This window comes from Mobula hypostoma, chromosome 13 (assembly GCF_963921235.1).
Source record: "Mobula hypostoma chromosome 13, sMobHyp1.1, whole genome shotgun sequence".
NCBI lineage: Eukaryota > Metazoa > Chordata > Chondrichthyes > Myliobatiformes > Myliobatidae > Mobula > Mobula hypostoma.
Window position 1 is genome coordinate 311,218 of NC_086109.1, and position 139,841 is coordinate 451,058.

The 139,841-nt window shown below is 54.1% G+C and overlaps 2 protein-coding genes across 2 annotated transcripts; one reads left to right on the forward strand and one right to left on the reverse strand.

Annotated features, from left to right (window-relative positions):
- Window positions 1–27,372: 27,372 nt before the first annotated feature.
- On the forward strand, window positions 27,373–29,352 carry LOC134355864 (endonuclease domain-containing 1 protein-like). The gene is made up of 2 exons (XM_063066368.1): window positions 27,373–27,929; window positions 28,692–29,352. The coding sequence occupies exons 1-2, from the start codon at window positions 27,624–27,626 to the stop codon at window positions 29,271–29,273; spliced, it is 888 nt and encodes a 295-aa protein (XP_062922438.1). The 5' UTR covers window positions 27,373–27,623; the 3' UTR covers window positions 29,274–29,352.
- Window positions 29,353–30,327: 975 nt separating this feature from the next.
- igsf8 (immunoglobulin superfamily, member 8) lies at window positions 30,328–117,933 on the reverse strand. Its single transcript, XM_063066369.1, has 6 exons — window positions 117,803–117,933; window positions 113,795–114,169; window positions 107,392–107,820; window positions 38,160–38,555; window positions 37,234–37,357; window positions 30,328–33,276 (listed from the first exon to the last, which is right to left on the reverse strand). The coding sequence occupies exons 1-6, from the start codon at window positions 117,864–117,866 to the stop codon at window positions 33,273–33,275; spliced, it is 1,392 nt and encodes a 463-aa protein (XP_062922439.1). The 5' UTR covers window positions 117,867–117,933; the 3' UTR covers window positions 30,328–33,272.
- Between the last annotated feature and the right edge of the window lie 21,908 nt (window positions 117,934–139,841).

The window sequence follows — 139,841 nt, forward strand, 5'->3', positions numbered from 1 at the left end:
CACTTCTATAGACTCTGTGTCCATCTCCTGAGTAAATACAGATGCAAAAAATTCCAATTAAGATCTCCCTCATCTCTTTTGGCTCCACACATGGATCACCATTCTGATCTTCCAGAGGACCAATTTTGTCCCTTGTGATCCTCTTTCTCCTAAAATATCTGTAGAATCCCTCAGGATTCGCCTTTATCTTGACTGCCAAGGCAACCTCATGCCTTTTTTTAGCCTCTCCAATTTATTTCTTAAGTGTTCTCTTGCATTTCTTATCCTCCCCAAGCACCTCATTTGTTCCTACCTGCCTGTACCTGCTATGCATCTCCTTTTTCCCTTAACCAGGGCAACAATATCTCCTGAAAAGCAAGGTTCCCTATGCTTGTTATCTTTACCTTTTATTCTGACAGGCATGTACAAGCTCTGTACTCTCAAAATTTCACTTTTGAAGGCCTCCCACTTAGCAAGTACATCTTTGCCAGAAAACAGCCTGTCCCAATCCACACTTGTCAGATCCTTTCTGACATCATCAAAGTTGGCCTTTCCGCTATTTAGAATCTCAATCCACAGACAGACCTATCTTTTTCCATATTTACTTTAAAACTAATGCCATTATGATCATTAGATACAGTCTTTCCTGACAAAATGTTCTGTCACCAGCCCTGTCTCATTCCCCAATATCAGATCAAGTATCACACACTCTCTTATTGGGGCTTCTATGTACTAATTAAGGAAACTTTACTGAACATATGCATTGAGTCAGTGGTGAGGAAGGTGAATGCATTAATTTCGAGAAGATGAGAATACAAAAGCAAGGATGTAATATTGAGGCTTTATAAGGCACTGGTGAGGCCTCACTTGGAGCGTTGTGAGCAGTTTTGGGCTCCTTAGAAAAATGTGCTGAATGTGGAGAAGGTTCAGAGGTGGTTCACAAGAATGATTCTGGGATTGAAAGGCTTATCGTATGAGGAGAAGTTGATGGCTGTGGGATTTAGAAGAATGAGTGGATATCTCTTTGAAACCTGTCGAGTGTAGAAAGGCCCAGATGGAGTGGGGTTGGAGAGGATGCCCTTTGGCCCAACATGGCTATGCTGACTAAGATGTCTGCCTGTTCTTTTGCATTTGGCCCGTATCCCTCCAAATTTGTCCTACCCATGTACCTGTCCAAATGTAAACATTGTAATTATACCTTCCTCTGGCAGATTGTTCCACACAACCACCAGTGAGTCGAAAACTTGCCCCTCAGGTTCTCGTAAATCTTTTCCCTCTCACCTTAAACCTGTGCCCGATAGTTTTAGATCCTTCTCCTCTGGGGAAAAGTCTGTGTCCATTCACCGGAGTTTTTACACCTCCAAGATTAGGTCAGCCACTTACTTTTGTCAGTCTCATAGTCTCCCATCAGTCTCTTACTCTCCAGGAAATACAGTCCCAAATTGTTGAGTCTCTCCATGTAATTCACATAAACAGCGGTTGAATGTGCATCAGTGGTCAAATGGCGTTCCGAGATGGGCAAATGGTGTTCTGAGATGGTCGAATGGCTTTCTGAGATGGGCAAATGGCGTTCTGAAGAGATGAATGATGGTTACTGTTGCCCTTACGCACCCCCCACCCCCACACCCCAGCCCCAGCCCCAGCAACATCCTTCTGGATTAATCCTGAACCTTCTCCAGGAATGAAGGAGTTGACATATGAGTGCATTTGATGGCTCTGGGTAAGTGTAGGAGGTCTTTGAAGGGCACTGCTTTAAATAAGGAGGAATTTCTTTAGCCAGAGGGTAGTGAGTCCGTGGAATGTATTGCCACAGGCAGCTGTGGAGGCTGAGACATTGGGTATATTTAAAGTGGTGGTTGGCAGGCTCTTGATTCGTCAGGGCAGCAAAGGTTATGGGCAGAAGGCAGAGGAAAGGAGTTGAGAGGGATAATAAATTAGCTGTGTGGAATGGCGGAGTAGAACCAGGGACCAAATGGCCTAATTCTGCTCCTATGTCTTACGGGAGGTGAAAGAGTGCCAGGCTGTGGGAGAGGGCACTGAGGGTGGGGCAGTGATGGAGTTCGGTACACAGCTGCTGGACACAATGACAAAGCACAGACTTCACTGAAATGTGTTCCCTCCTGTGAGAAATAACTAAGTCCAGAACTGATCTTTTAGACTGCTCCCCTGACACCAGTTGGAAAATCTGGTGCGCAGACATTCATATGGATTTGAAGTGCCCTTTTCCTGTTCATCTCCCAGTAGCACAGCAAACTGTTTCAAAGCTGCGTCAGAAGTTTGAGAATACTCCCACACAGCAGTCCCATCACAGAGGGCAGGGCAGCACGTAAACTGCCGACTGACATATATCTACAGCAATGTGTCTCAGTGTTACAAAGAATGTGCAGTGTGTGTCAGTGTTTCAGAGTGGGGTGTGGGGTGAGTCAAGTGGGATTGAAAGCAAATCCAAAGACCTAGTATACATACATTAAAACAAACTGTGGGAATAGGGAGCACTCACAGACAAGGGAGGAATTTAATGCTGGAATCAAGGGATGTGGCTGGGGACTTTGCATCAGTAGTCACCAGGGAGAAGAAGATGGAGATGGGTGAGACCAGGGAGGGCTACGCTGGTACGCTGGGAATGTTGGTATCAGGCTATCAGTTTGGTGTTTGGCCTCTTGAAGAACATGGATGTGGATCAGCCCTGGGGGCCTGATGGGACCTATCCCAAGTTATTAAGAGGAAAGAGATGAACTCGAAGACTAATATCCAGTAGCACAGTCACGCACAGTAATATTCTGCTTCCATAGGTTGGTTATGGCACGAGTGAGCTCCAGTCTCCAGGCTGACCTGCAGCCCATTCGATCTGCCAGTGCTTTCTCAGTAGCTCATCCCTCTGCTGACAGCAGGCTTCCGTTCAACAAATACAGCTCAGCATTCAATGCTATCATACTCTAAATATATCACCATGCTCCAAGACCTGGGCCTCTGTACCTCTCTTTGCAACTGGATTCTTGACTTCCTCTTCTGCAGACCTCGGTTAGTACCGATTGGGAACATCGGCCCCTCACAGGCTAGCAACATGGGTACACGTCAAGGCTACATGCTCAGCCCCCGCTCTACTCTCTGTACACCAGGCATAACTCCAGCACCACCTATAAATTCACTGACGACATCACTTTTGCTGGCTGAATCACGGTTGGTGCTGAGTTACCATACGGGAATGAGATAGGACATCTGCTTGAGTGCGCCACAATAACAATCCCACACTTAACATCAACAGAGCCAGTAAGCTGACTGCAGAAAGGGGAGTTCAGGAGACCACATGTAATTCTCATTAGTAGGTCAGAGGTGGAGAGAATCAGCAGCTTCAAATTCCTGGATGTTAGCATTTCAGATGACCTGTGCTGGACCCAACATATGGATAAAATCATGAAGAAAGCACGTCAAATATTTGATGTCTCCAGATACTCTAACTTCTATAGATACACTGTTTAAAGCAGGGTTTCTGAACCTTTTTTATACTGTTGAGCCAGGGGTCCATGGAACCCTGGTTTAAAGTATCATGTCAGTTGCATCATGGCCTGGAAAGGCAATTCCAACACGTAGGAACATGAGGCTGCAGAGAGTAGTGGGCAGAGCCCTTCCCACCATTGACAGAAAGAAGCATTTATCAAGAATTGCCACCAACTGGGTCATGCCCTCGTCTTATTGCTCTTGTTGGGCAGGAGGTACAGGGGCCTGAAGCCTCACACCACCAGGTTTAAGAACAGTGAATTTCCTACAACCATTCAGTTCTTGAACTGACCTGCACAACCTCACCTCAGACCACGCCTTGCATGACATGGAACTGTCTCTGATATTGTTTTTGTTGTTTTTTACACTCAGCTCCTGTATTCACACAGTTCTTCATTTTCACTGAATGGTAGGATTTAAGTTCAGTGTGTTACCTGTTCCTATTAGTTTGTGAACCTGTGCGATTAGTTATTTTCATCTTTAGCCACAGTTGGTCAATAAACCCCAAGACCTGGTTCTCAATACTTCCTTGTGCAACTGGATCCTGGGTTTCCTCACTTACAGACCCGTCAGTTCAGATTGGCAAAAACATCTCCTCTGTGATCTCCATCAGCACAGGAGCACCACAAGACTGTGTGCTTATCCCCTGCTCTACTCACTTTACACCTATGACCGTGTGGCTAAGCACGGCTCCAACACCATATTTGAGTTTGCTGATGACACCACTGTTGTGGGCTGCATCAAAGATGGTGATGAATCAGCATTCAGGATGGAGACTGAAAATTTGGCTGAGTGGTGGCATAACAACATCACTCAATGTCAGCAAGACAAGGAACTGATTGTAGACTTCAGGAGAGGGAAACCAGAGGTCCATGAGCCAATCCTCATTGCAGGATCAGAGGTGGAGAGGGTCAGTAACTTTAGATTCTGTAGTGTTACTATTTCAGAGAACCTATTCTGGACCCAGTATGTGAATTTAATTTCAAAGGAAGAACAACAGTGCCTCTTCCTTAGGAATCTGTGGAGATTCAGTACGACAACAAAAACTTTGACAAACTTCTAAAGGTGTGTATCAGAGAGTGTTTTGACTGGCTGCATCACGGCGTGTTATGGAAACACCAATGCCTTTGAACAGAAAATCCTACAAAAGGTAGTGGATTTGTCCCAGTACATGGGGGGGGGTAAAACCCTACCAACCATTGAGCACATCTACATGAATCGCTGCCATAGGAAAGCAGCATCCATCATCAGAGATCCCCACCACCCAGGCCAAGCTCTCTTCTTGCTGCTGCCATTAGGTAGACGGTACAAGAGCCTCAGGACTCGTGTACAAAAAGGAATAACTACACCCACCTACCCACATATTGAGATGTTTCCACAACCAATAATCTCACTTTAAGATCTCTTTATCTTATTATTTCATGCTCAGGTTATTTATTGCTATTTATTTATCTTTGCATTTGCAGTTTGTTGTCTTCTGCACTCAATCTTTCATTGATTCTGTTATTAGTTACTATTCTACAGATTTGCTGAGTATGTGCACAGGAAAACGAATCTCAGGGTTATATGTGGTGACATGTATGTAGTCTGATAATAAAATTCACTTTGAACTTTGGAGAATAGCCAACACTGTTGCTGTGGTTAAGAAGGGCAATGGAGACACCGCAGAACATTAAAGACCGGTCAGCTTTACATCAGTGGTGGGAAAATTAAAGGAGAAATTTCTGAAGAATACTAACATAACTCACAGTACAGGCCCTTTCACCCACAATGTTGTGCTGACCTTTTAACCTGCTCTAAATTCGATCTAAGCCTTCCATCCCACATAGCCCTCCAGTTTTCTATTATCCACTTGCTTATCTATGAGTTTCATAAAAGCCCCTAATGTATCTGTCTCTACCAACACCCTGGCAGGATATTCCACACTCTCACCATTCTTAGTGTAAAAAAACTTACCTCTGACATCCTCCCTATACTTTCCTCCAATCACCTTAAATTCCGCACCCCCCCCCCCCCGCCCCACTATATTAGCCATTTCTACCTTGGCAAAAAGTCTCTGGCTGATACCCTAGTTCACTCAACTATTCTTCATGTTCACTGATCTAGGCAGCATCCAGGTAAATCTTCTCTGCACCCTTTCTAAAGCCTCTTAATTTTTCTACATATTTTTAAATATATTTTCTATATATTTTTTCTCTTTTTTTCTCTCTCTTTTTTCTCTCTCTGTCCCTCTCACAATAACTCCTTGCCTGCTCTCCATCTTCCTCTGGTGCTCTCCTCCCCCTTTCTCTCTCCACAGGCCTCCCGTCCTGTGATACTCCCCCTTCTCCAGCCTTGTATCTCCTTTGCCAATCACCTGTCCAGCTCTTGGCACCATCCCTCCCCGTCCTGTCTTCCCCTATCATTTCGGATCTCCCCCCTCCCCCTCCCACTTCCAAATCTCTTACTAGCTCTCCTTTCAGTTAGTCCTGACGAAGGATCTCGGCCCGAAACGTCGACTGTACCTTTTCCTATAGATGCTGCCTGGCCTGCTGCGTTCACCAGCATTTTGTGTCTGTTGCTTGAATTTCCAGCATCTGCAGATTTCTTTGTGTTTGAAATTTTCTACAGTAGTGGTTTGCTATTGTCTTCTTCTGGGGAGTGTCTTTACAAGAGAGGTGACCCCAGTTACTATCAATATTCTTCAGAGATTGTCTGCCTGGCGTAATAGGGGAAGCGGTTGCATAGCCAGGACTTGTGAGATACACCGGCTGCTCATGTGACCATCCACCTGCTCCCTTGGCTTCAGGGAGGGGGGTCTCTAAGTGGGCGTTACACCTTGCTCAACTCCGGGTTAACAGAGGGAAAGTGTGCCTTACACCTCCTTTAGTACAGACATAGCTCCACCCCACCACTCAACAGATATAGCATATGGCGTTTCATGTGGACAAATGTGAGGTGCTGAATTTTTGGAGGTGAAATGTGAGAGGAAAATATGGGAACTATTAGGAACATTGATACATGAGCAATCCGATCGTAGAAGTCCTGAAAGTGGCGGCATAAGGAGACAGGGTGGTAAATGCCAAGACTGCCCTCATTGGTCGAGGCATCACGTCCAATGACAGGGCAGCACAGACCAGGCAGCACCTATGGAAAAGAGTAAACAGTTGCTGTTTCAGGCCGAGACCATTCACCAAGCAGCACCTGTGGGGAAGAGTAAGCAGTCGATGTTTCAGGCCAAGAAGCTGCATGGCGACTCAGTTGGAATGTCATTTTGACACAACTGGAGCATTGTGCAGCTCTGGGTGGCATTCTAGGAATGGTCTTAGTTCCGTGCACCATGCAGAACAAGTTCAACAGGGTGTTACCTGGATTAGAGAGTTTTAGTGGGACAAATTTGGATAATTTTCCCTGCAGATTCTGGTTTAGCATCTCTGGCACACAGTATACTGTGGAAATTGTTGCTCAGCAGCAGTGATACTTTGCAATACATAATAATTTTTAAAACTATAAATTACAGTAATGTATATATATAAAATATAACATAAACAAGTAGTGAACAAGGAGTAGTGTGGAGGTGTTCATGGGTTCAGTGGCCATTCAGAAATCTGATGGTGGAGGGGAAGAAGCTGTTCCTGAACCACTGAGTCTGTCCTGAGGCTTCTGTACCTCCTGCCTGATGGTAGCAGTCAGAAAAAGGCATGTCCTGGGTGATGGGAGTCCATACTGATGATTGCCACCTTCTTGAGGTATCAACTTTTGAAGATGTGCTTGATGCTGGGGAGCTGGTGCCCGTGATCGAGCAGGTTGACTTTACAACTTTCTGCAGCTTTTTCTGATCCTGTGCAGTGCCCCATACCAGACAGAGATGCGACCAGTTAGAATGCTCCACTCGGTACATCAGTAGAAATTGGAGAATGTTTGAAGACATACCAATTCTTCTCCAACTCCTAATTATGGATAGCCTTCTTTGTAATTGCATCAAGATGTTGGGAGCGACACAGACTTTTAGAGATGTTCACAGCCAGAAACTTGAAATCTTTCACCCTTTCCATGCCTGATCCCTCAATGTCAGCTGGACTGTGTCCTCTCCACTTCCCTTTTCTGAAGTCCACAATCAATTCCTTGGTCTCAGTGACTTCAAGTGCACGGTTGATTTTGCAACAGCACTCAACTAGCAGATCATTCCCACTCCCAGACAGTTCCTCGTCGCCATCTAAAAATGCTGCAAACAACAGACACGTCAGCAACAAATTAATAGATGGCGTTTGAGCAGTGCCAAGCCACACAGTCGTCTGTGTCACTGTATAGTGAGGGGTGAGGTGTGAGGGTTGTGTCAGTGTTCAGTGAGGGTGAGGTGTGAGGGCTGTGTCACTGTACAGTGAGGGTGAGGTGTGAGGGTTGTGTCAGTGTACAGTGAGAGTGAGGTGTGAGGGTTGTGTCAGTGTACAGTGAGGGTGAGGTGTGAGGGTTGTGTCAGTGTACAGTGAGGATGAGGTGTGAGGGTTGTATCAGTGTACAGTGAGGGGTGAGGTGTGAGGGCTGTTTCACAGTACAGTGAGGGTGAGGTGTGAGGGTTGTGTCACTGTATAGTGAGGGGTGAGGAGTGAGGGTTGTGTCACTGTACACTGAGGGTGAGGTGTGAGGGTTGTGTCACTGTATAGTGAGGGGTGAGGGGTGAGGGTTGTGTCAGTGTTCAGTGAGGGTGAGGTGTGAGGGCTGTGTCACTGTACAGTGAGAGTGAGGTGTGAGGGTTGTGTCACTGTACAGTGAGGGGTGAGGGGTGAGGGGTGAGGATTGTGTCAGTGTACAGTGAGGGGTGAGGAGTGAGGGCTGTGTCTGTGTACAGTGAGAGTGAGGTGTGAGGGTTGTGTCAGTGTACAGTGAGAGTGAGGTGTGAGGGTTGTGTCACTGTACAGTGAGGGGTGAGGTGTGAGGGCTGTGTCTGTGTACAGTGAGAGTGAGGTGTGAGGGTTGTGTCAGTGTACAGTGAGAGTGAGGTGTGAGGGTTGTGTCAGTGCAGAGTGAGGGTGAGGCGTGAGGGTTGTGTCACTGTACAGTGAGAGTGAGGTGTGAGGGTTGTGTCACTGTACAGTGAAGGTGAGGTGTGAGGGTTGTGTCACTGTATAGTGAGGGGTGAGGAGTGAGGGTTGTGTCACTGTACAGTGAGGGTGGGATGTGAGGGTTGTGTCACTGTACAGTGAGAGTGAGGTGTGAGGGTTGTGTCAGTGTACAGTGAGGGTGAGGTGTGAGGGTTGTGTCACTGTACAGTGAGGGTAGGTGTGAGGGTTGTGTCAATGTACAGTGAGGGTGAGGTGTGAGGGTTGTGTCACTGTACAGTGAGGGGTGAGGAATGTATCAGTGTAGAGTGAGGGCTGAGGGGTGTGTCAGTACATGGTGTGGGGTGAAGGGTGTGTCAGTCTACAGTGTGGTGTTAGGGTTGTGTCACTGTACAGTGTGGGGTGAGGTGTGAGGGTTGTGTCAGTGTACAGTGAGGGTGAGGTGTGAGGGTCGTGTCACTGTACAGTGAGAGTGAGGTGTGAGGATTGTGTCAGTGTACAGTGAGGGTGAGGTGTGAGGGTTGTATCAGTGTACAGTGAAGGTGAGGTGTGAGGGTTGTGTCACTGTAAGTGAGGGTGAGGTGTGAGGGTTGTGTCAGTGTACAGTGAGGGTGAGGTGTGAGGGTCGTGTCACTGTACAGTGAGAGTGAGGTGTGAGGATTGTGTCAGTGTACAGTGAGGGTGAGGTGTGAGGGTTGTGTCACTGTACAGTGAAGGTGAGGTGTGAGGGTTGTGTCACTGTAAGTGAGGGTGAGGTGTGTGGGTTGTGTCACTGTATAGTGAGGGGTGAGGAGTGAGGGTTGTGTCACTGTACAGTGAAGGTGAGGTGTGAGGGTTGTGTCAATGTACAGTGAGGGTGAGGTGTGAGGGTTGTGTCACTGTATAGTGAGGGGTGAGGTGTGAGGGTTGTGTCAATGTACAGTGAGGGTGAGGTGTGAGGGTCGTGTCACTGTATAGTGAGGGGTGAGGAGTGAGGGTTGTGTCACTGTACACTGAGGGTGAGGTGTGAGGGTTGTGTCACTGTATAGTGAGGGGTGAGGAGTGAGGGTTGTGTCACTGTCCAGTGAGGGTGGGATGTGAGGGTTGTGTCACTGTACAGTGAGAGTGAGGTGTGAGGGTTGTGTCAATGTACAGTGAGGGTGAGGTGTGAGGGTTGTGTCACTGTACAGTGAGGGGTGAGGGGTGTATCAGTGTAGAGTGAGGGCTGAGGGGTGTGTCAGTGCATGGTGTGGGGTGAAGGGTGTGTCAGTCTACAGTGTGGTGTTAGGGTTGTGTCACTGTACAGTGAGGGGTGAGGGTTGTGTCATTGTACAGTGGGGGTGAGGTGTGAGGGTTGTGTCACTGTACGGTGAGGTGTGAGGGGTGAGGGTTGTGTCAGTGTACAGTGAGGGGTGAGGTGTGAGGGTTGTGTCACTGTACGGTGAGGTGTGAGGGGTGTGTCACTGTACAGTGAAGGTGAGGTGTGAGGGTTGTGTCAATGTACAGTGAAGGTGAGGTGTGAGGGTTGTGTCAATGTACAGTGAGGGTGAGGTGTGAGGGTCGTGTCACTGTATAGTGAGGGGTGAGGAGTGAGGGTTGTGTCACTGTACAGTGAGAGTGAGGTGTGAGGGTTGTGTCAATGTACAGTGAGGGTGAGGTGTGAGGGTTGTGTCACTGTACAGTGAGGGGTGAGGGGTGTATCAGTGTAGAGTGAGGGCTGAGGGGTGTGTCAGTGCATGGTGTGGGGTGAAGGGTGTGTCAGTCTACAGTGTGGTGTTAGGGTTGTGTCACTGTACAGTGAGGGGTGAGGGTTGTGTCATTGTACAGTGGGGGTGAGGTGTGAGGGTTGTGTCACTGTACGGTGAGGTGTGAGGGGTGAGGGTTGTGTCAGTGTACAGTGAGGGGTGAGGTGTGAGGGTTGTGTCACTGTACGGTGAGGTGTGAGGGGTGTGTCACTGTACAGTGAAGGTGAGGTGTGAGGGTTGTGTCAATGTACAGTGAAGGTGAGGTGTGAGGGTTGTGTCAATGTACAGTGAGGGTGAGGTGTGAGGGTCGTGTCACTGTATAGTGAGGGGTGAGGAGTGAGGGTTGTGTCACTGTACACTGAGGGTGAGGTGTGAGGGTTGTGTCACTGTATAGTGAGGGGTGAGGAGTGAGGGTTGTGTCACTGTCCAGTGAGGGTGGGATGTGAGGGTTGTGTCACTGTACAGTGAGAGTGAGGTGTGAGGGTTGTGTCAATGTACAGTGAGGGTGAGGTGTGAGGGTTGTGTCACTGTACAGTGAGGGGTGAGGGGTGTATCAGTGTAGAGTGAGGGCTGAGGGGTGTGTCACTGCATGGTGTGGGGTGAAGGGTGTGTCAGTCTACAGTGTGGTGTTAGGGTTGTGTCACTGTACAGTGAGGGGTGAGGGTTGTGTCATTGTACAGTGGGGGTGAGGTGTGAGGGTTGTGTCAGTGTACAGTGAGGGGTGAGGTGTGAGGGTTGTGTCAGTGTACAGTGAGGGGTGAGGTGTGAGGGTTGTGTCACTGTACGGTGAGGTGTGAGGGGTGTGTCACTGTACGGTGAGGTGTGAGGGGTGAGGGTTGTGTCAGTGTACAGTGAGGGGTGAGGTGTGAGGGTTGTGTCAGTGTACAGTGAAGGTGAGGTGTGAAGGTTGTGTCAGTGTACAGTGAGGGGTGAGGGTTGTGTACTGTACAGTGAGGGGTGAGTGTTGTGTCACTGTACAGTGAGGGGTGAGGTGTGAGGGTTGTGTCACTGTACAGTGAGGGATGAGGGTTGTGTCACTGTACAGTGAGGGGTGAGGTGTGAGGGTTGTGTCACTGTACAGTGAGGGGTGAGGGGTGAGGGTTGTGTCACTGTACAGTGAGGGTCAGGTGTGAGGGTTGTGTCAGTGTACAGTGAGGGTGAGGTGTGAGGGTTGTGTCACTGTACAGTGATGGGTGAGGTGTGAGGGTTGTGTCACTGTACAGTGATGGGTGAGGTGTGAGGGTTGTGTCACTGTACAGTTAGGGTGTGGTGTGAGGGGTGTGTCAGTGTACAGTGAGGGGTGAGGGGTGTATCAGTATAGAGTGAGGGCTCAGGGGTGTGTCAGTGCATGGTGTGGGGTGAAGGGGGTTGCAGTCTACAGTGCGGTGTGTGGAGTGAGCATGTGTCAATATACAGTCTAGGTTGAGGAGTCAGCGGTGTGTCAGTATCACAGTGAGGATTGTCTCAGTATCACAGTGAGGATTGTGTCAGTCTCACAGTGAGGGGTGTGTCAGTCTCACAGTGAGGATTGTGTCAGTCTCACAGTGAGGGGTGTGTCAGTCTCACAGTGAGGATTGTGTCAGTCTCACAGTGAGGATTGTGTCAGTCTCACAGCGAGGATTGTGTCAGTATCACAGTGAGGGGTGTGTCAGTATCACAGTGAGGATTGTGTCAGTCTCACAGTGAGGGGTGTGTCAGTCTCACAGTCAGGGGTGTGTCAGTATGACAGTGAGGATTGTGTCAGTCTCACAGTGAGGATTGTGTCAGTCTCATAGTGAGGGTGTGTCAGTCTCACAGTGAGGGATGTGTCAGTCTCACAGTGAGGATTGTGTCAGTATCACAGTGAGGATTGCGTCATTCTCACAGTGAGGGGTGTGTCAGCCTCACAGTGAGGGGTCTGTCAGACTCACAGAGAGGATTGTGTCAGTCTCACAGTGAGGGGTGTATCAGTATCACAGTGAGGGATGTGTCAGTATCACAGTGAGGATTGTGTCAGTTTCACAGTGAGGATTGTGTCAGTCTCACAGCGAGGATTGTGTCTGCATCATAGTGAGCATTGTGTCAGTATCACAGTGAGGATTGTGTCAGTATCACAGTGAGGAATGTGTCGGTCTCACAGTAAGGGGAGTGTCAGTCTCACAGTGAGGATTGTGTCAGTCTCACAGTGAGGGGAGTGTCAGTCTCACAGTGAGGATTGTGTCAATATCACAGTGAGGATTGTGTCAGTCTCACAGTGAGGATTTTGTCAGTATCACAGTGAGGATTGTGTCAGTCTCACAGTGAGGATTTTGTCAGTATCACAGTGAGGATTGTGTCAGTATCACAGTGAGGGGTGTGTCAATCTCACAGTGAGGATTTTGTCAGTATCACAGTGAGGATTGTGTCAGTATCACAGTGAGGGGTGTGTCAGTATCACAGTCAGGATTGTATCAGGATCACAGTGAGGGGTGTGTCAGTTTCACAGTGAGGGGTGTGTCAGTCTCACAGCGAGGATTGTGTCAGTCTCACAGCGAGGGGTGTATCAGTATCACAGTGAGGGATGTGTCAGTATCACATTGAGGATTGTGTCAGTCTCACAGTGAGGATTTTGTCAGTCTCACAGTGAGGGGTGTGCCAGCCTCACAGTGAGGGGTCTGTCAGACTCACAGAGAGGATTGCGTCAGTCTCACAGTGAGGGGTGTATCAGTATCACAGTGAGGGCTGTGTCAGTATCACATTGAGGATTGTGTCAGTCTCACAGTGAGGATTGTGTCAGTCTCACAGTGAGGATTGTGTCCGTCTCACAGTGAGGGGTGTGTCAGTCTCACAGTGACGATTGTGTCTGCATCATAGTGAGCATTGTGTCAGTATTACAGTGAGGATTGTGTCAGTATCACAGTGAGGAATGTGTCAGTATCACAGTGAGGGGAGTGTCAGTCTCACAGTGAGGATTGTGTCAGTCTCTCATTGAGGGGAGTGTCAGTCTCACAGTGAGGATTGTGTCAGTATCACAGTGAGGATTGTGTCAGTCTCCAGTGAGGATTTTGTCAGTATCACAGTGAGGATTGTGTCAGTATCACAGTGAGGGGTGTGTCAGTATCACAGTGAGCATTTTATCAGTATCACAGTGAGGGGTGTGTCAGTCTCACAGTGTGGGGTGTGTCAGTCTCACAGCGAGGATTGTGTCAGTCTCACAGCGAGGGGTGTATCAGTATCACAGTGAGGGATGTGTCAGTATCACAGTGAGGATTGGGTCTGCATCATAGTGAGCATTGTGTCAGTATCACAGTGAGGATTGTGTCAGTATCACAGTGATAATGTGTCAGTCTCACAGTGAGGGGAGTGTCAGTCTCACAGTGAGGATTGTGTCAGTCTTACAGTGAGGATTGTGTCAGTCTCACAGTGAGGATTGTGTCAGTCTCATAGTGGGGATTGTGTCAGTCTCACAGTGAGGATTGTATCAGTCTCACAGTGAGGGGTGTGTCAGTCTCACAGTGAGGGGTGTGTCAGTCTCACAGTGAGGATTGTGTCAGTCTCACAGTGAGGGGTGTGTCAGTCTCACAGTGAGGGGTGTGTCAGTATGACAGTGAGGATTGCGTCAGTCTCACAGTGAGGGGAGTGTCAGTCTCACAGTGAGGGATGTGTCAGTCTCACAGTGAGGATTGTGTCAGTCTCACAGTGAGGATTGTGTCAGTCTCACAGTGAGGATTTTGTCAGTATCACAGTGAGGATTGTGTCAGTATCACAGTGAGGGGTGTGTCAATCTCACAGTGAGGATTTTGTCAGTATCACAGTGAGGATTGTGTCAGTATCACAGTGAGGGGTGTGTCAGTATCACAGTCAGGATTGTATCAGGATCACAGTGAGGGGTGTGTCAGTTTCACAGTGAGGGGTGTGTCAGTCTCACAGCGAGGATTGTGTCAGTCTCACAGCGAGGGGTGTATCAGTATCACAGTGAGGGATGTGTCAGTATCACATTGAGGATTGTGTCAGTCTCACAGTGAGGATTTTGTCAGTCTCACAGTGAGGGGTGTGTCAGCCTCACAGTGAGGGGTCTGTCAGACTCACAGAGAGGATTGCGTCAGTCTCACAGTGAGGGGTGTATCAGTATCACAGTGAGGGCTGTGTCAGTATCACATTGAGGATTGTGTCAGTCTCACAGTGAGGATTGTGTCAGTCTCACAGTGAGGATTGTGTCCGTCTCACAGTGAGGGGTGTGTCAGTCTCACAGTGACGATTGTGTCTGCATCATAGTGAGCATTGTGTCAGTATTACAGTGAGGATTGTGTCAGTATCACAGTGAGGAATGTGTCAGTATCACAGTGAGGGGAGTGTCAGTCTCACAGTGAGGATTGTGTCAGTCTCACATTGAGGGGAGTGTCAGTCTCACAGTGAGGATTGTGTCAGTATCACAGTGAGGATTGTGTCAGTCTCCAGTGAGGATTTTGTCAGTATCACAGTGAGGATTGTGTCAGTATCACAGTGAGGGGTGTGTCAGTATCACAGTGAGCATTTTATCAGTATCACAGTGAGGGGTGTGTCAGTCTCACAGTGTGGGGTGTGTCAGTCTCACAGCGAGGATTGTGTCAGTCTCACAGCGAGGGGTGTATCAGTATCACAGTGAGGGATGTGTCAGTATCACAGTGAGGATTGGGTCTGCATCATAGTGAGCATTGTGTCAGTATCACAGTGAGGATTGTGTCAGTATCACAGTGATAATGTGTCAGTCTCACAGTGAGGGGAGTGTCAGTCTCACAGTGAGGATTGTGTCAGTCTTACAGTGAGGATTGTGTCAGTCTCACAGTGAGGATTGTGTCAGTCTCATAGTGGGGATTGTGTCAGTCTCACAGTGAGGATTGTATCAGTCTCACAGTGAGGGGTGTGTCAGTCTCACAGTGAGGGGTGTGTCAGTCTCACAGTGAGGATTGTGTCAGTCTCACAGTGAGGGGTGTGTCAGTCTCACAGTGAGGGGTGTGTCAGTATGACAGTGAGGATTGCGTCAGTCTCACAGTGAGGGGAGTGTCAGTCTCACAGTGAGGGATGTGTCAGTCTCACAGTGAGGATTGTGTCAGTCTCACAGTGAGGATTGTGTCAGTCTCACAGTGAGGATTTTGTCAGTATCACAGTGAGGATTGTGTCAGTATCACAGTGACGGGTGTATCAGTATCACAGTGAGGATTTTATCAGTATCACAGTGAGGGGTGTGTCAGTCTCACAGTGAGGGGTGTGTCAGTCTCACAGCGAGGATTGTGTCAGTCTCACAGCGAGGTGTGTATCAGTATCACAGTGAGGGATGTGTCAGTATCACAGTGAGGATTGTGTCAGTCTCACAGTGAAGATTGTGTCAGTATCACAGTGAGGGGTGTGTCAGTATCACAGTGAGGATTGTGTCAGTCTCACAGTGAGGATTGTGTCAGTCTCACAGTGAGGATTGCGTCAGTCTCACAGTGAGGGATGTGTCAGTCTCACAGTGAGGATTGTGTCAGTCTCACAGTGAGGGATTGTGTCAGTCTCACAGGGAGGATTGTGTCAGTCTCACAGTGAGGATTGTGTCAGCCTCACAGTGAGGGGACTGTCAGACTCACAGAGAGGATTGTGTCAGTCTCACAGTGAGGGGTGTATCAGTATCACAGTGAGGGATGTGTCAGTATCACATTGAGGATTGTGTCAGTCTCACAGTGAGGATTGTGTCAGACTCACAGTGAGGATTGTGTCTGCATCACAGTGAGCATTGTGTCAGTATCACAGTGAGGATTGTGTCAGTCTCATAGTGAGGATTGTGTCAGTCTCACAGTGAGGGATGTGTCAGTCTCACAGTGAGGGATGTGTCAGTCTCACAGTGAGGACTGTTTCAGTCTCACAGTGAGGGGAGTGTCAGTCTCACAGTGAGGGGAGTGTCAGTCTCACAGTGAGGATTGTGGCAGTCTCACAGTGAGGGGTGTGTCAGTATGACAGTGAGGATTGTGTCAGTCTCACAGTCAGGGGAGTGTCAGTCTCACAGTGAGGGATGTGTCAGTCTCACAGTGAGGATTGTGTCAGTCTCACAGTAAGGGATGTGTCAGTCTCACAGTGAGGGATGTGTCAGTCTCACAGTGAAGATTGTGTCAGTATCACAGTGAGGGGTGTGTCAGTATCACAGTGAGGATTGTGTCAGTCTCACAGTGAGGATTGTGTCAGTCTCACAGTGAGGATTGCGTCAGTCTCACAGTGAGGATTGCGTCAGTCTCACAGTGAGGGATGTGTCAGTCTCACAGTGAGGATTGTGTCAGTCTCACAGTGAGGGATTGTGTCAGTCTCACAGTGAGGATTGTGTCAGTCTCACAGTGAGGATTGTGTCAGCCTCACAGTGAGGGGACTGTCAGACTGACAGAGAGGATTGTGTCAGTCTCACAGTGAGGGGTGTATCAGTATAACAGTGAGGGATGTGTCAGTATCACATTGAGGATTGTGTCAGTCTCACAGTGAGGATTGTGTCAGTCTCACAGTGAGGATTGCGTCAGTCTCACAGTGAGGATTGCGTCATTCTCACAGTGAGGGATGTGTCAGTCTCACAGTGAGGATTGTGTCAGTCTCACAGTGAGGATTGTGTCAGTCTCACAGTGAGGATTGTGTCAGCCTCACAGTGAGGGGACTGTCAGACTCACAGAGAGGATTGTGTCAGTCTCACAGTGAGGGGTGTATCAGTATCACAGCGAGGGATGTGTCAGTATCACAGTGAGGATTGTGTCAGTCTCACAGTGAGGATTGTGTCAGTCTCACAGTGAGAGGTGTGTCAGTCTCACAGTGAGGACTGTGTCTGCATCATAGTGAGCATTGTGTCAGTATCACAGTGAGGATTGTGTCAGTCTCACAGTGAGGATTTTGTCAGTATCACAGTGAGGATTGTATCAGTCTCACTGTGAGGGGAGTGTCAGTCTCACACTGAGGATTGTGTCAGTATCACAGTGAGGATTGTGTCAGTCTCACAGTGAGGATTTTGTCAGTATCACAGTGAGGATTGTGTCAGTATCACAGTGAGGATTGTATCAGTATCACAGTGAGGGGTGTGTGAGTCTCACAGTGAGGGGTGTGTCAGTCTAACAGCGAGGATTGTGTCAGTCTCACAGCGAGTGTTGTATCAGTATCACAGTGAGGGATGTGACAGTATCACAGTGAGGATTGTGTCAGTCTCACAGTGAGGGGTGTGTCAGTCTCACAGTGAGGATTGTGTCTGCATCATAGTGAGCATTGTGTCAGTATCACAGTGAGGATTGTGTCAGTATCACAGTGAGGAATGTGTCAGTCTCACAGTGAGGGGAGTGTCAGTCTCACAGTGAGGATTGTGTCAGTCTCACAGTGAGGGGATTGTCAGTCTCACAGTGAGGATTGTGTCAGTATCAAAGTGAGGATTGTGTCAGTCTCACATTGAGGATTGTGACAGTCTCATAGTGGGGATTGTGTCAGTCTCACAGTGAGGATTGTGTTAGTCTCACAGTGAGGGATGTGTCAGTCTCACAGTGAGGATTGTGTCAGTCTCACAGTGAGGATTGTGTCAGTATCACACTGAGGATTGTGTCAGTCTCACAGTGAGGAATTTGTCAGTATGACAGTGAGGATTGTGTCAGTATCACAGTGAGGGGAGTGTCAGTCTCACAGTGAGGATTGTGTCAGTCTCACAGTGAGGATTGTGTCAGTCTCACAGTGAGGATTTTGTCAGTATCACAGTGAGGATTGTGTCAGTATCACAGTGACGGGTGTATCAGTATCACAGTGAGGATTTTATCAGTATCACAGTGAGGGGTGTGTCAGTCTCACAGTGAGGGGTGTGTCATCCTCACAGCGAGGATTGTGTCAGTCTCACAGCGAGGTGTGTATCAGTATCACAGTGAGGATTGTGTCAGTCTCACAGTGAGGGCTGTGTCAGTCTCACAGTGAGAATTGTGTCAGTATCACAGTGAGGAATGTGTCAGTCTCACAGTGAGGGGAGTGTCAGTCTCACAGTGTGGATTGTGTCAGTCTCACAGTGAGGGGAGTGTCAGTCTCACAGTGAGGATTGTATCAGTCTCACAGTGAGGGGTGTGTCAGTCTCACATTGAGGGGTGTGTCAGTCTCACAGTGAGGATTATGTCAGTCTCACAGTGAGGGGTGTGTCAGTCTCACAGTGAGGATTGTGTCAGTCTCACAGTGAGGGGAGTGTCAGTTTCACAGTGAGGGATGTGTCAGTCTCACAGTGGGGATTGTGTCAGTCTCACAGTGAGGGATGTGTCAGTCTCACAGTGAGGATTGTGTCAGTCTCACAGTAAGGGATGTGTCAGTCTCACAGTGAGGGATGTGTCAGTCTCACAGTGAGGATTGTGTTAGTCTCACAGTGAGGATTGTGTCAGTATCACAGTGAGGGGTGTGTCAGTATCACAGTGAGGATTGTGTCAGTCTCACAGTGAGGATTGCGTCAGTCTCACAGTGAGGATTGTGTCAGTCTCACAGTGAGGATTTTGTCAGTATGACAGTGAGGATTGTGTCAGTATCACAGTGAGGGGAGTGTCAGTCTCACAGTGAGGGATGTGTCAGTCTCACAGTGAAGATTGTGTCAGTCTCACAGTGAGGATTGTGTCAGTCTCACAGTGAGGATTGTGTCAGTCTCACAGTGAGGGATTGTGTCAGTCTCACAGTGAGGATTGTGTCAGTCTCACAGTGAGGGATGTGTCATTCTCACAGTGAGGATTGTGTCAGTCTCACAGTGAGGATTTTGTCAGTATGACAGTGAGGATTGTGTCAGTATCACAGTGAGGGGAGTGTCAGTCTCACAGTGAGGGATGTGTCAGTCTCACAGTGAGGATTGTGTCAGTCTCACAGTGAGGATTGTGTCAGTCTCACAGTGAGGATTTTGTCAGTATCACAGTGCGGATTGTGTCAGTATCACAGTGACGGGTGTATCAGTATCACAGTGAGGATTTTATCAGTATCACAGTGAGGGGTGTGTCAGTCTCACAGTGAGGTGTGTGTCAGTCTCACAGCGAGGATTGTGTCAGTCTCACAGCGAGGTGTGTATCAGTATCACAGTGAGGGATGTGTCAGTATCACAGTGAGGATTGTGTCAGTCTCACAGTGAGGATTGTGTCAGTCTCACAGTGAGGGCTGTGTCAGTCTCACAGTGAGCATTGTGTCAGTATCACAGTGAGGGATGTGTCAGTCTCACAGTGAGGGGAGTGTCAGTCTCACAGAGAGGATTGTGTCTGTCTCACAGTGAGGGGAGTGTCAGTCTCACAGTGAGGATTGTGGCAGTCTCACAGTGAGGATTGTATCAGTCTCACAGTGAGGGGTGTGTCAGTCTCACCGTGAGGATTATGTCAGTCTCACAGTGAGGATTGTGTCAGCCTCACAGTGAGGGGACTGTCAGACTCACAGAGAGGATTGTGTCAGTCTCACAGTGAGGGGCGTATCAGTATCACAGTGAGGGATGTGTCAGTATCACATTGAGGATTGTGTCAGTATCACAGTGAGGATTGTGTCAGTCTCACAGTGAGGATTGTGTCAGTCTCACAGTGAGGGATGTGTCAGTCTCACAGAGAGGATTGTGTCAGTCTCACAGTGAGGGGAGTGTCAGTCTCACAGTGAGGATTGTGGCAGTCTCACAGTGAGGATTGTATCAGTCTCACAGTGAGGGGTGTGTCAGTCTCACCGTGAGGATTATGTCAGTCTCACAGTGAGGATTGTGTCAGCCTCACAGTGAGGGGACTGTCAGACTCACAGAGAGGATTGTGTCAGTCTCACAGTGAGGGGCGTATCAGTATCACAGTGAGGGATGTGTCAGTATCACAGTGAGCATTGTGTCAGTATCACAGTGAGGATTGTGTCAGTCTCACAGTGAGGATTGTGTCAGTCTCACAGTGAGGGATGTGTCAGTCTCACAGTGAGGATTGTGTCAGTATCACAGTGAGGGGTGTGTCAGTCTCACAGTGAGGATTGTGTCAGTCTCACAGTGAGAATTGCGTCAGTCTGACAGTGAGAATTGTGTCAGTCTCACAGTGAGGATTGCGTCAGTCTCACCGTTAGGGATGTGTCAGTCTCAGTGAGGATTGTGTCAGTCTCACAGTGAGGGATGTGTCAGTCTCACAGTGAGGGGAGTGTCAGTCTCACAGTGAGGATTGTGTCAGTCTCACAGTGAGGGGTGTGTCAGTCTCACAGTGCGGATTGTGTCAGTCTCACAGTGAGGATTGCGTCAGCCTCACAGTGAGGGTGTGTCAGCCTCACAGTGAGGGGACTGTCAGACTGACAGAGAGGATTGTGTCAGTCTCACAGTGAGGGGTGTATCAGTATCACAGCGAGGGATGTGTCAGTATAACAGTGAGGATTGTGTCAGTCTCACAGTGAGGATTGTGTCAGTCTCACAGTGAGGGGTGTGTCAGTCTCACAGTGAGGATTGTGTCTGCATCATAGTGAGCATTGTGTCAGTATCACAGTGAGGAATGTGTCAGTCTCACTGTGAGGGGAGTGTCAGTCTTACAGTGAGGATTGTGTCAGTCTCACAGTGAGGGGAGTGTCAGTCTCACACTGAGGATTGTGTCAGTATCACAGTGAGGATTGTGTCAGTCTCACAGTGAGGATTTTGTCAGTATCACAGTGAGGATTGTGTCAGTATCACAGTGAGGATTGTATCAGTATCACAGTGAGGGGTGTGTCAGTCTCACAGTGAGGGGTGTGTCAGTCTCACAGCGAGGATTGTGTCAGTCTCACAGCGAGGGTTGTATCAGTATTACAGTGAGGGATGTGACAGTATCACAGTGAGGATTGTGTCAGTCTCACAGTGAGGATTGTGTCAGTCTCACAGTGAGGGGTGTGTCAGTCTCACAGTGAGGATTGTGTCTGCATCATAGTGAGCATTGTGTCAGTATCACAGTGAGGATTGTGTCAGTATCACAGTGAGGAATGTGTCAGTCTCACAGTGAGGGGAGTGTCAGTCTCACAGTGAGGATTGTGTCAGTCTCACAGTGAGGGGATTGTCAGTCTCACAGTGAGGATTGTGTCAGTATCACAGTGAGGATTGTGTCAGTCTCACAGTGAGGATTGTGACAGTCTCATAGTGGGGATTGTGTCAGTCTCACAGTGAGGATTGTGTCAGTCTCACAGTGAGGGGTGTGTCAGTATGACAGTGAGGATTTTGTCAGTCTCACAGTGAGGGATGTGTCAGTCTCACAGTGAGGATTGGGTCAGTCTCACAGTGAGGATTGTGTCAGTCTCACAGTGAGGATTGTGTCAGTATCACAGTGAGGATTGTGTCAGTATCACATTGAGGATTGTGTCAGTCTCACAGTGAGGATTGTGTCAGACTCACAGTGAGGATTGTGTCTGCATCACAGTGAGCATTGTGTCAGTATCACAGTGAGGATTGTGTCAGTCTCACAGTGAGGATTGTGTCAGTCTCACAGTGAGGGATGTGTCAGTCTCACAGTGAGGGATGTGTCAGTCTCACAGTGAGGGATGTGTCAGTCTCACAGTGAGGATTGTGTCAGTATCACAGTGAGGGGTGTGTCAGTCTCACAGTGAGGATTGTGTCAGTCTCACAGTGAGAATTGCGTCAGTCTGACAGTGAGGATTGTGTCAGTCTCACAGTGAGGATTGCGTCAGTCTCACCGTTAGGGATGTGTCAGTCTCAGTGAGGATTGTGTCAGTCTCACAGTGAGGGATGTGTCAGTCTCACAGTGAGGATTGTGTCAGTCTCACAGTGAGGATTGTGTCAGTCCCACAGTGAGGGGTGTGTCAGTCTCACAGTGCGGATTGTGTCAGTCTCACAGTGAGGATTGCGTCAGCCTCACAGTGAGGGTGTGTCAGCCTCACAGTGAGGGGACTGGCATACTGACAGAGAGGATTGTGTCAGTCTCACAGTGAGGGGTGTATCAGTATCACAGCGAGGGATGTGTCAGTATCACAGTGAGGATTGTGTCATAGAAACATAGAAAATAGGTGCAGGAGTAGGCCATTCGGCCCTTCGAGCCTGCACCGCCATTTATTATGATCATGGCTGATCATCCAACTCAGAACCCAGCCTTCCCTCCATACCCCCTGACCCCTGTAGCCACAAGGGCCATATCTAACTTCCTTTTAAACATAGCTAATGAACTGGCCTCAACAGTTTGCTGTGGCAGAGAATTCCACAGATTCACCACTCTCTGTGTGAAGAAGTTTTTCCTAACCTCGGTCCTAAAAGGCTTCCCCTCTATCCTCAAACTGTGACCCCTCGTTCTAGACCTCCCCAACATCGGGAACAATCTTCCTGCATCTAGCCTGTCCAATCCCTTTAGGATCTTATACGTTTCAATCAGATCCCCCCTCAATCTTCTAAATTCCAACGAGTACAAGCCCAGTTCATCCAGTCTTTCTTCATATGAAAGACCTGCCATCCCAGGAATCAATCTGGTGAACCTTCTTTGTACTCCCTCTATGGCAAAGATGTCTTTCCTCAGATTAGGGGACCAAAACTGCACACAATACTCCAGGTGTGGTCTCACCAAGGCCTTGTACAACTGCAGTAGTACCTCCCTGCTCCTGTACTCGAATCCTCTCGCTATAAATGCCAGCATACCGTTCGCCTTTTTCACCGCCTGCTGTACCTGCATGCCCACTTTCAATGACTGGTGTATAATGACACCCAGGTCTCGTTGCACCTCCCCTTTTCCTAATCGGCCACCATTCAGATAATAATCTGTTTTCCTATTTTTGCCACCAAAGTGGATAACTTCACATTTATCCACATTAAATTGCATCTGCCATGAGTTTGCCCACTCACCCAACCTATCCAAGTCACCCTGCATCCTCTTAGCATCCTCCTCACTGCTAACACTGCCACCCAGCTTCGTGTCATCCGCAAACTTGGAGATGCTGCATTTAATTCCCTCATCCAAGTCATTAATATATATTGTAAACAACTGGGGTCCCAGCACTGAGCCTTGCGGTACCCCACTAGTCACCGCCTGCCATTCTGAAAAGGTCCCGTTTATTCCCACTCTTTGCTTCCTGTCTGCTAACCAATTCTCCACCCACACCAATACCTTACCCCCAATACCGTGTGCTTTAAGTTTGCACACTAATCTCCTATGTGGGACCTTGTCAAAAGCCTTTTGAAAATCCAAATATACCACATCCACTGGTTCTCCCCTATCCACTCTACTAGTTACATCCTCAAAAAATTCTATGAGATTCGTCAGACATGATTTTCCTTTCACAAATCCATGCTGACTTTGTCCGATCATTTCACTGCTTTCCAAATGTGCTGTTATCACATCCTTGATAACTGACTCCAGCAGTTTCCCCACCACCGACGTTAGGCTAACCGGCCTATAATTCCCCGGTTTCTCTCTCCCTCCTTTTTTAAAAAGTGAGGATTGTGTCAGTCTCACAGTGAGGATTGTGTCTGCATCATCTGCATCATAGTGAGCATTGTGTCAGTATCACAGTGAGGAATGTGTCAGTCTCACTCTGAGGGGAGTGTCAGTCTTACAGTGAGGATTGTGTCAGTCTCACAGTGAGGGGAGTGTCAGTCTCACACTGAGGATTGTGTCAGTATCACAGTGAGGATTGTGTCAGTCTCACAGTGAGGATTTTGTCAGTATCACAGTGAGGATTGCGTCAGTATCACAGTGAGGATTGTATCAGTATCACAGTGAGGGGTGTGTCAGTCTCACAGTGAGGGGTGTGTCAGTCTCACAGCGAGGATTGTGTCAGTCTCACAGCGAGGGTTTTATCAGTATCACAGTGAGGGATGTGACAGTATCACAGTGAGGATTGTGTCAGTCTCAAAGTGAGGATTGTGTCAGTCTCAGTGAGGGGTGTGTCAGTCTCACAGTGAGGATTGTGTCTGCATCATAGTGAGCATTGTGTCAGTATCACAGTGAGGATTGCGTCAGTATCACAGTGAGGAATGTGTCAGTCTCACAGTGAGGGGATTTTCAGTCTCACAGTGAGGATTGTGTCAGTATCACAGTGAGGATTGTGTCAGTCTCACTGTGAGGGGATTGTCAGTCTCACAGTGAGGATTGTGTCAGCATCACAGTGAGGATTGTGTCAGTCTCACAGTGAGGATTGTGTCAGTCTCACAGTGAGGATTGTGTCAGTCTCACAGTGAGGATTGTGTCAGTCTCACAGTGAGGATTGTGTCAGTCTCACAGTGAGGATTGTGTCAGTCTCACAGTGAGGGATGTGTCAGTCTCACAGTGAGGATTGTGTCAGTCTCACAGTGAGGATTGTGTCAGTATCACAGTGAGGATTGTGTCAGTCTCACAGTGAGGATTTTGTCAGTATGACAGTGAGGATTGTGTCAGTATCACAGTGAGGGGAGTGTCAGTCTCACAGTGAGGGATGTGTCAGTCTCACAGTGAGGATTGTGTCAGTCTCACAGTGAGGATTTTGTCAGTATCACAGTGAGGATTGTGTCAGTATCACAGTGACGGGTGTATCAGTATCACAGTGAGGGGTGTGTCAGTCTCACAGTGAGGGGTGTGTCAGTATGACAGTGAGGATTGTGTCAGTCTCACAGTGAGGGGAGTGTCAGTCTCACAGTGAGGGATGTGTCAGTCTCACAGTGAGGATTGTGTCAATCTCACAGTAAGGGATGTGTCAGTCTCACAGTGAGGATTGTGTCAGTCTCACAGTGAGGATTGTGTCAGTATCACAGTGAGGGGTGTGTCAGTATCACAGTGAGGATTGTGTCAGTCTCACAGTGAGGATTGCGTCAGTCTCACAGTGAGGATTGTGTCAGTCTCACAGTGAGGATTTTGTCAGTATGACAGTGAGGATTGTGTCAGTATCACAGTGAGGGATGTGTCAGTCTCACAGTGAGGATTGTGTCAGTCTCACAGTGAGGATTGTGTCAGTCTCACAGTGAGGGATGTGTCATTCTCACAGTGAGGATTGTGTCAGTCTCACAGTGAGGATTTTGTCAGTATGACAGTGAGGATTGTGTCAGTATCACAGTGAGGATTGTGTCAGTCTCACAGTGAGGGGTGTGTCAGTCTCACAGTGAGGGATGTGTCAGTCTCACAGTGAGGATTGTGTCAGTCTCACAGTGAGGATTTTGTCAGTATCACAGTGAGGATTGTGTCAGTATCACAGTGAGGGGTGTGTCAGTATCACAGTGAGGATTGCGTCAGTCTCACAGTGAGGATTGCGTCAGTCTCACAGTGAGGATTGTGTCAGTCTCACAGTGAGGATTGCGTCAGTCTCACAGTGAGGATTGTGTCAGTCTCACAGTGAGGGATTGTGTCAGTCTCACAGTGAGGATTGTGTCAGTCTCACAGTGAGGGATGTGTCAGTCTCACAGTGAGGATTGTGTCAGTCTCACAGTGAGGGGTGTGTCAGCCTCACAGTGAGGATTGTGTCAGACTCACAGTGAGGGATTGTGTCAGTCTCACAGTGAGGGGTGTATCAGTATCACAGTGAGGGCTGTGTCAGTATCACATTGAGGATTGTGTCAGTCTCACAGTGAGAATTGTGTCAGTCTCACAGTGAGGGGTGTGTCAGTCTCACAGTCAGGATTGTGTCTGCATCATAGTGAGCATTATGTCAGTATCACTGTGAGGATTGTGTCAGTCTCACAGTGAGGATTGTGTCAGTCTCACAGTGAGGGATGTGTCAGTCTCACAGTGAGGGTTGTGTCAGTCTCACAGTGAGGATTGTGTCAGTATCACAGTGAGGGGTCTGTCAGTATCACAGTGAGTATTGTGTCAGTCTCACGGTGAGGGATGTGTCAGTCTCACAGTGAGGATTGCGTCAGTCTCACAGTGAGGATTGTGTCAGTCTCACAGTGAGGATTGTGTCAGTCTCACAGTGAGGGATGTGTCAGTCTAACAGTGAGGATTGTGTCAGTCTCACAGTGAGGATTGCGTCAGTCTCACAGTGAGGATTGTGTCAGTCTTACAGTGAGGATTGCGTCAGTCTCACAGTCAAGGATGTGTCAGTCTCAGTGAGGATTGTGTCAGTCTCACAGTGAGGAATGTGTCAGTCTCACAGTGAGGATTGTGTCAGTCTCACAGTGAGGATTGTGTCAGTCTCACAGTGAGGATTGTGTCAGTCTCACAGTGAGGGATGTGTCAGTCTAACAGTGAGGATTGTGTCAGTCTCACAGTGAGGATTGCGTCAGTCTCACAGTGAGGATTGTGTCAGTCTCACAGTGAGGATTGCGTCAGTCTCACAGTCAAGGATGTGTCAGTCTCAGTGAGGATTGTGTCAGTCTCACAGTGAGGAATGTGTCAGTCTCACAGTGAGGATTGTGTCAGTCTCACAGTGAGGATTGTGTCAGTCTCACAGTGAGGATTGCGTCAGCCTCACAGTGAGAGGTGTGTCAGCCTTCACAGTAAGGGGACTGTCAGACTCACAGAGAGGATTGTGTCAGTCTCACAGTGAGGGGTGTGTCAGTATCACAGTGAGGATTGTGTCAGTCTCACAGTGAGGATTGTGTCAGTCTCACAGTGAGGGGTGTGTCAGTCTCACAGTGAGGATTGTGTCTGCATCATAGTGAGCAGTGTGTCAGTATCACAGTGAGGATTGTGTCAGTATCACAGTGAGGAATGTGTCAGTCTCACAGTGAGGGGAGTGTCAGTCTCACAGTGAGGGGAGTGGCAGTCTCACGGTGAGGATTGTGTCAGTATCACAGTGAGGATTGTGTCAGTCTCACAGTGAGGATTTTGTCAGTATCACAGTGAGGATTGTGTCAGTATCACAGTGAGGGGTGTGTCAGTATCACAGTGAGGATTGTAGCAGTCTCACAGTGAGGGGTGTGTCAGTCTCACAGTGAGGGGTGTGTCAGTCTCACAGCGAGGATTGTGTCAGTCTCACAGCGAGGGTTGTGCCAGTATCACAGTGAGGGGTGCGTCTGTATCACAGCGTGGGGTGCGTCAGTATCACAGCCAGCGGTGCGTCAGTCTCACAGTGAGGGGTGTGTCAGTCTCACAGTGTGGGGTGTGTCAGTCTCACAGTGAGGATTGTGTCAGTCTCACAGTGACGGGTGTGTCAGTCTCACAGTGAGGGGTGTGTCAGTCTCACAGTGTGGGGTGTGTCAGTCTCACAGTGAGGGTTGTGTCAGTCTCACAGTGAGGGGTGTGTCAGACTCACTGTTAGGATTGTGTCAGTCTCACAGTGAGAATTGTGTCAGTCTGACAGTGAGCAATGGCGTCAGTTTCACAGTGTTTGTTGCTTGCTGTATTAATCTGTGGCATGTTTGCATTAGAGTGCTGCTTTAACTGGGCCCCAGTGATTACTAATTGAACTTGGCTGAGACTGTATCCTGATGGCTCTGCTGTGCTTGCGTGTTATCTGCTGTGTCTCTGGCCAATGTTGTGTGCTGTTTCCAGTTTCACTTGGCTTTCACTGACTCCCCAGTGCTTTTGGCGGTTCTGCTGCTCGACTGTGTTGACCGACACTACTGCCGTCCACCATGCTGCCCCTGGCACTGCTGACTGTCCTGTCAAGCTGGAGTCTTGCTGTGCATGGTGATGTGGTGTCTCGTTTCCATGACCTGCCTTCCTGCCTGGAGTTCTTCTACCGTGCCTCACCCCCCTTGGGCTTTGTGGCGGTGTCCCAGGTGCACATCTGCCAGCGGCTGTCAGGAACTGTGTACTACGCTACGCTGTTTGACCCCGCTGGACGCCTGCCCATCTATTCTGCCTTCATCTACAAGTATCGGAAATCCGACGTCGCCCGAGGGAAAGGTGTTCATCGCGTCTGGAAGTACGAGCCCCAGGTGAGTGGGCTGGGGGTCCCAGCTTGGGCTGTGTTTCAGATTTGTTCTCCCCAACCCTGATGGCTACCCAATCCAGCCACCCTGGCTTGGGCACCATTTGTAAATGTATTTCACTCTGGGTGTCCCGCCCAGACCTCAGAGGGCAACACCAGTACAAGGCAATGCTTTGGGTATTTGCCCTCAGTGTCTGATTCTATTCCCGCACCCCCATCGTCCCCCCCCCCAAGTGCGAGCCCTGTCACCAATGTAAACATGTCATGCAGTGGTTGCTCTGTGCGCTTGGCACTGGTGATTGGGGTCATGCATTCAGGAGTTGCCTGTTTTATTCCCCATTGTCTCTCCTGTCCCTACCCCTGCCCATTTCAGTCACCAATGGAAATCCCATGTAAACATGTCACAGTGCAGCTGCTCTGCCCGGCCCTCAGAGGGCGCCACTGCGACATGAGGCCAGTTCATTGGCTATATTTCAGAGGGAGTTAGATATGGCCCTTGTGGCTACGGGGGTCAGGGGGTATGGAGGGAAGGCTGGGGCGGGGTTCTGAGTTGGATGATCAGCCATGATCATACTGAATGGCGGTGCAGGCTCGAAGGGCCGAATGGCCTACTCCTGTACCTATTTTCTATGTTTCTATGACATGAGGCCATGCCTTCAGATGGCCAGCCTCAATGGCCGGGTCTCCTCTCCATCAGCATCGCCCATCCTGTGTGAGCGGGGCGGGTAGTCCGTCTACTCATGGCTGCTTCCCTCCCCCCTCCCCACAGCTGGCCGAGCCCCAGGCCGACGGGAACATGACGGAGATTGGGCCAGCGGCCCTGTCGGATAACGCCGTGCGTCGGAGCCAGGCGGTGGGGGGCAAGTTCCCGGCTCGCCCTCCGAAGGGCGACGGTCCGCCCCACGTCCGGGTGATGCTGAACCCCGCCAACCTGCAGGGCAGCTGGGCGAGCCGGAGCGCCGCCTACACCGTCACCAACGCCGTGGCCGTGCCGCGCCCCTTCTACCACAAGCAATGGAAGCCGGGCCTCAAGGACGTGCTGAGCCGCATCCGGCAGGAGTGTCGCCAGTCCGCCGCTTACTTGGTGTCAGGCGCCGTGCGGGGACGCCGGAGCCGGGAGACCTGGGTGCCGCCCGTTGGCAAGGGCAGGGCGGCCAGCCCCCATCTGCTCTGGCTGACCTACTGCTGCAGCAACGGGGTGAGCGGCGCCCTCCTGGCGCAAACCCCCAACGCTGGCCAGCCCGCTGCCTCCCACCGGTCGCTCTCCCTGGGCGAGCTGGAGGAGGAACTGGCCTCCCGCCTGGGGCGCAGGCGGATCCGCATCTACCAGGGTGGCTGCAGCCCCCTCTAGACCAGGGGAAGGCTGCAGGCTGGAGGCTGAGAACTCGTCTCTTCCCGCAAGCGCTCATTACCTTTAAATAAAGCATGAAACCTCAATGGCGACTGGTGTGTTATTGAACCTCAAAGACTTTCTCCCTTTCTCCTTCCGTCTCTACTACTGATTCGCATCTTCATTCCGCCGTTGTATCTGCCTTTCCCGTTTCTCTCTTTCTGAATCTCATGCTTTATCCTTTTTTTCCCGTTTCTCTCATCATTCCCATTCTCCCCGATTCCGCTCAACACACAAAATGCTAGAGGAACTCAGCAGGCCAGACAGCATTAAGGAAAAGAGTAGTCAACGCTCTGCCCGGATTTCCAGCACTGCAGATTTTCTCGTTTGTGATTGCTCTCTCTTTTACTCTTTTTGTATTCCTCTTCTCCCATATCTCTATATTTCAACAACTCACGTTTCTTTCACAGTAATCCCCAATCCCTTCCCCTTCTCCCACTGTAATCCCCAATCTCTTCCCTTCCCCTTCTCCCACTGCATTCTCCTATCCTTCCCCTTCTTTCACAGTATTCCCCAATCCCTTCCCCTTTTCCCACTGTAATCCTCAATCCCTTCCCCTTCTACTGTATTCCCCAATCCTTTCCCCTTCTCCCACTGTAATCCCCAATGCCTTCCCCTTCTCCCACTGTAATCCCAAACCTTTCCCTTCTCCCACTGTAGTCCACAATCCCTTCCCCTTCTCCCACTGTAATCCCCAATCCTTTTCCTTTCTCCCACTGTAATCCCCAATCCCTTCCCCTTCTCCCACTGTAATCCCAAACCTTTCCCTCTCTCTCCACCTGTAAACCCCATATCTCTTCCCTTGTTACCGCCTCTGCTCCGCTCACTCTCTCCCGACCACCAGCATCAGCTGAGGGCTGTCTCCATCCACCTGCCATGGTCCTTTCTTCCTCTCAAGTGCTCCAGGTGGACAGTACCACACACCCTGTAGAATTCCCACAGCAGCAGCTGGCAAACTGAGTGTTGAGTTGTTGTCTCCCCACAACACAGGGCTAACAAGTAATTCAAGGCCGAAAATCCGTGGTTTTTATTATAGAGAGTAAGGGTGTGATATTCTTCTGTCAGTCTCTCAGGATTGATTGATTCTTCCCCTTGTTTCTTTGGATTTTGAGATCAGTGTGGGTCCCTCAGACGGGACAGGAGGTGTATGACTGTTGGGGTCAGTGAGGAGTTTATTAGCTGGAGATTCCCCCCACTGCTCACACAAGACCACTGCGGACCCCAATCCACAGCTCCAGATTCCCAATCCCAACCCGCTTGAACAGTCGCTGGGTTTAAAACTGCTGTCTGTGACGTCTGCATGTTTTCGCATACTACTCTGGTGTCCTCCCACATCCCAGAGATATGTACAGTGGGTTAATTTTCAGCTGAAAACTGTCCCCCAGTGTGTGAGTGAAGGAGAGAATTCTGGGTGGCTGGTGAGAATGTCGGGGGAGAGATTGAGGTACTGGGTTACAGAGACAGGGAGGGATATATGGGCCAGAGTGTGTTACAATGAAAGGGAGGGATGTAGGGGTCAGTTGGGGTTACAGAGACAGGGAGGGGTGTAGGAGCCAGATGGGTTACAGAGACAGGAAGGGGTGTGGGGATTGGAGGGGGTGACAGAGACAGGGAGGGGTGTAGGGGATGGAGGGGGGTACAGAGACATGGAGGGGTGTAGGGGCCGGTGGGGTTACAGAGACAAGGAGGGGCAGGAAGGTGCTATAGAGACTAGGAGGGTTGTAGGGGTCAAGGCAGTTACAGAGAGCTGGGAAGTATGTATGAGCCAATGGAACAGGAGGGGTGTAATAGGATGGGATATTCCAAAGGACCTTATTTGGTCTCACCCCATCAAGGATCCTCCCTTTGTTCTGTCCATTCCTCCTTCATCTTCTTTCTAATGTTGACAAACTAAATCGTTCTTTCCTGTTTCCGGCGAAGGGTCTTCAGCCTCTAGTATAAACTTTTTCCCTTTTACCACAGCTGCTGCCCGACGCACTGAGTACAGGTAGCCTTGTGTTGGGTTTCCAGTTTGGGGGTTTGTAGTGGGTACCGGTGCTCACTGGGATGGGTCCAGGGGTGGCACTGCCAGACAGGTAGGGCTCAAGGAGTATTTAGGGTTATCTATACAGCCTCATATTTGGGTTGGTTTGTTCATCAGAGTTGGGGGGGTATTCAGGGTTATGTTGGGGTTGTGGAGCAAAAGTTGGTGTCAGAGTTGGATTAAGGGGGGCAGGTGGGAAAGGTAATGTGGTGGGGAATTGTGAATGAAGTTGGGTTGGTGTCACAGCCGGAGAGAGGCTGATGAAGGTTGGGTTGGGTGACAAGGATTGGGTAGGTGGTTTTGAGGGTTGGAAAGATGTTAAGGATTGTGTTGGTATCAGGTTGGAGATGGGATGTTGATGGTAGGGCTGGTGTCACTGTTGCAAAGGTGGTGACGACGGCAGGTGGGGAGACATTTTTGGGGAGGATAACAAGTGTCGGGTTGGTGTCAATGTTGGAGAGGTGGTGACAAGGATTATGTTGAGAGAGTTTTGGGAAGGGTTTTGAGGGTTGGGTTGGGAGTCAGTGTTGGCGAGGAGTATCACGGGTTGGTTTGGAGCCAGGCTTGGAGATGGGATGTTGAAGAATGAGTTGGTGTCAGGGTTGGAGATGAGGTATTGAGGGTTGTAATGGGAGTTGGAGTTCGGGAAGGAATGCGAGGATTGTATTGGGAGTCAGTGTTGGGGAGGGGTGACAAGGATTGTACAGGGAGTCAGTGTTGGGGTGGTGAGAAGGATTGTATTGAGAGTCAGTATTGGGGAGGTGAGAAGGATTGTATTGGAAGTCAGTGTTGGGGAGGGTGACAGGGATTGTATTGGGAGTCAGTGTTGGGGAGGGTGACAAGGATTGTATTGGGAGTCAGTGTTGGGGAGGTGAGAAGGATTGTATTGGGAGTCAGTGTTGGGGAGGGTGAGAAGGATTGTATTGGGAGTCAGTGTTGGGGAGGTGAGAAGGATTGTATTGGGGAGGTGAGAAGGATTGTATTGGGGAGGTGAGAAGGATTGTATTGGGAGTCAGTGCTGGGGAGGTGAGAAGGATTGTATTGGGAGTCAGTGTTGGGGAGGTGAGAAGGATTGTATTGGGAGTCAGTGTTGGGGAAGGTGACAGGGATTATATTGGGAGTCAGTGTTGGGGAGGTGAGAAGGATTGTATTGGGAGTCAGTGTTGGGGAGGTGAGAAGGATTTTATTGGGAGTCAGTGTTGGGGAGGTGAGAAGGATTGTATTGGGAGTCAGTGTTGGGGAGGGTGATGGATTGTATTGGGAGTCAGTGTTGGGGAGGGTGAGAAGGATTGTATTGAGAGTCAGTGTTGGGGAGCGTGACGAGGATTGTATTGGGAGTCAGTGTTGGGGAGGTGACAAGGATTGTATTGGAAGTCAGTGTTGGGGAAGGTGACAGGGATTATATTGGGAGTCAGTGTTGGGGAGGTGAGAAGGATTGTATTGGGAGTCAGTGTTGGGGAGGGTGACAGGGATTGTATTGGGAGTCAGTGTTGGGGAGGTGAGAAGGATTGTATTGGGAGTCAGTATTGGGGAGGTGACAAGGATTGTATTGGGAGTCAGTGTTGGGGAAGGTGACACGGATTGTATTCCGAGTCAGTGTTGGGGAGGGTAAGAAGGATTGTATTCCGAGTCAGTGTTGGGGAGGGTGACAAGGATTGTATTGGGAGTCAGTATTGGGGAGGTGAGAAGGATTGTATTGGGAGTCAGTGTTGGGGAGGTGAGAAGGATTGTATTGGGAGTCAGTGTTGGGGAGGTGAGAAGGATTGTATTGGGAGTCAGTGTTGGGGAGTGGAGAAGGATTATGGGGAGGGGTGACAAGTGTTAGGTCAGGATGAACAATGAGATGTAACTGCTGGAAGAAGACAGCTGGATTAACGGGCTGGGAGTCAACATTGCATTGGGCGTATTGTATCTTCAGTTGACCCACGTCATGGGCGTCACCTGTGGAAGAAGGCATGGGAAGGTCAGAGCTGATGAAAGCATTCTGTCCCCACTCCCCGCCCCCAATGCCTTGGGAAGGAATTGCCACTGGGGGCTTTCTGTGCCCAGTTGAGGTTTCAGACCCCAAGGCCTGTGTGTATGGCAGTAATTAATATGGACACGAGGAGGGCTGGGGGAAATGTTCCTTCACACATACTTGTGAATCATAGAGATTCTGCAATCTTCTTTGGTGTCAGAAAATGACTGGAGAAGACACTTCAGTGTAGAATATGCTCACATTTGGAAAAGCAGAATTTATCAGGCACAGTAGCATGGATTTGTGTGGGGGAGGTCACACCTCAGATTCAGACTGTTTTCTGAGGTGGTGACGAAGGTAATCAATGAGGTAAAGCAATGAATCTTGTTGCCATGGACTTTAGTTAGTCACTTGACAGGGGCCCTCATGGGAGGCTGATCCAGAAGATTAGGGTTCAGGCACTCCATGGTGAGTTGGTAGTTTGGATTCAAATTGTTTGGCTGTAGAAGGTGACAGAGGGACATTATTTTAGCTGGAGGTTTGTGACCACCGGTATTCAATAGGAATCGGTGTTTGTGACATATGCTGTATATTATATATACACGGTGGCCACTTTACTATGTTCCTCCTGCACCTCAAAGTGGGCACTGAGTGTATGTTCATGGTCTTCTGCTCCTGTAGCCCATCCACTTCAAGGCTGTGTATTCAGAGATGCTCTTCTGCTCATCACTGTTTAATCATGGTTATTTGAGTGACGATCACCTTCCTGTCAGCTTGAACCAGTCTGGCCATTTTCCTTTGACCTCTCTCATTCACAAGGCATTTTCACTCACAAGACTGACACTCACTGGAGATTTTTTTGTTTCTCACACCATTCTCTGTCAACTCCAGAGACTGTTGTGTGTAAAAATCCAGGAGATGAACAGTTTGAGCTACTCAAACCACTCCGTTTGACACCAACAATTATTCCAGTCCAAGTCACTGAGATCACATTTCTTCCCCATTCTGATGTTTAGTGTAAACAACAACTGAACCTCTTGACCATGTCTTTATGCTTTTAAGCATTGAGCTGCTGCTACACAGAAATTTGTATTAATCATTAGGTGTACAGGCATACCTGATAAAGTGGGCACTGAATATACGTCTTTATAATTGTGCCCATTTCTACCACTTCCTCTGCCAGCTCGTTCAGATACCCCCTACCCTCTGTGTGGAAGAAGTTGCCCCTCAGGTCCCCTTTAAATCTTTCTCCTTTCACCTCTAGTTTTGAACGAAACCCCATATGTCCAGGAAAGATTCCTAACATCGGCAGACTGGAGGAGAGACCATATGGATCTGGTGTGACCAAAGGTGTCAATCCTCTCAGTGGGTCAGCATTTTGGAGACAGTGACCACAATTCCCTGACCTTGGAGAGGGATTGGAGCATATTCTATGGCTAATTATTTAATTGGGAGAAGCTGAATTATAATGCCATTACATATGAACTAGAGAGCATAAGTTGGGAACAGATGTTCTCAGAGAAATACACAACAGAAATGTGGAGGTTGCTTAGGCAGCACTGGACAAGTTTGTCCCACTGAGGCAGGGAGAGGATGGTAGGGTGAAGGTACCATGGTTGACAAGAGATGTGGTTCATCCAGTCAAGAGGAGGCTTACTCAAGGTTTAGGAAGTAATGATTAGACAGGGCTCCAGAGAATTATAAGGTAGCCAGGAAGGAGCTGAAGAAGGGATTTAGAAGAGCTAGAAAAGGCCTTGGCAAGTAAGATTAAGGAAAACACCAATGCGTTCCACACCAAATGTGAAGGATAGGAGAACAGCCAGAGTGACAGACGACCAATCAGGGATAAAAGAATCTTGCCTGGGGAGGTCCTTAACGAATACTTTGCATTAGTATTCACCAGTGAGAGGGATCTTGCTGTTTATGAGAACACTGTAAAACAAGCTGATGTGCTGGCACATGTTGATGTTAGGAAAGATGAGCTGGAACTTTTGAAAAGCATTAGGATAGCTAAGTGCCCGGGCCTGGATGGGATATATTCAAATTATTATAGGAAATGAGGGGCGAGATCGCTGTGCCTTTGTGCCTTGGGCCTGTAATTCAGTGCAATTCAGAATGAGAGGGGATCTCGTTGAACCTATCAAATGCTGAAAGGCCTCAGTAGAGTTGATATGGAGAGAATGTTTCCTATGGTGGGGAAGTCAAGGGCCAGAGGACACAGAATAGAGGGGCATCCTTTTAGAATGGAGATGAGGTGGAATTTCTTGAGACAGAAGGTGGTGAATCTGAGGAACTCGTTGCCACAGGCAGCAGTGGGGGCCAAGTTTTTATGTATATTTAAGCCAGAGGTTGATAGTTTCTTGATTGGTCAGGGTATGAAGGGATACAGGGAGAAGGCAGGAGATTGGGGCTGAGAGGAAAAATGGATCAACCATGATGAAATGGTGGAGCAGACTTGATGGGCCAAATGGCCGAATTCTGTTCCTATATCTTATGTTCTTATTAAAATTCATAAATGCCATATCATAAGGTGTTTGATAAGGTTCCCCATGGTAGGCTCATTCAGAAAGTCAGGAGGAAACTTGGCTGTGTGTGTACAGAATTGATTTGCCCGTAGAAAGCAGAGAGTGGTTGTAGACAGAGCATATTCTGCATGGGCTCAGTGACCAGTGGTGTTCCACAGGGATCTGTTCTGGGCCCCTGCTCTTTACAAACGTCTTGGATGAGGAAGTGGAAGGGAGAGTTAGTAAATTTGTGGATTGACATGTAAGTTGGTGGAGTTGTGGATGGTTGTTGTAGGTTGCAGTTGGGCATTGACTGGATTCAGAGCTGGGCTGTGAAGTGGCAGATAGAGAAGTGAAAACTATGAAGTGATTCACTTTGGAAAATGAAATTTGAAGGCAGAATATAGGGTTAGTGGCAGGATTCTTCATGGTGTGAAGGAACAGAGGGATCTTAGGGTCCACATCCATCCTTCAAAGTTGCTGCAGAAATTGATAGGGTTGTTAAGGAGGTGTATGCTGTGTTGGTCTTCATTAATTGGGGGACTGAGTTCAAGAGCTGTGGGTATGTCAGGAGATGGAGATGTCAGGGGTAAGTTTTTTACGCAGAGAGTGGTGAGTTCGTGGAATGGGCTGCTGGCGACGGTGGTGGAGGCGGATACGATAGGGTCTTTTAAGAGACTCCTTGACAGGTACACGGAGCTCAGGTAATCTCTAAGGTAAGGGCATGTTCGGCACAGCTTTGTGGGCTAAAGGGCCTGTATTGTGCTGTAGGTTTTCTATGTTTCTCTGGTAATACTGCAGTTCTATAAAACCCTGATTAGATCACATTTGGAATATTGAGTACAGTTCTGGTCACCTCATAATAAGAAGTATGTTTCGAGAGGGTGCAGAGGAGATTTACCAGATTGCTGCCTGGACGAGACAGCATGTCTTATGAAGATAGGTTGAGCTCTTTTCTTTGGAGTGAAGGAGGATGCGAGGTGTGAAGATGATCTGAGGCATGGATAGCGTGAACAGCCAGAGGTCTTTTCATACAGCATAAACGGTTAATACAAGGGGACAGAATTTTAAGATGATCGGAGGAAAGTATGTTCTATATGTCAGTGATGATAGAACTGATTCTGAAATTTCATTGGTAGCTCCCTGCCTGCTCTGTCCCCTGTGGTCTGAAGGGGTTTTCTGCCATTTTACAAGTTGTTGTGCACTTTGGCATTGAGTTGTATTTTCTCAGAGGACAAGCGATCATTGGAACTTCCCTTCCAGCACATGGGAGCAGAGGCTTTGCTTGTTCCCAGGGCAGAGGGAGGAAGATTGGTGCTGTCCATATCAAAGACACAGGCAGATCAATCTGTACAATGTGAGATAAGATGGAGGAGCCAATTGCTCCCTGGCCCCCTCCCCCTCACCTCCCCCCAGGAGAGGAGCAATGGTACTCACTTAGTGCCTCTCCTCCGAGCGAGCCGGCGAAGAAAGCAGCAGGTGACGGCAGCAATGATGGCGATGGAGACGGTCAGGGCAGTCACAACACCCACCACGGCAGGCAGCAGCAGTGTGTCCCAGGCTGCAGAGTGAGGAAGGGGGGGAGTGAGACTGCAGTTCCTATGGGGGAATATAGCACACACCGCCCCTCCCCACCCGTGGGGGAGTCCAGCTCCCAGAATGGCGAGACACACTGCCCCTCCCTACCCGTGGGGCAAGCAGCATCACACCACAACAATGGGACCCTAAAAGCAACAGGAACCTTCACCCTCACCAAAGAGCACAGAGGAAGGAGGAGTTTACACTGACAGGGGAGTTTAGAACCCTGATGGGGTTACAGAGGAGAGAAGGCAGTCAGAGGGAGAGGGAGGGGAGGAGTTTGTGAAGGCAGTCAGAGGGAGGGGAGGGGTGGGGGCACCAGAGGGAGAGGGAGGGAAGGGGGCAGCCTGAGGGAGAGGGAGAGGTGGGGGAGAGGGAGGGTGGGCGTGGGGGCACCAAAGGGAGTGGGAGGGGTGGGAGAGGGGGCACCAGAGGGAGGGGGAGAGGAGGGGGCAGCCTGAGGGAGAGGCAGGGTGGACATGGGGGTACCAGAGGGAGAGGTGGGGGAGAAGGAGGGGAGGGGGAGAGGGGGCGAGGGGGCACCAGAGGGAGAGGGAGAGAAGGGAAATGGAGGGCCAGAGGGAAACACAGTGAGAGGGAGATAAATAGAGACAAAAACAGTGAAATTGTGAGAACAAGAGAGGCAAAGAGGGAAGGGGGCATTGGGATGGATGTGAGAGGAGGAGGAGACTGAGCTGTGGATATAGAGGGTGGGGAAGGTGAAAGAGGCAGAGAGACCGTCCGTCCTGCCCTGCCCTGTTCCCCCCCCACCCCCGAGTACTTACGGGTAAGGTACAGGAAGAGGGTGGTGGGGGGAGAGCTGGCCTCGGATGATTGGTACCAGCGCCCAGCCTCGTTCTGTGTCCACAGTCCCACCCGGCAATGGAAATGGCCCTGGTCCTCCCTGTGGGCGCCATACAAACGCAGACGGAAGCAGAACTCGGTGGGCCGGTCCATACCCAGCTCAGTGCCTGCCGCACTCCTACCGCCCAGGGGGGTGTTCAGGCTTATCCCCCGCCGGTCCAGCAGCACCAAAGGCTCCTCTGTCGGACCCCACCAGCCCACCGAGAGCTGCCCGTCCCCCAGCGGCCGGCCCAGGCTGACGTTACACAGCAGCGTCACCACGTCACCCTGGTACAATGAACCAGGCACCACAGAGGCAGCAGCGTGCATGGCCACATCTGGGAAGGGTGGGGTGGGGGTGAGAGGGTGGAGAGAGACGGGTGGGGTTAGTGCAGGGAACAAGGGAGAGAGGGGAGAGAGGGTAGAGGGAATAAGGGAGAGAGGGAGAGAGAGGGTGTGAGGAAAAAGGGACGGGGGGAGAGATGGTAGAGGAAATAAGGGAGAGGAGGAGAGAGGGTAGAGGGAATAAGGGACAGGGAGGAGAGAGGGTACAGGGAATAAGGGAGAGCGGGAGAGAGAGGGTAGAGGGAATAAGGGAGAGTGGGGAGAGAGGGTAGAGGGAATAAGGGAGGGGGAGAGAGGGTAGAGGGAATAAGGGAGAGAGGGTAGAGGGAATAAGGGAGAGAGGGTACAGGGAATAATGGAGAGAGGGAGAGAGAGGGTAGAGGGAATAAGGGAGAGTGGGGAGAGAGGGTAGAGGGAATAAGGGAGGGAGGGTACAGGGAATAAGGGAGTGAGTTCAGGGAAGGGGGGGGAAGAAAATCAAACATTAGGTGTGACAGTATTGACTATTTAACCCCCTGCCCAATCTTACCCCACTCTTCTCTCACTGCCACATGCTGTGACAGCCATTGTGACTAGGCAGTAGATGTTAGTGAGGACCAAGTGAGCGATATGGCCAGTTTCCTCTCTGTGATGATTAAATATTTTCTCGATCTGCTGAGAAACATCTTGCTGAACCCGGGTTTCCCCTCTTGCCTTTCTGATCTACTGACTGGACAGAATGGACAGTCTGGGACAGTTTTCCCTGGAGCGTAGGCGGCTGAAAGGTGACATTGTAAGGCTTAGAAAATCATGAGTGGTGCAGTCTTCATCCCGAAGGAAGGGAGTTCAAAATGAAGGAGAGTCGGGAAAGATTTAAAGAGGACCTGAGGGCTAGGCTTTCCATACAGAGGGCGGTGGGTGTGTGGAACGACCTGCCAGGTGAAGAGGTAAAGATAAAGATTAGCTTTATTTGTCACAGGTACATCAAAACATTGAGTGAAATGTGTTGTGGGTGTCAAATCAAATCAGTGAGGATTGTGCGGGGCAGCCCACAAGCATCCTAATGCTTTCAACGACAACATGATGCACACAATTTACTAACCTTAACCTTGGAACCCAGAGGAATCTCACGCCGTCACGGGGCGAGTTTACAAACTCCTGACGGACAGTGGTGGGAATTGACCCTCATACGTGAAACCTGCAGCAACAATGCATTGCACTAACTGCGACACTACCATGTCAACAATTAAATGTAAAAAGACACTTGGTCAGGGACACATACAGGAACAGCGAAGAGGGATATGGATTAAACACACACAAATAGGACGAGCTCAGAGTGGCGCCTTGGTCAACATGGATGAATTGGCCTGTACGGCTTTCCCTGAATCTCTGCTCTCACCCCCTCGCCTGCACAGAGCAAGGAATTGCAACACCATTCCCTTCCTTCCAGCCAGGACCCAACAGTCCTGTCAAACTGAGCAGTGACTTGCTTCACGTAGGACCATTAGATATCAGAACAGAAATAGGCCATTTGGCCATTCACATCTGCTAGTCAATTATGGCTGTTATTTTTCCTGCCTTCTGCCTGTAACCGTTAACCCCCTAATACCCTCAAAAACATACACTGGCTCAGACCCGAAAGCCCTTTGTGGCAACACTTTTCACACTCACTACCCTCGAGCTGGAGAAATTCCTCAGCATCTCAGTTTTAAAGGGATTTCTCTTTATTCTAGTAACAGACCGATGGATGAATCCTCTCGATATTCACTCTATCCTGGCCTTTCAGTATTCGGTAGGTTTCGGAGAGAATCCCAAACCTACCTCCCCGCTCCAATGTTCCTGAACTCCATTGAGTACAGGACAAGAGACATCAAACGCTCCTCAAACGTCAAGCTTTACAGATGTAGATCCATTCATCCTATCTATACCCCTCATAATTTTGTGAACCTCTATAAGATTTCCCTGGGATCATGCTTGCAAACCTCCATAGGACTATCTCCAGGGCCAGCTCATTGCTCTTAGATAAAGACCCCCAAACTGTCATAATATTCCAGAAGTGGGTTGACCAGTCAGTGGCATAAAGGCTCAGCAGTACATCCTTGCTTTCAAGTTCCAGTTCTCTTGAACTAAGTTGCCCTCCTTCCAGCCCAGTAAAGAGTGCTGGGTGCTCACACTGAAGTCTCCTCTAAACTGTAGAAGCCAGGCACAGACTGGGGAAGAGTAACTCTCAGCTCCCTCCACAACAATGACCCCGAGGTTCCTGCTGCTACCCTTTAATTCCCAATCCCACTCCCTGCACTCCCACCTTCCTGTCTGTAACTACCCGCATAGAAAAAAGTACTCTCTACACTACCCTGGGAGTGTGTTATGGGACAGTGTAAAGGGAGTTTCACTCTGTGTCTGACCCGTGTCCTGGGAGTGTGTGATGGGAGAGTGTATAGGGAGTTTCACTCTGTGTCTGACCCGTGTCCTGCGAGTGTGTGATGGGAGAGTGTAGAGGGAGTTTCACTCTGTGTCTGACCCGTGTCCTGCGAGTGTGTGATGGGAGAGTGTAGAGGGAACTTTACTCAGTGTCTGACCCGTGTCCTGGGAGTGTGTGATGGGACAATTTAGAGGGAACTTCACTCTGTATCTGACCTGTGTCCTGGGAGTGTGTGATGGGACAGTGTAGAGGGAGTGTGTGATGGGACAGCGTAGAGAGAGTGTGTGATGGACAGTGTAGAGGGAGTGTGTGATGGACAGTGTAGATGGAGTGTGTGACGGAACAGTGTAGAGGGAGTGTGTGACGGACAGTAGAGGGAGTGTGTGACGGAACAGTACAGAGGGAGTGTGTGATGGGAAGTGGATGGACAGTGCAGAGGAAGTGTGTGATGGGACAGTGCAGAGGGAGTGTGTGATGGGACGGTGTAGAGGGAGTGTGTGATGGGACGGTGTAGAGGGAGTACGTGATGGGACAGTGTAGAGGGAGTGTGTGTTGGACAGTGTAGAGGGAGTGTGTGATGGGACGGTGTAGAGGGAGTGTGTGATGGGACAGGTAGAGGGAGTGTGTGATGGATCTGTGTAGGGGGAGTGTGCGATGGACAGTGCAGAGGGAGTGTGTGATGGGACAGTGTAGAGGGAGTGTGTGATGGACAGTGTAGAGGGAGTGTGTGGTAGGACAGTGTAGAGGGAGTGTGTGATGGTACAGTGTAGAGGGAGTGTGTGATGGGACAGTGCAGAGGGAGTTTCACTCTGTGTCTGACCCGTGTCCTGGGAGTGTGTAATGGGACAGTGTAGAGGGAGTGTGTGGTAGGACAGTGTAGAGGGAGTGTGTGATGGTACAGTGTAGAGGGAGTGTGTGATGGGACAGTATAGAGGGAGTTTCACTCTGTGTCTGACCCGTGTCCTGGGAGTGTGTGATGGGACAGTTTAGAGGGAGCATGTGAAGGGACAGTGTAGAGGGAGTGTGTGATGGGACAGTGTAGAGGGAGTTTCACTCTGTGTCTCACCTGTGTCCTGAGAGTGTGTGATGGGACAGTGTAGAGGAAGTTTCACTCTGTGTCTGACCTGAGTCCTGGGACTGTGTGATGGGACAGTGGAGAGTGAGTTTGTGATGGGACAGTGTAGGGGGTGTGCGTAATGGGATAGTTTAGAGGGAGTGTGTGATGGGACAGTGTAGAGGGAACTTCACTCTGTGTCTGACCCGTGTCCTGGGAGTGTGTGATGGGACAGTGTAGAGGGAGTGTGTGTTGGACAGTGTAGAGGGAGTATGTGATGGTACAGTGTAGAGGGAGTGTGTGATGGGACAGTGTAGGGGGAGTGTGTGATGGGATAGTTTAGAGGGAGTGTGTGATGGGACAGGGTAGAGGGAACTTCACTCTGTGTCTGACCCGTGTCCTGGGAGTGTGTGATGGGATAGTGCAGAGGGAGCTTCAATCTGTGTTTGACCCGTGTCCTGGGAGTGTGTGATGGGACAGTGCAGGGGCAGTGTGTGATGGACAGTGTAGAGGGAGTTTGTGATGGAAAGTGTAGATATAGTGTGTGATGGGACAGTGCAGAAGGAGAGTGTGATGGATCTGTGTAGGGGGAGTGTGCGATGGACAGTGTAGAGGGAGTGTGTGATGGACAGTGTAGAGGGAGTGTGTGGTAGGACAGTGTAGAGGGAGTGTGTGATGGTACAGTGTAGAGGGAGTGTGTGATGGGACAGTGTAGAAGGAGCGTGTGATGGGACAGTGTAGAGGGAGTGTGTGATGGGACAGTGTAGACGGAGTTTCACTCTGTGTCTCACCTGTGTCCTGAGAGTGTGTGATGGGACAGTGTAGAGGGAGTTTCACTCTGTGTCTGACCTGTGTCCTGGGAGTGTATGATGGGACAGTGGAGAGTGAGATTGTGATGGGACAGTGTAGGGGGTGTGTGTAATGGGATAGTTTAGAGGGAGTGTGTGATGGGATAGTGTAGAGGGAGTTTCACTCTGTGTCTGACCCGTGTCCTGGGAGTGTGTGATGGGACAGTGTAGAGGGAGTCTGTGTTGGACAGTGTAGAGGGAGTATGTGATGGGACAGTGTAGAGGGAGTGTGTGATGGGACAGTGTAGGGGGAGTGTGTGATGGGACAGTTTAGAGGGAGTGTGTGATGGGACAGTGTAGGGGGAGTGTGTGATGGGACAGTTTAGAGGGAGTGTGTGATGGGACAGGGTAGAGGGAACTTCACTCTGTGTCTGACCCGTGTCCTGGGAATGTGTGATGGGACAGTGTAGAGGGAGCTTCACTCTGTATCTGACCCGTGTCCTGGGAGTGTGTGATGGGACAGTGTTGAGGGAGCTTAAATCTGTATCTGACCCGTGTCCTGGGAGTGTGTGATGGGACAGTGTTGAGGGAGCTTCAATCTGTGTCTGACCCGTGTCCTGGGAGTGTGTGATGGGACAGTGTAGAGGCAGATTCACTCTGTGTCTGATCAGTGTTCTGGGAGTGTGTGATCGGACAGTGTGGAGGGAGTTTCACTCTGTGTCTGACCAGTGTCCTGGGATGTGTGAGATGGGACAGTGTAGAGGGAGTTTCACTCTGTGTCTGACCCGTGTCCTGGGAGTGTGTGATGAAACAGTGTAGAGGGAGTGTGTGATGGACAGTGTAGAGGGAGTGTGTGATGGACAGTGTAGATATAGTGTGTGATGGGACAGTGTAGACGGAGAGTGTGATGGACAGTGTAGGAGGAATGTGTGATGGGACAGTGTAGAGGGAGTGTGTGATGGACACTGCAGAGGGAGTGTGTGATGGGACAGTGTAGAGAGAGCGTGTGATGGGACAGTGCAGGGGGAGTGTGTGATGGGACGGTGTGGAGGGAGTGTGTGATGGGACAGTGCAGAGGGAGTTTGTGATGGTTCTGTGTAGGGGGAGTGTGCGATGGACAGTGTAGAGGGAGTGTGTGATGGACAGTGTAGAGGGAGTGTGTGGTGGGACAGTGTAGAGGGAGTGTGTGATGGGACAGTGTAGGGGGAGAGTATGATGGGACAGTGTAGAGGGAGTTTTACTCTGTGCCTGACCCGTGTCCAGGGAGTGTGTGATGGGACAGCGCAGAGTGAGTTTCACTCTGCGTCTGACCCGTGTCCTGGGAGTGTCTGATGGGACAGTCCAGAGGGAGTGTCTGATGGGACAGTGTAAAGGGAGTTTCACTCTGTGTCTCACCTGTGTCCTGAGAGTGTGTGATGGGACAGTGTAGAGGGAGTTTCACTCTGTGTCTGACCTGTGTCCTGGGAGTGCGTGATGGGACAGTGTAGAGGGAACTTCAATCTGTGTCTGACCCGTGTCCTGGGAGTGTGTGATGGGAGAGTGTAGAGGGAGTGTGTGATGGGACAGTGTAGAGGGAGTTTCACTCTGTGTCTGACCCGTGTCCTGGGAGTGTGTGATGGGACAATGTAGAGGGAGCGTGTGATGGGACCGTGTAGAGGGAGTGTGTGGTAGGACAGTGTAGAGGGAGTGTGTGATGATACAGTGTAGAGGGAGTGTGTGATGGGACAGTATAGAGGGAGTTTCACTCTGTGTCTGACCCGTGTCCTGGGAGTGTGTGATGGGACAGTTTAGAGGGAGCATGTGAAGGGACAGTGTAGAGGGAGTGTGTGATGGGACAGTGTAGAGGGAGTTTCACTCTGTGTCTCACCTGTGTCCTGAGAGTGTGTGATGGGACAGTGTAGAGGAAGTTTCACTCTGTGTCTGACCTGAGTCCTGGGACTGTGTGATGGGACAGTGGAGAGTGAGTTTGTGATGGGACAGTGTAGGGGGTGTGCGTAATGGGATAGTTTAGAGGGACTGTGTGATGGGACAGTGTAGAGAGAACTTCACTCTGTGTCTGACCCGTGTCCTGGGAGTGAGTGATGGGACAGTGTAGAGGGAGTGTGTGTTGGACAGTGTAGAGGGAGTATGTGATGGTACAGTGTAGAGGGAGTGTGTGATGGGACAGTGTAGGGGGAGTGTGTGATGGGATAGTTTAGAGGGAGTGTGTGATGGGACAGGGTAGAGGGAACTTCACTCTGTGTCTGACCCGTGTCCTGGGAGTGTGTGATGGGATAGTGCAGAGGGAGCTTCAATCTGTGTTTGACCCGTGTCCTGGGAGTGTGTGATGGGACAGTGTAGAGGGAGTTTGTGATGGACAGTGTAGATATAGTGTGTGATGGGACAGTGCAGAAGGAGAGTGTGATGGATCTGTGTAGGGGGAGTGTGTGATGGACAGTGTAGAGGGAGTGTGTGGTAGGACAGTGTAGAGGGAGTGTGTGATGGTACAGTGTAGAGGGAGTGTGTGATGGGACAGTGTAGAGGGAGCGTGTGATGGGACAGTGTAGAGGGAGTGTGTGATGGGACAGTGTAGACGGAGTTTCACTCTGTGTATCACCTGTGTCCTGAGAGTGTGTGATGGGACAGTGTAGAGGGAGTTTCACTCTGTGTCTGACCTGTGTCCTGGGAGTGTATGATGGGACAGTGGAGAGTGAGATTGTGATGGGATAGTGTAGGGGGTGTGTGTAATGGGATAGTTTAGAGGGAGTGTGTGATGGAATAGTGTAGAGGGAGTTTCACTCTGTGTCTGACCCGTGTCCTGGGAGTGTGTGATGGGACAGTGTAGAGGGAGTCTGTGTTGGACAGTGTAGAGGGAGTATGTGATGGGACAGTGTAGAGGGAGTGTGTGATGGGACAGAGTAGGGGGAGTGTGTGATGGGACAGTTTAGAGGGAGTGTGTGATGGGACAGGGTAGAGGGAACTTCACTCTGTGTCTGACCCGCGTCCTGGGAGTGTGTGATGGGATAGTGTAGAGGGAGCTTCACTCTGTGTCTGACCCGTGTCCTGGGAGTGTGTGATGGGACAGTGTTGAGGGAGCTTCAATCTGTGTCTGACCCGTGTCCTGGGAGTTTGTGATGGGACAGGGTAGAGGGAACTTCACTCTGTGTCTGACCCGTGTCCTGGGAATGTGTGATGGGACAGTGTAGAGGGAGCTTCACTCTGTATCTGACCCGTGTCCTGGGAGTGTGTGATGGGACAGTGTTGAGGGAGCTTAAATCTGTATCTGACCCGTGTCCTGGGAGTGTGTGATGGGACAGTGTTGAGGGAGCTTCAATCTGTGTCTGACCCGTGTCCTGGGAGTGTGTGATGGGATAGTGTAGAGGCAGATTCACTCTGTGTCTGATCAGTGTTCTGGGAGTGTGTGATCGGACAGTGTGGAGGGAGTTTCACTCTGTGTCTGACCAGTGTCCTGGGAGTGTGTGATGGGACAGTGTAGAGGGAGTTTCACTCTGTGTCTGACCCGTGTCCTGGGAGTGTGTGATGAAACAGTGTAGAGGGAGTGTGTGATGGACAGTGTAGAGGGAGTGTGTGATGGACAGTGTAGATATAGTGTGTGATGGGACAGTGTAGACGGAGAGTGTGATGGACAGTGTAGGAGGAATGTGTGATGGGACAGTGCAGAGGGAGTGTGTGATGGACACTGCAGAGGGAGTGTGTGATGGGACAGTGTAGAGAGAGTGTGTGATGGGACAGTGCAGGGGGAGTGTGTGATGGGACAGTGTAGAGGGAATGTGCGATGGGACAGTGCAGAGGGAGTGTGTGTTTGACAGTGTAGAGGGAGTGTGTGATGGGACAGTGTAGAGGGAGATTTACTCTGTGTCTGACCCGTGTCCTGGGAGTGTGTGATGGGACAGTGGAGAGGGGGTTTGTGCTGGGACAGTGCAGAGGGAGTTTGTGATGGGACAGTGTACAGGGAATGTGTGATGGCCAGTGTAGCGGGAGTGTGTGATGGGACAGTGTAGAGGGAGATTCACTCTGTGTCTGACCCGTGTCCTGGGAGTGTGTGATGGGACAGTGGAGCGGGAGTTTGTGCTGGGACAGTGTAGGGGGAGTGTGTGATGGGATAGTTCAGAGGGAGTGTGTGATGGGACGGTGTAGAGGGAACTTCACTCTGTGTCTGACCCGTGTCCTGGGAGTGTGTGATGGGACAGTGTAGAGGGAGCTTCACTCTGCGTCTGACCCGTGTCCTGGGAGTGTGTGATGGGACAGTGTAGAGGGAACCTCACTCTGTGTTTGAGCCATGTACTGGGAGTGTGTGATGGGACAGTGTAGAGGGAGTTTCACTCACCGTCTGACCCGTGTCCTGGGAGTGTGTGATGGGACAGTGTAGAGGGAGTGTGTGTTGGACAGTGTAGAGGGAGTGTGTGATGGGACAGTGTAGAGGGAGTGTGTGATGGACAGTGTAGAGGGAGTGTGTGGTGGGACAGTGTAGAGGGAGTGTGTGATGGGACAGTGTAGAGGGAGTGTGTGATGGGACAGTGTAGACGGAGTTTCACTCTGTGTATCACCTGTGTCCTGAGAGTGTGTGATGGGACAGTGTAGAGGGAGTTTCACTCTGTGTCTGACCTGTGTCCTGGGAGTGTATGATGGGACAGTGGAGAGTGAGATTGTGATGGGATAGTGTAGGGGGTGTGTGTAATGGGATAGTTTAGAGGGAGTGTGTGATGGAATAGTGTAGAGGGAGTTTCACTCTGTGTCTGACCCGTGTCCTGGGAGTGTGTGATGGGACAGTGTAGAGGGAGTCTGTGTTGGACAGTGTAGAGGGAGTATGTGATGGGACAGTGTAGAGGGAGTGTGTGATGGGACAGAGTAGGGGGAGTGTGTGATGGGACAGTTTAGAGGGAGTGTGTGATGGGACAGGGTAGAGGGAACTTCACTCTGTGTCTGACCCGCGTCCTGGGAGTGTGTGATGGGATAGTGTAGAGGGAGCTTCACTCTGTGTCTGACCCGTGTCCTGGGAGTGTGTGATGGGACAGTGTTGAGGGAGCTTCAATCTGTGTCTGACCCGTGTCCTGGGAGTTTGTGATGGGACAGGGTAGAGGGAACTTCACTCTGTGTCTGACCCGTGTCCTGGGAATGTGTGATGGGACAGTGTAGAGGGAGCTTCACTCTGTATCTGACCCGTGTCCTGGGAGTGTGTGATGGGACAGTGTTGAGGGAGCTTAAATCTGTATCTGACCCGTGTCCTGGGAGTGTGTGATGGGACAGTGTTGAGGGAGCTTCAATCTGTGTCTGACCCGTGTCCTGGGAGTGTGTGATGGGATAGTGTAGAGGCAGATTCACTCTGTGTCTGATCAGTGTTCTGGGAGTGTGTGATCGGACAGTGTGGAGGGAGTTTCACTCTGTGTCTGACCAGTGTCCTGGGAGTGTGTGATGGGACAGTGTAGAGGGAGTTTCACTCTGTGTCTGACCCGTGTCCTGGGAGTGTGTGATGAAACAGTGTAGAGGGAGTGTGTGATGGACAGTGTAGAGGGAGTGTGTGATGGACAGTGTAGATATAGTGTGTGATGGGACAGTGTAGACGGAGAGTGTGATGGACAGTGTAGGAGGAATGTGTGATGGGACAGTGCAGAGGGAGTGTGTGATGGACACTGCAGAGGGAGTGTGTGATGGGACAGTGTAGAGAGAGTGTGTGATGGGACAGTGCAGGGGGAGTGTGTGATGGGACAGTGTAGAGGGAATGTGCGATGGGACAGTGCAGAGGGAGTGTGTGTTTGACAGTGTAGAGGGAGTGTGTGATGGGACAGTGTAGAGGGAGATTTACTCTGTGTCTGACCCGTGTCCTGGGAGTGTGTGATGGGACAGTGGAGAGGGGGTTTGTGCTGGGACAGTGCAGAGGGAGTTTGTGATGGGACAGTGTACAGGGAATGTGTGATGGCCAGTGTAGCGGGAGTGTGTGATGGGACAGTGTAGAGGGAGATTCACTCTGTGTCTGACCCGTGTCCTGGGAGTGTGTGATGGGACAGTGGAGCGGGAGTTTGTGCTGGGACAGTGTAGGGGGAGTGTGTGATGGGATAGTTCAGAGGGAGTGTGTGATGGGACGGTGTAGAGGGAACTTCACTCTGTGTCTGACCCGTGTCCTGGGAGTGTGTGATGGGACAGTGTAGAGGGAGCTTCACTCTGCGTCTGACCCGTGTCCTGGGAGTGTGTGATGGGACAGTGTAGAGGGAACCTCACTCTGTGTTTGAGCCATGTACTGGGAGTGTGTGATGGGACAGTGTAGAGGGAGTTTCACTCACCGTCTGACCCGTGTCCTGGGAGTGTGTGATGGGACAGTGTAGAGGGAGTGTGTGTTGGACAGTGTAGAGGGAGTGTGTGATGGGACAGTGTAGAGGGAGTGTGTGATGGACAGTGTAGAGGGAGTGTGTGGTGGGACAGTGTAGAGGGAGTGTGTGATGGGACAGTGTAGAGGGAGTGTGTGATGGGACAGTGTAGAGGGAGTGTGTGATGGACAGTGTAGAGGGAGTGTGTGGTGGGACAGTGTAGAGGGAGTGTGTGATGGGACAGTGTAGAGGGAGTGTGTGATGGACAGTGTAGATGGAGTGTGTGACGGAACAGTGTAGAGGGAGTGTGTGACGGACAGTAGAGGGAGTGTGTGACGGAACAGTATAGAGGGAGTTTCACTCTGTGTCTGACCCGTGTCCTGGGAGTGTGTGATGGGACAGTTTAGAGGGAGCATGTGAAGGGACAGTGTAGAGGGAGTGTGTGATGGGACAGTGTAGAGGGAGTTTCACTCTGTGTCTCACCTGTGTCCTGAGAGTGTGTGATGGGACAGTGTAGAGGAAGTTTCACTCTGTGTCTGACCTGAGTCCTGGGACTGTGTGATGGGACAGTGGAGAGTGAGTTTGTGATGGGACAGTGTAGGGGGTGTGCGTAATGGGATAGTTTAGAGGGACTGTGTGATGGGACAGTGTAGAGAGAACTTCACTCTGTGTCTGACCCGTGTCCTGGGAGTGTGTGATGGGACAGTGTAGAGGGAGTGTGTGTTGGACAGTGTAGAGGGAGTATGTGATGGTACAGTGTAGAGGGAGTGTGTGATGGGACAGTGTAGGGGGAGTGTGTGATGGGATAGTTTAGAGGGAGTGTGTGATGGGACAGGGTAGAGGGAACTTCACTCTGTGTCTGACCCGTGTCCTGGGAGTGTGTGATGGGATAGTGCAGAGGGAGCTTCAATCTGTGTTTGACCCGTGTCCTGGGAGTGTGTGATGGGACAGTGCAGGGGCAGTGTGTGATGGACAGTGTAGAGGGAGTTTGTGATGGACAGTGTAGATATAGTGTGTGATGGGACAGTGCAGAAGGAGAGTGTGATGGATCTGTGTAGGGGGAGTGTGTGATGGACAGTGTAGAGGGAGTGTGTGGTAGGACAGTGTAGAGGGAGTGTGTGATGGTACAGTGTAGAGGGAGTGTGTGATGGGACAGTGTAGAGGGAGCGTGTGATGGGACAGTGTAGAGGGAGTGTGTGATGGGACAGTGTAGACGGAGTTTCACTCTGTGTATCACCTGTGTCCTGAGAGTGTGTGATGGGACAGTGTAGAGGGAGTTTCACTCTGTGTCTGACCTGTGTCCTGGGAGTGTATGATGGGACAGTGGAGAGTGAGATTGTGATGGGATAGTGTAGGGGGTGTGTGTAATGGGATAGTTTAGAGGGAGTGTGTGATGGAATAGTGTAGAGGGAGTTTCACTCTGTGTCTGACCCGTGTCCTGGGAGTGTGTGATGGGACAGTGTAGAGGGAGTCTGTGTTGGACAGTGTAGAGGGAGTATGTGATGGGACAGTGTAGAGGGAGTGTGTGATGGGACAGAGTAGGGGGAGTGTGTGATGGGACAGTTTAGAGGGAGTGTGTGATGGGACAGGGTAGAGGGAACTTCACTCTGTGTCTGACCCGCGTCCTGGGAGTGTGTGATGGGATAGTGTAGAGGGAGCTTCACTCTGTGTCTGACCCGTGTCCTGGGAGTGTGTGATGGGACAGTGTTGAGGGAGCTTCAATCTGTGTCTGACCCGTGTCCTGGGAGTTTGTGATGGGACAGGGTAGAGGGAACTTCACTCTGTGTCTGACCCGTGTCCTGGGAATGTGTGATGGGACAGTGTAGAGGGAGCTTCACTCTGTATCTGACCCGTGTCCTGGGAGTGTGTGATGGGACAGTGTTGAGGGAGCTTAAATCTGTATCTGACCCGTGTCCTGGGAGTGTGTGATGGGACAGTGTTGAGGGAGCTTCAATCTGTGTCTGACCCGTGTCCTGGGAGTGTGTGATGGGATAGTGTAGAGGCAGATTCACTCTGTGTCTGATCAGTGTTCTGGGAGTGTGTGATCGGACAGTGTGGAGGGAGTTTCACTCTGTGTCTGACCAGTGTCCTGGGAGTGTGTGATGGGACAGTGTAGAGGGAGTTTCACTCTGTGTCTGACCCGTGTCCTGGGAGTGTGTGATGAAACAGTGTAGAGGGAGTGTGTGATGGACAGTGTAGAGGGAGTGTGTGATGGACAGTGTAGATATAGTGTGTGATGGGACAGTGTAGACGGAGAGTGTGATGGACAGTGTAGGAGGAATGTGTGATGGGACAGTGCAGAGGGAGTGTGTGATGGACACTGCAGAGGGAGTGTGTGATGGGACAGTGTAGAGAGAGTGTGTGATGGGACAGTGCAGGGGGAGTGTGTGATGGGACAGTGTAGAGGGAATGTGCGATGGGACAGTGCAGAGGGAGTGTGTGTTTGACAGTGTAGAGGGAGTGTGTGATGGGACAGTGTAGAGGGAGATTTACTCTGTGTCTGACCCGTGTCCTGGGAGTGTGTGATGGGACAGTGGAGAGGGGGTTTGTGCTGGGACAGTGCAGAGGGAGTTTGTGATGGGACAGTGTACAGGGAATGTGTGATGGCCAGTGTAGCGGGAGTGTGTGATGGGACAGTGTAGAGGGAGATTCACTCTGTGTCTGACCCGTGTCCTGGGAGTGTGTGATGGGACAGTGGAGCGGGAGTTTGTGCTGGGACAGTGTAGGGGGAGTGTGTGATGGGATAGTTCAGAGGGAGTGTGTGATGGGACGGTGTAGAGGGAACTTCACTCTGTGTCTGACCCGTGTCCTGGGAGTGTGTGATGGGACAGTGTAGAGGGAGCTTCACTCTGCGTCTGACCCGTGTCCTGGGAGTGTGTGATGGGACAGTGTAGAGGGAACCTCACTCTGTGTTTGAGCCATGTACTGGGAGTGTGTGATGGGACAGTGTAGAGGGAGTTTCACTCACCGTCTGACCCGTGTCCTGGGAGTGTGTGATGGGACAGTGTAGAGGGAGTGTGTGTTGGACAGTGTAGAGGGAGTGTGTGATGGGACAGTGTAGAGGGAGTGTGTGATGGACAGTGTAGAGGGAGTGTGTGATGGGACAGTGTAGAGGGAGTGTGTGATGGGACAGTGTAGAGGGAGTGTGTGATGGGACAGTGTAGGGGGAGTGTGTGATGGACAGTGTAGAGGGAGTGTGTGGTGGGACAGTGTAGAGGGAGTGTGTGATGGGACAGTGTAGAGGGAGTGTGTGATGGACAGTGTAGATGGAGTGTGTGACGGAACAGTGTAGAGGGAGTGTGTGACGGACAGTAGAGGGAGTGTGTGACGGAACAGTGCAGAGGGAGTGTGTGATGGGAAGTGGATGGACAGTGCAGAGGAAGTGTGTGATGGGACAGTGCAGAGGGAGTGTGTGATGGGACGGTGTAGAGGGAGTGTGTGATGGGACGGTGTAGAGGGAGTACGTGATGGGACAGTGTAGAGGGAGTGTGTGTTGGACAGTGTAGAGGGAGTGTGTGATGGGACGGTGTAGAGGGAGTGTGTGATGGGACAGGTAGAGGGAGTGTGTGATGGATCTGTGTAGGGGGAGTGTGCGATGGACAGTGCAGAGGGAGTGTGTGATGGGACAGTGTAGAGGGAGTGTGTGATGGACAGTGTAGAGGGAGTGTGTGATAGGACAGTGTAGAGGGAGTGTGTGATGGTACAGTGTAGAGGGAGTGTGTGATGGGACAGTGCAGAGGGAGTTTCACTCTGTGTCTGACCCGTGTCCTGGGAGTGTGTAATGGGACAGTGTAGAGGGAGTGTGTGATGGGACAGTGTAGAGGGAGTTTCACTCTGTGTCTGACCCGTGTCCTGGGAGTGTGTGATGGGACAATGTAGAGGGAGCGTGTGATGGGACCGTGTAGAGGGAGTGTGTGGTAGGACAGTGTAGAGGGAGTGTGTGATGGTACAGTGTAGAGGGAGTGTGTGATGGGACAGTATAGAGGGAGTTTCACTCTGTGTCTGACCCGTGTCCTGGGAGTGTGTGATGGGACAGTTTAGAGGGAGCATGTGAAGGGACAGTGTAGAGGGAGTGTGTGATGGGACAGTGTAGAGGGAGTTTCACTCTGTGTCTCACCTGTGTCCTGAGAGTGTGTGATGGGACAGTGTAGAGGAAGTTTCACTCTGTGTCTGACCTGAGTCCTGGGACTGTGTGATGGGACAGTGGAGAGTGAGTTTGTGATGGGACAGTGTAGGGGGTGTGCGTAATGGGATAGTTTAGAGGGAGTGTGTGATGGGACAGTGTAGAGGGAACTTCACTCTGTCTCTGACCCGTGTCCTGGGAGTGTGTGATGGGACAGTGTAGAGGGAGTGTGTGTTGGACAGTGTAGAGGGAGTATGTGATGGTACAGTGTAGAGGGAGTGTGTGATGGGACAGTGTAGGGGGAGTGTGTGATGGGATAGTTTAGAGGGAGTGTGTGATGGGACAGGGTAGAGGGAACTTCACTCTGTGTCTGACCCGTGTCCTGGGAGTGTGTGATGGGATAGTGCAGAGGGAGCTTCAATCTGTGTTTGACCCGTGTCCTGGGAGTGTGTGATGGGACAGTGCAGGGGCAGTGTGTGATGGACAGTGTAGAGGGAGTTTGTGATGGAAAGTGTAGATATAGTGTGTGATGGGACAGTGCAGAAGGAGAGTGTGATGGATCTGTGTAGGGGGAGTGTGCGATGGACAGTGTAGAGGGAGTGTGTGATGGACAGTGTAGAGGGAGTGTGTGGTAGGACAGTGTAGAGGCAGTGTGTGATGGTACAGTGTAGAGGGAGTGTGTGATGGGACAGTGTAGAAGGAGCGTGTGATGGGACAGTGTAGACGGAGTGTGTGATGGGACAGTGTAGAGGGAGTTTCACTCTGTGTCTCACCTGTGTCCTGAGAGTGTGTGATGGGACAGTGTAGAGGGAGTTTCACTCTGTGTCTGACCTGTGTCCTGGGAGTGTATGATGGGACAGTGGAGAGTGAGATTGTGATGGGACAGTGTAGGGGGTGTGTGTAATGGGATAGTTTAGAGGGAGTGTGTGATGGGATAGTGTAGAGGGAGTTTCACTCTGTGTCTGACCCGTGTCCTGGGAGTGTGTGATGGGACAGTGTAGAGGGAGTCTGTGTTGGACAGTGTAGAGGGAGTATGTGATGGGACAGTGTAGAGGGAGTGTGTGATGGGACAGTGTAGGGGGAGTGTGTGATGGGACAGTTTAGAGGGAGTGTGTGATGGGACAGGGTAGAGGGAACTTCACTCTGTGTCTGACCCGCGTCCTGGGAGTGTGTGATGGGACAGTGTTGAGGGAGCTTCAATCAGTGTCTGACCCGTGTCCTGGGAGTGTGTGATGGGACAGGGTAGAGGGAACTTCACTCTGTGTCTGACCCGTGTCCTGGGAATGTGTGATGGGACAGTGTAGAGGGAGCTTCACTCTGTATCTGACCCGTGTCCTGGGAGTGTGTGATGGGACAGTGTTGAGGGAGCTTAAATCTGTATCTGACCCGTGTCCTGGGAGTGTGTGATGGGACAGTGTTGAGGGAGCTTCAATCTGTGTCTGACCCGTGTCCTGGGAGTGTGTGATGGGACAGTGTAGAGGCAGATTCACTCTGTGTCTGATCAGTGTTCTGGGAGTGTGTGATCGGACAGTGTGGAGGGAGTTTCACTCTGTGTCTGACCAGTGTCCTGGGAGTGTGTGATGGGACAGTGCAGAGGGAGTTTCACTCTGTGTCTGACCCGTGTCCTGGGAGTGTGTGATGAAACAGTGTAGAGGGAGTGTGTGATGGACAGTGTAGAGGGAGTGTGTGATGGACAGTGTAGATATAGTGTGTGATGGGACAGTGTAGACGGAGAGTGTGATGGACAGTGTAGGAGGAATGTGTGATGGGACAGTGTAGAGGGAATGTGTGATGGACACTGCAGAGGGAGTGTGTGATGGGACAGTGTAGAGAGAGCATGTGATGGGACAATGCAGGGGGAGTGTGTGATGGGACGGTGTGGAGGGAGTGTGTGATGGGACAGTGCAGAGGGAGTTTGTGATGGTTCTGTGTAGGGGGAGTGTGCGATGGACAGTGTAGAGGGAGTGTGTGATGGACAGTGCAGAGGGAGTGTGTGGTGGGACAGTGTAGAGGGAGTGTGTGATGGGACAGTGTAGGGGGAGAGTATGATGGGACAGTGTAGAGGGAGTTTTACTCTGTGCCTGACCCGTGTCCAGGGAGTGTGTGATGGGACAGCGCAGAGTGAGTTTCACTCTGCGTCTGACCCGTGTCCTGGGAGTGTCTGATGGGACAGTGCAGAGGGAGTGTCTGATGGGACAGTGTAAAGGGAGTTTCACTCTGTGTCTCACCTGTGTCCTGAGAGTGTGTGATGGGACAGTGTAGAGGGAGTTTCACTCTGTGTCTGACCTGTGTCCTGGGAGTGCGTGATGGGACAGTGTAGAGGGAACTTCACTCTGTGTCTGACCCGTGTCCTGGGAGTGTGTGATGGGACAGTGTAGAGGAAGTGTGTGATGGGACAGTGTAGAGGGAATGTGCGATGGGACAGTGCAGAGGGAGTGTGTGTTTGACAGTGTAGAGGGAGTGTGTGATGGGACAGTTTAGAGGGAGTGTGTGATGGGACAGTGTACAGGGAATGTGTGATGGCCAGTGTAGCGGGAGTGTGTGATGGGACAGTGTAGAGGGAGATTTACTCTGTGTCTGACCCGTGTCCTGGGAGTGTGTGATGGGACAGTGGAGAGGGAGTTTGTGCTGGGACAGTGCAGAGGGAGTTTGTGATGGGACAGTGTACAGGGAATGTGTGATGGCCAGTGTAGCGGGAGTGTGTGATGGGACAGTGTAGAGGGAGATTCACTCTGTGTCTGACCCGTGTCCTGGGAGTGTGTGATGGGACAGTGGAGCGGGAGTTTGTGCTGGGACAGTGTAGGGGGAGTGTGTGATGGGATAGTTCAGAGGGAGTGTGTGATGGGACGGTGTAGAGGGAACTTCACTCTGTGTCTGACCCGTGTCCTGGGAGTGTGTGATGGGATAGTGCAGAGGGAGCTTCAATCTGTGTTTGACCCGTGTCCTGGGAGTGTGTGATGGGACAGTGCAGGGGCAGTGTGTGATGGACAGTGTAGAGGGAGTTTGTGATGGACAGTGTAGATATAGTGTGTGATGGGACAGTGCAGAAGGAGAGTGTGATGGATCTGTGTAGGGGGAGTGTGCGATGGACAGTGTAGAGGGAGTGTGTGATGGACAGTGTAGAGGGAGTGTGTGGTAGGACAGTGTAGAGGGAGTGTGTGATGGTACAGTGTAGAGGGAGTGTGTGATGGGACAGTGTAGAGGGAGCGTGTGATGGGACAGTGTAGAGGGAGTGTGTGATGGGACAGTGTAGACGGAGTTTCACTCTGTGTATCACCTGTGTCCTGAGAGTGTGTGATGGGACAGTGTAGAGGGAGTTTCACTCTGTGTCTGACCTGTGTCCTGGGAGTGTATGATGGGACAGTGGAGAGTGAGATTGTGATGGGATAGTGTAGGGGGTGTGTGTAATGGGATAGTTTAGAGGGAGTGTGTGATGGAATAGTGTAGAGGGAGTTTCACTCTGTGTCTGACCCGTGTCCTGGGAGTGTGTGATGGGACAGTGTAGAGGGAGTCTGTGTTGGACAGTGTAGAGGGAGTATGTGATGGGACAGTGTAGAGGGAGTGTGTGATGGGACAGTGTAGGGGGAGTGTGTGATGGGACAGTTTAGAGGGAGTGTGTGATGGGACAGGGTAGAGGGAACTTCACTCTGTGTCTGACCCGCGTCCTGGGAGTGTGTGATGGGATAGTGTAGAGGGAGCTTCACTCTGTGTCTGACCCGTGTCCTGGGAGTGTGTGATGGGACAGTGTAGAGGGAGCTTCACTCTGTATCTGACCCGTGTCCTGGGAGTGTGTGATGGGACAGTGTTGAGGGAGCTTCAATCTGTGTCTGACCCGTGTCCTGGGAGTGTGTGATGGGACAGGGTAGAGGGAACTTCACTCTGTGTCTGACCCGTGTCCTGGGAATGTGTGATGGGACAGTGTAGAGGGAGCTTCACTCTGTATCTGACCCGTGTCCTGGGAGTGTGTGATGGGACAGTGTTGAGGGAGCTTAAATCTGTATCTGACCCGTGTCCTGGGAGTGTGTGATGGGACAGTGTTGAGGGAGTTTCACTCTGTGTCTGACCCGTGTCCTGGGAGTGTGTGATGAAACAGTGTAGAGGGAGTGTGTGATGGACAGTGTAGAGGGAGTGTGTGATGGACAGTGTAGATATAGTGTGTGATGGGACAGTGTAGACAGAGAGTGTGATGGACAGTGTAGGAGGAATGTGTGATGGGACAGTGCAGAGGGAGTGTGTGATGGACACTGCAGAGGGAGTGTGTGATGGACACTGCAGAGGGAGTGTGTGATGGGACAGTGTAGAGAGAGTGTGTGATGGGACAGTGCAGGGGGAGTGTGTGATGGGACAGTGTAGAGGGAATGTGCGATGGGACAGTGCAGAGGGAGTGTGTGTTTGACAGTGTAGAGGGAGTGTGTGATGGGACAGTGTAGAGGGAGATTTACTCTGTGTCTGACCCGTGTCCTGGGAGTGTGTGATGGGACAGTGGAGAGGGGGTTTGTGCTGGGACAGTGCAGAGGGAGTTTGTGATGGGACAGTGTACAGGGAATGTGTGATGGCCAGTGTAGCGGGAGTGTGTGATGGGACAGTGTAGAGGGAGATTCACTCTGTGTCTGACCCGTGTCCTGGGAGTGTGTGATGGGACAGTGGAGCGGGAGTTTGTGCTGGGACAGTGTAGGGGGAGTGTGTGATGGGATAGTTCAGAGGGAGTGTGTGATGGGACGGTGTAGAGGGAACTTCACTCTGTGTCTGACCCGTGTCCTGGGAGTGTGTGATGGGACAGTGTAGAGGGAGCTTCACTCTGCGTCTGACCCGTGTCCTGGGAGTGTGTGATGGGACAGTGTAGAGGGAACCTCACTCTGTGTTTGAGCCATGTACTGGGAGTGTGTGATGGGACAGTGTAGAGGGAGTTTCACTCACCGTCTGACCCGTGTCCTGGGAGTGTGTGATGGGACAGTGTAGAGGGAGTGTGTGATGGACAGTGTAGAGGGAGTGTGTGATGGGACAGTGTAGAGGGAGTGTGTGATGGACAGTGTAGAGGGAGTGTGTGATGGGACAGTGTAGAGGGAGTGTGTGATGGGACAGTGTAGAGGGAGTGTGTGATGGACAGTGTAGAGGGAGTGTGTGATGGGACAGTGTAGAGGGAGTGTGTGATGGGACAGTGTAGAGGGAGTGTGTGATGGGACAGTGTAGAGGGAGTGTGTGTTGGACAGTGTAGAGGGAGTGTGTGATGGGACAGTGTAGAGGGAGTGTGTGATGGACAGTGTAGAGGGAGTGTGTGGTGGGACAGTGTCGAGAGAGTGTGTGATGGGACACTGCAGAGCGAGTGTGTGATGGACAGTGTAGGGGAGTGTGTGATGGGACAGTGTAGAGGGAGTGTGTGATGGGACAGTGTAGAGTGAGTGTGTGATGAACAGTGTAGGGGGAGTGTGTGATGGGATGGTGTAGAGGGAGTGTGTGATGGGATGGTATAGAGGAAGTGTGTGATGGGACAGTGTAGAGGGAGTGTGTGCTGGACAGTGCAGAGGGAATGTGCGATGGGACAGTGTAGAGGGAGTGTGTGATGGGACAGTGTAGAGGGCGTTTCACTCTGTGCCTGACCCGTATTCTGGGAGTGTGTGTTGGACAGTGTAGAGGGAGTGTGTGATGGGACGGTGTAGAGGGAGTGTGTGATGGGACAGGTAGAGGGAGTGTGTGATGGATCTGTGTAGGGGGAGTGTGCGATGGACAGTGCAGAGGGAGTGTGTGATGGGACAGTGTAGAGGGAGTGTGTGATGGACAGTGTAGAGGGAGTGTGTGGTAGGACAGTGTAGAGGGAGTGTGTGATGGTACAGTGTAGAGGGAGTGTGTGATGGGACAGTGCAGAGGGAGTTTCACTCTGTGTCTGACCCGTGTCCTGGGAGTGTGTGATGGGACAGTGTAGAGGGAGTGTGTGATGGGACAGTGTAGAGGGAGTTTCACTCTGTGTCTGACCCGTGTCCTGGGAGTGTGTGATGGGACAATGTAGAGGGAGCGTGTGATGGGACCGTGTAGAGGGAGTGTGTGGTAGGACAGTGTAGAGGGAGTGTGTGATGGTACAGTGTAGAGGGAGTGTGTGATGGGACAGTATAGAGGGAGTTTCACTCTGTGTCTGACCCGTGTCCTGGGAGTGTGTGATGGGACAGTTTAGAGGGAGCATGTGAAGGGACAGTGTAGAGGGAGTGTGTGATGGGACAGTGTAGAGGGAGTTTCACTCTGTGTCTCACCTGTGTCCTGAGAGTGTGTGATGGGACAGTGTAGAGGAAGTTTCACTCTGTGTCTGACCTGAGTCCTGGGACTGTGTGATGGGACAGTGGAGAGTGAGTTTGTGATGGGACAGTGTAGGTGGTGTGCGTAATGGGATAGTTTAGAGGGAGTGTGTGATGGGACAGTGTAGAGGGAACTTCACTCTGTGTCTGACCCGTGTCCTGGGAGTGTGTGATGGGACAGTGTAGAGGGAGTGTGTGTTGGACAGTGTAGAGGGAGTATGTGATGGTACAGTGTAGAGGGAGTGTGTGATGGGACAGTGTAGGGGGAGTGTGTGATGGGATAGTTTAGAGGGAGTGTGTGATGGGACAGGGTAGAGGGAACTTCACTCTGTGTCTGACCCGTGTCCTGGGAGTGTGTGATGGGATAGTGCAGAGGGAGCTTCAATCTGTGTTTGACCCGTGTCCTGGGAGTGTGTGATGAGACAGTGCAGGGGCAGTGTGTGATGGACAGTGTAGAGGGAGTTTGTGATGGACAGTGTAGATATAGTGTGTGATGGGACAGTGCAGAAGGAGAGTGTGATGGATCTGTGTAGGGGGAGTGTGCGATGGACAGTGTAGAGGGAGTGTGCGATGGACAGTGTAGAGGGAGTGTGTGGTAGGACAGTGTAGAGGGAGTGTGTGATGGTACAGTGTAGAGGGAGTGTGTGATGGGACAGTGTAGAGGGAGCGTGTGATGGGACAGTGTAGAGGGAGTGTGTGATGGGACAGTGTAGACGGAGTTTCACTCTGTGTCTCACCTGTGTCCTGAGAGTGTGTGATGGGACAGTGTAGAGGGAGTTTCACTCTGTGTCTGACCTGTGTCCTGGGAGTGTATGATGGGACAGTGGAGAGTGAGATTGTGATGGGACAGTGTAGGGGGTGTGTGTAATGGGATAGTTTAGAGGGAGTGTGTGATGGGATAGTGTAGAGGGAGTTTCACTCTGTGTCTGACCCGTGTCCTGGGAGTGTGTGATGTGACAGTGTAGAGGGAGTCTGTGTTGGACAGTGTAGAGGGAGTATGTGATGGGACAGTGTAGAGGGAGTGTGTGATGGGACAGTGTAGGGGGAGTGTGTGATGGGACAGTTTAGAGGGAGTGTGTGATGGGACAGGGTAGAGGGAACTTCACTCTGTGTCTGACCCGCGTCCTGGGAGTGTGTGATGGGATAGTGTAGAGGGAGCTTCACTCTGTGTCTGACCCGTGTCCTGGGAGTGTGTGATGGGACAGTGTAGAGGGAACCTCACTCTGTATCTGACCCGTGTCCTGGGAGTGTGTGATGGGACAGTGTAGAGGCAGATTCACTCTGTGTCTGATCAGTGTTCTGGGAGTGTGTGATCGGACAGTGTGGAGGGAGTTTCACTCTGTGTCTGACCAGTGTCCTGGGAGTGTGTGATGGGACAGTGTAGAGGGAGTTTCACTCTGTGTCTGACCCGTGTCCTGGGAGTGTGTGATGAAACAGTGTAGAGGGAGTGTGTGATGGACAGTGTAGAGGGAGTGTGTGATGGACAGTGCAGATATAGTGTGTGATGGGACAGTGTAGACGGAGAGTGTGATGGACAGTGTAGGAGGAATGTGTGATGGGACAGTGTAGAGGGAGTGTGTGATGGACACTGCAGAGGGAGTGTGTGATGGGACAGTGTAGAGAGAGCGTGTGATGGGACAGTGCAGGGGGAGTGTGTGATGGGACGGTGTGGAGGGAGTGTGTGATGGGACAGCGTAGAGGGAGTTTGTGATGGTTCTGTGTAGGGGGAGTGTGCGATGGACAGTGTAGAGGGAGTGTGTGATGGACAGTGTAGAGGGAGTGTGTGGTGGGACAGTGTAGAGGGAGTTTTACTCTGTGCCTGACCCGTGTCCAGGGAGTGTGTGATGGGACAGCGTAGAGTGAGTTTCACTCTGCGTCTGACCCGTGTCCTGGGAGTGTCTGATGGGACAGTGCAGAGGGAGTGTCTGATGGGACAGTGTAAAGGGAGTTTCACTCTGTGTCTCACCTGTGTCCTGAGAGTGTGTGATGGGACAGTGTAGAGGGAGTTTCACTCTGTGTCTGACCTGTGTCCTGGGAGTGTGTGATGGGACAGTGTAGAGGGAACTTCACTCTGTGTCTGACCCGTGTCCTGGGAGTGTGTGATGGGACAGTGTGGAGGGAGCTTCACTCTGTGTTTGACCTGTGTCCTGGGAGTGTGTGATGAGACAGCGTAGAGGGAGCTTCACTCTGTGTCTGACCCGTGTCCTGGGAGTGTGTGATGGGACAGTGTAGAGGAAGTGTGTGATGGGACAGTGTAGAGGGAATGTGCGATGGGACAGTGCAGAGGGAGTGTGTGTTTGACAGTGTAGAGGGAGTGTGTGATGGGACAGTGTAGAGGGAGATTTACTCTGTGTCTGACCCGTGTCCTGGGAGTGTGTGATGGGACAGTGGAGAGGGAGTTTGTGCTGGGACAGTGCAGAGGGAGTTTCACTCTGTGTCTGACCCGTGTCCTGGGAGTGTGTGATGGGACAGTGGAGAGGGAGTTTGTGCTGGGACAGTGCAGAGGGAGTTTGTGATGGGACAGTGTACAGGGAATGTGTGATGGCCAGTGTCGCGGGAGTGTGTGGTAGGACAGTGTAGAGGGAGTGTGTGATGGTACAGTGTAGAGGGAGTGTGTGATGGGACAGTGCAGAGGGAGTTTCACTCTGTGTCTGACCCGTGTCCTGGGAGTGTGTGATGGGACAATATAGAGGGAGCGTGTGATGGGACCGTGTAGAGGGAGTGTGTGGTAGGACAGTGTAGAGGGAGTGTGTGATGGTACAGTGTAGAGGGAGTGTGTGATGGGACGGTGTAGAGGGAGTGTGTGATGAGACAGGTAGAGGGAGTGTGTGATGGATCTGTGTAGGGGGAGTGTGCGATGGACAGTGCAGAGGGAGTGTGTGATGGGACAGTGTAGAGGGAGTGTGTGATGGACAGTGTAGAGGGAGTGTGTGGTAGGACAGTGTAGAGGGAGTGTGTGATGGTACAGTGTAGAGGGAGTGTGTGATGGGACAGTGCAGAGGGAGTTTCACTCTGTGTCTGACCCGTGTCCTGGGAGTGTGTGATGGGACAGTGTAGAGGGAGTGTGTGATGGGACAGTGTAGAGGGAGTTTCACTCTGTGTCTGACCCGTGTCCTGGGAGTGTGTGATGGGACAATGTAGAGGGAGCGTGTGATGGGACCGTGTAGAGGGAGTGTGTGGTAGGACAGTGTAGAGGGAGTGTGTGATGGTACAGTGTAGAGGGAGTGTGTGATGGGACAGTATAGAGGGAGTTTCACTCTGTGTCTGACCCGTGTCCTGGGAGTGTGTGATGGGACAGTTTAGAGGGAGCATGTGAAGGGACAGTGTAGAGGGAGTGTGTGATGGGACAGTGTAGAGGGAGTTTCACTCTGTGTCTCACCTGTGTCCTGAGAGTGTGTGATGGGACAGTGTAGAGGAAGTTTCACTCTGTGTCTGACCTGAGTCCTGGGACTGTGTGATGGGACAGTGGAGAGTGAGTTTGTGATGGGACAGTGTAGGGGGTGTGCGTAATGGGATAGTTTAGAGGGAGTGTGTGATGGGACAGTGTAGAGGGAGTGTGTGTTGGACAGTGTAGAGGGAGTATGTGATGGTACAGTGTAGAGGGAGTGTGTGATGGGACAGTGTAGGGGGAGTGTGTGATGGGATAGTTTAGAGGGAGTGTGTGATGGGACAGGGTAGAGGGAACTTCACTCTGTGTCTGACCCGTGTCCTGGGAGTGTGTGATGGGATAGTGCAGAGGGAGCTTCAATCTGTGTTTGACCCGTGTCCTGGGAGTGTGTGATGAGACAGTGCAGGGGCAGTGTGTGATGGACAGTGTAGAGGGAGTTTGTGATGGACAGTGTAGATATAGTGTGTGATGGGACAGTGCAGAAGGAGAGTGTGATGGATCTGTGTAGGGGGAGTGTGCGATGGACAGTGTAGAGGGAGTGTGTGATGGACAGTGTAGAGGGAGTGTGTGGTAGGACAGTGTAGAGGGAGTGTGTGATGGTACAGTGTAGAGGGAGTGTGTGATGGGACAGTGTAGAGGGAGCGTGTGATGGGACAGTGTAGAGGGAGTGTGTGATGGGACAGTGTAGACGGAGTTTCACTCTGTGTCTCACCTGTGTCCTGAGAGTGTGTGATGGGACAGTGTAGAGGAAGTTTCACTCTGTGTCTGACCTGAGTCCTGGGACTGTGTGATGGGACAGTGGAGAGTGAGTTTGTGATGGGACAGTGTAGGGGGTGTGCGTAATGGGATAGTTTAGAGGGAGTGTGTGATGGGACAGTGTAGAGGGAACTTCACTCTGTGTCTGACCCGTGTCCTGGGAGTGTGTGATGGGACAGTGTAGAGGGAGTGTGTGTTGGACAGTGTAGAGGGAGTATGTGATGGTACAGTGTAGAGGGAGTGTGTGATGGGACAGTGTAGGGGGAGTGTGTGATGGGATAGTTTAGAGGGAGTGTGTGATGGGACAGGGTAGAGGGAACTTCACTCTGTGTCTGACCCGTGTCCTGGGAGTGTGTGATGGGATAGTGCAGAGGGAGCTTCAATCTGTGTTTGACCCGTGTCCTGGGAGTGTGTGATGAGACAGTGCAGGGGCAGTGTGTGATGGACAGTGTAGAGGGAGTTTGTGATGGACAGTGTAGATATAGTGTGTGATGGGACAGTGCAGAAGGAGAGTGTGATGGATCTGTGTAGGGGGAGTGTGCGATGGACAGTGTAGAGGGAGTGTGTGATGGACAGTGTAGAGGGAGTGTGTGGTAGGACAGTGTAGAGGGAGTGTGTGATGGACAGTGTAGATATAGTGTGTGATGGGACAGTGTAGACGGAGAGTGTGATGGACAGTGTAGGAGGAATGTGTGATGGGACAGTGTAGAGGGAGTGTGTGATGGACACTGCAGAGGGAGTGTGTGATGGGACAGTGTAGAGAGAGCATGTGATGGGACAGTGCAGGGGGAGTGTGTGATGGGACGGTGTGGAGGGAGTGTGTGATGGGACAGTGCAGAGGGAGTTTGTGATGGTTCTGTGTAGGGGGAGTGTGCGATGGACAGTGTAGAGGGAGTGTGTGATGGACAGTGCAGAGGGAGTGTGTGGTGGGACAGTGTAGAGGGAGTGTGTGATGGGACAGTGTAGGGGGAGAGTATGATGGGACAGTGTAGAGGGAGTTTTACTCTGTGCCTGACCCGTGTCCAGGGAGTGTGTGATGGGACAGCGCAGAGTGAGTTGCACTCTGCGTCTGACCCGTGTCCTGGGAGTGTCTGATGGGACAGTGCAGAGGGAGTGTCTGATGGGACAGTGTAAAGGGAGTTTCACTCTGTGTCTCACCTGTGTCCTGAGAGTGTGTGATGGGACAGTGTAGAGGGAGTTTCACTCTGTGTCTGACCTGTGTCCTGGGAGTGCGTGATGGGACAGTGTAGAGGGAACTTCACTCTGTGTCTGACCCGTGTCCTGGGAGTGTGTGATGGGACAGTGTAGAGGAAGTGTGTGATGGGACAGTGTAGAGGGAATGTGCGATGGGACAGTGCAGAGGGAGTGTGTGTTTGACAGTGTAGAGGGAGTGTGTGATGGGACAGTTTAGAGGGAGTGTGTGATGGGACAGTGTACAGGGAATGTGTGATGGCCAGTGTAGCGGGAGTGTGTGATGGGACAGTGTAGAGGGAGATTTACTCTGTGTCTGACCCGTGTCCTGGGAGTGTGTGATGGGACAGTGGAGAGGGAGTTTGTGCTGGGACAGTGCAGAGGGAGTTTGTGATGGGACAGTGTACAGGGAATGTGTGATGGCCAGTGTAGCGGGAGTGTGTGATGGGACAGTGTAGAGGGAGATTCACTCTGTGTCTGACCCGTGTCCTGGGAGTGTGTGATGGGACAGTGGAGCGGGAGTTTGTGCTGGGACAGTGTAGGGGGAGTGTGTGATGGGATAGTTCAGAGGGAGTGTGTGATGGGACGGTGTAGAGGGAACTTCACTCTGTGTCTGACCCGTGTCCTGGGAGTGTGTGATGGGATAGTGCAGAGGGAGCTTCAATCTGTGTTTGACCCGTGTCCTGGGAGTGTGTGATGGGACAGTGCAGGGGCAGTGTGTGATGGACAGTGTAGAGGGAGTTTGTGATGGACAGTGTAGATATAGTGTGTGATGGGACAGTGCAGAAGGAGAGTGTGATGGATCTGTGTAGGGGGAGTGTGCGATGGACAGTGTAGAGGGAGTGTGTGATGGGCAGTGTAGAGGGAGTGTGTGGTAGGACAGTGTAGAGGGAGTGTGTGATGGTACAGTGTAGAGGGAGTGTGTGATGGGACAGTGTAGAGGGAGCGTGTGATGGGACAGTGTAGAGGGAGTGTGTGATGGGACAGTGTAGACGGGGTTTCACTCTGTGTATCACCTGTGTCCTGAGAGTGTGTGATGGGACAGTGTAGAGGGAGTTTCACTCTGTGTCTGACCTGTGTCCTGGGAGTGTATGATGGGACAGTGGAGAGTGAGATTGTGATGGGATAGTGTAGGGGGTGTGTGTAATGGGATAGTTTAGAGGGAGTGTGTGATGGAATAGTGTAGAGGGAGTTTCACTCTGTGTCTGACCCGTGTCCTGGGAGTGTGTGATGGGACAGTGTAGAGGGAGTGTGTGATGGGACAGTGTAGGGGGAGTGTGTGATGGGACAGTTTAGAGGGAGTGTGTGATGGGACAGGGTAGAGGGAACTTCACTCTGTGTCTGACCCGCGTCCTGGGAGTGTGTGATGGGATAGTGTAGAGGGAGCTTCACTCTGTGTCTGACCCGTGTCCTGGGAGTGTGTGATGGGACAGTGTAGAGGGAGCTTCACTCTGTATCTGACCCGTGTCCTGGGAGTGTGTGATGGGACAGTGTTGAGGGAGCTTCAATCTGTGTCTGACCCGTGTCCTGGGAGTGTGTGATGGGACAGGGTAGAGGGAACTTCACTCTGTGTCTGACCCGTGTCCTGGGATTGTGTGATGGGACAGTGTAGAGGGAGCTTCACTCTGTATCTGACCCGTGTCCTGGGAGTGTGTGATGGGACAGTGTTGAGGGAGCTTAAATCTGTATCTGACCCGTGTCCTGGGAGTGTGTGATGGGACAGTGTTGAGGGAGTTTCACTCTGTGTCTGACCCGTGTCCTGGGAGTGTGTGATGAAACAGTGTAGAGGGAGTGTGTGATGGACAGTGTAGAGGGAGTGTGTGATGGACAGTGTAGATATAGTGTGTGATGGGACAGTGTAGACAGAGAGTGTGATGGACAGTGTAGGAGGAATGTGTGATGGGACAGTGCAGAGGGAGTGTGTGATGGACACTGCAGAGGGAGTGTGTGATGGACACTGCAGAGGGAGTGTGTGATGGGACAGTGTAGAGAGAGTGTGTGATGGGACAGTGCAGGGGGAGTGTGTGATGGGACAGTGTAGAGGGAATGTGCGATGGGACAGTGCAGAGGGAGTGTGTGTTTGACAGTGTAGAGGGAGTGTGTGATGGGACAGTGTAGAGGGAGATTTACTCTGTGTCTGACCCGTGTCCTGGGAGTGTGTGATGGGACAGTGGAGAGGGGGTTTGTGCTGGGACAGTGCAGAGGGAGTTTGTGATGGGACAGTGTACAGGGAATGTGTGATGGCCAGTGTAGCGGGAGTGTGTGATGGGACAGTGTAGAGGGAGATTCACTCTGTGTCTGACCCGTGTCCTGGGAGTGTGTGATGGGACAGTGGAGCGGGAGTTTGTGCTGGGACAGTGTAGGGGGAGTGTGTGATGGGATAGTTCAGAGGGAGTGTGTGATGGGACGGTGTAGAGGGAACTTCACTCTGTGTCTGACCCGTGTCCTGGGAGTGTGTGATGGGACAGTGTAGAGGGAGCTTCACTCTGCGTCTGACCCGTGTCCTGGGAGTGTGTGATGGGACAGTGTAGAGGGAACCTCACTCTGTGTTTGAGCCATGTACTGGGAGTGTGTGATGGGACAGTGTAGAGGGAGTTTCACTCACCGTCTGACCCGTGTCCTGGGAGTGTGTGATGGGACAGTGTAGAGGGAGTGCGTGATGGACAGTGTAGAGGGAGTGTGTGATGGGACAGTGTAGAGGGAGTGTGTGATGGACAGTGTAGAGGGAGTGTGTGGTGGGACAGTGCAGAGGGAGTGTGTGATGGGACAGTGTAGAGGGAGTGTGTGATGGACAGTGTAGAGGGAGTGTGTGATGGGACAGTGTAGAGGGAGTGTGTGATGGGACAGTGTAGAGGGAGTGTGTGATGGGACAGTGTAGAGGGAGTGTGTGTTGGACAGTGTAGAGGGAGTGTGTGATGGGACAGTGTAGAGGGAGTGTGTGATGGACAGTGTAGAGGGAGTGTGTGGTGGGACAGTGTCGAGAGAGTGTGTGATGGGACACTGCAGAGCGAGTGTGTGATGGACAGTGTAGGGGAGTGTGTGATGGGACAGTGTAGAGGGAGTGTGTGATGGGACAGTGTAGAGTGAGTGTGTGATGAACAGTGTAGGGGGAGTGTGTGATGGGATGGTGTAGAGGGAGTGTGTGATGGGATGGTATAGAGGAAGTGTGTGACGGAGTGTATAGACGGAGTTTCACTCTGTGTCTCACCTGTGTCCTGAGAGTTTGTGATGGGACAGTGTACAGGGAATGTGTGATGGCCAGTGTCGCGGGAGTGTGTGGTAGGACAGTGTAGAGGGAGTGTGTGATGGTACAGTGTAGAGGGAGTGTGTGATGGGACAGTGCAGAGGGAGTTTCACTCTGTGTCTGACCCGTGTCCTGGGAGTGTGTGATGGGACAATGTAGAGGGAGCGTGTGATGGGACCGTGTAGAGGGAGAGTGTGGTAGGACAGTGTAGAGGGAGTGTGTGATGGTACAGTGTAGAGGGAGTGTGTGATGGGACGGTGTAGAGGGAGTGTGTGATGAGACAGGTAGAGGGAGTGTGTGATGGATCTGTGTAGGGGGAGTGTGCGATGGACAGTGCAGAGGGAGTGTGTGATGGGACAGTGTAGAGGGAGTGTGTGATGGACAGTGTAGAGGGAGTGTGTGGTAGGACAGTGTAGAGGGAGTGTGTGATGGTACAGTGTAGAGGGAGTGTGTGATGGGACAGTGTAGAGGGAGTTTCACTCTGTGTCTGACCCGTGTCCTGGGATTGTGTGATGGGACAGTGTAGAGGGAGTGTGTGATGGGACAGTGTAGAGGGAGTTTCACTCTGTGTCTGACCCGTGTCCTGGGAGTGTGTGATGGGACAATGTAGAGGGAGCGTGTGATGGGACCGTGTAGAGGGAGTGTGTGGTAGGACAGTGTAGAGGGAGTGTGTGATGGTACAGTGTAGAGGGAGTGTGTGATGGGACAGTATAGAGGGAGTTTCACTCTGTGTCTGACCCGTGTCCTGGGAGTGTGTGATGGGACAGTTTAGAGGGAGCATGTGAAGGGACAGTGTAGAGGGAGTGTGTGATGGGACAGTGTAGAGGGAGTTTCACTCTGTGTCTCACCTGTGTCCTGAGAGTGTGTGATGGGACAGTGTAGAGGAAGTTTCACTCTGTGTCTGACCTGAGTCCTGGGACTGTGTGATGGGACAGTGGAGAGTGAGTTTGTGATGGGACAGTGTAGGGGGTGTGCGTAATGGGATAGTTTAGAAGGAGTGTGTGATGGGACAGTGTAGAGGGAACTTCACTCTGTGTCTGACCCGTGTCCTGGGAGTGTGTGATGGGACAGTGTAGAGGGAGTGTGTGTTGGACAGTGTAGAGGGAGTATGTGATGGTACAGTGTAGAGGGAGTGTGTGATGGGACAGTGTAGGGGGAGTGTGTGATGGGATAGTTTAGAGGGAGTGTGTGATGGGACAGGGTAGAGGGAACTTCACTCTGTGTCTGACCCGTGTCCTGGGAGTGTGTGATGGGATAGTGCAGAGGGAGCTTCAATCTGTGTTTGACCCGTGTCCTGGGAGTGTGTGATGAGACAGTGCAGGGGCAGTGTGTGATGGACAGTGTAGAGGGAGTTTGTGATGGACAGTGTAGATATAGTGTGTGATGGGACAGTGCAGAAGGAGAGTGTGATGGATCTGTGTAGGGGGAGTGTGCGATGGACAGTGTAGAGGGAGTGTGTGATGGACAGTGTAGAGGGAGTGTGTGGTAGGACAGTGTAGAGGGAGTGTGTGATGGTACAGTGTAGAGGGAGTGTGTGATGGGACAGTGTAGAGGGAGCGTGTGATGGGACAGTGTAGAGGGAGTGTGTGATGGGACAGTGTAGACGGAGTTTCACTCTGTGTCTCACCTGTGTCCTGAGAGTGTGTGATGGGACAGTGTAGAGGGAGTTTCACTCTGTGTCTGACCTGTGTCCTGGGAGTGTATGATGGGACAGTGGAGAGTGAGATTGTGATGGGACAGTGTAGGGGGTGTGTGTAATGGGATAGTTTAGAGGGAGTGTGTGATGGGATAGTGTAGAGGGAGTTTCACTATGTGTCTGACCCGTGTCCTGGGAGTGTGTGATGTGACAGTGTAGAGGGAGTCTGTGTTGGACAGTGTAGAGGGAGTATGTGATGGGACAGTGTAGAGGGAGTGTGTGATGGGACAGTGTAGGGGGAGTGTGTGATGGGACAGTTTAGAGGGAGTGTGTGATGGGACAGGGTAGAGGGAACTTCACTCTGTGTCTGACCCGCGTCCTGGGAGTGTGTGATGGGATAGTGTAGAGGGAGCTTCACTCTGTGTCTGACCCGTGTCCTGGGAGTGTGTGATGGGACAGTGTAGAGGGAGCTTCACTCTGTATCTGACCCGTGTCCTGGGAGCGTGTGATGGGACAGTGTTGAGGGAGCTTCAATCTGTGTCTGACCCGTGTCCTGGGAGTGTGTGATGGGACAGGGTAGAGGGACCTTCACTCTGTGTCTGACCCGTGTCCTGGGAATGTGTGATGGGACAGTGTAGAGGGAGCTTCACTCTGTACCTGACCCGTGTCCTGGGAGTGTGTGATGGGACAGTGTTGAGGGAGCTTAAATCTGTATCTGACCCGTGTCCTGGGAGTGTGTGATGGGACAGTGTTGAGGGAGCTTCAATCTGTGTCTGACCCGTGTCCTGGGAGTGTGTGATGGGACAGTGTAGAGGCAGATTCACTCTGTGTCTGATCAGTGTCCTGGGAGTGTGTGATGAAACAGTGTAGAGGGAGTGTGTGATGGACAGTGTAGAGGGAGTGTGTGATGGACAGTGCAGATATAGTGTGTGATGGGACAGTGTAGACGGAGAGTGTGATGGACAGTGTAGGAGGAATGTGTGATGGGACAGTGTAGAGGGAGTGTGTGATGGACACTGCAGAGGGAGTGTGTGATGGGACAGTGTAGAGAGAGCGTGTGATGGGACAGTGCAGGGGGAGTGTGTGATGGGACGGTGTGGAGGGAGTGTGTGATGGGACAGTGTAGAGGGAGTTTGTGATGGTTCTGTGTAGGGGGAGTGTGCGATGGACAGTGTAGAGGGAGTGTGTGATGGACAGTGTAGAGGGAGTGTGTGGTGGGACAGTGTAGAGGGAGTTTTACTCTGTGCCTGACCCGTGTCCAGGGAGTGTGTGATGGGACAGCGGAGAGTGAGTTTCACTCTGCGTCTGACCCGTGTCCTGGGAGTGTCTGATGGGACAGTGCAGAGGGAGTGTCTGATGGGACAGTGTAAAGGGAGTTTCACTCTGTGTCTCACCTGTGTCCTGAGAGTGTGTGATGGGACAGTGTAGAGGGAGTTTCACTCTGTGTCTGACCTGTGTCCTGGGAGTGCGTGATGGGACAGTGTAGAGGGAACTTCACTCTGTGTCTGACCCGTGTCCTGGGAGTGTGTGATGGGACAGTGTGGAGGGAGCTTCACTCTGTGTTTGACCTGTGTCCTGGGAGTGTGTGATGAGACAGCGTAGAGTGAGCTTCACTCTGTGTCTGACCCGTGTCCTGGGAGTGTGTGATGGGACAGTGTAGAGGAAGTGTGTGATGGGACAGTGTAGAGGGAATGTGCGATGGGACAGTGCAGAGGGAGTGTGTGTTTGACAGTGTAGAGGGAGTGTGTGATGGGACAGTGTAGAGGGAGATTTACTCTGTGTCTGACCCGTGTCCTGGGAGTGTGTGATGGGACAGTGGAGAGGGAGTTTGTGCTGGGACAGTGCAGAGGGAGTTTCACTCTGTGTCTGACCCGTGTCCTGGGAGTGTGTGATGGGACAGTGTACAGGGAATGTGTGATGGCCAGTGTAGCGGGAGTGTGTGGTAGGACAGTGTAGAGGGAGTGTGTGATGGTACAGTGTAGAGGGAGTGTGTGATGGGACAGTGCAGAGGGAGTTTCACTCTGTGTCTGACCCGTGTCCTGGGAGTGTGTGATGGGACAATGTAGAGGGAGCGTGTGATGGGACCGTGTAGAGGGAGTGTGTGGTAGGACAGTGTAGAGGGAGTGTGTGATGGTACAGTGTGGAGGGAGTGTGTGATGGGACGGTGTAGAGGGAGTGTGTGATGGGACAGGTAGAGGGAGTGTGTGATGGATCTGTGTAGGGGGAGTGTGCGATGGACAGTGCAGAGGGAGTGTGTGATGGGACAGTGTAGAGGGAGTGTGTGATGGACAGTGTAGAGGGAGTGTGTGGTAGGACAGTGTAAAGGGAGTGTGTGATGGTACAGTGTAGAGGGAGTGTGTGATGGGACAGTGCAGAGGGAGTTTCACTCTGTGTCTGACCCGTGTCCTGGGAGTGTGTGATGGGACAGTGTAGAGGGAGTGTGTGATGGGACAGTGTAGAGGGAGTTTCACTCTGTGTCTGACCCGTGTCCTGGGAGTGTGTGATGGGACAATGTAGAGGGAGCGTGTGATGGGACCGTGTAGAGGGAGTGTGTGGTAGGACAGTGTAGAGGGAGTGTGTGATGGTACAGTGTAGAGGGAGTGTGTGATGGGACAGTATAGAGGGAGTTCACTCTGTGTCTGACCCGTGTCCTGGGAGTGTGTGATGGGACAGTGTAGAGGGAGTGTGTGATGGGACAGTGTAGAGGGAGTTTCACTCTGTGTCTCACCTGTGTCCTGAGAGTGTGTGATGGGACAGTGTAGAGGAAGTTTCACTCTGTGTCTGACCTGAGTCCTGGGACTGTGTGATGGGACAGTGGAAAATGAGTTTGTGATGGGACAGTGTAGGGGGTGTGCGTAATGGGATAGTTTAGAGGGAGTGTGTGATGGGACAGTGTAGAGGGAACTTCACTCTGTGTCTGACCCGTGTCCTGGGAGTGTGTGATGGGACAGTGCAGAGGGAGTGTGTGTTGGACAGTGTAGAGGGAGTATGTGATGGTACAGTGTAGAGGGAGTGTGTGATGGGACAGTGTAGGGGGAGTGTGTGATGGGATAGTTTAGAGGGAGTGTGTGATGGGACAGGGTAGAGGGAACTTCACTCTGTGTCTGACCCGTGTCCTGGGAGTGTGTGATGGGATAGTGCAGAGGGAGCTTCAATCTGTGTTTGACCCGTGTCCTGGGAGTGTGTGATGGGACAGTGCAGGGGCAGTGTGTGATGGACAGTGTAGAGGGAGTTTGTGATGGACAGTGTAGATATAGTGTGTGATGGGACAGTGCAGAAGGAGAGTGTGATGGATCTGTGTAGGGGGAGTGTGTGATGGACAGTGTAGAGGGAGTGTGTGATGGACAGTGTAGAGGGAGTGTGTGGTAGGACAGTGTAGAGGGAGTGTGTGATGGTACAGTGTAGAGGGAGTGTGTGATGGGACAGTGTTGAGGGAGCGTGTGATGGGACAGTGTAGAGCGAGTGTGTGATGGGACAGTGTAGACGGAGTTTCACTCTGTGTCTCACCTGTGTCCTGAGAGTGTGTGATGGGACAGTGTAGAGGGAGTTTCACTCTGTGTCTGAACTGTGTCCTGGGAGTGTATGATGGGACAGTGGAGAGTGAGATTGTGATGGGACAGTGTAGGGGGTGTGTGTAATGGGATAGTTTAGAGGGAGTGTGTGATGGGATAGTGTAGAGGGAGTTTCACTCTGTGTCTGACCCGTGTCCTGGGAGTGTGTGATGTGACAGTGTAGACGGAGAGTGTGATGGACAGTGTAGGAGGAATGTGTGATGGGACAGTGTAGAGGGAGTGTGTGATGGACACTGCAGAGGGAGTGTGTGATGGGACAGTGTAGAGAGAGCGTGTGATGGGACAGTGCAGGGGGAGTGTGTGATGGGACGGTGTGGAGGGAGTGTGTGATGGGACAGTGTAGAGGGAGTTTGTGATGGTTCTGTGTAGGGGGAGTGTGCGATGGACAGTGTAGAGGGAGTGTGTGATGGACAGTGTAGAGGGAGTGTGTGGTGGGACAGTGTAGAGGGAGTTTTACTCTGTGCCTGACCCGTGTCCAGGGAGTGTGTGATGGGACAGCGTAGAGTGAGTTTCACTCTGCGTCTGACCCGTGTCCTGGGAGTGTCTGATGGGACAGTGCAGAGGGAGTGTCTGATGGGACAGTGTAAAGGGAGTTTCACTCTGTGTCTCACCTGTGTCCTGAGAGTGTGTGATGGGACAGTGTAGAGGGAGTTTCACTCTGTGTCTGACCTGTGTCCTGGGAGTGTGTGATGGGACAGTGTAGAGGGAACTTCACTCTGTGTCTGACCCGTGTCCTGGGAGTGTGTGATGGGACAGTGTGGAGGGAGCTTCACTCTGTGTTTGACCTGTGTCCTGGGAGTGTGTGATGAGACAGCGTAGAGGGAGCTTCACTCTGTGTCTGACCCGTGTCCTGGGAGTGTGTGATGGGACAGTGTAGAGGAAGTGTGTGATGGGACAGTGTAGAGGGAATGTGCGATGGGACAGTGCAGAGGGAGTGTGTGTTTGACAGTGTAGAGGGAGTGTGTGATGGGACAGTGTAGAGGGAGATTTACTCTGTGTCTGACCCGTGTCCTGGGAGTGTGTGATGGGACAGTGGAGAGGGAGTTTGTGCTGGGACAGTGCAGAGGGAGTTTGTGATGGGACAGTGTACAGGGAATGTGTGATGGCCAGTGTCGCGGGAGTGTGTGGTAGGACAGTGTAGAGGGAGTGTGTGATGGTACAGTGTAGAGGAAGTGTGTGATGGGACAGTGTAGAGGGAGTGTGTGCTGGACAGTGCAGAGGGAATGTGCGATGGGACAGTGTAGAGGGAGTGTGTGATGGGACAGTGTAGAGGGCGTTTCACTCTGTGCCTGACCCGTATTCTGGGAGTGTGTGTTGGACAGTGTAGAGGGAGTGTGTGATGGGACGGTGTAGAGGGAGTGTGTGATGGGACAGGTAGAGGGAGTGTGTGATGGATCTGTGTAGGGGGAGTGTGCGATGGACAGTGCAGAGGGAGTGTGTGATGGGACAGTGTAGAGGGAGTGTGTGATGGACAGTGTAGAGGGAGTGTGTGGTAGGACAGTGTAGAGGGAGTGTGTGATGGTACAGTGTAGAGGGAGTGTGTGATGGGACAGTGCAGAGGGAGTTTCACTCTGTGTCTGACCCGTGTCCTGGGAGTGTGTGATGGGACAGTGTAGAGGGAGTGTGTGATGGGACAGTGTAGAGGGAGTTTCACTCTGTGTCTGACCCGTGTCCTGGGAGTGTGTGATGGGACAATGTAGAGGGAGCGTGTGATGGGACCGTGTAGAGGGAGTGTGTGGTAGGACAGTGTAGAGGGAGTGTGTGATGGTACAGTGTAGAGGGAGTGTGTGATGGGACAGTATAGAGGGAGTTTCACTCTGTGTCTGACCCGTGTCCTGGGAGTGTGTGATGGGACAGTTTAGAGGGAGCATGTGAAGGGACAGTGTAGAGGGAGTGTGTGATGGGACAGTGTAGAGGGAGTTTCACTCTGTGTCTCACCTGTGTCCTGAGAGTGTGTGATGGGACAGTGTAGAGGAAGTTTCACTCTGTGTCTGACCTGAGTCCTGGGACTGTGTGATGGGACAGTGGAGAGTGAGTTTGTGATGGGACAGTGTAGGGGGTGTGCGTAATGGGATAGTTTAGAGGGAGTGTGTGATGGGACAGTGTAGAGGGAACTTCACTCTGTGTCTGACCCGTGTCCTGGGAGTGTGTGATGGGACAGTGTAGAGGGAGTGTGTGTTGGACAGTGTAGAGGGAGTATGTGATGGTACAGTGTAGAGGGAGTGTGTGATGGGACAGTGTAGGGGGAGTGTGTGATGGGATAGTTTAGAGGGAGTGTGTGATGGGACAGGGTAGAGGGAACTTCACTCTGTGTCTGACCCGTGTCCTGGGAGTGTGTGATGGGATAGTGCAGAGGGAGCTTCAATCTGTGTTTGACCCGTGTCCTGGGAGTGTGTGATGAGACAGTGCAGGGGCAGTGTGTGATGGACAGTGTAGAGGGAGTTTGTGATGGACAGTGTAGATATAGTGTGTGATGGGACAGTGCAGAAGGAGAGTGTGATGGATCTGTGTAGGGGGAGTGTGCGATGGACAGTGTAGAGGGAGTGTGTGATGGACAGTGTAGAGGGAGTGTGTGGTAGGACAGTGTAGAGGGAGTGTGTGATGGTACAGTGTAGAGGGAGTGTGTGATGGGACAGTGTAGAGGGAGCGTGTGATGGGACAGTGTAGAGGGAGTGTGTGATGGGACAGTGTAGACGGAGTTTCACTCTGTGTCTCACCTGTGTCCTGAGAGTGTGTGATGGGACAGTGTAGAGGGAGTTTCACTCTGTGTCTGACCCGTGTCCTGGGAGTGTGTGATGTGACAGTGTAGAGGGAGTCTGTGTTGGACAGTGTAGAGGGAGTATGTGATGGGACAGTGTAGAGGGAGTGTGTGATGGGACAGTGTAGGGGGAGTGTGTGATGGGACAGTTTAGAGGGAGTGTGTGATGGACAGTGTAGAGGGAGTGTGTGATGGACAGTGCAGATATAGTGTGTGATGGGACAGTGTAGACGGAGAGTGTGATGGACAGTGTAGGAGGAATGTGTGATGGGACAGTGTAGAGGGAGTGTGTGATGGACACTGCAGAGGGAGTGTGTGATGGGACAGTGTAGAGAGAGCGTGTGATGGGACAGTGCAGGGGGAGTGTGTGATGGGACGGTGTGGAGGGAGTGTGTGATGGGACAGTGTAGAGGGAGTTTGTGATGGTTCTGTGTAGGGGGAGTGTGCGATGGACAGTGTAGAGGGAGTGTGTGATGGACAGTGTAGAGGGAGTGTGTGGTGGGACAGTGTAGAGGGAGTTTTACTCTGTGCCTGACCCGTGTCCAGGGAGTGTGTGATGGGACAGCGGAGAGTGAGTTTCACTCTGCGTCTGACCCGTGTCCTGGGAGTGTCTGATGGGACAGTGCAGAGGGAGTGTCTGATGGGACAGTGTAAAGGGAGTTTCACTCTGTGTCTCACCTGTGTCCTGAGAGTGTGTGATGGGACAGTGTAGAGGGAGTTTCACTCTGTGTCTGACCTGTGTCCTGGGAGTGCGTGATGGGACAGTGTAGAGGGAACTTCACTCTGTGTCTGACCCGTGTCCTGGGAGTGTGTGATGGGACAGTGTGGAGGGAGCTTCACTCTGTGTTTGACCTGTGTCCTGGGAGTGTGTGATGGGACAGTGTAGAGGAAGTGTGTGATGGGACAGTGTAGAGGGAATGTGCGATGGGACAGTGCAGAGGGAGTGTGTGTTTGACAGTGTAGAGGGAGTGTGTGATGGGACAGTGTAGAGGGAGATTTACTCTGTGTCTGACCCGTGTCCTGGGAGTGTGTGATGGGACAGTGGAGAGGGAGTTTGTGCTGGGACAGTGCAGAGGGAGTTTGTGATGGGACAGTGTACAGGGAATGTGTGATGGCCAGTGTAGCGGGAGTGTGTGGTAGGACAGTGTAGAGGGAGTGTGTGATGGTACAGTGTAGAGGGAGTGTGTGATGGGACAGTGCAGAGGGAGTTTCACTCTGTGTCTGACCCGTGTCCTGGGAGTGTGTGATGGGACAATGTAGAGGGAGCGTGTGATGGGACCGTGTAGAGGGAGTGTGTGGTAGGACAGTGTAGAGGGAGTGTGTGATGGTACAGTGTGGAGGGAGTGTGTGATGGGACGGTGTAGAGGGAGTGTGTGATGGGACAGGTAGAGGGAGTGTGTGATGGATCTGTGTAGGGGGAGTGTGCGATGGACAGTGCAGAGGGAGTGTGTGATGGGACAGTGTAGAGGGAGTGTGTGATGGACAGTGTAGAGGGAGTGTGTGGTAGGACAGTGTAGAGGGAGTGTGTGATGGTACAGTGTAGAGGGAGTGTGTGATGGGACAGTGCAGAGGGAGTTTCACTCTGTGTCTGACCCGTGTCCTGGGAGTGTGTGATGGGACAGTGTAGAGGGAGTGTGTGATGGGACAGTGTAGAGGGAGTTTCACTCTGTGTCTGACCCGTGTCCTGGGAGTGTGTGATGGGACAATGTAGAGGGAGCGTGTGATGGGACCGTGTAGAGGGAGTGTGTGGTAGGACAGTGTAGAGGGAGTGTGTGATGGTACAGTGTAGAGGGAGTGTGTGATGGGACAGTATAGAGGGAGTTCACTCTGTGTCTGACCCGTGTCCTGGGAGTGTGTGATGGGACAGTGTAGAGGGAGTGTGTGATGGGACAGTGTAGAGGGAGTTTCACTCTGTGTCTCACCTGTGTCCTGAGAGTGTGTGATGGGACAGTGTAGAGGAAGTTTCACTCTGTGTCTGACCTGAGTCCTGGGACTGTGTGATGGGACAGTGGAGAGTGAGTTTGTGATGGGACAGTGTAGGGGGTGTGCGTAATGGGATAGTTTAGAGGGAGTGTGTGATGGGACAGTGTAGAGGGAACTTCACTCTGTGTCTGACCCGTGTCCTGGGAGTGTGTGATGGGACAGTGTAGAGGGAGTGTGTGTTGGACAGTGTAGAGGGAGTATGTGATGGTACAGTGTAGAGGGAGTGTGTGATGGGACAGTGTAGGGGGAGTGTGTGATGGGATAGTTTAGAGGGAGTGTGTGATGGGACAGGGTAGAGGGAACTTCACTCTGTGTCTGACCCGTGTCCTGGGAGTGTGTGATGGGATAGTGCAGAGGGAGCTTCAATCTGTGTTTGACCCGTGTCCTGGGAGTGTGTGATGGGACAGTGCAGGGGCAGTGTGTGATGGACAGTGTAGAGGGAGTTTGTGATGGACAGTGTAGATATAGTGTGTGATGGGACAGTGCAGAAGGAGAGTGTGATGGATCTGTGTAGGGGGAGTGTGTGATGGACAGTGTAGAGGGAGTGTGTGATGGACAGTGTAGAGGGAGTGTGTGGTAGGACAGTGTAGAGGGAGTGTGTGATGGTACAGTGTAGAGGGAGTGTGTGATGGGACAGTGTTGAGGGAGCGTGTGATGGGACAGTGTAGAGCGAGTGTGTGATGGGACAGTGCAGACGGAGTTTCACTCTGTGTCTCACCTGTGTCCTGAGAGTGTGTGATGGGACAGTGTAGAGGGAGTTTCACTCTGTGTCTGAACTGTGTCCTGGGAGTGTATGATGGGACAGTGGAGAGTGAGATTGTGATGGGACAGTGTAGGGGGTGTGTGTAATGGGATAGTTTAGAGGGAGTGTGTGATGGGATAGTGTAGAGGGAGTTTCACTCTGTGTCTGACCCGTGTCCTGGGAGTGTGTGATGTGACAGTGTAGACGGAGAGTGTGATGGACAGTGTAGGAGGAATGTGTGATGGGACAGTGTAGAGGGAGTGTGTGATGGACACTGCAGAGGGAGTGTGTGATGGGACAGTGTAGAGAGAGCGTGTGATGGGACAGTGCAGGGGGAGTGTGTGATGGGACGGTGTGGAGGGAGTGTGTGATGGGACAGTGTAGAGGGAGTTTGTGATGGTTCTGTGTAGGGGGAGTGTGCGATGGACAGTGTAGAGGGAGTGTGTGATGGACAGTGTAGAGGGAGTGTGTGGTGGGACAGTGTAGAGGGAGTTTTACTCTGTGCCTGACCCGTGTCCAGGGAGTGTGTGATGGGACAGCGTAGAGTGAGTTTCACTCTGCGTCTGACCCGTGTCCTGGGAGTGTCTGATGGGACAGTGCAGAGGGAGTGTCTGATGGGACAGTGTAAAGGGAGTTTCACTCTGTGTCTCACCTGTGTCCTGAGAGTGTGTGATGGGACAGTGTAGAGGGAGTTTCACTCTGTGTCTGACCTGTGTCCTGGGAGTGCGTGATGGGACAGTGTAGAGGGAACTTCACTCTGTGTCTGACCCGTGTCCTGGGAGTGTGTGATGGGACAGTGTGGAGGGAGCTTCACTCTGTGTTTGACCTGTGTCCTGGGAGTGTGTGATGAGACAGCGTAGAGGGAGCTTCACTCTGTGTCTGACCCGTGTCCTGGGAGTGTGTGATGGGACAGTGTAGAGGAAGTGTGTGATGGGACAGTGTAGAGGGACTGTGCGATGGGACAGTGCAGAGGGAGTGTGTGTTTGACAGTGTAGAGGGAGTGTGTGATGGGACAGTGTAGAGGGAGATTTACTCTGTGTCTGACCCGTGTCCTGGGAGTGTGTTATGGGACAGTGGAGAGGGAGTTTGTGCTGGGACAGTGCAGAGGGAGTTTGTGATGGGACAGTGTACAGGGAATGTGTGATGGCCAGTGTAGCGGGAGTGTGTGGTAGGACAGTGTAGAGGGAGTGTGTGATGGTACAGTGTAGAGGGAGTGTGTGATGGGACAGTGCAGAGGGAGTTTCACTCTGTGTCTGACCCGTGTCCTGGGAGTGTGTGATGGGACAATGTAGAGGGAGCGTGTGATGGGACCGTGTAGAGGGAGTGTGTGGTAGGACAGTGTAGAGGGAGTGTGTGATGGTACAGTGTAGAGGGAGTGTGTGATGGGACGGTGTAGAGGGAGTGTGTGATGGGACAGGTAGAGGGAGTGTGTGATGGATCTGTGTAGGGGGAGTGTGCGATGGACAGTGCAGAGGGAGTGTGTGATGGGACAGTGTAGAGGGAGTGTGTGATGGACAGTGTAGAGGGAGTGTGTGGTAGGACAGTGTAGAGGGAGTGTGTGATGGTACAGTGTAGAGGGAGTGTGTGATGGGACAGTGCAGAGGGAGTTTCACTCTGTGTCTGACCCGTGTCCTGGGAGTGTGTGATGGGACAGTGTAGAGGGAGTGTGTGATGGGTCAGTGTAGAGGGAGTTTCACTCTGTGTCTGACCCGTGTCCTGGGAGTGTGTGATGGGACAATGTAGAGGGAGCGTGTGATGGGACCGTGTAGAGGGAGTGTGTGGTAGGACAGTGTAGAGGGAGTGTGTGATGGTACAGTGTAGAGGGAGTGTGTGATGGGACAGTATAGAGGGAGTTTCACTCTGTGTCTGACCCGTGTCCTGGGAGTGTGTGATGGGACAGTTTAGAGGGAGCATGTGAAGGGACAGTGTAGAGGGAGTGTGTGATGGGACAGTGTAGAGGGAGTTTCACTCTGTGTCTCACCTGTGTCCTGAGAGTGTGTGATGGGACAGTGTAGAGGAAGTTTCACTCTGTGTCTGACCTGAGTCCTGGGACTGTGTGATGGGACAGTGGAGAGTGAGTTTGTGATGGGACAGTGTAGGGGGTGTGCGTAATGGGATAGTTTAGAGGGAGTGTGTGATGGGACAGTGTAGAGGGAACTTCACTCTGTGTCTGACCCGTGTCCTGGGAGTGTGTGATGGGACAGTGTAGAGGGAGTGTGTGTTGGACAGTGTAGAGGGAGTATGTGATGGTACAGTGTAGAGGGAGTGTGTGATGGGACAGTGTAGGGGGAGTGTGTGATGGGATAGTTTAGAGGGAGTGTGTGATGGGACAGGGTAGAGGGAACTTCACTCTGTGTCTGACCCGTGTCCTGGGAGTGTGTGATGGGATAGTGCAGAGGGAGCTTCAATCTGTGTTTGACCCGTGTCCTGGGAGTGTGTGATGAGACAGTGCAGGGGCAGTGTGTGATGGACAGTGTAGAGGGAGTTTGTGATGGACAGTGTAGATATAGTGTGTGATGGGACAGTGCAGAAGGAGAGTGTGATGGATCTGTGTAGGGGGAGTGTGCGATGGACAGTGTAGAGGGAGTGTGTGATGGACAGTGTAGAGGGAGTGTGTGGTAGGACAGTGTAGAGGGAGTGTGTGATGGTACAGTGTAGAGGGAGTGTGTGATGGGACAGTGTAGAGGGAGCGTGTGATGGGACAGTGTAGAGGGAGTGTGTGATGGGACAGTGTAGACGGAGTTTCACTCTGTGTCTCACCTGTGTCCTGAGAGTGTGTGATGGGACAGTGTAGAGGGAGTTTCACTCTGTGTCTGACCCGTGTCCTGGGAGTGTGTGATGTGACAGTGTAGAGGGAGTCTGTGTTGGACAGTGTAGAGGGAGTATGTGATGGGACAGTGTAGAGGGAGTGTGTGATGGGACAGTGTAGGGGGAGTGTGTGATGGGACAGTTTAGAGGGAGTGTGTGATGGACAGTGTAGAGGGAGTGTGTGATGGACAGTGCAGATATAGTGTGTGATGGGACAGTGTAGACGGAGAGTGTGATGGACAGTGTAGGAGGAATGTGTGATGGGACAGTGTAGAGGGAGTGTGTGATGGACACTGCAGAGGGAGTGTGTGATGGGACAGTGTAGAGAGAGCGTGTGATGGGACAGTGCAGGGGGAGTTTGTGATGGGACGGTGTGGAGGGAGTGTGTGATGGGACAGTGTAGAGGGAGTTTGTGATGGTTCTGTGTAGGGGGAGTGTGCGATGGACAGTGTAGAGGGAGTGTGTGATGGACAGTGTAGAGGGAGTGTGTGGTGGGACAGTGTAGAGGGAGTTTTACTCTGTGCCTGACCCGTGTCCAGGGAGTGTGTGATGGGACAGCGGAGAGTGAGTTTCACTCTGCGTCTGACCCGTGTCCTGGGAGTGTCTGATGGGACAGTGCAGAGGGAGTGTCTTATGGGACAGTGTAAAGGGAGTTTCACTCTGTGTCTCACCTGTGTCCTGAGAGTGTGTGATGGGACAGTGTAGAGGGAGTTTCACTCTGTGTCTGACCTGTGTCCTGGGAGTGCGTGATGGGACAGTGTAGAGGGAACTTCACTCTGTGTCTGACCCGTGTCCTGGGAGTGTGTGATGGGACAGTGTGGAGGGAGCTTCACTCTGTGTTTGACCTGTGTCCTGGGAGTGTGTGATGGGACAGTGTAGAGGAAGTGTGTGATGGGACAGTGTAGAGGGAATGTGCGATGGGACAGTGCAGAGGGAGTGTGTGTTTGACAGTGTAGAGGGAGTGTGTGATGGGACAGTGTAGAGGGAGATTTACTCTGTGTCTGACCCGTGTCCTGGGAGTGTGTGATGGGACAGTGGAGAGGGAGTTTGTGCTGGGACAGTGCAGAGGGAGTTTGTGATGGGACAGTGTACAGGGAATGTGTGATGGCCAGTGTAGCGGGAGTGTGTGGTAGGACAGTGTAGAGGGAGTGTGTGATGGTACAGTGTAGAGGGAGTGTGTGATGGGACAGTGCAGAGGGAGTTTCACTCTGTGTCTGACCCGTGTCCTGGGAGTGTGTGATGGGACAATGTAGAGGGAGCGTGTGATGGGACCGTGTAGAGGGAGTGTGTGGTAGGACAGTGTAGAGGGAGTGTGTGATGGTACAGTGTGGAGGGAGTGTGTGATGGGACGGTGTAGAGGGAGTGTGTGATGGGACAGGTAGAGGGAGTGTGTGATGGATCTGTGTAGGGGGAGTGTGCGATGGACAGTGCAGAGGGAGTGTGTGATGGGACAGTGTAGAGGGAGTGTGTGATGGACAGTGTAGAGGGAGTGTGTGGTAGGACAGTGTAGAGGGAGTGTGTGATGGTACAGTGTAGAGGGAGTGTGTGATGGGACAGTGCAGAGGGAGTTTCACTCTGTGTCTGACCCGTGTCCTGGGAGTGTGTGATGGGACAGTGTAGAGGGAGTGTGTGATGGGACAGTGTAGAGGGAGTTTCACTCTGTGTCTGACCCGTGTCCTGGGAGTGTGTGATGGGACAATGTAGAGGGAGCGTGTGATGGGACCGTGTAGAGGGAGTGTGTGGTAGGACAGTGTAGAGGGAGTGTGTGATGGTACAGTGTAGAGGGAGTGTGTGATGGGACAGTATAGAGGGAGTTCACTCTGTGTCTGACCCGTGTCCTGGGAGTGTGTGATGGGACAGTGTAGAGGGAGTGTGTGATGGGACAGTGTAGAGGGAGTTTCACTCTGTGTCTCACCTGTGTCCTGAGAGTGTGTGATGGGACAGTGTAGAGGAAGTTTCACTCTGTGTCTGACCTGAGTCCTGGGACTGTGTGATGGGACAGTGGAGAGTGAGTTTGTGATGGGACAGTGTAGGGGGTGTGCGTAATGGGATAGTTTAGAGGGAGTGTGTGATGGGACAGTGTAGAGGGAACTTCACTCTGTGTCTGACCCGTGTCCTGGGAGTGTGTGATGGGACAGTGTAGAGGGAGTGTGTGTTGGACAGTGTAGAGGGAGTATGTGATGGTACAGTGTAGAGGGAGTGTGTGATGGGACAGTGTAGGGGGAGTGTGTGATGGGATAGTTTAGAGGGAGTGTGTGATGGGACAGGGTAGAGGGAACTTCACTCTGTGTCTGACCCGTGTCCTGGGAGTGTGTGATGGGATAGTGCAGAGGGAGCTTCAATCTGTGTTTGACCCGTGTCCTGGGAGTGTGTGATGGGACAGTGCAGGGGCAGTGTGTGATGGACAGTGTAGAGGGAGTTTGTGATGGACAGTGTAGATATAGTGTGTGATGGGACAGTGCAGAAGGAGAGTGTGATGGATCTGTGTAGGGGGAGTGTGTGATGGACAGTGTAGAGGGAGTGTGTGATGGACAGTGTAGAGGGAGTGTGTGGTAGGACAGTGTAGAGGGAGTGTGTGATGGTACAGTGTAGAGGGAGTGTGTGATGGGACAGTGTTGAGGGAGCGTGTGATGGGACAGTGTAGAGCGAGTGTGTGATGGGACAGTGTAGACGGAGTTTCACTCTGTGTCTCACCTGTGTCCTGAGAGTGTGTGATGGGACAGTGTAGAGGGAGTTTCACTCTGTGTCTGAACTGTGTCCTGGGAGTGTATGATGGGACAGTGGAGAGTGAGATTGTGATGGGACAGTGTAGGGGGTGTGTGTAATGGGATAGTTTAGAGGGAGTGTGTGATGGGATAGTGTAGAGGGAGTTTCACTCTGTGTCTGACCCGTGTCCTGGGAGTGTGTGATGTGACAGTGTAGACGGAGAGTGTGATGGACAGTGTAGGAGGAATGTGTGATGGGACAGTGTAGAGGGAGTGTGTGATGGACACTGCAGAGGGAGTGTGTGATGGGACAGTGTAGAGAGAGCGTGTGATGGGACAGTGCAGGGGGAGTGTGTGATGGGACGGTGTGGAGGGAGTGTGTGATGGGACAGTGTAGAGGGAGTTTGTGATGGTTCTGTGTAGGGGGAGTGTGCGATGGACAGTGTAGAGGGAGTGTGTGATGGACAGTGTAGAGGGAGTGTGTGGTGGGACAGTGTAGAGGGAGTTTTACTCTGTGCCTGACCCGTGTCCAGGGAGTGTGTGATGGGACAGCGTAGAGTGAGTTTCACTCTGCGTCTGACCCGTGTCCTGGGAGTGTCTGATGGGACAGTGCAGAGGGAGTGTCTGATGGGACAGTGTAAAGGGAGTTTCACTCTGTGTCTCACCTGTGTCCTGAGAGTGTGTGATGGGACAGTGTAGAGGGAGTTTCACTCTGTGTCTGACCTGTGTCCTGGGAGTGCGTGATGGGACAGTGTAGAGGGAACTTCACTCTGTGTCTGACCCGTGTCCTGGGAGTGTGTGATGGGACAGTGTGGAGGGAGCTTCACTCTGTGTTTGACCTGTGTCCTGGGAGTGTGTGATGAGACAGCGTAGAGGGAGCTTCACTCTGTGTCTGACCCGTGTCCTGGGAGTGTGTGATGGGACAGTGTAGAGGAAGTGTGTGATGGGACAGTGTAGAGGGAATGTGCGATGGGACAGTGCAGAGGGAGTGTGTGTTTGACAGTGTAGAGGGAGTGTGTGATGGGACAGTGTAGAGGGAGATTTACTCTGTGTCTGACCCGTGTCCTGGGAGTGTGTTATGGGACAGTGGAGAGGGAGTTTGTGCTGGGACAGTGCAGAGGGAGTTTGTGATGGGACAGTGTACAGGGAATGTGTGATGGCCAGTGTAGCGGGAGTGTGTGGTAGGACAGTGTAGAGGGAGTGTGTGATGGTACAGTGTAGAGGGAGTGTGTGATGGGACAGTGCAGAGGGAGTTTCACTCTGTGTCTGACCCGTGTGCTGGGAGTGTGTGATGGGACAATGTAGAGGGAGCGTGTGATGGGACCGTGTAGAGGGAGTGTGTGATGGTACAGTGTAGAGGGAGTGTGTGATGGGACGGTGTAGAGGGAGTGTGTGATGGGACAGGTAGAGGGAGTGTGTGATGGATCTGTGTAGGGGGAGTGTGCGATGGACAGTGCAGAGGGAGTGTGTGATGGGACAGTGTAGAGGGAGTGTGTGATGGACAGTGTAGAGGGAGTGTGTGGTAGGACAGTGTAGAGGGAGTGTGTGATGGTACAGTGTAGAGGGAGTGTGTGATGGGACAGTGCAGAGGGAGTTTCACTCTGTGTCTGACCCGTGTCCTGGGAGTGTGTGATGGGACAGTGTAGAGGGAGTGTGTGATGGGACAGTGTAGAGGGAGTTTCACTCTGTGTCTGACCCGTGTCCTGGGAGTGTGTGATGGGACAATGTAGAGGGAGCGTGTGATGGGACCGTGTAGAGGGAGTGTGTGGTAGGACAGTGTAGAGGGAGTATGTGATGGTACAGTGTAGAGGGAGTGTGTGATGGGACAGTATAGAGGGAGTTTCACTCTGTGTCTGACCCGTGTCCTGGGAGTGTGTGATGGGACAGTTTAGAGGGAGCATGTGAAGGGACAGTGTAGAGGGAGTGTGTGATGGGACAGTGTAGAGGGAGTTTCACTCTGTGTCTCACCTGTGTCCTGAGAGTGTGTGATGGGACAGTGGAGAGTGAGTTTGTGATGGGACAGTGTAGGGGGTGTGCGTAATGGGATAGTTTAGAGGGAGTGTGTGATGGGACAGTGTAGAGGGAACTTCACTCTGTGTCTGACCCGTGTCCTGGGAGTGTGTGATGGGACAGTGTAGAGGGAGTGTGTGTTGGACAGTGTAGAGGGAGTATGTGATGGTACAGTGTAGAGGGAGTGTGTGATGGGACAGTGTAGGGGGAGTGTGTGATGGGATAGTTTAGAGGGAGTGTGTGATGGGACAGGGTAGAGGGAACTTCACTCTGTGTCTGACCCGTGTCCTGGGAGTGTGTGATGGGATAGTGCAGAGGGAGCTTCAATCTGTGTTTGACCCGTGTCCTGGGAGTGTGTGATGGGACAGTGCAGGGGCAGTGTGTGATGGACAGTATAGAGGGAGTTTGTGATGGACAGTGTAGATATAGTGTGTGATGGGACAGTGCAGAAGGAGAGTGTGATGGATCTGTGTAGGGGGAGTGTGCGATGGACAGTGTAGAGGGAGTGTGTGATGGACAGTGTAGAGGGAGTGTGTGGTAGGACAGTGTAGAGGGAGTGTGTGATGGTACAGTGTAGAGGGAGTGTGTGATGGGACAGTGTTGAGGGAGCGTGTGATGGGACAGTGTAGAGGGAGTGTGTGATGGGACAGTGTAGACGGAGTTTCACTCTGTGTCTCACCTGTGTCCTGAGAGTGTGTGATGGGACAGTGTAGAGGGAGTTTCACTCTGTGTCTGACCTGTGTCCTGGGAGTGTATGATGGGACAGTGGAGAGTGAGATTGTGATGGGACAGTGTAGGGGGTGTGTGTAATGGGATAGTTTAGAGGGAGTGTGTGATGGGATAGTGTAGAGGGAGTTTCACTCTGTGTCTGACCCGTGTCCTGGGAGTGTGTGATGTGACAGTGTAGAGGGAGTCTGTGTTGGACAGTGTAGAGGGAGTATGTGATGGGACTGTGTAGAGGGAGTGTGTGATGGGACAGTGTGGAGGGAGTTTCACTCTGTGTCTGACCAGTGTCCTGGGAGTGTGTGATGGGACAGTGTAGAGGGAGTTTCACTCTGTGTCTGACCCGTGTCCTGGGAGTGTGTGATGAAACAGTGTAGAGGGAGTGTGTGATGGACAGTGTAGAGGGAGTGTGTGATGGACAGTGTAGATATAGTGTGTGATGGGACAGTGTAGACGGAGAGTGTGATGGACAGTGTAGGAGGAATGTGTGATGGGACAGTGTAGAGGGAGTGTGTGATGGACACTGCAGAGGGAGTGTGTGATGGGACAGTGTAGAGAGAGCGTGTGATGGGACAGTGCAGGGGGAGTGTGTGATGGGACGGTGTGGAGGGAGTGTGTGATGGGACAGTGTAGAGGGAGTGTGTGATGGTTCTGTGTAGGGGGAGTGTGCGATGGACAGTGTAGAGGGAGTGTCTGATGGACAGTGTAGAGGGAGTGTGTGGTGGGACAGTGTAGAGGGAGTGTGTGATGGGACAGTGTAGGGGGAGAGTATGATGGAACAGTGTAGAGGGAGTTTTACTCTGTGCCTGACCCGTGTCCAGGGAGTGTGTGATGGGACAGCGTAGAGTGAGTTTCACTCCGCGTCTGACCCGTGTCCTGGGAGTGTCTGATGGGACAGTGCAGAGGGAGTGTCTGATGGGACAGTGTACAGGGAGTTTCACTCTGTGTCTCACCTGTGTCCTGAGAGTGTGTGATGGGACAGTGTAGAGGGAGTTTCACTCTGTGTCTGACCTGTGTCCTGGGAGTGTGTGATGAAACAGTGTAGAGGGAGTGTGTGATGGGACAGTGTAGAGGGAGTGTCACTCTGTGTCTGACCTGTGTCCTGGGAGTGTGTGATGGGACAGTGGAGAGTGAGTTTGTGATGGGACAGTGTCGGGGGTGTATGTAATGGGATAGTTTAGAGGGAGTGTGTGATGGTACAGTGTAGAGGGAACTTCACTCTGTGTCTGACCCGTGTCCTGGGAGTGTGTGATGAGACAGTGTAGAGGGAGCTTCACTCCGTATCTGAACCGTGTCCTGGGAGTATGTGATGGGACAGTGTAGAGGGAGCTTCACTCTGTGTCTGACCCGTGTCCTGGGAGTGTGTGATGGACAGTGTAGAGGGAGTGTGTGATGGTACAGTGTAGAGGGAGTGTGCGATGGTACAGTGTAGAGGGAATGTGTGATGGGACAGTGTAGAGGGAGTGTGTGATGGGACAGTGTTGAGGGAGTTTCACTCACCGTCTGACCCCTGTCCTGGGAGTGTGTGATGGGACAGTGTAGAGGGAGTGTGTGATGGACAGTGTAGAGGGAGTGTGTGGTGGGACAGTGTAGAGGGAGTGTGTGATGGACAGTGTAGAGGGTGTGTGTGGTGGGACAGTGTAGAGGGAGTGTGTGATGGGACAGTGCAGAGGGAGTGTGTGATGGGACAGTGTAGAGGGAGTGTATGATGATACACTGTAGAGGGAGTGTGTGATGGGACAGTGTAGTTGGAGTGTATGATGGGACAGTGTAGCGGGAGTGTGTGATGGGACAGTGTAGGGGTAGTGTGTGATGGGATGGTGTCGAGAGAGTGTGTGATCGGCAGTGTAGGGGAGTGTGTGATGGGACAGTGTGGAGGGAGTGTGTGATGGGACAGTGTAGGGGTAGTGTGTAGGGATGGTGTCGAGAGAGTGTGTGATCGGCAGTGTAGGGGAGTGTGTGATGGGACAGTGTGGAGGGAGTGTGTGATGGGACAGTGTAGAGTGAGTGTGTGATGAACAATGTAGAGGGAGTGTGTGATGGGATGCTATAGAGGAAGTGTGTGATGGGACAGTGTACAGGGAGTGTGTACTGGACAGTGCAAAGGGAATGTGCGATGGGACAGTGTAGAGGGAGTGTGTGTTGGACAGTGTAGAGGGAGTATGTGATGGTACAGTGTAGAGGGAGTGTGTGATGGGACAGTGTAGGGGGAGTGTGTGATGGGATAGTTTAGAGCGAGTGTGTGATGGGACAGGGTAGAGGGAACTTCACTCTGTGTCTGACCCGGGTCCTGGGAGTGTGTGATGGGATAGTGCAGAGGGAGCTTCACTCTGTGTCTGACCCGTGTCCTGGGAGTGTGTGATGGGACAGTGTAGAGGGAGCTTCCCTCTGTATCTGACCCGTGTCCTGGGAGTGTGTGATGGGACAGTGTTGAGGGAGCTTCACTCCGTGTCTGACCCGTGTCCTGGGAGTATGTGATGGGACAGTGTAGAGGGAGTTTCACTCTGTGTCTGACCCGTGTCCTGGGAGTGTGTGACGGGACAGTGTAGAGGCAGATTCACTCTGTGTCTGATCAGTGTCCTGGGAGTGTGCGATCGGACAGTGTGGAGGGAGTTTCACTCTGTGTCTGACCAGTGTCCTGGGAGTGTGTGGTGGGACAGTGTAGAGGGAGTTTCACTCAGTGCGTGACCCGTGTTCTGGGAGTGTGTGATGGAACAGTGTAGAGGGAGTGTGTGATGGACAGTGTAGAGGGAGTGTGTGATGGACAGTGTAGATATAGTGTGTGATGGGACAGTGTAGAGGGAGCGTGTGATGAGACAGTGTAGAGGGAGTGTGTGATGGGACAGTGTAGAGGGAGTTTCACTCTGTGTCTCACCTGTGTCCTGAGAGTGTGTGATGGGACAGTGTAGAGGGAGTGCGTGATTGACAGCGTAGAGGGAGTGGGTGATGGGACAGTGTAGAGGGAGTTTCACTCTGTGTCTGACCCATGTCCTGGGAGTGTGTGATGGGACAGTGTAGAGGGAGTCTGTGTTGGACAGTGTAGAGGGAGTATGTGATGGGACAGTGTAGAGGGAGTGTGTGATGGGACAGTGTAGGGGGAGTGTGTGATGGGATAGCTTAGAGGGAGTGTGTGATGGGACAGGGTAGAGGGAACTTCACTCTGTGTCTGACCCGTGTCCTGGGAGTGTGTGATGGGATAGTGTAGAGGGAGCTTCAATCTGTGTTTGACCCGTGTCCTGGGAGTGTGTGATGGGACAGTGCAGGGGGACTGTGTGATGGGATAGTTTAGAGGGAGTGTGTGATGGCACAGTGTAGAGGGAGCTTCACTCTGTGTCTGACCCGTGTCCTGGGAATGTGTGATGGGACAGTGTAGAGGGAGCTTCACTCCGTGTCTGACCCGTATCCTGGGAGTGTGTGATGGGACAGTGTAGAGGGAGTGTGTGATGGTACAGTTTAGAGGGAGTGTGTTATGGTACAGTGTAGAGGGAGTGTGTGAATGACAGCGTAGAGGGAGTGGGTGATGGGACAGTGTAGAGGGAGTTTCACTCTGTCTCTGACCCGTGTCCTGGGAGTGTGTGATGGGACAGTGCAGGGGGAGTGTGTGATGGGATAGTTTAGAGGGAGTGTGTGATGGGACAGGGTAGAGGGAACTTCACTCTGTGTCTGACCCGTGTCCTGGGAATGTGTGATGGGACAGTGTAGAGGGAGCTTCACTCTGTATCTGACCCGTGTCCAGGGAGTGTGTGATGGGACAGTGTTGAGGGAGCTTCAATCTGTGTCTGACCCGTAGCCTGGGAGTGTGTGTTGGGACAGTGTAGAAGGAGTTTCACTCTGTGTCTGACCCGTGTCCTGGGAGTGTGTGATGAAACAGTGTAGAGGGAGTGTGTGATGGACAGCGAAGAGGGAGTGGGTGATGGACAGTGTAGATATAGTGTGTGATGGGATAGTGTAGACAGAGAGTGTGATGGACAGTGTAGGGGGAATGTGTGATGGGACAGTGTAGAGGGAGTGTGTGATGGACATTGCAGAGGGAGTGTGTGATGGGACAGTGTAGAGAGAGCGTGTGATGGGAAAGTGTAGAGGGAGCGTGTGATGGGACAGTGCAGGGGGAGGGTGTGATGGGACGGTGTAGAGGGAGTGTGTGATGGGACAGTGTAGAGGGAGTTTGTGATGGTTCTGTGTAGGGGGAGTGTGCGATGGACAGTGTAGAGGGAGTGTGTGATGGGACAGTGTAGAGGGAGTGTGTGATGGACAGTGTAGAGGGAGTGTGTGGTGGGACAGTGTAGAGGGAGTGTGTGATGGACAGTGTAGATATAGTGTGTGATGGGACAGTGTAGACGGAGAGTGTGATGGACAGTGTAGGGGGAGTGTGTGATGGGACAGTGTAGAGGGAGTATGTGATGGACAGTGCAGAGGGAGTGTGTGATGGGACAGTGTAGAGAGAGCGTGTGATGGGACAGTGTAGAGGGTGCCTGTGATGGGACAGTGCAGGGGGAGTGTGTGATGAGACGGTGTAGAGGGAGTGTGTGATGGGACAGTGTAGAGGGAGTTTGTGATGGTTCTGTGTAGGGGGAGTGTGCGATGGACAGTGTAGAGGGAGTGTGAGATGGGACAGTGTAGAGGGAGTGTTTGATGGACAGTGAAGAGGGAGTGGGTGATGGACAGTGTAGAGGGAGTGTGTGATGGACAGTGTAGATATAGTGTGTGATGGGACAGTGTAGACGGAGAGTGTGATGGACAGTGTAGGGGGAGTGTGTGATGGGACAGTGTAGAGGGAGTGTGTGATGGGACAGTGTAGAGAGAGCGTGTGATGGGACAGTGTAGAGGGAGCGTGTGATGGGACAGTGCAGGGGGAGGGTGTGATGGGACGGTGTAGAGGGAGTGTGTGATGGGACAGTGTAGAGGGAGTTTGTGATGGTTCTGTGTAAGGGGAGTGTGCGATGGACAGTGTAGAGGGAGTGTGTGATGGGACAGTGTAGAGGGAGTGTGTGATGGACAGTGTAGAGGGAGCGTGTGGTGGGACAGTGTAGAGGGAGTGTGTGATGGACAGTGTAGATATAGTGTGTGATGGGACAGTGTAGACGGAGAGTGTGATGGACAGTGTAGGGGGAGTGTGTGATGGGACAGTGTAGAGGGAGTGTGTGATGGACAGTGCAGAGGGAGTGTGTGATGGGACAGTGTAGAGAGAGCGTGTGATGGGACAGTGTAGAGGGTGCCTGTGATGGGACAGTGCAGGGGGAGTGTGTGATGAGACGGTGTAGAGGGAGTGTGTGATGGGACAGTGTAGAGGGAGATTGTGATGGTTCTGTGTAGGGGGAGTGTGCGATGGACAGTGTAGAGGGAGCGTGTGATGGGACAGTGTAGAGGGAGTGTGTGATGGACAGTGTAGAGGGAGTGTGTGGTGGGACAGTGTCGAGGGAGTGTGTGATGGGACAGTATAGGGGGAGTGTATGATGGGACAGTGTAGAGGGAGTTTCACTCTGTGCCTGACCCGCGTCCAGGGATTGTGTGATGGGACAGCGTAGAGGGAGTTTCATTCTGCGTCTGACCCGTGTCCTGGGAGTGTCTGATGGGACAGTGCAGAGGGAGTGTGTGATGGGACAGTGTAAAGGGAGTTTCACTCTGTGTCTCACCTATGTCCTGAGAGTGTGTGATAGGACAGTGTAGAGGGAGTTTCACTCTGTGTCTGACCTGTGTCCTGGGCGTGTGTGATGGGACAGTGTAGAGGGAACTTCACTCTGTGTCTGACCCGTGTCCTGGGAGTGTGTGATGAGACAGTGTAGAGGGAGCTTCACTCTGTGTCTGACCCGTGTCCTGGGAGTATGTGATGGAACAGTGTAGAGGGAGCTTCACTCTGTGTCTGACCCGTGTCCTGGGAGTGTGTGATGGACAGTGTAGAGGGAGTGTGTGATGGGACAGTGTAGAGGGAGGGTGTGATGGACAGTGTAGAGGGAGTATGTGATGGACAGTGCAGATATAGTGTGTGATGGGACAGTGTAGAGGGAGTTTCACTCTGTGTCTGACCTGTGTCCTGGGAGTGTGTGATGGAACAATGTCGAGGGAGCTTCACTCTGTGTTTGACCCGTGTCCTGGGAGTGTGTGATGAGACAGTGTAGAGGGAGCTTCACTCTGTGTCTGACCCGTGTCCTGGGAGTATGTGATGGGACAGTGTAGAGGGAGCTTCACTCTGTGTCTGACCCGTGTCCTGGGAGTGTGTGATGGACAGTGTAGATATAGTATGTGATTGGACACTGCAGAGGGAGAGTGTGATGGACAGTGTAGGGGGAGTGTGTGATGGACAATGTCGAGGGAGTGTGTGGTGGGACAGTGTAGAGAGAGTGTGTGATGGGACAGTGTAGGGGGAGTGTATGATGGGACAGTGTAGATGGAGTGTATGATGGTACAGTGTAGAGGGAGTGTGTGATGAGACAGTGTAGAGGGAGCTTCACTCCGTGTCTGACACGTGTCCTGGGAGTGTGTGATGAAACAGTGTAGAGGGAGTGTGAGATGGGACAGTGCAGAGGGAGTGTTTGATGGACAGTGAAGAGGGAGTGGGTGATGGACAATGTAGATATAGTGTGTGATGGGACAGTGTAGACAGAGAGTGTGATGGACAGTGTAGGGGGAATGTGTGATGGGACAGTGTAGAGGGAGTGTGTGATGGGACAGTGTAGAGAGAGCGTGTGATGGGACAGTGTAGAGGGAGCGTGTGATGGGACAGTGCAGGGGGAGGGTGTGATGGGACGGTGTAGAGGGAGTGTGTGATGGGACAGTGTAGAGGGAGTTTGTGATGGTTCTGTGTAGGGGGAGTGTGCGATGGACAGTGTAGAGGGAGTGTGTGATGGGACAGTGTAGAGGGAGTGTGTGATGGACAGTGTAGAGGGAGTGTGTGGTGGGACAGTGTAGAGGAGTGTGTGATGGACAGTGTAGATATAGTGTGTGATGGGACAGTGTAGACGGAGAGTGTGATGGACAGTGTAGGGGGAGTGTGTGATGGGACAGTGTAGAGGGAGTGTGTGATGGACAGTGCAGAGGGAGTGTGTGATGGGACAGTGTAGAGAGAGCGTGTGATGGGACAGTGTAGAGGGTGCCTGTGATGGGACAGTGCAGGGGGAGTGTGTGATGAGACAGTGTAGAGGGAGTGTGTGATGGGACAGTGTAGAGGGAGATTGTGATGGTTCTGTATAGGGGGAGTGTGCGATGGACAGTGTAGAGGGAGCGTGTGATGGGACAGTGTAGAGGGAGTGTGTGATGGACAGTGTAGAGGGAGTGTGTGGTGGGACAGTGTCGAGGGAGTGTGTGATGGGACAGGATAGGGGGAGTGTATGATGGGACAGTGTAGAGGGAGTTTCACTCTGTGCCTGACCCGCGTCCAGGGAGTGTGTGATGGGACAGCGTAGAGGGAGTTTCATTCTGCGTCTGACCCGTGTCCTGGGAGTGTCTGATGGGACAGTGCAGAGGGAGTGTGTGATGGGACAGTGTAAAGGGAGTTTCACTCTGTGTCTCACCTGTGTCCTGAGAGTGTGTGATAGGACAGTGTAGAGGGAGTTTCACTCTGTGTCTGACCTGTGTCCTGGGCGTGTGTGATGGGACAGTGTAGAGGGAACTTCACTCTGTGTCTGACCCGTGTCCTGGGAGTGTGTGATGAGACAGTGTAGAGGGAGCTTCACTCTGTGTCTGACCCGTGTCCTGGGAGTATGTGATGGAACAGTGTAGAGGGAGCTTCACTCTGTGTCTGACCCGTGTCCTGGGAGTGTGTGATGGACAGTGTAGAGGGAGTGTGTGATGGGACAGTGCAGAGTGAGGGTGTGATGGACAGTGTAGAGGGAGTATGTGATGGACAGTGTAGATATAGTGTGTGATGGGACAGTGTAGAGGGAGTTTCACTCTGTGTCTGACCTGTGTCCTGGGAGTGTGTGATGGAACAATGTAGAGGGAGCTTCACTCTGTGTTTGACCCGTGTCCTGGGAGAGTGTGATGAGACAGTGTAGAGGGAGCTTCACTCTGTGTCTGACCCGTGTCCTGGGAGTATGTGATGGGACAGTGTAGAGGGAGCTTCACTCTGTGTCTGACCCGTGTCCTGGGAGTGTGTGATGGACAGTGTAGAGGGAGTGTGTGATGGACAGTGTAGATATAGTGTGTGATTGGACACTGCAGAGGGAGAGTGTGATGGACAGTGTAGGGGGAGTGTGTGATGGGACAGTGCAGAGGTAGCGTGTGATGGGATACTGTAGAGGGAGTGTGAGATGGGACAGTGTAGAGGGAGTGTTTGATGGTTCTGTGTAGTGGGAATGTGCGATGGACAGTGTCGAGGGAGTGTGTGGTGGGACAGTGTAGAGAGAGTGTGTGATGGGACAGTGTAGGGGGAGTGTACGATGGGACAGTGTAGACAGAGTGTATGATGGTACAGTGTAGAGGGAGTGTGTGATGAGACAGTGTAGAGGGAGCTTCACTCCGTGTCTGACCCGTGTCCTGGGAGTGTGTGATGGGACAGTGTAGAGGGAGTGTATGATGGACAGTGTACAAGGAGTGTGTGGTGGGACAGTGTAGAGGGAGTGTATGATGGTACAGTGTAGAGTGAGTGTGTGATGGGACAGTATAGAGGGAACTTCACTCTGTGTCTGACCCGTGTCCTGGGAGTGTGTGATGGGACAGTGTAGAGGGAGCTTCACTCTGTGTCTGACCCGTGTCCTGGGAGTGTGTGATGGGACAGTGTGGAGGGAGCTTCACTCTGTGTTTGACCCGTGTCCTGGGAGTGTGTGATGAGACAGTGTAGAGGGAGCTTCACTCTGTGTCTGACCCGTGTCCTAGGAATATGTGATGGGACAGTGTAGAGGGAGCTTCACTCTGTGTCTGACCCGTGTACTGGGAGTGTTTGATGGACAGTGTAGAGGGAGTGTGTGATGGACAGTGTAGAGGGAGTGTGTGATGGACAGTGTAGATATAGTGTGTGATTGGACACTGCAGAGGGAGAGTGTGATGGACAGTGTAGGGGGAGTGTGTGATGGGACAGTGTAGAGGGAGTGTGTGATGGACAGTGTAGATATAGTGTGATGGGACAGTGTAGACGGAGAGTGTGATGGACAGTGCAGGGGGAGTGTGTGATGGGACAGTGTAGAGGGAGTGTGTGATGGACAGTGCAGAGGGAGTGTGTGATGGGACAGTGTAGAGAGAGCGTGTGATGGGACAGTGTAGAGGGCGCCTGTGATGGGACAGTGCAGGGGAGTGTGTGATGAGACGGTGTAGAGGGAGTGTGTGATGGGACAGTGTAGAGGGAGATTGTGATGGTTCTGTGTAGGGGGAGTGTGCGATGGACAGTGTAGAGGGAGCGTGTGATGGGACAGTGTAGAGGGAGTGTGTGATGGACAGTGTAGAGGGAGTGTGTGGTGGGACAGTGTCGAGGGAGTGTGTGATGGGACAGGATAGGGGGAGTGTATGATGGGACAGTGTAGAGGGAGTTTCACTCTGTGCCTGACCCGCGTCCAGGGAGTGTGTGATGGGACAGCGTAGAGGGAGTTTCATTCTGCGTCTGACCCGTGTCCTGGGAGTGTCTGATGGGACAGTGCAGAGGGAGTGTGTGATGGGACAGTGTAAAGGGAGTTTCACTCTGTGTCTCACCTGTGTCCTGAGAGTGTGTGATAGGACAGTGTAGAGGGAGTTTCACTCTGTGTCTGACCTGTGTCCTGGGCGTGTGTGATGGGACAGTGTAGAGGGAACTTCACTCTGTGTCTGACCCGTGTCCTGGGCGTATGTGATGGAACAGTGTAGAGGGAGCTTCACTCTGTGTCTGACCCGTGTCCTGGGAGTGTGTGATGGACAGTGTAGAGGGAGTGTGTGATGGGACAGTGTAGAGGGAGGGTGTGATGGACAGTGTAGAGGGAGTGTGTGATGGACAGTGTAGATATAGTGTGTGATGGGACAGTGCAGAAGGAGAGTGTGATGGATCTGTGTAGGGGGAGTGTGCGATGGACAGTGTAGAAGGAGTGTGTAGAGGGAGTGTGTGATGGACAGTGTAGAGGGAGTGTGTGGTAGAACAGTGTAGAGGGAGCGTGTGATGGGACAGTGTAGAGGGAGTGTGTGATGGGACGGTTTAGAGGGAGTGTGTGATGGGACGGCGTAGAGGGAGTGTGTGATGGGACGGTGTAGGGGTGTGTGTGATGGGACGGTGTAGAGGGAGTGTGTGATGGGACAGTGTAGGGGGAGTGTGTGATGGGACAGTGTAGGGGGAGTGTGTGATGGGACAGTGTAGAGGGAGTGTGTGATGGGACGGTTTAGAGGGAGTGTGTGATGGGACAGTCTAGGGGGAGTGTGTGATGGGACAGTCTAGGGGGAGTGTGTGATGGGACAGTGTAGAGGGAGTGTGTGATGGGACAGTGTAGGGCCAGTGTGTGATGGGACAGTGTAGAGGGAGTGTGTGATGGGACGGTGTAGAGGGAGTGTGTGATGGGACAATGTAGCGGAGTGTGTGATGGACAGTGTAGAGGGAGTGTGTGATGGGACAGTGTAGAGGGAGTTTCACAGTGTGTCTGACCGTGTCCTGGGAGTGTGTGATGGGACAGTGTAGAGGGAGTTTCATTCTGTGTCTGACCCATGTCCTGAGAGTGTGCGATGGGACAGTGTAGAGGGAGTGTGAGATGGACAGTGTCGAGGGAGTGTGTGCTGGGACACTGTAGAGGGAGTTTCACTCTGTGTCTCACCTGTGTCCTGAGAGCGTGTGATGGAACACTGCAGAGGGAGTTTGTGATGGGACAGTGTAGGGGGTGTGTGTGATGGGATAGTTTAGAGGGCATGTGTGATGGGACAGTTTAGAGGGAACTTCACTCTGTGTCTGACCCGTGTCCTGGGAGTGTGTGATGGGACAGTGTAGAGGGAGTTTCATTCTGTGTCTGACCAGTGTCCTGGGAGTGTGTGATGGGACAGTGTAGAGGGAGTTTCACTCTGTGTCTGACCCGTGTCCTGGGAGTGTGTGACGGGACAGTGTAGAGGGAGTGTGTGATGGGACAGTGTGGAGGGAGTGTGTGATGGACAGTGTAGCGGGAGTGTGTGATGGGACGGTGTAGAGGGAGTGTGTGATTGGACATTGTAGAGGGAGTGTGTGATTGGACAGTGTGTAGGGAGTGTGTGATTGGACAGTGTAGAGGGAGTGTGTGATGGACAGTGTATAGGGAGTGTGTGATGGGACAGTGTAGAGGGAGTGTGTGATGGGACCGTGTAGACGGATGTGTGATGGGACAGTGTTGGGGGAGTGTGTGACGGGACGGTGTAGAGGGAGTGTGTGATGGGACGGTGTAGAGGGAGTGTGTGATGGGACAGTGTAGGGGGAGTGTGTGATGGGACAGTGTAGGGGGAGTGTGTGATGGGACAGTGTAGAGCGAGTGTGTGATGGGACGGTTTAGAGGGAGTGTGTGATGGGACAGTCTAGGGGGAGTGTGTGATGGGACAGTGTAGAGGGAGTGTGTGATGGGACGGTGTAGAGGGAGTGTGTGATGGGCCAGTGTAGGGGGAGTGTGTGATGGACAGTGGAGGGGGAGTGTGTGATGGGACGGTGTTGGCGAGTTTGTGATGGGACGGTGTAGCGGGAGTGTGTGATGGACGGTGTAGGGGGAGTGTGTGACAGAACAGTGTAGAGGAATGTGTGATAGACAGTGTAGAGGCAGTGTGATGGACAGTGTAGAGGGAGTGTGAGTCGGGAGAGTGTAGGGGGAGTGTGTGACGGGACAGTGTAGAGGAAGTGTGTGATGGGACAGTGTAGAGGGAGTTTCACACTGTGTCTGAGCCGTGTCCTGGGAGTGTGTGATGGGACAGTGTAGAGGGAGTTTCATTCTGTGTCTGACCCATGTCCTGAGAGTGTGCGATGGGACAGTGTAGAGGGAGTGTGAGATGGACAGTGTCGAGGGAGTGTGTGCTGGGACACTGTAGAGGGAGTTTCACTCTGTGTCTCACCTGTGTCCTGAGAGTGTGTGATGGGACACTGCAGAGGGAGTTTGTGATGGGACAGTGTAGGGGGAGTGTGTGATGGGATAGTTTAGAGGGCATGTGTGATGGGACAGTTAAGAGGGAACATCACTCTGTGTCTGACCCTTGTCCTGGGAGTGTGTGATGGGACAGTGTAGAGGGCGTTTCATTCTGTGTCTGACCAGTGTCCTGGGAGTGTGTGATGGGACAGTGTAGAGGGAGTTTCACTCTGTGTCTGACCCGTGTCCTGGGAGTGTGTGACGGGACAGAGTAGAGGGAGTTTCACTCTGTGTCTGACCCGTGTACTGATAGTGTGTGATGGGACAGTGTAGAGGGAGTGTGTGATGGGACAGTGTGGAGGGAGTGTGTGATGGACAGTGTAGCGGGAGTGTGTGATGGGACGGTGTAGAGGGAGTGTGTGATTGGACATTGTAGAGCGAGTGTGTGATTGGACAGTGTAGCAGGAGTGTGTGATGGGACGGTGTAGAGGGAGTGTGTGATTGGACAGTGTAGAGGGAGTGTGTGATGGGACAGTGTAGGGGGAGTGTGTGATGGGACGGTGTAGAGGGAGTGTGTGATGGGACGGTGTAGGGGTGTGTGTGCTGGGACGGTGTAGAGGGAGTGTGTGATGGGACAGTGTAGGGGGAGTGTGTGATGGGACGGTGTAGAGGGAGTGTGTGATGGGACGGTGTAGGGGTGTGTGTGCTGGGACGGTGTAGAGGGAGTGTGTGATGGGACGGTGTAGGGGTGTGTGTGATGGGACAGTGTAGAGGGAGTGTGTGATGGGACAGTGTAGGGGGAGTGTGTGATTGGACAGTGTAGAGGGAGTTTCACTCTGTGTCTGACCCGTGTCCTGGGAGTATGTGACGGGACAGTGTAGAGGGAGTTTCACTCTGTGTCTGACCCATGTACTGATAGTGTGTGATGGGACGGTGTAGGGGGAGTGTGTGATGGGACAGTGTAGGGGGAGTGTGTGATGGGACAGTGTGGAGGGAGTGTGTGATGGGACAGTGTAGGGGGAGTGTGTGATGGGACGGTGTAGAGGGAGTGTGTGATGGGACGGTGTAGGGGTGTGTGTGATGGGACGGTGTAGAGGGAGTGTGTGATGGGACAGTGTAGGGGGAGTGTGTGATGGGACAGTGTAGGGGGAGTGTGTGATGGGACAGTGTAGAGGGAGTGTGTGATGGGACGGTTTAGAGGGAGTGTGTGATGGGACAGTCTAGGGGGAGTGTGTGATGGGACAGTGTAGAGGGAGTGTGTGATGGGACAGTGTAGGGGGAGTGTGTGATGGGACAGTGTAGAGGGAGTGTGTGATGGGACGGTGTAGAGGGAGTGTGTGATGGGACAGTGTAGAGGGAGTGTGTGATGGGACGGTGTAGAGGGAGTGTGTGATGGGACAGTGTAGGGGGAGTGTGTGATGGACAGTGCAGAGGGAGTGTGTGATGGACAGTGTAGAGTGAGTGTGTGGTGGGACGGTGTAGGGGTGTGTGTGTGATGGGACGGTGTAGAGGGAGTGTGTGATGGGACAGTGTAGGGGGAGTGTGTGATGGGACTGTATAGGGGGAGTGTGTGATGGGATAGTGTAGAGCGAGTGTGTGATGGGACAGTGTAGAGGGAGTGTGTGATGGGACGGTGTAGAGGGAGTGTGTGATGGGACAATGTAGCGGAGTGTGTGATGGACAGTGTAGAGGGAGTGTGTGATGGGACAGTGTAGAGGGAGTTTCACAGTGTGTCTGACCCGTGTCCTGGGAGTGTGTGATGGGACAGTGTAGAGGGAGTTTCATTCTGTGTCTGACCCATGTCCTGAGAGTGTGCGATGGGACAGTGTAGAGGGAGTGTGAGATGGACAGTGTCGAGGGAGTGTGTGATGGGACAGTGTAGGGGGAGTGTGTGATGGGACGGTGTAGAGGGAGTGTGTGATGGGACGGTGTAGGGGTGTGTGTGATGGGACGGTGTAGAGGGAGTGTGTGATGGGACGGTGTAGGGGTGTGTGTGATGGGACGGTGTAGAGGGAGTGTGTGATGGGACAGTGTAGGGGGAGTGTGTGATGGGACAGTGTAGGGGGAGTGTGTGATGGGACAGTGTAGAGGGAGTGTGTGATGGGACGGTTTAGAGGGAGTGTGTGATGGGACAGTCTAGGGGGAGTGTGTGATGGGACAGTCTAGGGGGAGTGTGTGATGGGACAGTGTAGAGGGAGTGTGTGATGGGACAGTGTAGGGGCAGTGCGTGATGGGACAGTGTAGAGGGAGTGTGTGATGGGACGGTGTAGAGGGAGTGTGTGATGGGACAGTGTAGGGGGAGTGTGTGATGGGACGGTGTAGAGGGAGTGTGTGATGGGACAGTGTAGGGGGAGTGTGTGATGGGACGGTGTAGAGGGAGTGTGTGATGGGACAGTGTAGAGGGAGTGTGTGATGGACAGTGTAGGGGGAGTGTGTGATGGGACAGTGTAGAGGGAGTGTGTGATGGGACAGTGTAGGGGGAGTGTGTGATGGGAACGTGTAGAGGGAGTGTGTGATGGAAAGTGTAGAGGGAGTGTATGATGGGACAGTGTAGGGGGAGTGTGTGATGGACAGTGCAGGGGGAGTGTGTGATGGGACAGTGTAGAGGGAGTGTGTGATGGGACAGTGTAGAGGGAGTGTGTGATGGGACAGTGTAGAGGGAGTGTGTGATGGGACAGTGTAGAGGGAATGTGTGATGGACAGTGTAGGGGGAGTGTGTGATGGGACAGTGTAGAGGGAGTGTGTGATGGGACAGTGTAGGGGGAGTGTGTGATGGATTGTGTAGAGGGAGTGTGTGATGGATGGTGTAGGGGGAGTGCGTGATGGGACAGTGTAGAGGGAGTGTGTGATGGAAAGTGTAGAGGGAGTGTGTGATGGGACAGTGTAGAGGGAGTGTGTGATGGACAGTGCAGGGGGAGAGTGTGATGGGAAATTGTAGGGGGAGAGTGTGTTGGGATGGTGTAGAGGGAGTAGGTGATGGGACAGTGTAGCGGGAGTGTGTGATGGACAGTGTAGGGGGAGTGTGTGATGGGATGGTGTAGGGGGAGTGTGTGATGGGATGGTGCAGAGGGAATCTGTGATGGGACAGTGTAGAGGGAGTGTGTGATGGGACAGTGTAGCGGGCGTGTGTGATGGGACGGCGTAGAGGGAGTGGGTGATGGGACAGTGTAGCGGAGTGTGTGATGGGACGGTGTAGAGGGAGTGTGTGAAGGGACGGTATAGAGGGAGTGTGTGATGGACAGTGTAGAGGGAGTGTGTTATGGACAGTGTAGAGGGAGTGTGTGATGGGACAGTGTAGAGGGAGTGTGTTATGGACAGTGTAGAGGGAGTGTGTGATGGGACAGTGTAGAGGCAGTGTGATGGACAGTGTAGAGGAAGTGTGAGTTGGGACAGTGTAGGGGGAGTGTGTGACGGGACAGTGTAGAGGAAGTGTGTGATGGGACAATGTAGCGGAGTGTGTGATGGACAGTGTAGAGGGAGTGTGTGATGGGACAGTGTAGAGGGAGTTTCACTCTGTGTCTGACCCATGTCCTGAGAGTGTGCGATGGGACACTGCAGAGGGAGTTTGTGATGGGACAGTGTAGAGGGAGTGTGAGATGGACAGTGTCGAGGGAGTGTGTGCTGGGACACTGTAGAGGGAGTTTCACTCTGTGTCTCACCTGTGTCCCTAGAGTGTGTGATGGGACACTGTAGAGGGAGTTTGTGATGGGACAGTGTAGGGGGAGTGTGTGATGGGATAGTTTAGAGGGAGTGTGTGATGGGACAGTTTAGAGGGAACTTCACTCTGTGTCTGACCCGTGTCCTGGGAGTGTGTGATGGGACAGTGTAGAGGGAGTTTCATTCTCTGTCTGACCAGTGTCCTGGGAGTGTGTGATGGGACAGTGTAGAGGGAGTTTCACTCTGTGTCTGTCCCGTGTCCTGGGAGTGTGTGACGGGACAGTGTAGAGGGAGTGTGTGATGGGACAGTGTGGAGGGAGTGTGTGATGGACAGTGTAGCGGGATTGTGTGATGGGACGGTGTAGAGGGAGTGTGTGATTGGACATTGTAGAGGGAGTGTGTGATTGGACAGTGTGTAGGGAGTGTGTGATTGGACAGTGTAGAGGGAGTGTGTGATGGACAGTGTATAGGGAGTGTGTGATGGGACAGTGTAGAGGGAGTGTGTGATGGGACCGTGTAGAGGGAGTGTGTGATGGGACAGTGTAGGGGGAGTGTGTGATGGGACGGTGTAGAGGGAGTGTGTGATGGGACGGTGTAGAGGGAGTGTGTGATGGGACGGTGTAGGGGTGAGTGTGATGGTACGGTGTAGAGGGAGTGTGTGATGGGACGGTGTAGGGGGAGTGTGTGATGGGACAGTGTAGGGGGAGTGTGTGATGGGACAGTGTAGAGCGAGTGTGTGATGGGACGGTTTAGAGGGAGTGTGTGATGGGACAGTCCAGGGGGAGTGTGTGATGGGACAGTGTAGAGGGAGTGTGTGATGGGACGGTGTAGAGGGAGTGTGTGATGGGACAGTGTAGGGGGAGTGTGTGATGGGACAGTGTAGAGGGAGTGTGTGATGGGACGGTGTAGAGGGAGTGTGTGATGGACAGTGTAGAGGGAGTGTGTGATGGGACAGTGTAGAGGGAGTGTGTGATGGACAGTGTAGGGGGAGTGTGTGATGGGACGGTGTTGGGGAGTTTGTGATGGGACGGTGTAGCGGGAGTGTGTGATGGACGGTGTAGGGGGAGTGTGTGATAGAACAGTGTAGAGGAATGTGTGATAGACAGTGTAGAGGCAGTGTGATGGACAGTGTAGAGGGAGTGTGAGTCGGGACAGTGTAGGGGGAGTGTGTGACGGGACAGTGTAGAGGAAGTGTGTGATGGGACAATGTAGCGGAGTGTGTGATGGACAGTGTAGAGGGAGTGTGTGATGGGACAGTGTAGAGGGAGTTTCATTCTGTGTCTGACCCATGTCCTGAGAGTGTGCGATGGGACAGTGTAGAGGGAGTGTGAGATGGACAGTGCCGAGGGAGTGTGTGCTGGGACACTGTAGAGGGAGTTTCACTCTGTGTCTCACCTGTGTCCTGAGAGTGTGTGATGGGACACTGCAGAGGGAGTTTGTGATGGGACAGTGCAGGGGGAGTGTGTGATGGGATAGTTTAGAGGGCATGTGTGATGGGACAGTTTAGAGGGAACTTCACTCTGTGTCTGACCCGTGTCCTGGGAGTGTGTGATGGGACAGTGTAGAGGGAGTTTCACTCTGTGTCTGACCCGTGTCCTGGGAGTGTGTGACGGGACAGTGTAGAGGGCGTTTCACTCTGTGTCTGACCCGTGTTATGATAGTGTGTGATGGGACAGTGTAGAGGGAGTGTGTGATGGGACAGTGTGGAGGGAGTGTGTGATGGACAGTGTAGCGGGAGTGTGTGATGGGACGGTGTAGAGGGAGTGTGTGATTGGACATTGTAGAGCGAGTGTGTGATTGGACAGTGTAGCAGGAGTGTGTGATGGAACGGTGTAGAGGGAGTGTGTGATTGGACAGTGTAGAGGGAGTGTGTGATGGACAGTGTATAGGGAGTGTGTGATGGGACAGTGTAGAGGGAGTGTGTGATGGGACGGTGTAGAGGGAGTGTGTGATGGGACAGTGTAGGGGGAGTGTGTGATGGGACGGTGTAGAGGGAGTGTGTGATGGGACGGTGTAGGGGTGTGTGTGATGGGACGGTGTAGAGGGAGTGTGTGATGGGACAGTGTAGAGGGAGTGTGTGATGGGACAGTGTAGAGGGAGTGTGTGATGGGACAGTGTAGAGGGAGTGTGTGATGGGACGGTGTAGAGGGAGTGTGTGATGGGACAGTGTAGGGGGAGTGTGTGATGGGACGGTGTAGAGGGAGTGTGTGATGGGACAGTGTAGGGGGAGTGTGTGATGGGACGGTGTAGAGGGAGTGTGTGATGGGACAGTGTAGAGGGAGTGTGTGATGGACAGTGTAGGGGGAGTGTGTGATGGGACAGTGTAGAGGGAGTGTGTGATGGGACAGTGTAGGGGGAGTGTGTGATGGGAACGTGTAGAGGGAGTGTGTCATGGTAAGTGTAGGGGGAGTGCGTGATGGGACAGTGTAGAGGGAGTGTGTGATGGACAGTGTAGAGGGAGTGTGTGATGGGACAGTGTAGAGGGAGTGTGTGATGGACAGTGCAGGGGGAGTGTGTGATGGGACAGTGTAGAGGGAGTGTGTGATGGGACAGTGTAGAGGGAGTGTGTGATGGGACGGTGTAGAGGGAGTGTGTGATGGGACAGTGTAGACGGAATGTGTGATGGACAGTGTTGGGGGAGTGTGTGATGGGACAGTGTAGAGGGAGTGTGTGATGGGACAGTGTAGGGGGAGTGTGTGATGGAAAGTGTAGAGGGAGTGTGTGATGGGACAATGTAGAGGGAGTGTGTGATGGACAGTGCAGGGGGAGAGTGTGATGGGAAATTGTAGGGGGAGAGTGTGTTGGGATGGTGTAGAGGGAGTGGGTGATGGGACAGTGTAGCGGGAGTGTGTGATGGACAGTGTAGGGGGAGTGTGTGATGGGATGGTGTAGGGGGAGTGTGTGATGGGATGGTGCAGAGGGAATCTGTGATGGGACAGTGTCGAGGGAGTGTGTGATGGGACAGTGTAGCGGGAGTGTGTGATGGGACGGCGTAGAGGGAGTGGGTGATGGGACAGTGTAGCGGAGTGTGTGATGGGACGGTGTAGAGGGAGTGTGTGAAGGGACGGTGTAGAGGGAGTGTGTGATGGACAGTGTAGAGGGAGTGTGTTATGGACAGTGTAGAGGGAGTGTGTGATGGAACAGTGTAGAGGACTGTGTGATAGACAGTGTAGAGGCAGTGTGATGGACAGTGTCGAGGAAGTGTGAGTTGGGACAGTGCAGGGGGTGTGTGTGACGGGACAGTGTAGAGGAAGTGTGTGATGGGACAATGTAGCGGAGTGTGTGATGGACAGTGTAGAGGGAGTGTGTGATGGGACAGTGTAGAGGGAGTTTCACACTGTGTCTGACCCGCGTCCTGCGAGTGTGTGATGGGACAGTGTAGAGGGAGTGTGAGATGGACAGTGTCGAGGGAGTGTGTGCTGGGACACTGTAGAGGGAGTTTCACTCTGTGTCTCACCTGTGTCCCTAGAGTGTGTGATGGGACACTGTAGAGGGAGTTTGTGATGGGACAGTGTAGGGGGAGTGTGTGATGGGATAGTTTAGAGGGAGTGTGTGATGGGACAGTTTAGAGGGAACTTCACTCTGTGTCTGACCCGTGTCCTGGGAGTGTGTGATGGGACAGTGTAGAGGGAGGTTCATTCTCTGTCTGACCAGTGTCCTGGGAGTGTGTGATGGGACAGTGTAGAGGGAGTTTCACTCTGTGTCTGACCCGTGTCCTGGGAGTGCGTGATGGGACAGTGTAGAGGGAGGTTCATTCTCTGTCTGACCCGTGTCCTGGGAGTGTGTGTCGGGACAGTGTAGAGGGAGTGTGTGATGGGACAGTGTGGAGGGAGTGTGTGATGGACAGTGTAGCGGGAGTGTGTGATGGGACGGTGTAGAGGGAGTGTGTGATTGGACATTGTAGAGGGAGTGTGTGATTGGACAGTGTGTAGGGAGTGTGTGATTGGACAGTGTAGCGGGAGTGTGTGATGGGACGGTGTAGAGGGAGTGTGTGATTGGACAGTGTAGAGGGAGTGTGTGATGGACAGTGTAGAGGGAGTGTGTGATGGGACAGTGTAGAGGGAGTGTGTGATGGGACCGTGTAGAGGGAGTGTGTGATGGGACAGTGTAGGGGGAGTGTGTGACGGGACGGTGTAGAGGGAGTGTGTGATGGGACGGTGTAGGGGTGTGTGTGATGGGACGGTGTAGAGGGAGTGTGTGATGGGACAGTGTAGGGGGAGTGTGTGATGGGACAGTGTAGGGGGAGTGTGTGATGGGACAGTGTAGAGCGAGTGTGTGATGGGACGGTTTAGAGGGAGTTTGTGATGGGACAGTCTAGGGGGAGTGTGTGATGGGACAGTGTAGAGGGAGTGTGTGATGGGACGGTGTAGAGGGAGTGTGTGATGGGACGGTGTAGAGGGAGTGTGTGATGGGACAGTGTAGGGGGAGTGTGTGATGGGACAGTGTAGAGGGAGTGTGTGATGGGACGGTGTAGAGGGAGTGTGTGATGGGACGGTGCAGAGGGAGTGTGTGATGGGACAGTGTAGGGGGAGTGTGTGATGGGACAGTGTAGAGGGAGTGTGTGATGGGACAGTGTAGGGGGAGTGTGTGATGGGACAGTGTAGAGGGAGTGTGTGATGGGACAGTGTAGAGGGAGTGTGTGATGGGACAGTGTAGAGTAAGTGTGTGATGGGACTGTGTAGGGGGAGTGTGTGATGGGACAGTGTAGAGGGTGCCTCTCTCTGTGTCTGGCCGGTGCTCAGTTGCTTACCGTTGGGTTGGACACTCAGATCCACCAGTGAGACGCTCTTTTCCTTGATCTTCTGCCATTGTCCATCCGGGTCCTGGAGCCATTGTGCAGCCACACAGTCGTAGCGGCCGGCATCCTCCGTCCGAACATGCTGGAGGTGGAGGTGGTAGGAGTCGTGCCCCAGCCTCTGCAGCCCGACCTCCCCCTGTATGAAGCGGCTCCAGAAGGGTCCCCCTGGTTCGGAACTCAGCACCTGGTCCCGGTCCAGCCCTGCTACCATCCGCTGTGCACGCCTGTCCCCAGTCACCAGCAGTAAGTGCACGGACAGGTGTGTGTGTAGTGCTGACAGCGAGGCCGCCTGGCAACGGAGTGCAAAGGGCTTACCCTCCTGGAGGGAGAGGGGGACTGGTGACTCTTCTGGGGCTGTCAGCTGCAGAGTGTCCGGCAGTACTGGGCAGGGGACAGAGATGGAGAAGATGGGGAGTGTGGGGGGTTGGGGTTGTGGTTGGTGTTGGATGGGGCGGAAATTGGGAAGGGTGAGCAGGGAGTGGGAATTGCCGAAGATATGCAGCGGGAGAGACAAAGAGAACAATGATTAGTTACAATGAGACACACATCATCCACATCCCTTAGACCAGAATCCATCCCATTCAGTTTCACTGTTCGCACTGCCATTGGACCCATCTCTCAACAGTCACTCCCAGTGTCCACATCCCTAATAGGTAAGGGTGTCTCAGATCATGTCCACAGCATTCTAAAGAGGAAGTGTTGTACATATCAAACTAACAACATTGGTAGGAAAAGGGAGGAGATCCAGAAGAGAGATTCTTGGGAGCTAGGTAGGAAGCTGAGAAGCAGGACCACCAGCGTAGTAATCTCTGGATTGTTGCCTGTGCCGTGCGCCAGTGAGGGTGAGAATAGGATCAGTTGGTAGATGAATGCATGGCTGAAGAATTAGTGCAGGAGGCAGGGTTTCAGATTTCTGGGTCATTGAATTCTCTTCTGGAGAAGGTACAACAGTGTGCAGTGAGACTGAAGAAGGACATACAGAGTAAAAGATGGGCAAGAGTGGATATCAGACTGCTGGGAAATATGCTGGAGAGGTAGTAATGGAGGACGAGGAAATGGCAGAGGAATATAATAATGAACATAATAGGGGCCAGAAGTGTGTGAAGTTGCCATTACTAGGGAGAAAGATCTTGGGAATTGAAAGATCTGAAGGTAGATAAGTCACCAGGAGCAGATGGTATACACTCCAGGGAAGAGGTGGTTGAAGAGGTTGTGGCATTAGTAATGATCTTTTAAGGATGACCAGATTCTGGCATGGTTCCAGAGGACTGGAAAATTGCAAATGTCCCTCCACTCATCAAGAAGGGAGAGAGGCAGAAGGAAGGAAATTAGTCTGACCTCAATGGTTGGGAGGATGTTGGAGTTTATTGTTAAGGCTGTGGTTTCAGGGTACTTGGAGGTACATGCTAAAACAGGCTGTAGTCAGTATCATTTCCTGAAGGGAAAATCTTGCCTGACAAACCTGTTGAAACTCTTTGAAGACATGACAAGCAAGACAGATGAAGTAGAGTCAGCTGATGATGGGTACTTGGATTTTCAGAAGGCCTTTTACAAGGGGCCATATAAGACTGCTGAACAAGATATTACAGGAAAGATATGAGCATGGATAGAGCATTGGCTGACTGGCAGGAGGAAAAAGGTGGGAATAAAGGGAGCCCTTTCTGTTTGGAGTGTGGTGAGGATGCTTAAGAAGCTAGAAAAGAACTCTCAAGAAGGTAATTCGGGGAGCTAGGAGGGGCCATGAAAATTCCTTGGCGAGTAGGATTAAAGGCAATATGGCCTTCTATATATACACAAAAAGAAAGAAGATAATTAGGATCACACAAGGATAATGGAGTGCTCATATGCTTGGTGGGCAAGGTCCTAAATGAGAACCTTGGGTCAATATTTACCATGCAGAAGGACATGGAGATCAGTATGGAATGTAAAGCATTTTGATATAATGTAAAATATCATGCTGTGTCTCTTAACATAGAACATAGAATAGTACAGCACAGTACAGGCCCTTCGGCCCACAATGTTGTGCCGACCTGCAAACCCTGCCTCCCATATAAGCCCCCACCTTAAATTCCACCATATACCTGTCTAGTAGTCTCTTAAACTTCACTAGTGTATCTGCCTCCACCACTGACTCAGGTAGTGCATTCCACGCACCAACCACTCTCTGAGTAAAAAACCTTCCTCTAATATCCCCCTTGAACTTCCCACCCCTTACCTTAAAGCCATATCCTCTTGTATTGAGCAGTGGTGCCCTGGGGAAGAGGCGCTGGCTATCCACTCTATCTATTCCTGTTATTATCTTGTACACCTCTATCATGTCTCCTCTCATCCTCCTTCTCTCCAAAGAGTAAAGCCCTAGCTCCCTTAATCTCTGATCATAATGCATACTTTCTAAGCCAGGCAGCATCCTGGTAAATCTCCTCTGTACCCTTTCCAATGCTTCCGCATCCTTCCTATAGTGAGGTGACCAGAACTGGACACAGTACTCCAAGTGTGGCCTAACCAGAGTTTTATAGAGCTGCATCATTACATCGCGACTCTTAAACTCTATCCCTCGACTTATGAAAGCTAATACCCCATAAGCTTCCTTAACTACCCTATCCACCTGTGAGGCAACTTTCAGGGATCTGTGGACATGTACCCCGAGATCCTTCTGGTCCTCCACACTACCAAGTATCCTGCCATTTACTTTGTACTCTGCCTTGGAGTTTGTCCTTCCAAAGTGTACCACCTCACATTTCTCCGGGTTGAACTCCATCTGCCACTTCTCAGCCCACTCCTGCATCCTATCAATGTCTCTCTGCAATCTTTGACAATCCTCTACACTATCTACAACACCACCAACCTTTGTGTTGTCTGCAAACTTGGCAACCCACCCTTCTACCCCTACATCCAGATCATTAATAACAATCACGAAAAGTAGAGGTCCCAAAACAGATCCTTGTGGGACACCACTAGTCACAATCCTCCAATCTAAATGTACTCCCTCCACCACCACCCTCTGCCTTCTGCAGGCAAGCCAATTCTGAATCCACCTGGTCAAACTTCCCTGGATCCCATGCCTTCTAACTTTCTGAATAAGCCTACCGTGTGGAGCCTTGTCAAATGCCTTACTAAAATCCATATAGATCACATCCACTGCACTACCCTCATCTATATGCCTGGTCACCTCCTCAAAGAACTCTATCAGGCTTGTTAGACACGATCTGCCCTTCACAAAGCCATGCTGACTGTCCCTGATCAGACCATGATTCTCTAAGTGCCTATAGATCCTATCTCTAAGAATCTTTTCCAACAGCTTTCCCACCACAGGCGTAAGGCGCACTGGTCTATAATTACCCAGACTATCCCTACTACCTTTTTTGAACAAGCGGACAACATTCGCCTCCCTCCAATCCTTTTCCGTGGTACCATTCCCGGGTACCATTCCCGTGGACAACGAGGACATAAAGATCCTAGCCAGAGGCTCAGCAATCTCTTCTCTCGCCTCGTGGAGCAGCCTGGGGAATATTTCGTCAGGCCCCGGGGATTTATCTGTCCTAATGTATTTTAACAACTCCAACACCTCCTCTCCCTTAATATCAACATGCTCCAGAACATCAGTGGTGGTAGAGAATTGCTTCTCTGAGTGGAGGCCTCTGACTAGTGGTGTGCCTCAGGGATCAGTGCTGGGTCTCATTGTTATTTGTCATCTATATCAATGATCTGGATGATAATGTGGTAAATTGGATCAGCAAATTTGCTGATGATACTAAGATTGGAGGTGTAGTAGACAGTGAGGAAGGTTTTCAGAGCCTGCAGAGGGACTTGGACCAGCTGGAAAAATGGGATGAAAAATGGCAGATGGAGTTTAATACAGACAAGTGTGAGGTATTGCACATTGGAAGGACAAACCAAGGTAGAACTTACAGGGTTAATGGTAAGGCACTGAGGAGTGCAGTAGAACAGAGGGATCTGGGAATACAGATACAAAATTCCCTAAAAGTGGCGTCACAAGTAGATAGGGTCGTAAAGAGAGCTTTTGGTACATTGGCCTTTATTTATCAAAGTATCGAGTATAAGAGCTGGAATGTTATAATGAGGTTGTATAAGGCATTGGTGAGGCCGAAATGGAGTATTGTGTTCAGTTTTGGTCACCAAATTACAGGAAGGGTATAAATAAGGTTGAAAGAGTGCAGAGAAGGTTTACAAGTATGTTGCCAGGACGTGAGAAACTCAGTTACAGAGAAAGGTTGAATAGGTTAGGACTTTATTCCCTGGTGCGTAGAAGAATGAGGGGAGATTTGATAGAGGTATATAAAATTATGATGGGTATAGATATAGTGAATGCAAGCAGGCTTTTTCCACTGAGGCAAGGGGAGAAAAAAACCAGAGGACATGGGTTAAGGGTGAGGGGGGAAAAGTTTAAAGGGAACATTAGGGGGGGCTTCTTCACACAGAGAGTGGTGGGAGTATGGAATGAGCTGCCAGATGAGGTGGTAAATGTGGGTTCTTTTTTAACATTTAAGAATAAATTGGACAGATACATGGATGGGAGGTGTATGGAGGGATATGGTCCGTGTGCAAGTCAGTGGGACTAGGCAGAAAATGGTTCGGCACAGCCAAGAAGGGCCAAAAGGCCTGTTTCTGTGCTGTAGTTTCTATGGTTTCTATCAACTTCACTCATATTGTCCTCACCAACAAGTTCCCTCTCATTGGTGAATAACGAAGAAAAGTATTCATTGAGGACCTCGCTCATTTTCACAGCCTCCAGGCACACCTTCCCACCTTTATCTCTAATCGGTCCTACCTTCACTCCTGTCATCATTTTTTTCTTCACATAGTTGAAAAATGCCTTGGGGTTTTCCTTTACCCTACTCGCCAAGGCCTTCTCATGCCCCCTTCTTGCTCTTCTCAGCCTCTTCTTAAGCTCCTTTCTTGCTTCCCTATATTCCTCAATAGACCCATCTGATCCTTGCTTCCTAAACCTCATGTATGCTGCCTTCTTCCACCTGACTAGATTTTCCACCTCACTTGTCACCCATGGTTCCTTCACCCTACCATTCTTTATCTTCCTCACCGAGACAAATTTATCCCTAACATCCCGCAAGAGATGTCTAAACATTGACCACATGTCCATAGTACATTTCCCTGCAAAAACATCATCCCAATTCACACCCGCAAGTTCTAGCCTTATAGCCTCATAATTTGCCTTTCCCCAATTAAAAATTTTCCTGTCCTCTCTGATTCTATCCTTTTCCATGATAATGCTAAAGGCCAGGGAGCGGGGGTCACTGTCCCCCAGACGCTCACCCACTGAGAGATCTGTGACCTGACCCGGTTCATTACCTAGTACTAGATTTAGTATGGCATTCCCCCTGGTCGGCCTGTCCACATACTGTGACAGGAATCCGTCCTGGACACACTTAACAAACTCTGAATAACATTAAAATGGATATGTCCTCACATTCTGATGGAATATACCCCAGGTTATTGAGAGAGGGTGGAGATTTGATTGCTGGTGTCTTGACCAAGAGCTTAGTGTCCTCTTTAGCCACAGGAAAGATCCTGAAGGATTTAGAAACACAGAAACATAGAAAACCTACTGCACAATACTGATTTCTGAGTAGTTGTTCTATTATTCAAGAGGAGAAGTAAAGCTAGTGCAGGAAACTATAGCCTGGTAAGTCTCATCTTAGTGGTCGGCAAGTTCTGCAGAGGATTCTTATGGATAGGATTTATGAGCATTTGGGAAACAATGGCTTAGTTAGGGAGAGTCAGTATGTCTTTGTGTGGGGCAAATAGTGTCTTACTAACTTGATTGAGTCTTTTATGGAGGTGAGGAGGATGATTGATGAAGGTAAAGCCCCGGATGTTGGCTACATGTATTTTAGTAAGGTGTTTGACAAGGTCTCTTATGAGAGGCTCATCCATGAGATTAAGAACAAGTTGGACTGTTTTCTCTGGAGCGGCAGAGTCTGGGGAGAAATCCGATGGAAGTTTGTAAGTTTATGTGAGGCAAAGATGGAGCAGACAGCTGGTATCTTTTTCCCAGAGCTGGAAGATCCAATACTAGAGGTCACGTGTTTAAGGTGAGGGAGGGCAAGTTCAAAACATATGTGCAGGACAAGTTTTATTTTACACAGAGTGCGGTGGGTACTTGGAATATGCTGTAGGAGTTGCAAGAACAATGGAGGTGGTTAAGGGGTCCTCAGAGAGGCACCTAGAGGGATGTGGACATTGGATCGGCAGAAGGAATTAGTTCAGTTAGTCATTTAAATAATAATTTAATCAGTTTGGCACAAAATTGTTGGCCAAAGAGCCTCTCCCTATTCTGCATTCTACAGAACCGCCCTGTTCCAGTTTCCCAGCCTACCTCTCAGCGTGACATAGGCCCTGTCCGGATCGTGGTGTCTCCCAGCCGCTGGAGGGACACAACATTCCAAATCGCCCGCATCAGTTTTGCGAAGCTTCCTTATGAGTAGCTGGACGGAGCTTGGAGAGGTGCGTCTGATGTGGATTTCCCCCGCCAGTACTCTGTGCTGGAAGCTAGCATGGGTAAATGCTTCATTCCGAGTGCTGATCAAACCCATTTTCAGTGGGGGCTCTGAGGGATGAAGCAGGGACCATTCAAAATCCAGCCCATCAGACCCCTTGTAGTGTGACACATTGCAGGAGAGTGAGACGTGGCTTCCCTCAACCCTGTGGAGGGGCCCTTGAGGAACGGCAACTCTTGACAACTTCGCCAATGCTGTAAGGGAAATACGGTCACAAGAACAGGCTTCACACCGTCTGCACTCCCAACGGGCCCCACCCTTCCCACTCACCACCACCATCCACACTCCCAACGGGCCCCACCCTTCCCACTCACTTCCACCGTCCACACTCCCAACGGGCCCCACCCTTCCCACTCACTACCAATATTCCCTCTAATTTTTAGTAGTCTGTGTGCGCAAAAATATTATGTTGTGAAAATTTCTTTTCCTGTGACAAAAGTATGTGTACACTGAATGCACACATGGCACAGTTTATGTAAGTTTACAAAATATTTGACATAAAACTGCACAGAATAACAACAAAATAACATACATATTTAAGTCACTCAGTTATTTTTTCTCTTTCCTGTCTTTGGCATTTACCCATTCTTTGTAAACTCTATCTAAACTAATAAAACTTCCATCCAATTGACAGCTTTTAATTCTCATTAACATCTCGAAATGACATTCACCTAGGATTCTCAGCTTGTTTTTGAGTTGATTCATTAAGCTAAAACCTCGCTCACAGTCCACACTAGACGCAAGAAAGTTTCCCCCAATGTCCATCAACTGTGCAAGGTCACTAAACTGTTCATTTTGAAGTACAAATGCCACCATTTGAGCAAAGTTTGAAATTGGTTTGGATTTAATTTTTTCTTGCATGGAAAATTTGAAATCATTAAACTGTCTAACTATTACAATATTTTCAGCTAGAAAATCACGATATTTCAGACATAAGCATTAACTTGTTCATTGCCAAATGTGAAGTCACAATCTGCAATTGCGGAGAAATCAAAGGCTGACCATTCTTGTACCTCAGCTTTGATCTCCTCTGGGTTTGATCGTTTTCCCTCTCGCTCATCTGCACTCAACCGTAACATGCCTAGCACTCCTGTAATGGGTAATAACGGGTTCTGTTGCCTGAGCTTTTGTACACCATCCAAAAGTGCATTACTTGCCAAATTATGTTTCAAGAAGTTAAGTTTCCAAATATCATCCCATTTCTTTCCACTAGCAAATTCTCCAGCAACTTTAGCATCACGACAATACAAACAGATAACTCCAGTTTCCGAATCATAAATAAATATTTCTCATAGCTGAACGTTCATGACCTCATGAGCTTTCAGTGTAACAGTTTCTACTATTTTGTTAAGCCATTCAACTTTAAACAAATTTGCAGTCCTTTTGCGCTTCACGCCATTCACTTCTTTTGAATTCGACATAGTGAATCAATATTTTTTCCAATAAAAACTTAGTAAGCTACCTACAGGATTTGAAACAGATCTTTCTAAACTTTATGATATGAACACCGTCCGGCAAAGATGGCTGCTGCCGTGATGCAGCTGTACAAACCGGAACAGGAATGGTGAGGTGACGTAAATTGGTGATGTGCGTTGTGGTATTTGAAAAACCGACTACTGTAATTAGTTAACAGAAACAGTTAGCTAAAAGATTATTTTCAATAAGTATAATTATCAATTACTGCATTATTTTAGCTAACCTTTTGTGCACACATTAATTTCCTTTGTGCACTGGTTGAAAAACGTGTGCGTATGCACATAGGCACAGCTTAGAGGGAACTATGCTCACTACCACCATCCATACTGCCAATGAGTCCCACCCTTCCCACTCACTACCACCATCCACACTCCCAATGAGCCCCACTCTTCCCATTCACACCTACTGTCTACACCCCAGTGGATCCCGTCCTTTCCCAGGATCTGAACTCCCAATGGACCCAAACCCATCCCACTCCTATCCACAGTGTGCACTTCTAACAGACCCCACCCTTTCCACCCATTTCCACTGTCCACACACAACAGATCCAAGCCCTACCCACTCACTCCCACTGTCCATAAAACCAAGAGAGCCCACCCTTCCAATTAACCCTCAGTATCTGCATTCCCAACCAACCCAACCTTTGCCCCACACTCCCACCAATCACCCTCCAAATGGAACTCACCCTTCTGACCCACTCCCAACCAACCCAACCCTTGCCCCACACTCCCACCAATCACACTCCAAATGGACCTCACCCCTTCCGACCCACCCCCAACCAACCCAACCCTTGCCCCACACTCCCACCAATCACACTCCAAATGGACTTCACCCCTTCCGACCCACTCCCAACCAACCCAAACTTGCCCCACACTCCCACCAATCACCCTGCAAATGGACCTCACCCCTTCCGATCCACTCCCACTGGACTTGTGTGCCTTCTCACCATCTGCATAACCAATGGATCCCAACCCTTCCCACTCTCTTCCAACGTTCACACTCCCAACAGACCTGATCCCTTCCCACTCACACACCACCGTCTGCATTCCCAATGGATCCCACCACTTCCCACTCCTTCCAATGTACACACTCCCAACAGACCTGATCCCTTCCCACCTACACACCACCACCGTCTGCATTCCCAATGGACCCGAGATGCTTCTAACTCAGTACTATTGGACCCAGCCAGTTCCCACTCATTCCCAACTGGGAGTATATGATTGGACAGTGCAGAGGGAGTTTCACTCTATGTTTAACCCATTCCCAGGGAGTGTGTGATGGGATAGTGTAGAGGGAGATTCACTCTGTGCCTGACCCTGGGAGTGTATGATTGGACAGTGCAGAGCGAGTTTCACTCTATGTTTAACCCATTCCCAGGGAGTGTGTGATTGGACAGTGTAGAGGGAATTTCACTGTGTCTGACCCCAGGAGTGTGTGATGGGACAGTGTAGAGGGAGTTTCACTCTTTGTCTGACCCATGTCCTGGGAGTGTGTGATGGGATAGTGTAGAGGGAGCTTCACTCTGTGTCTGACCCGTGCCCTGGGAGTGTGAGGGAGATTCACTCTGTGCCTGACCCTGGGAGTGTATGCAGGGACAGTGTAGAGGGAGCTACACTCTGTATCTAACCCCAGGAGGTTCCTAGTTCGTCTAGTTTGAAGCCAAGCTGTTCCCCTGAGCCATTGGAAACGTGTTTTGAAGTGTCTTTCAGAAAACGTGTTTAAAAATAGATGTGTAAATGCACAGTGGATGATACACAGGCAGACAGAGAGAGAGAGCAACGCCTCTCCATCTGTCCTGTCACCAGCACATTCCCTTTCTCCACCCGACTCTCCACTCCATTCACCTTCCCCTCCCCTGAACCCCGTCCTTTATCCTCGCACAAATTTCCCTTTCTACCTCCTGCTGTTTCTCCAATCTGATCATCCCACTGTTAGTTCTCCGTGCTTGTCTACTCTCTCCCTCCACCCCTCCATCCAGGAACCCGCTTTCAATCCCTCCTCCCACGCTCCGTCCCTCCATCCTTCCTCCCACGCACCATCCCTCCATCCCTCCTCCCACGAATCTCCCTCCATCCCTCCTCCCACGCACCGTCCCTCCATCCCTCCTCCCACGCACCGTCCCTCCATCCCTCCTCCCACGCACCGTCCCTCCATCCTTCCTCCCACGCACCGTCCCTCCATCCCTCCTCCCACGAACCTCCCTCCATCCCTCCTCCCACGCACCGTCCCTCCATCCCTCCTCCCACGAACCTCCCTCCTTCCGCTCACGCGGCCCACGAACCAGCCCGACCCGCCGCGCACACACAACACACGCCGACACAAAAGACCTCCCGGCAGCGGCGCAGCCTCACCTGTTCCGACACGCAACAGCAGTAACAGCGACCGGATGCCCCGGGCTGGGTCCCGCCTCTCCATCACACAACCGAGCCTGGAAGCGAGGACAAACAGCGAGCACCCGGCAGCAGCATCCCGGAACGACCGCCCCGCCCCGGCCCGACTCCAAACTCCTCCCCTCCCCTTTCCTCCCCTCCCCTCCCCTCCTCTCCCCTCCCCTCCCCACCCCACCCACTCCTCCACTCCTCACCCCCTCGCCTCCCCTCCTCTCCGCTACTCTCTCCTCCCCTCCCCTCTTCTCCCCTCCCCTCCCCACGCCTCCCATCCCCTCCCCTCCGCTCCTCTCCCCACCCACTCCTCCACTCCACTCCTCTCCCCTCCCCTCCTCACCCCCTCGCCTCCTCTCCTCTCCGCTACTCTCTCCTCCCCTCCCCTCTTCTCCCCTCCCATCCCCTCCCCTCCGCTCCTCTCCCCTCCGCTCCTCTCCCCTCCCCTCCTCTCCCCTCTCCTTCCCTCTCCTCCCCTCTACTCCAGTCCCTTCCCCTCCCCTCCCTTCCCCTCACCTGCCCTCGCCTCCGCTCCGCTCCCCTCTCCTCCCCACCCTTCCCCTCCCTTCCCCTCCCCTCCCTTCCCCTCACCTCCCCTCGCCTCAGCTCCCCTCTCCTCCCCTCTCCTCTCCTCCCCTCACCTCCCCTCCACTCCACACCCTTCCCCTCCCCTCCCCTCCCCTCCCCTCCCCTCCCCTCCCCTCCCCTCCCCTCCCCTCCCCTCTCCTCCCCTCCCCTCCCCTCTCCTCCCCTCCCCTCTCCTCGTCTCCCCTCCCCTCCCCTCGTCTCCCCTCCCCTCCCCTCGTCTCCCCTCCCCTCTCCTCCTCTCCCCTCTCACCTCCCCTCCTCTCCACCCTCCCCTCCCCTGCCCTCCCCTCCTCTCCACCCTCCCCTCCCCTCCGCTCCCCTCCCCTCCCCACCCACTCCTCCACTCCCCTCTGCTCCTCTCCCCTCCCCTCCCCTCCCCACCCCTCCCCACCCACTCCTCCACTCCACTCCTCTCCCCTCCCCTCCTCACCCCCTCGCCTCCCCTCCTCTCCTCACCCCCTCGCCTCCCCTCCTCTCCGCTACTCTCCCCTACCCTCCCCTCTCCTCATCTCCCCTCTCCTCCCCTCCCCTCCTCATCTCCCCTCCCCTCCCCTCCCCTCCCCTCCCTTCCCCTCCCCTCCCCTCCCCTCCCCTCCCCTCCCCTCCCTTCCCCTCCCCTCCTCTCCCTTCCCCTCCCCTCCCCTCCCCTCCACTCTCCTCCTCTCCCCTCCCCTCCCCTCCCGTCTCCTCCTCCCCTTCCCCTCTCGTCTACTCCTCCCCTTCCCCTCCCCTCCCGTCCCCTCCCCTCAGCTCCTCTCCCCTCCCTTCCCATCCCCTCCCCACCCACTCCTCCACTCCTCTCCTCTCCCATCCACACCCCTCCCCTCCCCTCCCATTCCCTCCTCTCCCCTCCCCTCTCCTCTCCTCCTCTCCCCTCCCCTCTCCTCTTTTCCCCTCCTCTCCCCTCCCCTCCCCTCCTCCCTCCTCTCCACCCTCCTCTCCTCTCCCCTCCCCTCCTCTCCTCTCCTTTCTTCTCCTCCTCTCCTCTCCTCTCTCCTCTCCACTTCCCTCCACTCCCCTCCCCTCTCCTCCTCTCCCCTGCCCTCCCCTCCCCTCTCATCCTCTCCCCACCCCTCCCCTCTCATCCTCTCCCCTCCTCTCCCCTCCTCTCCCCTCCTCTCCCTTCCCCTCCTCTCCCTTCCCCTCCCCTCCCTTCCCCTCCCCTCCCCACCTCTTCCCTCCCCTCTCCCCCTCTTCCCTCCCCTCTCCCCTCCCCTCCCCTCCCCTCCCCTCCCGTCTCCTCCTCCCCTTCCCCTCCCCTCCCTTCCCCTCCTCTCCCATCCCCTCCCCTCTCCTCCTCTCCCCTCCCCTCCTGATCCCCTCGCCTCCCCTCCTCTCCGCTCCTTTCCCCTCCCCTCCCCTCCACTCCCCTCCCCTCCCCTCCCATTCCCTCCTCTCCCCTCCCCTCTCCCCACCCCTCCTCTCCCCTCCCCTCTCCTCCTCTCCTCTCCCCTCCCCTCTCCTCTCCTCCTCTCCCCTCCTCTCCCCTCCCCTCCCCTCCCCTCCACTCCCCTCCCCTCCCCACCCACTCCTCCCCTCCCCTCCCCTCTCCCCTCCACTCCCCTCCTCTTCCCTCCCCTCTACCCTGCCCTCCGCTCCTATCCCCTCCCCTCTCCCCTCCCCTCCCCTCCCGTCTTGTCCTCCCCTTCCACTCTCGTCTACTCCTCCCCTTCCCCTCCCTTCCCCTCCTCTCCCACCCCCTCCCCTCTCCTCCAATCCCCTCCCCTCCTGACCCCTCGCCTCCCCTCCTCTCAGCTCCCCTCCCCTCCCCTCCCCTCTCCTCTCCTCCCCTCCCCTCCCCTCCTCTCCCCTCCTCTCTCCTCCTCTCCCTCCCCTCCCCTCCCCTCCTCTACCCTCCCATCCACTCCTCTCCCCACTGCCCTCCCCTCCCCTCCTCACCCCTCCCATCCCCTCCCCTCCGCTCCTCTCCCCTCCCCTCCCATCCCCTCCCATCCCCTCCCCACCCATTCCTCCACTCCTCTCCTCTCCACTCCCCTCCCCTCCCCTCTCCCCTCCCCTCTCCCCTCCCCTCTCCCCTCCCCTCCCCTCTCCCATCCCCTCCTCTCCCCTCCCATCCCCTCCCCTACTCTCCCCTCCCCTCCCCTCTCCTCCCGTCTCCTTCCCTCCCGTCTCCTTCCCTCCCGTCTCCTCCTCCCCTTCCCCTCCCCTCCCTTCTTCTCCCTTCCACTCCCTTCCCCTCCTCTCCCTTTCTCTCCCCTCCCCTACTCTCCAATCCACTCCCCTCCCCTCCCCTCCCGTTCCCTCCTCTCCGCTCCCCTCTCCCCTCCCCTCCTCTCCCCTCCCCTCCTCTCCCCTCTCCTCCCCTCCTCTCCCCTCCCCTCTCCTCTCCTCCTCTCCCCTCCCCTTCTCTCCCCTCCCCTCTCCCCAGCCCTCCCCTCCCCTGCCCTCCCCTCTCCACCCCTCCTCTCCCCTCCCCTCCCCTCCCACCTCCTCTCCACCTCCTCTCCCACCTCCTCTCCCCCTCCTCTCCCCTCCCCTCCCCTTCCCTCCTCTCCCCTCCCCTCCCCTCGCCTCCCCTCCCCTCCCCTCCTCTCCCTTCCCCTCCCATCCCTTCCCCTCCCCTCCCCTCCACTCTCCTCCTCTCCCCTCCCCTCCCGTCTCCTCCTCCCCTTCTCCTCTCGTCTACTCCTCCCCTTCCCCTCCCCTCCCGTCCCCTCCCCTCGGCTCCTCTAACCTCCCCTCCCATCCCCTCCCCACCCACTCCTCCACTCCTCTCCTCTCCCATCCACTCCCCTCCCCTCCCCTCCCATTCCCTCCTCTCCCCTCCCCTCTCCCCACCCCTCCTCTCCCCTCCCCTCCCCTCTCCTCTCCTCCTCTCCCCTCCCCTCCCCTCCTCCCTCCTCTCCCCCTCCTCTCCTCTCCCCTCCTCTCCCCTCCTCTCCCCTCCCCTCCTCTCCTCTCCTTTCTTCTCCTCCTCTCCTCTCCTCTCTCCTCTCCACTTCCCTCCACTCCCCTCCCCTCTCCTCCTCTCCCCTGCTCTCCCCTCCCCTCTCATCCTCTCCCCACCCCTCCCCTCTCATCCTCTCCCCTCCCCTCCCCTCCCCTCCCCTCTCCCCTCCCCTCCCCTCCCCTCCCCTCCTCTCCCCTCCCCTCCCGTCCCCACCTCTTCCCTCCCCTCTCCCCTCCCCTCCCCTCCTGTCTCCTCCTCCCCTTCCCCTCTCGTCTACTCCTCCCCTCCCTTCCCCTCCTCTCCCATCCCCTCCCCTCTCCTCCAATCCCCTCCACTCCTGGCCCCCCGCGCCTCCCCTCCTCTCAGCTCCCCTCCCCTCCCCTCCCCTCCCCTCTCCTCGTCTCCCCTCCCCTCCCCTCCTCTCCCCTCCCATCCACTCCCCTCCCCTCCCCTCTCCCCTCCCCTCCCCTCTCCCATCCCCTCCTCTCCCCTCCCATCCCCTCCCCTACTCTCCCCTCCCCTCCCCTACTCTCCCCTCCCCTCCCCTCTCCTCCCGTCTCCTCCCCTCCCGTCTCCTCCTCCCCTTCCCCTCCCCTCACTTCTTCTCCCTTCCACTCCCTTCCCCTCCTCTCCCTTTCTCTCCCCTCCCCTACTCTCCAATCCACTCCCCTCCCGTTCCCTCCTCTCCGCTCCCCTCTCCCCTCCCCTCCTCTCCCTTCCCCTCCTCTCCCCTCCCCTCCTGTGCCCTCTCTTCCCCTCCTCTCCCCTCCCCTCTCCTCTCCTCCTCTCCCCTCCCCTTCTCTCCCCTCCCCTCTCCCCAGCCCTCCCCTCCCCTGCCCTCCCCTCTCCTCCCCTCCTCTCCCCTCCCCTCCCCTCCCACCTCCTCTCCACCTCCTCTCCCACCTCCTCTCCCCCTCCTCTCCCCTCCCCTCCCCTCTGCTCCTCTCCCCTCCCCTCCCATCCCCTTCCCTCATCTCCCCTCTCCCCTCCCCTCCCCTCCCCTCCCAACCCCTCCCCACCCACTCCTCCACTCCCCTCCCCTCCCCTCCCCTCCCCTTCCCTCCTCTCCCCTCCCCTCCCCTCTCCTCCCCTCCTCTCCCCTCCCCTCCCCTCCCATCCTCTCCCCTCCCCTCCCCACCCACTCCTCCACTCCTCACCCCCTCGCCTCCCCTCCTCTCCGCTACTCTCTCCTCCCCTCCCCTCTTCTCCCCTCCCCTCCCCTCTTCTCCCCTCCCCTCCTCTCCTCTCCGCTACTCTCTCCTCCCCTCCCCGCTTCTCCCATCCCATCCCCTCCCATCCCCTCCCCTCCACTCCTCTCCCCTCCTCTCCCCTCCCCTCCTCTCCCCTCTCCTTCCCTCACCTCCCCTCTCCTCCAGTCCCTTCCTCTCCCCTCCCTTCCCCTCACCTGCCCTCGCCTCCGCTCCGCTCCCCTCTCCTCCCCTCCCTTCCCCTCCCTTCCCCTCCCCTCCCTTCCCCTCACCTCCCCTCGCCTCAGCTCCCCTCTCCTCCCCTCTCCTCTCCTCCCCTCACCTCCCCTCCACTCCACTCCCATCCCCTCCCCTCCCCTCCCCTCCCCTCCCCTCTCCTCTCCTCGTCTCCCCTCCCCTCCCCTCTCCTCGTCTCCCCTCCCCTCCCCTCGTCTCCCCTCCCCTCTCCTCCTCTCCCCTCTCACCTCCCCTCCTCTCCACCCTCCCCTCCCCTGCCCTCCCCTCCTCTCCACCCTCCCCGCCCCTCCGCTCCCCTCCCCTCCCCAACCACTCCTCCACTCCCCTCTGCTCCTCTCCCCTCCCCTCCCCTCCCCACCCCTTCCCACCCACTCCTCCACTCCACTCCTCTCCCCTCCCCTCCTCACCCCCTCGCCTCCCCTCCTCTCCGCTACTCTCCCCTCCCCTCCGCTACTCTCCCCTCCCCTCCCCTCCCCTCTCCTCATCTCCCCTCCCCTCCTCACCTCCCCTCCCCTCCCCTCCTCTCCCTTCCCCTCCCCTCCCCTCCCCTCCACTCTCCTCCTCTCCCCTCCCCTCCCCTCCCGTCTCCTCCTCCCCTTCCCCTCTCGTCTACTCCTCCCCTTCCCCTCCCCTCCCGTCCCCTCCCCTCAGCTCCTCTCCCCTCCCTTCCCATCCCCTCCCCACCCACTCCTCCACTCCTCTCCTCTCCCATCCACACCCCTCCCCTCCCCTCCCATTCCCTCCTCTCCCCTCCCCTCTCCTCTCCTCCTCTCCCCTCCCCTCTCCTCTCTTCCCCTCCTCTCCCCTCCCCTCCCATCCTCCCTCCTCTCCACCCTCCTCTCCTCTCCCCCCCCTCCTTTCTTCTCCTCCTCTCCTCTCCTCTCTCCTCTCCACTTCCCTCCACTCCCCTCCCCTCTCCTCCTCTCCCCTGCCCTCCCCTCCCCTCTCATCCTCTCCCCACCCCTCCCCTCTCATCCTCTCCCCTCCCCTCCCCTCCCCTCCTCTCCCCTCCTCTCCCTTCCCCTCCCATCCCCACCTCTTCCCTCCCCTCTCCCCCTCTTCCCTCCCCTCTCCCCTCCCCTCCCCTCCCGTCTCCTCCTCCCCTTCCCCTCTCGTCTACTCCTCCCCTTCCCCTCCCCTCCCTTCCCCTCCCCTCCCTTCCCCTCCTCTCCCCTCCCCTCCCCTCTCCTCCTCTCCCCTCCCCTCCTGACCCCCTCGCCTCCCCTCCTCTCCGCTCCTCTCCCCTCCCCTCCCCTCCCATTCCCTCCTCTCCCCTCCCCTCTCCTCCACTCCTCTCCCCTCCCCTCCTCACACCCTCGCCTCCTCTCCTCTCCGCTACTCTCTTCTCCCCTCCCCTCTTCTCCCCTCCCCTCCCCTCCCATCCCCTCCCCTCCGCTCCTCTCACCTCCTCTCCCCTCCCCTCCTCTCCCCTCTCCTTCCCTCTCCTCCCCTCTCCTCCAGTCCCTTCCCCTCCCCTCCCTTCCCCTCACCTGCCCTCGCCTCCGCTCCGCTCCCCTCTCCTCCCCTCCCTTCCCCTCACCTCCCCTCGCCTCAGCTCCCCTCTCCTCCCCTCTCCTCTCCTCCCCTCACCTCCCCTCCACTCCACACCCCTCCCCTCCCCTCTCCTCGTCTCCCCTCCCCTCCCCTCCCCTCTCCTCGTCTCCCCTCCCCTCTCCTCGTCTCCCCTCCCCTCCCCTCGTCTCCCCTCCCCTCTCCTCCTCTCCCCTCTCCCCTCCCCTCCTCTCCACCCTCCCCTCCCCTGCCCTCCCCTCCTCTCCACCCTCCCCTCCCCACCGCTCCCCTCCCCTCCCCACCCACTCCTCCACTCCCCTCTGCTCCTCTCCCCACACTCCCCTCCCCACCCCACCCCTCCCCACCCACTCCTCCACTCCACTCCTCTCCCCTCCCCTCCTCACCCCCTCGCCTCCCCTCCTCTCCGCTACTCTCCCCTCCCCTCTCCTCATCTACCCTCCCCTCCCCTCCCCTCCTCTCCCTTCCCCTCCCCTCCCCTCCCCTCCACTCTCCTCCTCTCCCCTCCCCTCCCCTCCCGTCTCCTCCTCCCCTTCCCCTCTCGTCTACTCCTCCCCTTCCCCTCCTCTCCCGTCCCCTCCCCTCAGCTCCTCTCCCCTCCCTTCCCATCCCCTCCCCACCCACTCCTCCACTCCTCTCCTCTCCCATCCACACCCCTCCCCTCCCCTCCCATTCCCTCCTCTCCCCTCCCCTCTCCTCTCTTCCCCTCCTCTCCCCTCCCCTCCCCTCCTCCCTACTCTCCACCCTCCTCTCCTCTCCCCTCCCCTCCTCTCCTCTCCTTTCTTCTCCTCCTCTCCTCTCCTCTCTCCTCTCCACTTCCCTCCACTCCCCTCCCCTCTCCTCCTCTCCCCTCCCCTCCTGACCCCCTCGCCTCCCCTCCTCTCCGCTCCTCTCCCCTCCCCTCCCCTCTACTCCCCTCCCCTCCCCTCCCATTCCCTCCTCTCCCCTCCCCTCTCCCCACCCCTCCTCTCCCCTCCCCTCTCCTCCTCTCCGCTCCACTCCCCTCCCCTCCCCTCCACTCCCCTCCCCTCCCCTCCCATTCCCTCCTCTCCCCTCCCCTCTCCCCACCCCTCCTCTCCCCTCTCCTCTCCTCCTCACCCCTCCTCTCCCCTCCCCTCCCCTCCTCTCCCCTCCACTCCCCTCCCCTCCCCACCCACTCCTCCCCTCCCCTCCCCTCTCCCCTCCACTCCCCTCCTCTTCCCTCCCCTCTACCCTGCCCTCCGCTCCTATCCCCTCCCCTCTCCCCTCCCCTCCCGTCTTGTCCTCCCCTTCCACTCTCGTCTACTCCTCCCCTTCCCCTCCCTTCCCCTCCTCTCCCACCCCCTCCCCTCTCCTCCAATCCCCTCCCCTCCTGACCCCCTCGCCTCCCCTCCTCTCAGCTCCCCTCCCCTCCCCTCCCCTCCCCTTCCCTCTCCTCCTCTCCCCTCCCCTCCCCTACCCTCCTCTCCCCTCCCATCCACTCCTCTCCCCACTCCCCTCCCCTCCCCTCCTCACCCCTCCCATCCCCTCCCCTCCGCTCCTCTCCCCTCCCCTCCCATCCCCTCCCCACCCATTCCTCCACTCCTCTCCTCTCCACTCCCCTCCCCTCCCCTCCCCTCCCCTCTCCCCTCCCCTCTCCCATCCCCTCCTCTCCCCTCCCATCCCCTCCCCTACTCTCCCCTCTCCTCCCGTCTCCTCCTCCCCTTCCCCTCCCCTCCCTTCTTCTCCCTTCCACTCCCTTCCCCTCCTCTCCCTTTCTCTCCCCTCCCCTACTCTCCAATCCACTCCCCTCCCCTCCCCTCCCGTTCCCTCCTCTCCGCTCCCCTCTCCCCTCCCCTCCTCTCCCCTCCCCTCCTCTCCCCTCTCCTCCCCTCCTCTCCCCTCCCCTCTCCTCTCCTCCTCTCCCCTCCCCTTCTCTCCCCTCGCCTCTCCCCAGCCCTCCCCTCCCCTGCCCTCCCCTCTCCTCCCCTCCTCTCCCCTCCTCACCCCTCCCACCTCCTCTCCCCCTCCTCTCCCCTCCCCTCCCCTCCCCTCCCAACCCCTCCCCACCCACTCCTCCACTCCCCTCCCCTCCCCTCCCCTTCCCTCCTCTCCCCTCCCCTCCCTTCCCCTCCCCTCCCCTCCACTCTCCTCCTCTCCCCTCCCCTCCCGTCTCCTCCTCCCCTTCCCCTCCCGTCTACTCCTCCCCTTCCCCTCCCCTCCCGTCCCCTCCCCTCGGCTCCTCTCCCCTCCCCTCCCATCCCCTCCCCACCCACTCCTCCACTCCTCTCCTCTCCCATCCACTCCCCTCCCCTCCCCTCCCATTCCCTCCTCTCCCCACCCCTCCTCTCCCCTCCCCTCCCCTCTCCTCCCCTCCCCTCTCCTCTCCTCCTCTCCCCTCCCCTCTCCTCTCTTCCCCTCCTCTCCCCTCCCCTCCCCTGCTCCCTCCTCTCCCCCTCCTCTCCTCTCCTCTCCCCTCCTCTACCCTCCCCTCCTCTCCTCTCCTTTCTTCTCCTCCTCTCCTCTCCTCTCTCCTCTCCACTTCCCTCCACTCCCCTCCCCTCTCCTCCTCTCCCCTGCTCTCCCCTCCCCTCTCATCCTCTCCCCTCCCCTCCCCTCCCCTCTCCCCTCCCCTCCCCTCTCCCCTCCCCTCCCCTCCTCTCCCTTCCCCTCCTCTCCCATCCCCTCCCCTCTCCTCCTCTCCCCTCCCCTCCTGACCCCCTCGCCTCCCCTCCTCTCCGCTCCTCTCCCCTCCCCTCCCCTCCACTCCCCTCACCTCCCCTCCACTCCCCTCCCATTCCCTCCTCTCCCCTCCCCTCTCCCCACCCCTCCTCTCCCCTCCCCTCTCCTCCCCTCCTCTCCCCTCCCCTCTCCTCTCCTCCTCTCCCCTCCTCTCCCCTCCCCTATCCCCACCCCTCCTATCCCCTCCTCCCTCCTCTCCCCCCTCCTCTCCACTTCCCTCCACTCCCCTCCCCTCTCCTCCTCTCCCCTGCCCTCCCCTCCCCTCTCATCCTCTCCCCACCCCTCCCCTCTCATCCTCTCCCCTCCCCTCCCCTCTCCCCTCCCCTCCCCTCCTCTCCCCTCCCCTCCCCTCCCCACCTCTTCCCTCCCCTCTCCCCTCCCCTCCCCTCCCGTCTCCTCCTCCCCTTCCCCTCTCGTCTACTCCTCCCCTCCCTTCCCCTCCTCTCCCATCCCCTCCCCTCTCCTCCTCTCCCCTCTCCTCCTCTCCCCTCCCCTCCTGACCCCCTCGCCTCCCCTCCTCTCCGCTCCTCTCCACTCCCCTCCCCTCCACTCCCCTCCCCTCCCCTCCCCTCCACTCCCCTCCCATTCCCTCCTCTCCCCTCCCCTCTCCCCACCCCTCCTCTCCCCTCCCCTCTCCTCCCTCCTCTCCTCCCTCCTCTCCCCCCTCCTCTCCCCCCTCCTCTCCTCTCCCCTCCTCTCCCCTCCCCTCCTCTCCTCTACTTTCTTCTCCTCCTCTCCTCTCCTCTCTCCTCTCCACTTCCCTCCACTCCCCTCCCCTCTCCTCCTCTCCCCTGCCCTCCCCTCCCCTCTCATCCTCTCCCCACCCCTCCCCTCTCATCCTCTCCCCTCCCCTCCCCTCCCATCTCCCCTCCCCTCCCCTCCTCTCCCCTCCCCTCCCCTCCCCACCTCTTCCCTCCCCTCTCCCCTCCCCTCCCCTCCCCTCCCCTCCCGTCTCCTCCTCCCCTTCCCCTCTCGTCTACTCCTCCCCTCCCTTCCCCTCCTCTCCCATCCCCTCCCCTCTCCTCCTCTCCCCTCCCCTCCTGACCCCCTCGCCTCCCCTCCTCTCCGCTCCTCTCCCCTCCCCTCCCCTCCCCTCCACTCCCCTCCCATTCCCTCCTCTCCCATTCCCTCCTCTCCCCTCCCCTCTCCCCACCCCTCCTCTCCCCTCCCCTCTCCTCCCCTCCTCTCCCCTCCCCTCTCCTCTCCTCCTCTCCCCTCCTCTCCCCTCCCCTATCCCCACCCCTCCTATCCCCTCCTCCCTCCTCTCCCCCCTCCTCTCCTCTCCCCTCCTCTCCCCTCCCCTCCTCTCCTCTACTTTCTTCTCCTCCTCTCCTCTCCTCTCTCCTCTCCACTTCCCTCCACTCCCCTCCCCTCTCCTCCTCTCCCCTGCCCTCCCCTCCCCTCTCATCCTCTCCCCACCCCTCCCCTCTCATCCTCTCCCATCCCCTCCCCTCTCCCCTCCTCTCCCCTCCGCTCCCCTCCCCACCTCTTCCCTCCCCTCTCCCCTCCCCACTCCCCACCCCTCCTCTCCCCTCCCCTCCCTCCTCTCCCCTCCCCTCTCCTCTCCTCCTCTCCCCTCCCCTCTCCCCACCCCTCCTCTCCCCTCTACTATCCTCCTTTCCCCTCCCCTCTCCTCTCCTCCCCTCCTTTCCCCTCCCCTCCCCCTCCTCTCCCCCTCCTCTCCTCTCCCCACCTATCTTTTCCCATCCCCTCCCTTCCCCTCCCCTCCCTTCCCCTCCGTTCCCCTCCTCTCCCATCCCCTCCCCTCTCCTCCTCTCCCCTCCCGACCCCCCCGCCTCCCCTCCTCTCAGCTCCTCTCCCTCCCCTCCCCTCTCCTCCTCTCCCCTCCCCTCCCCACCCTTCTCCTCCGCTCCTCACCCCTCCCATCCCCTCCCCTCCGCTCCTCACCCCTCCCATCCCCTCCCCTCCGCTCCTCTCACCTCCCCTCCCATCCCATCCTCACCCATTCCTCCACTCCTCTCCTCTCCCCTCCCCTCCCCTCTCCTCTCCCCTCCCCTCCCCTCCCCACCTCTCCATTCCCCTCCCCCTCCCCTCCCGTCTCCTCCTCCCCTTCCCCACTCGTCTACTCCTCCCCTTCCCCTCCCTTCCCCTCCCTTCCACTCCCTTCCTCTCCCTTCCCCTCCTTCCCCTCCTCTCCCTTTCCCTCCCCTCCCCTACTCTCCCATCCACTCCCGTCCCCTCCCCTCCTCTCCCCTCCCCTCTCCCCACCCCTCTCCCCACCCCTCCTCTCCCCTCCCCTCCACTCCCCTCCCCTCCCCTCCCCTCCTCTCCCCTTCCCTCTCCTCTCCCTCCTCTTCCCTCCCCTCCTCTCCTCTCCTCTCCTCTCCTCTCCTCTCCTCTCCTCTCCTCCTCTCCTCTCCTCTCTCCTCTCCACTTCCCTCCACTCCCCTCCCCTCCCCTCCTCTCCCCTCCCCTCCCCTCTCATCCTCTCCCCTCCCCTCCCCTCTCATCCTCTCCCCTCCCCTCCCCTCCTCTCCCATCCCCTCCCCTCCCCTCTCCTCCTCTCCCCTCTCCCCTCCCCTCTCCTCCTCTCCCCTCTCCCCTCCCCTCCCCTCCCCTCCGCTCCCCTCCCATCTATTCCCCTCCCCTCCCATCCCCTCCCCTCCTCTCCCCTCTCCCCTCCCCTCTCCCCTCCCCTCCCCTCCGCTCCTCTCCCCTCGCCTCCCCTCCCCTCCTCTCCCCTCGCCTCCCCTCCCCTCCCCTCCGCTCCTCTCCCCTACCCTCCCCTCCCCACCCACTCCTCCACTCCTCTCCTCTCCCCGCCCTTCTCCACTCCCCTCCCCTCACCCCTCCCTTCCCCTCCCCTCCCGTCTCCTCCCCCCTTCCCCTCTCGTCTACTCCTCCCGATCCCCTCCCTTCCCCTCCCCTCCCCTCCCCTCCCGCTCCTCTCCGCTACCCTCCCCTCCCCACCCACTCCTCCACTCCTCTCCTGTCCTCTCCCCGCCCTTCTCCCCTCCCCTCCCCTCACCTCCCCTCCCGTCTCCTCCCCCCTTCCCCTCTCATCTACTCCTCCCCTTCTCCTCCCTTCCCCTCCCCTCCCCTCCCCTCTCCTCCCCTCCACTTCCCTCCCCTCCCCTCCCCTCCCCTTCCCTCCCCTCCCCTGCCCTCCCCTCCCCTCTCCTCCTCTGCCCTCCACTCCCCTCTCCTCCTCTCCCCTCCCCTCCCCTCCCCTCCCGTCTCCTCCTCCCATTCCCCTCTCGTCTCCTCCTCCCCTCCCCTTCCTGTTCCAACCTCTCCCCTCGCCTCTCCCCTGCCCTCCCGTCCCCTCCTCTCCATTCTCCCCTCCCCTCCCCACCCTCTCATCCACTCCCCTCCTCTCCCCTCCTCTCCCCTCCCCTCCTCTCTCGCCTTCCCCTCCCTTCCCCTCCCCTCCCTTCCCCTCCCCTCCCTTCCTCTCCCTTCCTCTCCCCTCCCTTCCTCTCCCTTCCCCTCCTCTCCCTTCCCCTCCCCTCCCCTCCTCTCCCCTCCCCTCCCGTTCCCTCCTCTCCCTTCCCCTCCCGTTCCCTCCTCTCCCTTCCCTTCTCCCCTCCCCTCCTCTCCCCTCCCCTCCTCTCCCCTCCACTCCCCTCCCCTCCTCTCCCCTCCACTCCCCTCCCCTCCCCTTCCTGTTCCAACCTCTCCCCTCGCCTCTCCCCTGCCCTCCCGTCCCCTCCTCTCCATTCTCCCCTCCCCTCCCCACCCTCTCATCCACTCCCCTCCCCTCCCTCTCATCCACTCCCCTCCCCACCCCACCCTCTCATCCACTCCCCTCCTCTCCCCTCCCCTCCTCTCCCCTCCCCTCCTCTCTCCCCTTCCCCTCCCTTCCCCTCCTCTCCCTTCCTCTCCCCTCCCTTCCTCTACCTTCCCCTCCTCTCCCTTCCCCTCCCGTCCCGTCCTCTCCCCTCCCCTGCGCTCCCCTCCCCTCCCCTCCCCTCCCCTCCTCTCCTCTCCCCTCCCCTCCCCTCCTCTCCCCTCCCCTTCTCTGCCCTCCCCTCTCCCCACCCCTCCTCTCCCCTCCCCTCCTCTCCTCCTCTCCCCTCCCCTCCCCTCCCCTCCCCTCCCCTCCCCTCCCCTCCCCTCCTCTCCCCTCCTCTCCCCTCCTCTCCCCTCCCCTCCCCTCCCCTCCCCTCCCCTCCCCTCCCCTCCCCTCCCCTCCTCTCCCCTCCCCTCCCCTCCTCTCCTCTCCTCTCCTCTCCTCTCCTCTCCTCTCCTCTCCTCCTCTCCTCTCCTCTCTCCTCTCCACTCCCCCTTCTTCACTCTCCTCTCTCTGCTCCCCTCCCCTCCCCACCCCTCCCCTCCTCTCCCCTCCCCTCCCCTCCCCTCCCCTCCCGTCCTCTCCCCTCCTTCCCCTCCCTCCGCTCCTCTCCCCTCCCCTCCCCTTCTCTCCTCTCCTCTCTCCTCTCCACTCCCCTCCTCTGCCATCCCCTCCTCTCACCTCTCCCCTCCCGTCCCTTCCCATCCCCTCCTACCCCCTCCCCTTCCCTCCCGTCCCCTTCCCTCCTGTCCCCTTCCCTCCTCTCCCTTCTCTCCCCTTCCCTCCACACCCATCCCCTCCCCTCCCCTCCACTCTCCACTTCCCTCCGCTCCCCTCCCCTCCTCTCCCTTCCTCTGCTCTCCCCTCCTCTCACCTCCACTCCCCTCTCCTCCCTTCCTCTCCCCTCCCCTTCTCTCTCCTCCCCTCTGCCCACCCCTCCTCTCCCCTTCCCTCTCCTCTCCCTCCTCTCCCCTCCCCTCCTCTCCTCTCCTCTCCTCTCTGCTCTCCACTTCCCTCCACTCCCCTCTCCTCTCTCCTCTCCACTCCCCTCCCCTCTCCTCCTCTCCCCTCCCCTTCCCCTCCGCTCCCCTCTCCTCCTCTCCCCTCTCCCCTGCCCTCCCCTCCCCTCTGCTCCCCTCCCATCTACTCCCCTCCCCTCTCATCCCCTCCCCTCCTCTCCCCTCTCCCCTCCCCTCCCCTCCCCTCCTCTCCCCTCCTCTCCCCTCCCCTCCCCTCCTCTCCCCTCCGCTCCCCTCCCCTCCTCTCCCCTCCCTTTCCCTCTCCTCTCCCTCCTCTCCCCTCCCCTCTTCTCCTCTCCTCTCCTCTCCTCCTCTCCTCTCCTCTCTCCTCTCCACTCCCCTCCCCTCTCCTCCTCTCCCCTCCCCTTCCCCTCCGCTCCCCTCTCCTCCTCTCCCCTCCCCTCCCCTCCTCTCCCGTCCCCTCCCCTCTCCTCCTCTCCTCTCTCCCCTCCCCTCCCCTCCCCCCCTCCGCTCCCCTCCCATCCACTCCCCTCCCCTCCCATCCCCTCCCCTCCTCTCCCCTCTCCCCTCCCCTCCCCTCCCCTCCGCTCCTCTCCCCTCCCCACCCACTCCTCCACTCCTCTCCTCTCCTCTCCCCGCCCTTCTCCCCTCCCCTCCCCTCCCGTCTCCTCCCCCTTCCCCTCTCGTCTACTCCTCCCCTTCCCCTCCCTTCCCCTCTCCTCCCCTCCACTTCCCTCCCCTCCACTCTCCTCCTCTCCCCTTCCCTCCCCTCCCCTCTCCTCCTCTGCCCTCCACTCCCCTCTCCTCCTCTCCCCTCCCATCCCCTCCCCTCCCCTCCCCTCCCGTCTCCTCCTCCCCTTCCCCTCTCGTCTCCTCCTCCCCTCCCCTCCCTTCCCCTCTCCTCCCTTCCCCTCCCCTCTCTTCCCCTCCCCTCTCTTCCCCTCCCCTCTCTTCCCCTCCCCTCTCTTCCCCTCCTCTCCCCTCGCCTCGCCTCCCCTCCCCTCCGCTCCTCTCCCCTACCCTCCCCTCCCCACCCACTCCTCCACTCCTCTCCTCTCCCCGCCCTTCTCCCCTCCCCTCCCCTCACCCCTCCCCTCCCCTCCCCTCCCGTCTCCTCCCCCTTCCCCTCTCGTCTACTCCTCCCCTTCCCCTCCCCTCCCCTCCCCTCCACTTCCCTCCCCTCCCCTCTCCTCCCCTCCGCTCCTCTCCCCACCCACTCCTCCACTCCTCTCCTCTCCTCGCCCTTCTCCCCTCCCCTCCCCTCACCTCCCCTCCCGTCTCCTCCCCCCTTCCCCTCTCGTCTACTCCTCCCCTTCTCCTCCCTTCCCCTCCCCTCCCCTCCCCTCTCCTCCCCTCCACTTCCCTCCCCTCCCCTCCCCTTCCCTCCCCTCCCCTCTCCTCCTCTGCCCTCCACTCCCCTCTCCTCCTCTCCCCTCCCATCCCCTCCCCTCCTCTCCCCTCCCCACCCCTCCCCTCCCCTCCCCTCCCGTCTCCTCCCCTCCCGTCTCCTCCTCCCCTTCCCCTCTCGTCTCCTCCTCCCCTTCCCCTCCCTTCCCCTCCCCTCTCTTCCCCTCCCCTCTCTTCCCCTCCTCTCCCCTCCACTCCCCTCCCCTCCCCTTCCTGTTCCAACCTCTCCCCTCGCCTCTCCCCTGCCCTCCCGTCCCCTCCTCTCCATTCTCCCCTCCCCTCCCCACCCTCTCATCCACTCCCCTCCCCTCCCCACCCTCTCATCCACTCCCCTCCCCTCCCCACCCTCTCATCCACTCCCCTCCTCTCCCCTCCCCTCCTCTCCCCTCCCCTCCTCTCTCCCCTTCCCCTCCCTTCCCCTCCCCTCCCTTCCTCTCCCTTCCCCTCCTCTCCCTTCCCCTCCCCTCCCCTCCTCTCCCCTCCACTCCCCTCCCCTCCCGTTCCCTCCTCTCCCTTCCCCTCTCCCCTCCCCTCCTCTCCCCTCCCCTCCCCTCCCCTCCCCTTCCTGTTCCAACCTCTCCCCTCGCCTCTCCCCTGCCCTCCTGTCCCCTCCTATCCATTCTCCCCTCCCCTCCCCACCCTCTCATCCACTCCCCTCCCCTCCCCACCCTCTCATCCACTCCCCTCCTCTCCCCTCCCCTCCTCTCTCCCCTTCCCCTCCCCTCCCTTCCTCTCCCTTCCTCTCCCCTCACTTCCTCTCCCTTCCCCTCCCCTCCCCTCCTCTCCCCTCCCCTCCCCTCCCCTCCCCTCCCGTTCCCTCCTGTCCCTTCCCCTCTCCCCTCCCCTCCTCTCCCCTCCCCTCCTCTCCCCTCCCCTCCCCTCCTCCCCTCCCCTCCCCTCCTCTCCTCTCCCCTCCCCTCCTCTCCCCTCCCCTTCTCTGCCCTCCCCTCTCCCCACCCCTCCTCTCCCCTCCCATCCTCTCCTCCACTCCCCTCCCCTCCTCTCCTCCTCTCCCCTCCCCTCCTCTCCTCCTCTCCTCTCCCCTTCTCTCCCCTCCCCTTCTCTCCCCTCCCCTCCCCTCCCCTCCCCTCCGCTCCCCTCCCCTCCCCTCCCCTCCCCTCCCCTCCCCTCCCCTCCCCTCCCCTCCCCTCCTCTCCCCTCCTCTCCCCTCCTCTCCCCTCCTCTCCCCTCCTCTCCACTCCTCTCCACTCCTCTCCTCTCCTCTCCTCCTCTCCTCTCCTCTCTCCTCTCCACTCCCCCTTCTTCACTCTCCTCTCTCCGCTCCCCTCCCCTCCCCACCCCTCCCCTCCTCAACCCTCCCCTCCCCTCCCGTCCTCTCCCCTCCTTCCCCTCCCTCCGCTCCTCTCCCCTCCCCTCCCCTTCTCTCCTCTCCTCTCTCCTCTCCACTCCCCTCCTCTGCCATCCCCTCCTCTCACCTCTCCCCTCCCGTCCCTTCCCATCCCCTCCTACCCCCTCCCCTTCCCTCCCGTCCCCTTCCCTCCCGTCCCCTTCCCTCCTGACCCCTTCCCTCCTCTCCCTTCTCTCCCCTTCCCTCCACACCCATCCCCTCCCCTCCCCTCCACTCTCCACTTCCCTCCACTCCCCTCCCCTCCCCTCCTCTCCCTTCCTCTGCTCTCCCCTCCTCTCCCCTCCACTTCCCTCTCCTCCCTTCCTCTCCCCTCCCCTTCTCTCTCCTCCCCTCTGCCCACCCCTCCTCTCCCCTTCCCTCTCCTCTCCCTCCTCTCCCCTCCCCTCCTCTCCTCTCCTCTCCTCTCTGCTCTCCACTTCCCTCCACTCCCCTCCCTTCTCCTCCTCTCCCCTCCGCTCCCTTCTCCTCCTCTCCCCTCCCCTCCCCTCTTTTCCTCTCCCCTCCCCTCCCCTCCTCTCCCGTCCCCTCCCCTCCCCTCTCCTCCTCTCCCCTCTCCCCTGCCCTCCCCTCCACTCCCCTCCCCTCCCATCCCCTCCCCTCCCATCCCCTCCCCTCCCCTCTCCCCTCCCCTCCCCTCCGCTCCTCTCCCCTCCCCTCCCCTCCTCTCCCCTCCGCTCCCCTCCCCTCCTCTCCCCTCCCTTTCCCTCTCCTCTCCCTCCTCTCCCCTCCCCTCTTCTCCTCTCCTCTCCTCTCCTCTCCTCTCCTCTCTCCTCTCCACTTCCCTCCACTCCCCTCCCCTCTCCTCCTCTCCCCACCCCTTCCCCTCCGCTCCCCTCTCCTCCTCTCCCCTCCCCTCCCCTCTCATCCTCTCCCCTCCCCTCCCCTCCTCTCCCGTCCCCTCCCCTCTCCTCCTCTCCCCTCTCCCCTCCCCTCCCCTCCCCTCTCCCCTCCTCCGCTCCCCTCCCATCCACTCCCCTCCCCTCCCCTCCCCTCCCCTCCGCTCCTCTCCCCTCCCCACCCACTCCTCCACTCCTCTCCTCTCCTCTCCCCGCCCTTCTCCCCTCCCCTCCCGTCTCCTCCCACTTCCCCTCTCGTCTACTCCTCCCCTTCCCCTCCCTTCCCCTCCCTTCCCCTCCCTTCCCCTCTCCTCCCCTCCCCTCTCCTCTCCTCCCCTCCACTTCCCTCCCCTCCCCTCTCCTCCTCTCCCCTTCCCTCCCCTCCCCTCTCCTCCTCTGCCCTCCACTCCCCTCTCCTCCTCTCCCCTCCCATCCCCTCCCCTCCTCTTCCCTCCCCTCCCCTCCCCTCCACTCCCCTCCCGTCTCCTCCCCTCCCGTCTCCTCCTCCCCTTCCCCTCTCGTCTCCTCCTCCCCTCTCTTCCCCTCCTCTCCCTTCCCCTCCCCTCCCCTCCTCTCCCCTCCACTCCCCTCCCCTCCCTTTCCTGTTCCAACCTCTCCCCTCCTCTCCCCTCCCCACCCTCCCCTCCACTCCCCTCCCGTTCCCTCCTCTCGCTTCCCCTCTCCCCTCCCCTCTTCTCCCCTCCCCTCCCCTCCTCTCCCCTCCCCTTCTCTGCCCTCCCCTCTCCCCACCCCTCCTCTCCCCTCCCATCCTCCCCTCCCCTCCCCTCCCATCCTCTCCCCTCCTCTCCCCTCCTCTCCCCTCCCCTCCCCTCCCCTCCTCTCCCCTCCCCTCCTCTCCCCTCCCCTCCTCTCCCCTCCCCTCCTCTCCCCTCCTCTCCCCTCCTCTCCCCTTCTCTCCCCTCCTCTCCCCTCCTCTCCCCTCCCCTCCCCTCCCCTCCTCTCCTCTCCTCTCCTCTCCTCCTCTCCTCTCCTCTCTCCTCTCCACTCCCCCTTCTCCGCTCTCCTCTCTCCGCTCCCCTCCCCTCCCAACCCCTCCCCACCCCTCCCCTCCTCTCCCCTGCCCTCCTCTCCCCTCCTTCCCCTCCCTCCGCTCCTCTCCCCTCCCCTCCCCTTCTCTCCTCTCCTCGCCTTCTCTCTTCTCCTCTCTCCTCTCCACTCCCCTCCTCTGCCATCCCCTCCTCTCACCTCTCCCCTCCCGTCCCCTCCCATCCCCTCCCATCCCCTCCTACCCCCTCCCCTTCTCTCCTGTCCCCTTCCCTCCTCTCCCATCTCTCCCCTTCCCTCCACACCCATCCCCTCCCCTCCCCTCCACTCTCCACTTCCCTCCACTCCCCTCCCCTCCCCTCCTCTCCCTTCCTCTGCTCTCCCCTCCACTCCCCTCTCCTCCCTTCCTCTACCCTCCCCTTCTCTCTCCTCCCCTCTGCCCACCCCTCCTCTCCCCTCCCCTCCCCTCTCCTCTCCTCCTCTCCCCTCCCCTCTCCTCTCCTCCCTCCTCTCCCCTCTCCTCCCCTCCCCCCTCCTCTCCCCGCTCCTCTCCTCTCCCTGTACATTGTCTCCCCACACAGACACATTCCCCGTCTCCCTGTACATTGTCTCCCCAGACAGACACATTCCCTGTCTCCCCACCCAGACACTTCCCCGTCTCCCTGTACATTGTCACCCCAATACAGACACATTCCCCATCTCCCTGTCCGTTGTCTCCCCAGTACAGACACATTCCCCGTCTCGCTGTACTTGTCTCCCCAGTACAGACACATTCCCCGTCTCCCTGCACATTCTCTCCCTCGTACAGACACATTCCCCGTCTCCCAATACATTGTCTCCCCAGTACAGAGACATTCCCCGTCTCCCTGTACACGGTCCCTCCAGTACAGACACATTCCCCGTCTCCCTGTACATTGTCTCTCCAGTATAGACACATTCCCCGTCTCCCTCTACATTGTCTCCCCACACAGACACATTCCCCATCTCCCTTAACATTGTCTCCCCAGTACACATTCCCTGTCTCTCTGTACTTGTCTCCACAGTAGACACATTCCCCGTCTCCCTGTACATTGTCTCCACAGTACAGACACATTCCCCGTCTCCCTGTACATTGTCTCCTCTGTACAGACACATTCTCCGTCTCCCTGTACATTGCCTCCCCAGTACAGAAACATTCCCCGTCTCCCTGTACATTGACTCTCCTGTGCAGACACAGTCCTCGTCTCCCTGTACATTGTCTCCCCAGTACAGACACATTCCCCATCTCACTGTAAATTATCGCCACAATACAGACACATTCCCCGTCTCCCTGTACATTGTCTCTCCAGTACAGACACATTCCCCGTCTGCCTGTACACTGTCTCCCCAGTATAGACACATTCCCCGTCTCCCTGTACATTGTCCCTCCAGTAAAGACACATTCCCCGTCTCCCTGTATATTGTCTCCCCAGTACAGACACATTCCCCGTCTACCTGTACAATCTCACTCCAGTACAGACACATTCCCCGTCTCCCTGTACAATGTCCCTCCTGTACAGACACATTCCGCGTCTCCCTGTACATTGTCTCCCCAGTATAGACACATTCACCATCTCCCTGTACATAGTCTCCACAGTACAGACACATTTCCGGTTCCCCTGTACATGGTCTCCCCAGGACAGACACATTCCCCGTCTCCCTGTATATTGTCTCCTCAGTACAAACAAATTCTCCGTCTCCCTGTACATTGTCTCTCCAGAACAGAAACATTCCCCGTCAATTGTACATTGTCTCCACAGTACAGACACATTCCCCATCTCCCTGTACTTCGTCTTCCCACACAGACACATTCCCCGTCTCCCTGTACATTATCTTCCCACACAGACACATTCCCCATCTCCCTCTACATTGTCTCCCCAATAAAGACACATATTCCTCGTCTCCCTGTACATTGTCTCCCCAGTACAGACACATTTCCTGTCTCCCTGTACATTGTCTCCCCAGTACAGACACATTCCCCGTCTCCCTGTACATTGTCTCTCCAGTACAGACACATTCCCCGTCTGCCTGTACACTGTCTCCCCAGTATAGACACATTCCCCGTCTCCCTATACAATGTCCCTCCAGTAAAGACACATTCCCCGTCTCCATGTATATTGTCTCCCCACACAGACACATTCCCCTTCTCCGTGTCCATTGTCTCTCCAGTACAGACACATTCCCCGTCTCCCTGTATATTGTCTCCTCAGTACAAACAAATTCTCCGTCTCCCTGTACATTGTCTCTCCAGAACAGAAACATTCCCCGTCAATTGTACATTGTCTCCACAGTACAGACACATTCCCCATCTCCCTGTACTTCGTCTTCCCACACAGACACATTCCCCGTCTCCCTGTACATTATCTTCCCACACAGACACATTCCCCATCTCCCTCTACATTGTCTCCCCAATAAAGACACATATTCCTCGTCTCCCTGTACATTGTCTCCCCAGTACAGACACATTTCCTGTCTCCCTGTACATTGTCTCCCCAGTACAGACACATTCCCCGTCTCCCTGTACATTGTCTCTCCAGTACAGACACATTCCCCGTCTCCCTGTACACTGTCTCCCCAGTATAGACACATTCCCCGTCTCCCTATACAATGTCCCTCCAGTAAAGACACATTCCCCGTCTCCATGTATATTGTCTCCCCACACAGACACATTCCCCTTCTCCGTGTCCATTGTCTCTCCAGTACAGACACATTCCCCGTCTACCTGTACAATGTCACTCGAGTACAGACACATTCCCCGTCTCCCTGTACATTGTCCCTCCTGTACAGACACATTCCGCGTCTCCCTGTACATTGTCTCCCCAGTATAGACACATTCACCATCTCCCTGTACATTGTCTCTCCAGTACAGACACATTCCCCGTCTGCCTGTACACTGTCTCCCCAGTATAGACACATTCCCCGTCTCCCTATACAATGTCCCTCCAGTAAAGACACATTCCCCGTCTCCCTGTATATTGTCTCCCCACACAGACACATTCCCCTTCTCCGTGTCCATTGTCTCTCCAGCACAGACACAGTCCCCATCTCCCTGTACATTGTCTCCCCACACAGACGTATACCCTGTCTCCCTGTACTTTGTCTCTCCAGTACAGACACATTCCCCATCTGCCTGTACACTGTCTCCCCAGTACAGAAACATTCCCCGTCTACCTGTACAATGTCACTCCAGTACAGACACATTCCCCGTCTCCCTGTACATTGTCCCTCCTGTACAGACACATTCCGCGTCTCCCTGTACATTGTCTCCCCAGTATAGACACATTCACCATCTCTCTGTACATTGTCTCCACAGTACAGACACATTTTCCGTTCCCCTGTACATGGTCTCCCCAGGACAGACACATTCCCCGTCTCCCTGTACATTGTCTCCCCAGTACAAACAAATTCTCCGTCTCCCTGTACATTGTCTCTCCAGAATAGAAACATTCCGCGTCAATTGTACATT

Bases quoted from the DNA above. Each gene is read 5' to 3' on its own strand.
- LOC134355864 (XM_063066368.1), top strand. From the start codon at position 27,624: ATGCTGCCCCTGGCACTGCTGACTGTCCTGTCAAGCTGGAGTCTTGCT. The intron at 27,930-28,691 runs GTGAGTGGGCTG...CCCTCCCCACAG, and splicing joins TCTGGAAGTACGAGCCCCAG to CTGGCCGAGCCCCAGGCCGA.
- igsf8 (XM_063066369.1), bottom strand. From the start codon at position 117,866: ATGGAGAGGCGGGACCCAGCCCGGGGCATCCGGTCGCTGTTACTGCTG. The intron at 107,821-113,794 runs GTAGGCTGGGAA...TCCCCTGCCCAG, and splicing joins GGCCTATGTCACGCTGAGAG to TACTGCCGGACACTCTGCAG. The intron at 38,556-107,391 runs GTAAGCAACTGA...CACCCTTCCCAG, and splicing joins TCTGAGTGTCCAACCCAACG to ATGTGGCCATGCACGCTGCT.